Source organism: Paroedura picta, chromosome 7 (assembly GCF_049243985.1).
Source record: "Paroedura picta isolate Pp20150507F chromosome 7, Ppicta_v3.0, whole genome shotgun sequence".
NCBI classification, from domain to species: Eukaryota; Metazoa; Chordata; class Lepidosauria; order Squamata; family Gekkonidae; genus Paroedura; species Paroedura picta.
The window spans coordinates 22545024-22688420 of record NC_135375.1 but is presented as its reverse complement, the minus strand read 5'-3'; the positions used below and the strand labels follow the sequence as shown (position 1 = coordinate 22688420).

General features: G+C 45.2%; 3 protein-coding genes and 1 non-coding gene across 4 annotated transcripts; 2 read left to right on the top strand and 2 right to left on the bottom strand.

Moving 5' to 3' along the window:
- Positions 1–42415: 42415 nt before the first annotated feature.
- On the bottom strand, positions 42416–51414 carry FBXO4 (F-box protein 4). Its single transcript, XM_077347052.1, has 7 exons — positions 51130–51414; positions 48695–48930; positions 47799–48019; positions 46980–47055; positions 45453–45622; positions 44995–45170; positions 42416–43775 (listed from the first exon to the last, which is right to left on the bottom strand). The coding sequence occupies exons 1-7, from the start codon at positions 51301–51303 to the stop codon at positions 43686–43688; spliced, it is 1143 nt and encodes a 380-aa protein (XP_077203167.1). The 5' UTR covers positions 51304–51414; the 3' UTR covers positions 42416–43685.
- Positions 51415–54961: 3547 nt separating this feature from the next.
- On the bottom strand, positions 54962–63522 carry RIMOC1 (RAB7A interacting MON1-CCZ1 complex subunit 1). Its single transcript, XM_077347051.1, has 6 exons — positions 63185–63522; positions 60503–60609; positions 59752–59895; positions 58137–58268; positions 57312–57426; positions 54962–55312 (listed from the first exon to the last, which is right to left on the bottom strand). Exons 1-6 carry the CDS (start codon positions 63267–63269, stop codon positions 55026–55028), a joined length of 870 nt encoding a protein of 289 aa, XP_077203166.1. The 5' UTR covers positions 63270–63522; the 3' UTR covers positions 54962–55025.
- Positions 57831–57902, top strand: TRNAS-UGA (transfer RNA serine (anticodon UGA)). Its single transcript has one exon. It is a non-coding gene; the product is annotated as a tRNA-Ser (tRNA).
- An 8029-nt stretch (positions 63523–71551) lies between the features above and the next one.
- Positions 71552–143005, top strand: OXCT1 (3-oxoacid CoA-transferase 1). The gene is made up of 17 exons (XM_077347049.1): positions 71552–71671; positions 82598–82706; positions 84648–84738; positions 94196–94331; positions 97458–97607; positions 99826–99932; positions 102228–102288; positions 112498–112605; positions 116428–116542; positions 116658–116752; positions 116897–116945; positions 118436–118508; positions 119969–120044; positions 131503–131592; positions 137244–137324; positions 138068–138169; positions 140063–143005. The coding sequence occupies exons 1-17, from the start codon at positions 71567–71569 to the stop codon at positions 140102–140104; spliced, it is 1590 nt and encodes a 529-aa protein (XP_077203164.1). The 5' UTR covers positions 71552–71566; the 3' UTR covers positions 140105–143005.
- The last annotated feature ends 392 nt before the right edge of the window (positions 143006–143397 follow it).

Genomic DNA, 143397 nt, shown 5'->3' with positions numbered 1-143397 from the left:
AACAGGCCATGACCTTAGATTGGGTTATAGAATCCTAGAGCTGGAAGGGGCCATACAGGACATCTAGTCCAACCCCCTGCTCAATGCAGGATCACCCTAAAGCAGGGGTAGTCAACCTGTGGTCCCCCAGATGTTCATGGACTACAATTCCCACAAGGCCCTGCCAGCGTTTGCTGGCAGGGGCTCATGCGAATTGTAGTCCATGAACATCTGGAGGACCACAGGTTGCCTACCCCTGCCCTAAGGCATCCAGGAGAAGTATCTGTCCAGCCGATGACAATGTATAGCAGACAGGTGTGGACAATCTATTTTGTCCCTGTGGTATGATCCTAGTATCAGGTCAACGGAGCGAACATCATAATTTAAATAACTAATTGAGGCGGTAGATGCTTCAAAAAAGAACAGCTCCATATTTCTTGTAACCCCCAGTTCTGCACAGAATAAGAAAGTGAGAAATACGCTAGCTTTTAAAAGAAAAAAGACCCGGTTAATAATAACAACAGACCAAGTCAGAGCTATGGTTCAAAGGCTTCTCATAGAAGGACTGTCTCAATTAAAATGTTTCTGGGAGAAACCAAAATGTGATAGTTCTGGTGAGAGCAGCGGCATTCTTGGCACTGGTGGACAGAAATTACTGGGGCAGAAAATGGGATTGCGAAACTTTCAGGATTCAATTTTCTTAAAGCAGATACGTTTTTGAAAAGCAGGACAGGCCGAGCTTTCGTATTTCTATTACCCAACGTATGCACCCTCTCTCAAAGCGTCGCCCACAGAAATGATCCAGAAAAGGATGAGAGAATGTCAAAACAGCCACCTGTCAAGTTGACAGCTAGAGCAGTGGTCCCCAACCCCCGGTCCGGAGATCGGTACCGGGCCGTGGATCAGTCGGTACCGGGCTGTGGCTCCTCCTCGTCCTCCTCCCTGGCTGCTGCCTCGGGGGCTGCCCTGCCACCGGCTCACCTTTGGTGCTCTCCGGTGGCTGCCATGGCTGGGGCTTCCCCTTGGTTGGGAACCACGGAGCTAGTTGTTATTGTTGTTAGGTGCGAAGTCGTGTCCGACCCATTGTGACCCCATGGATAATGATCCTCCAGGCCTTCCTGTCCTCTACCATTCTCCAGAGTCCATTTAAGTTTGCACCTACTGCTTCAGTGACTCCATCCAGCCACCTCATTCTCTGTCGTCCCCTTCTTCTTTTGCCCTCAATCACTCCCAGCATTAGGCTCTTCTCCAGGGAGTCCTTCCTTCTCATGAGGTGGCCAAAGTATTTGAGTTTCATCTTCAGGATCTGGACTTCTCAGGGCTGATCTCCTCTAGGACTGACCGGTTTGTTCGCCTTGTAGTCCAAGGGACTCGCAAGAGTCTTCTCCAGCACCAGAGTTCAGCACCTCAATTCTTTGACGCTCGGCCTTCCTTATGGTCCAACTTTCGCAGCCATACATTGCAACTGGGAAGACCATAGCCTTGACTAAACACACTTTTGTTGGCAGGGTGATGAGCTAGAGGACCTCACAAAATAAGGTTTTGTTCTGAGCAAAGGGAAGAAAAATAACTTGCCATGATACAAATCTTATGATACGATTCCAGATTACAAACAACAAGATTATGTATATATTTAGAACTCTCCAATGCTGTGCACACATAAACATACCCGAGTACAAGAAACTGTTGTACTGAATCAAATAGATGCTTTTACCCCTCTTGGGCACACCATGTTATCTCTTTGAGCCACATCTCCATTTGTACCTAGACTGGAGGCCGATAGTTTGCTCCGTTGTTGTGATTTCTTTGCATCTATACAAAATGTGTTCTACATTCAGCTTTAAAACATATGACCACTTAATGGAATGGAGCGTAGGAGTTTCTTGTTGTAGAAATCAGAGGGGGAGGGGAAAAAAATTAGCACCCTGATGTGGCATTCAGGGGTGAGAATGTGACATCTCAATCAGATGCTCACACTTTCCATGTCACGGTATTTGTGGTGCAGAGTGGTAAGGCAGCAGACGTGTAGTCTGAAAGCTCTGCCCATGAGGCTGGGAGTTCAATCCCAGCAGCCAGCTCAAGGTCGACTCAGCCTTCCATCCTTCCGAGGTCGGTAAAATGAGTACCCAGCTTGCTGGGGGGTAAATGGTAATGACTGGGGAAGGCACTGGCAAACCACCCTGTATTGAGTCTGCCATGAAAACGCTGGAGGGCGTCACTCCCAGGGCCAGACATGACTCGGTGCTTGCACAGGGGATACCTTTACCTTTACTGTTCCATGTTCCTGCTCAGGGCATGCAGGTAGACTTGGGGAACTGGCAGTGGGACAATCCCCCTGGCCATTGTTCCTGTGCTGGGTGGAAGGGAAGGTAGGCTGAAGCCCCTGATGCCCCCCAGGCTGTGCTTTAGAACCAATTCGCTCTGCCCCCTATTTTTAAGGTGAGTGAAATGAGAGTCTGGTTGGAGAATCCCAACACTACTGGCACTTCCCATATCATGAATAAGGCCATGAGTAAAATGCAAATCTGGTTGAAGAAGAAGAGGAAGAGGTTGTTTTTATACCCCATCTTTCACAGCCCAAAAGAGTCTTGAGAGAGCCCTGGCAGGACAGCTCTGTGAGAACAGCATTATCAGGACTGTGATGAGCCCAAGGCCACCCAGCTGGCTGAATGTGGAGGGGCAGGGAATCAAACCCGGCTCACCAGTTTAGAAGCCGCTGCTCTTAACCACTGTCCCAAGCCAGCTGGCATTTTGTATATTAATAATGAGACCTTCTTATTAATGTTTTGCATTGTTTTCTCACTTGTCATCCTGTCTTAGGATGGTTGTTATGTAATTTTTTTTCAAACAAAATTTGAATTGTATGTTTAATTGTATTGTAACCTGCCCTGAGCCCGTGGTGAAGGGCGGGCTAAAAATGCAATAAACACCACCACCAACAATAATAATAATACTGTTCCGACAGCACTGCTAAATGTTGTCCTCCGCCTAGAGTCTTAGCTGGAAAGGCCACGCTATAAATAAAATAAGAGGGAGATCAGTGGGTCATAAATTCAGGTCACTGTGTTTTAGCCAGCTTTGGCTTGTCTTAGAACTGCCTGTAGAATTATGACCTGAACTGCATTCTTTGCAAGCTGAGTTGGAAAATTAATTTGTGGAAACGGAAACCAGCCCATTTTACTAGCTGCTATTTGAGAGCAACGTTCTATGCTCGGGTGCTAAGTTTATGAAGCAGAGAGCCTGAGAGCACCTTTGGAATTCTGGCACAGACACAAAATGGCTGCAACAAAATGGAAGCCGCAGAAAATGGAGCCAGACACTAAATGGCTCCTGCAGCTTACCTTCACACAGCTGAGATCCTTCCCCTGTGGTGGCAGCTGCTACTAAAGCAGTGGTTAAAAAAAAATCTGCACTGCCAATCAAATCTTTAATGGCCAATCAGAAGTCTTGCTGGACAAAAGCCCCCTCTGGCCCCACCCACTTTCTAAAAACACTTGGCTGATCCCACGAAAGGTGTGAGCAGGCATTATGACACCCATGGGGACCACACTGGGTACTCCTGATATGAAAGGGGGGCTTTGTCTGTGGCTCTTGGTACTTCCTGAAGGGGGCACAACAACTTGTTCAAGAGCTGGAAGCCAGCTCTGACTCATACAGAAACACTCTGCAATTGGCTTGTATGTGCTGTGATTTCACAGTGTTCTCTGGGTTGATCACCTTTGGAAAAGACAAACATGACATCTTTGTAATATTTTGGGGTGTGTTCACAATGGTAGAAGTTGAGCAGGGATTAAAGGAATGCAGAATAAGCTAGGTTCCAGCATTCCCATAGGTGATTCCTAGAGTGCCTTTTGGTTTTCGCCAGAAGTGATGTCATGCACTGGTGAAATGCTGGCAGGCCCCTCCCCTTTCTTCCCCACTGGCACTTGATGCATCAGTGGGGAAGAGGGAGGTATCGCCCCTTGGCTTCCTGGGCAGGAAGTATCTTGTTCTCTTAGGATCTCCCCCAACCTGTACCTGCTGCTAACCATGTGGTACAAACATTTAGGAGGAGCTTCTCTTCACTCTGCCTCAAGAGAACCATGCTGTTTCTAGGGGAAATTATTCAGAACTGGCAACAGAATCCCTTAGATGCTGGATAAGTTGACCCTCCATTTGATTATTTGCAGAAACCCAGTATTGTGTTTATTAAGAACGGCAGCAGAAACAAAGGGACATAATGAGCATGTAAAGTGTTAGGAATTTTAATTTCAAACCGTTAACTTTCTTCTTCCCAGTTTAATTATTTTGGGTTTTGTTGGAAATCACAGGCTCTTTGAAAATTCAAATTAGTACATGTGTAGGGCCTAATGTTTCAGTGATGCTGATTGCAACACACACACACATATATAGCTAGTGGATGGAAATTAAAGGAAGCTGTGGAATGATCTTTGAGGAAAATATTTTGGGATGTTTCAGTTATTTTTCCACACATGTCTTTTAAGCAATAAACTGCCATGAGAATGACTAATGTAATACATGCTTACTTCTCTGGCAAACCATAGCCAAAAAGAGTGGTAGAGGAAAAAGGATTAGGGGTTCTCAATGTTTTCATCAGATTTATGAAGGAGAATGCGATCAACTCAGTCAGTCAGAAGGGATATATGAAGACAGAACTAAATGCATTGAAAGTGCATTATCTATTGTGTGCAGAATAGGCCCTGGTTGGTATTTGGATGGGAAACCATGAATGAATACCAAGGTCCCTATGCAGAGGCAGGCAATGGCAAAACACCACTGAACAGACCTTGCTTAAAAAACCCTGAAGAATCACCATAAATCAGCTGCAACATGATAGCACCTCCCATCACCTCAGAACGAGAAGAAATAAGAGGAGAACAGTGAGAATACAATTTTCTAGTTCCTTCTCCCCAGCCTGGAAGGGGGGGAGGGGGAGGTTATGGCATCATCAGATAAAAAATTCTTTTAAAAAGGTGAACCATAAGAAGAGTAATCAACATGGAAAAGACACTAATGTTTATATTTACAATTGCAAAGTAGAATACTCATACTCAGTCTGGAGAAAAAAGCTGTTCGTTCTACCCAAAGCATAATAAATGTTAATTTGTGGTGGCCTCACTACAAAAATAAGGTATGCCTGCATGCAGCTCTTACAGGGTGGAAGAAAGTAATTCAGCAGGCACAATAGAATTTCCCTTCCAGACCTTTTTTACGAAGATACCCACATGATTCAATGCCATCATTTACATAACTACGGAAGAAACAGAAGTCCTATCCCTCAGCCTGGATGTTGCCGCACTATCCAATATCAGTTCAAAGATAAGGACAACAACAAAAAAAATCCCATGTAGATCCTCTCTTTCCCCCAAAGCCTGTCAACACTGTCCAGTGTCACGGGAGACACTTGTGCTATTGTTCTTAGTCATGCCCTATGTGTTGTTGTTGCTGTTGTTGTTGTTAATTAAATTTCTAGCCCGCCACTCCGGAAAAGGCACATGGCAGGTTACAAATGTGCATAAAATCTCCAATAAAATCACCCCTAAAACAATCCAAAAACTATATCAGAATGCACAGCAAACCATACATAGAATCCAGATATACTGCGGCAAAAAACAACAACAGCTAAATGCCACCCACTATCACCTCTGGGGGCAGATGGAGGGGATGCATATCTTATTCCGCCAACAGAATAACCCAGGAGGGGGGTCTAGATCTTCCTTAGCACACCGGCCTCAACTATAGACTTGGCCAGGGGTAGTCAAACTGCGGCCCTCCAGATGTCCATGGACCACAATTCCCAGGAGCCCCTGCCAGCATTCGCTGGCAGGGGCTTCTGGGAATTGTGGTCCATGGACATCTGGAGGGCCGCAGTTTGACTACCCCTGGACTTGGCGGAAAAGCTCCATCTTGCAGGCCCTGTGGAATGCCGAAAGCTCCCGCAGGGCCCGTTTCAGCCTGAGAGAGGTTCGCTTGGCCTTTTCAGTCCTGGCCCCTTCCTGGTGGAATGAGCTCCCTAGAGAGCCGCGGGCCCTGTTGGGACTTTCCCAGTTCTGCAGGGCCTGCAAAATTAAGCTCTTCCGCCAGGTTTTTGGTTGAGGCCAGGACAAGGAAGATATGGGCCCTTCACCGAGCTTCGAGGCTATCAGGCTCCCCCTGTAGCTGTCCTCCTGAGGCACTTTTATCAGAAGGTCTGCTGGAGGTGGGAAGGAGTTTTTGCCGTCAAGGGGTGGTTGTAAATTGTGTGCGTGTGTGGGGTTAATGATTGTTTTATGGGGTTTTATTGTTGGGAGAGTTTTGTTAACCACCACAAGCCCCTTGTGGGAGTAGCAGGATAGAAATTAAAATATAAAACAAATAAAAATAATAGCTCACAACTTGGTTCTTGCTTGGACTTCAGAATGTGTGGAGAACAAATCAGATTTTAAAAAAAGAGAGAGAGAGAGAACAAAACCCAGTGTTTCTCTGCAAAATGCAAATGATTGAGATGGGTGATCATTTGGAGAACAGGCCGTGCTCTGAAATGTGTCATGAACTTTTGTTTCTTACCTCCTGGTGGGCTGTTAAGGATGACAGGAATATTTTCCCAGAGTGATTTCATTATTTACAATATCTCATTAAACCACCGTTAAAAGGACAGGGCAGTTGGCCACCCTGCTAGTGAAGAATCTTTACTCTGCATGGATACACAAGCAGAAATGAACAAGCAACCCTAGACCAGAAAGACTTCATACATTTGAAAAAAATAACGAGAACCCCAAATCCTTTTGACTCTCCCCCTCTATTTTGCTATGGTTTGCCTGAGAAGTAAGTATGACAGGAATATTGCTCCAGAATGACATAATTACTTGCAATCCAGAGTAATTTAAGTCTGTGGTAATCATCCCCCCCCCCCACCCCGTAGCTTCAGAGATTCAAAGCACATTGATGTTTTGAGACAATCAGGGGCTTTCAGAGAAATGAGAAAATAAAATCAGAAACAGTTACATTTCACTTTGTTTCAGTTTGCTACCAGGAGAAAGTTCTTTTCAATTTAATTACCACAGAGCTCCTTTCCCCCCCTTCCCCTATTTGGGGTGAGAAAGCTTACCTACAGAAACATAAAGTCTGTGCTCATAGAATGCAGGTTCAGAAAACAAACACACACGTTAGCAGAAATAACACAATCTTATCCATTGTTGTTCCTCTATATATTTCTGAAACAGCCTAGGGGGTGGGACGTGTCCGGCTGTCCAAGTTGGAATAGGACCAATCAGGGTGCAGCCAGCTTTGTCCTGATTGGCCTAGCCCCTGCGGCTCCCGCCCTCCGGCCCTGGACTCTAGCCTCTTTACTCTCAGACACCTCAGAGCCTGGAGCCAGCAGCAAGTAAGGGGAGAGGGCCCTGGGCAAAGGGTCGTGGTGGAGGGCTTGCTAACGAGGGCCTCCTGGCCTGCTGACTGCCTGCTAAGGAGCTCTATCTCAACCCTGCTAACGAGCTGCCCATCCCCCGCCCACCCCACTTGATCTGGCTGTGAGCTGCTGCCCAAAGCCAACTTAAGCTGCCTGGCAAGAGGCCAGGGGAGGCGACCCTTTCAGGACCCGCTTTGAAGCTAGTAGTGTATATAAAGAAAGAGTTGCCAGAAGTAACTTCTTGATTGATGTGCTTTAGAACAAACCAGTATTTATTTATTTATTGAAAAGTATTTGGGATACTCTTAAATACACCAAAGACTTTAAGACAAGTCGTCGTTATTCATGGAGGAATAACTGTCAGTGCTCAGCAGGGCTTTATAAATGTTTCTCACATAAAGCGTCGGGAGGGACGAATCCTTAACAGCAGAAAATGTGGCCAAACTGTGGCTCTCCAGACGTCCATGAACTACAATTCCCATGAGCCACCTCTGCAGAGACACTTATAAAAAGTAAGTAAAAGTGGTGAAATCTGGTGGGCTGAAACCTTAATTTCTTGACATGAGGTAGCATCACATTACTAAAGATGCCATTTTAGTCAAGAGGGACCCTGAAATCAACATACACATAATCAGGGTGGCCAGTAAACAAAACCATTGCATTTATTTATGTATTTAAAACAGCCTAATGCTGCTTTTCCACTCAATCAGGTCCCCAAGGTGGCACACACATAAACGGCCTAGCCTTTGCAGGTTTGCTGGTTTGACTCTTACAAAGACGGAGATTAATTCACCCAGATGGGCTTGTGATTAGAAACACCAGCCTCGCTATCTTTACCAGAAAGGCACCTGCAGTTCATTTGCTGCGTTACAGTCCATTTGAAAGTAATTGTCGACAACAGCGGAAAGTAGATGTTTGCTCATCTTTTGGGATGGGACGTAATCCAGTGTGCACAAATAGTTTTAAAACCAAAGCTCAGCCTTGCAAACCTGCATGTTGTCGGCGGGATCCTGCTTGTCTTTTTTGTCGGATGATATTTTAAAACCAGCAAAGGAGGAGTTAAGAAGGGACTTTTAGGTGAGGCTGGAGCCTGGAGATCTCCAGACCAGAGATGTCAGTTCCGGTAGAGAAAATGTCTGCTTTAGAGGATGGATTCTGTGGAAATATATCCCGCTTTCTTCCACCATCCCCATGCTGCCCCCAACCAGAAGTTTCAGAACAAATTCAGAGTCCAGGGACATTTAGACCAACAAAATTTTATTCAAGGTATGAGTGTTTGTGTGCACACACACTTCCCCAGCTACAATGTCACGACTTTGTTGGTCTTGAAGGTGCCATTGGACTCCAAATTTGTTCTGCTGCTTCAGACCAGCATGGCTACCCACCTGAATCCAACCAGAAGTTGGCAGCCTACATCAGAATGCCTTTCCTGGACATGCTCATAAGTTTCTACTTATCAAAAAGAGTTCAACTGGCCTTCGGTGACATTGAGTTATTGCCTTTAGGGTTCTTTCTATCTGCTGTGCATTTTGGGTTGTTCATTTTGCTTTTATTATAACAAATTGTTCTCGATTACTGGGTTTTTGTTTTGTTTTTTTACTGTGGTTGCAAACCTCCTGGATTAAATGAAAAGACATGGTATAAATATTTTAACAAGGAAATCAAATCAGGTTTCTTCATAATAGGATATCACAGATCCTAGCTGGTAGATGCTCTCAAGGACGTAGATAAAATTGAAAGGGTACAGAGGAGAGCGACGAAGATGATCTTGGGCCAAGGGACCAAGCCCTATGAAGATAGGTTGAGGGACTTGGGAATGTTCAGCCTGGAGAAAAGGAGGTTGAGAGGGGACATGATAGCCCTCTTTAAGTATTTGAAAGGTTGTCACTTGGAGGAGGGCAGGATGCTGATTCTGTTGGCTGCAGAGGAGAGGACACGCAGTAATGGGTTTAAACTTCAAGTACAACGATATAGGCTAGATATCAGGAAAAAATTTTTCACAGTCAGAGTAGTTCAGCAGTGGAATAGGCTGCCTAAGGAGGTGGTGAGCTCCCCCTCACTGGCAGTCTTCAAGCAAAGGTTGGATACACACTTTTCTTGGATGCTTTAGGATGCTTAGGGCTGATCCTGCGTTGAGCAGGGGGTTGGACTAGATGGCCTGTATGGCCCCTTCCAACTCTATGATTCTATGATTCTATGATTCTATGATTCAGAATTTGTCCTGCAAAAATCCTGCCCACCGAAAATATATATTTGTCACACAGTCAAGTACATTTGGCCTATGACAGGCTTGTACGGTGCTCATCTTAATAATTGCCACCACACAGAATTTTGTATCGTGTCAACAGTCATCACGTTAGATTCTGTCCTACTGTTGCTTTGCTTGTAGAAAACCTCTCTTTCAGTGATTATTGCCCATTTCAATATTTTTGAGAAAACCTAGGAAATAGCAACAGCAGGCCATTTTTTTCTGTCCACACAATGACCAGACGTGATTACTGCAATATGTTGTTTGTGAGGCTCCCCATGAAACTCAGTTTAGAAGAAGAAGAGTTGGTTCTTATATGCCGCTTTTCTCTACAAGAAGGAGTCTCAAAGTAGCCTACATTCGCCTTCCTAGAAATCCTGTGAGGAACGTGAGGTTGATAGGTCTCTGATATTACTGAAGAAGAAGAGTTGGTTCTTATATGCCGCTTTTCTCTACCCAGAATCTCAAAGTGACTTACATTCACCTTCCCTTTCCTCTCCCCACCACAGACACCCTGTGAGGAATGTGAGGTTGAGAGAGCTCTGATATTATTGAAGAAGAGTTGATTCTTATATGCCGCTTTTCTCTACCCAGAATCTCAAAGCGGCTTACATTCACCTTCCCTTTCCTCTCCCCACCACAGACACCCTGTGACGAACGTGAGGTTGAGAGAGCTCTGATATTCCTGCTCGGTCAGAACAGCTTTATCAGTGCTGTGGAAAGCGCAAGGTCACCCAGATGCTGCCTGTGGGGGAGCAGGAAAGCATACACAGCTCACCAAAATAGAAGTTGGTGCTCCTAACCACTACGCCAAGTTAATCTTAACTTTGTTGTTAGTGATCTTGGAAGCTGATGTTGAAAAGTGGCATCATAGTTGTTGTTTTTTAAAAAATAGTCAATGTCCTCTTCTCACCATGCTTTCCACTTTGAGTTTCACTTGAGTTTCAGATGCACTTGGGATCTTCTTCAAAACCTGCCTGTGTGGATATGCCCAGAAGGGCTGCCATTCCATTTCTGATGTGCTAATATGGAATTCTGGAATTAATTTTGCTGAGGGTGAAGACTAAATGCTATTTTTAATGCAAGCAAAGTGAGGGTCCATTTATTTCCCCGTGATTTGCTTAATCTCATTCTTGATGAGGGGCCTGGCAGCTTTCATTATACCTTTCCATAAAAATAAAATTATGTACCTTTTCTCGATTGCAGCAAAATATCCAGCTATCTGACTCATGTTCAGCAAAGCAGAACACCAATTATTTTTTTAAAAAAATTATTGCTTTATGGTATTTACGGAAATTGGATTTACTTCATGGGTATGGAGAGAGGTGCCTGCATTTGCTATTTATTTGTAGGGCATCCATTTTAAGCTTCTGTTAATGCAATCCTAAACCAAGTTAGGATTCATAAATCAGGGGTTATCCCGAAGTAACCGTATAAATAATTCTGTTGAAGTTTCATTTAGCAGCCCTTTGGTTGCAAGATGCTGCATAGTGTTGCAGATTTTATTTTATTTATTTATTTATTTATTTTATCATACTTCTATACCGCCCTCCCCGGAGGCTCAGGGCAGTTTACATTATAACAGAGAACCATAGATAAAACAGTCTGTAGAACATGTACATCGATAACCAACAATTGCAACCAAACACAACGCAGTATAACAGTAAACAATCGTAATACAAATAGGTCCAGGGCTTGTTGATGGGATTCTGAGGGGGGTGGCTTATTGATTGAATTCTGAGGGGGGGGGAAGCAGGGGCCCTTCGTCGCTGTAGATTACGTCTGGTCTCGGCCAAATGCCTGGTGGAGGAGCTCCTTTTTGCAGGCCCTGCGGAACTGTTTAAGCTCCGTCAGGGCCCCGATTTCCTCTGGGAGCTCATTCCACCAGGTAGGGGCCAGAACAGAGAATGCTCTGGCCCTGGTCGAGACCAGACGGACTTCTTTTTGCCCTGAAGATCAAGCTTGTCATTTTGCAAATCATCACATGGGATGACAATCTGTGAATTTTGAAGGTGCACTCCTTCTTCCATAGTCAAGACAGGAGTGGCATTCCATAGTTAAGACAGGAGTGGCCAGGTTGTAGTTATGATCCATCCAGCTTGCTGTAGTGACTCCTTGGGGCAGTAAAAAGAAGGATATAAAACCCACCTCTTCCTCTTATGTATATATGGACAGACAACTTCATCATATGGTATGACATAGGCTATTGTAACTAGTGTAATTTTGTCAAGGGAGGAAGAAGGGCTGCTAGCTACCCAGCAACAACTCCTAACCAGCTTGGTGTAGTGGTTCAGAGAGCAGACTTATTATCTGGGGAGTGAGGTTTGATTCTGCGCTTCCCCACATGCAGCCAGCTGGGTGACCTTTGGCTCGCTACAGCACTGATAAGGCTGTTCTGACCGAGAAGTAATATCAGGGGCTCTGTCATCCTCACCTCCTTCACAGGGTATCTGTTGTGGGGAGAGGAAAGGGAAGGCAATTGTAAGTTGCTTTGAGACCACTTCGGGTAGAGAAAAGCAGCATATAAGAACCAACTCTCAGGGCCATTTCGCACGGCTTCAAAGTAGCAGAATGGTTGCTATTTGGAAACGCTACTAATTTGCCATAACCCACGATGTCGTAGACAATCTGCAACAATCCTGAAACCAATCAGCAAAAAGCGCTTCGTTGTGGCGCTTTCAGGGGAATCCAGAAAAGTGGATTCACCCTCCGGATAGCGATACACTCCTGCAACCAATCTGCAACAGTAGCGCTAAAGACCTGTGCGTTACCATTGTTGCTGGTTCTTCAAAGTCCCTCCCCCTGGCTCTCTCCTCCAAACTTCCGGCGAAGCGATCGCTATTTTTTTTTCTCCGAGCGAGCGGGGATAAACGCACCGGCGAGCCTCTTTCTGTTTAGAGGCTTCCCTGGCTTCAGTCCTTCACCTTTAGTCACTAAGCACAAACCACTGAAAAGCCCGTTTGCTGAAATAAAGTCCCTTTATTTTTTACAAATAAATTCAGCTGAAAATCGGGCCCGTGAGGGGGGGGGGATTTTTTTTTTATCACTCGAGGCAGCGTGCAAACGATCATACAATCAAACGACAGCTCACATTAGGCAGCTGGATGGGTCTCTCCGTAGCAACGAATCTACCTAGATTCGTTGCTATGGGTCGTTTTTTTTTTTAAAAAACCTTTCTTAAAGGGAAAGGGGCTGTTTGGGAGCATGCTAACGGCTGCCCATTGGCTACTTGACGGCCAGGGGCGGGACGAGCTTGGCAATAGCGCTTCCTTTCTAGCGATTTCTGCCGAGACCGGAAGCCTGTGGGAAACGCTAAAAAACGCAACTGATTCCACTACAAAGGCAGGTATGCATAACGACGAATTCCACTATTTTAAATGGCGATTTTTCATTCCGCAAACAATTTGCAACAAAGATCCCTGTGCGAAAAGGCCCTCATTCTTTTTTGAACTAGATGAGTTTGTTTCTCTTCTGCTCACAGGTATGTAAGGCCTGGGCTGAAGGACAGGGGTCAAAGGGCTCTTCTCCTTCATCTCTTGTACAGAACTAGGAAAAGAGCCCATTGTAATTCCAATAAAGTGTGTATCCAACCTTTGCTTGAAGGCTTGCGGCGGCGGCCATTTTAGGCGGCATCGGGGGCTGGCTGGCGGCGGCGAGGGCTGGCTTGCGGGGGCAGCGGCTGGCTGGCGGCGGCGGCCATTTTCTGTGGCAGCGGGGGCTGGTTGGCGGCGGCGAGGGCTGGCTGTCGGCGGCAGCGAGTGGCTGGCGGCGGCGAGGGCTGGCTGGCGGCGGCAGCGGTTGGCTGGCGGCTTTTTTGCGTCGTTGGCGGCTGGCTGGCAGAACGGACGGGAGTCCCGGGCAGCCGCACGCTGCCCGGCCGCTGGGGGCTCCCTGGGCGGCGGCCTGACGCGGCGAGAGGCGCGAAGCACCTCTCGCCGCGTCAGGCCGCCGCCCAGGGAGCCCCCAGCGGCCGGGCAGCGTGCGGCTGCCGGGGACTCAGTAGCCGGCGGCCTGATGCAGCGGGAGGCGCTTCGCGCCTCCGGCCGCGTCAGGCCGCCGGCCAAGGAGCAACTGCGAGCCGCGCTGCGCGCGGCTCGCAGTTGCTCCGGCAAGGAATTGGAGGGACCAATCGGCAGGCGCTTCGCGCCTGCCAATTGGTCCCTCCAATAGTCTGTCTGGGGGAAGGGGCCAATCGGCACCCTTCCTCATCCCGGACACAGCCCGCCTTCCAAGGGCTTACTCTTTTATTTAGTCCGTGGCGCCCGTGGCGCCACGGGCGGTGTACAGATATGAACCTTAGATCAGAGGTAGTCAACCTGTGGTCCTCCAGAAGTTCATGGACTACAGCGTTTGCTGTCAGGGGCTCATGGGAATTGTAGTCCATGAACATCTGGAGGACCACAGGTTGACTACCCCTGCCTTAGATTATGTATCTATTCTGTTCTGATGAGGAGAAGAAGACCTGCTCTTCACGCAGAAGTCTTCCCCCCATCTTCTTTGTGTGTATTATGCCAGACTAGCCTGATTGGGTCAGTTCTTGGAAGCTAAGCATGGTCTACCTGGGTTAGTATTTGGATGGAATACTTCTGGGTCATGTCATGATGTTGCATTAATTTCCTGTTTTCTTTCTTTTGGGCATGGGTCTAATTGGGTGGGGGAGTTGGTGTATCCAGAAAGCGGCGGACCACTGCCTGAATCAGGAGACCTGCCAACCCTAGCTTTGACTATTGTGGGATCAATAGCCATGATGCCTGCAGATCAAACCATAGATATGGAGTGGAAATTCCTAGAGTGTTGCCATGTTGCATCAGTATCACTTCCAGGTTCCAGACGGAAGTAACATGGTGGCATTGTTCAATGATGTTGCTCTCATTTTCCTCATGGCATACTTATCAAGAGATTGTTTCCTTCAAGTTTGCTCAATGAGAGACTGTCTGCATGGACACAAGGTCTCAGATACACCCCCACGCCTGTTATTCAGCTGCCCCAAATTTCAGGTGCACCATCATTACCTCAGGGGACTGTGTGGAAAAACTGGAGCATATGTGTATCAAAGAGAAACGTCTGGTGAAGATGATGCTGAGTGGGAAGAAGCCTACAATGATTTCAGACATTGCAAACATGTTGTTGATTATTGCAAGGACAAATCTGTCTCTGATGTAGTCTGCTTGTGTTATATAAGGCACAACTATCCTTATTATGCCTCTGTTTGGAAATCTTACCTTTGTTGTTATAAGAACATCAAATTTTATGCCAATAAAGGTTTTCTGAATCCGAATCCATCCTCATGGCATGCTGCTGAGAGTTTGTCTGCTATAAGCAATCAAATGACAACCCTGCTTGCAGTAGAATTGCTATTAAACCTAACTGAGAAAAGAGTGAGATGTGCCCAAGCCCCAGAGCCTGCCCACAGTACAACTTCTTATTGAAGGTTAACAAAAGTCAAGAGCTCCAGGATTTCAGAATCAGAATCACACAGAGCTGGAAGAGACCCCAAAGGGCCATCTAGACCAGACTCCCACCTTCTCAGGAGCTTAAAAATCACACACTCCTGACAGGCGCTCATCCAACCTCTTCCTACAAACTTCCAGCAAAGGAGACTCCACCACCCTCCGAGGCAGCATATTCCATTAATGGCCAACCTTCACGATCAGAAAAGGCTTTGTAATATTTTAGTGCAACCTCCTTTCCCGAAATTTGAATCCATTGTTTCTAGTCATTGTCTTTAAATCTGCAATAAACAAGTAGACCTCTTCTTCATCATGTTTACCTTTTACGTAGTTAAACACAGCTATCCTATCTTCCCCAGAATCCTAGAATCATAGAGTTGGAAGGGACTTCATGTGTCATCTAGAAGAAGAAGAAGAAGAGTTGGTTCTTATATGCTGCTTTTCCCTACCCGAAGGAGGATCAAAGCGGCTTACAGTCGCCTTCCCTTTCCTCTCCCCACAACAGACACCCTGTGGGGTGGGTGAGGCTGAGAGAGCCCTGATATCACTGCTTGGTCAGAACAGTTTTCTCAGTGCCTTGGCGAGCCCAAGGTCACCCAGCTGGCTGCATGTGGGGGAGTGCAGAATCGAACCCAGCATGCCAGATTAGAAGTCCGCACTCCTAACCACTACACCAAACTGGCTAGTCCAACTCCCTGCACTATGTCCTCTCCTTCTCCAAGTGATACATACCCAACTCTCTCAACCTTTCCTTATAAGGCATGGATTCCAATCCATCAACCCTTTGATCCACTCCTGAGTTCTCATGTATCCCTTTGGTGCCAATCAATCTGAACTGAGCCTTTTCTTATATCTGTCCCTGTTAAAACAAAAATATACTTACCTGAACTATCTAAAAACAAAAATATGGAAAAGTGACAAAAGCCAAGAATATCCTGCAGTATAAAGGTGGGCACCACAATGGAACAACTGAATAGAGGCCTTTGCCATAGAATTAAAAAGGAAAAAAAAAACCTGAATAGGCATATATTCAAAATGCAATGAGAACAGAAAACTCATCTTTGGAATTAAAGCAGAATTGGTTACCCGTGAGTTGGACAAGAGGGGCAAAGGTTGTTTTTTCAGCGAGTGATACATTAAACTGATTGGATCAGACAACAACAAAGCAAACTGTCTGGGGAAAGGGTGATGACATGGCCAAAGGTGAGTGCAAGCAGACAGCAATCCCTCTGTTTGCAATGAGTCATCATACATACGAGCAGACAGCTAAGGATCATGAAGGCCCTTATGGAGAAGTGCAGCAAGGATCATAACAAAAGAAGAACCCTGCTGGAGCAGACCAGTGGTCCATCTAAGGCAGCATCCTGTCTTACACAATGACCAACCGGTTGCTCTGGAGGGCCAGCAACAGGGCATCAAGGCTGAGGCCTTTCCCTGATGTTAACTGCTGGCATTGGGAGTTGGGAGCTGACTGCCTCTGAATGTGGAGGTTCCCTTTAGTCGCTTTTAAGCCTTTCCTCACAGGGAAGGTGCTGCAACTCTCTGGGTTAGGTTCCCTCCCTTTCCTGAAAATGTTGGTAATTTGTATGGCTAAATTCCATTTCATGGGAGGAACACATAGATGCTCAGATTTGACATTCATAGTAAACGTATTTGCTGCTGAAAATGGCAGCTGTATGCCTTGTTCCCTCCTTTCACTGGAAGAAGAGGGGGGTTTTATACCCTGCTTTTCTCTACACTAAGCAGTCTCAAAGTAGCTTATAATCGTCTTCCCCTCCTTTCCCTACAACAGGCACCTTGTAAGATAGGTGGGGCTGAGAGAGTCCTGTGAGAACCTCACCCAAGGTCATCTAGCAGGTTTTTCAATCAAACTTGATTCTCCAGGATAGATTCAAATGGGTAGCCGTGTTGGTCTGAAGTAGCACAATAAAATCAGAGTCCAGTAGCACCTTTAAGACCAACAAAGATTTATTCAAGGCGTGAGCTTTCGAGTGCAAGCATTCTTCTTCAGAGTCCTAAAGGTGCTACTGGACTCCAATTTTATTTTGGTTCTCCAGGTTAGAGTCCACTGCTCTTAATCACTATACCACATACATATAAAGTCAATAATATGGATTAGGGGAGTGGAAAGTTGGGGTGATGACACCGCAGGTTTTCCTAACAGCATATGGGACAAGCATGCCTCAATGCACACTATATTTCCCTTTTGCAACTTGCAAGCTGTCAGGAGGACTGCTTGATTAAAGAGCAGGATTTCATAGGAAAAGAGAAATCCCCTGAGCTGTTGGAATATGCAAGATCTGTAGTGTGAATGACTGAACAGAATATGGGGAGTGTCCTGCATCAAAGGAGATGTGTAGTTAGCGTATTTAGGTCAGGAACTTACTGATGTTTTTTCCCCAAAATAATCTCCTCCAGCATCCTAATTGGCTCAGTTGGACACTCTGTTCCTTTGAGCACACTTCTTCCATGCTTGCCCCCAGAACTGACAGAAAGAATGTAGAACAACAGATAAAATGTTAGGTTTATCTCTCTCCTTCCGTTTACAAAGTGGTTTCTCCTCTAAATAAAACTATTTTATTCTTTTAAGCAGCCTGATGTTCTATTCCTCTTTGCATATTTAAATTCTGCCCATACCCTATACCCTTCAGTTACCCAAGTAGAAGGTGTCCTGATATTGGTTTGGGGGAATTTAGCATAAGGAGACATTGTGAGAGGTGGTAACTCAGATCCTCCGTCAATGTTTACAGGGACTGTTCCCTTAGAGAAACTCAGGATAACCAGTCAGATGTTAAATTGGAGTATTTTTTATTAAGGGATACAGCAAACACACAAAAACACTGAAAAACTCACCAAGACCGTTTATGCACTGGGAACTTCACTGCCCCAGCTTCCATGCAGGAGCACAAATAGGGGGCGGATGAGGTGCACCAGGCCAAATGCTCACCCATGTGGGTGCAGGAAGAGATGGGGCAACCTTCCACGACTAAAACTCCAGCCTGCAGCCCAGCATGAAACCTCCAGTACATAAAAAGTCCAAGAAAAGCTAACCAAGAATAGAAGGGAGGAAAAGGGAGAGAGTATTTTTTGGGAAGGCAATATTACCAGTCATGACATGGACAAATCTGTCAATTTAGCAGCAAAATAACCAGCTTTTCACAGAAGGGAAACCTGCATACAAGTAGTATGTAGTAGGATCCAGCAGACACAGAGAGAGACTGGGGCAGGAGACCTCTTGATATAAGGCAAAATTTTACCCCAGACATATTATCCCTGACATATTTGCTCCTGATGGTTTCTGTGGAATTAGACAATGATCTAGGAGAAATACTGATAGATATTTGTAATTGCTTTATCTTAGGTGAGTTATAGGTGCATAGTGGGTCTTGATCACCCTCTAATTACTGGATGGGAAGCTACCAGTTTTGGGAAAGGTATTAAATATTGATAATTTGAAGTGGATGGATGCCAGGGAAGTGAGAATGAGAAATTGATGAGATTAGTTGCTACTTCCTGGAAAACCTACTGTCCTAGATTGTCCTATTGTCCCTGTGGTGGAGGGAGATCACCAGTGGATCAGCCATTCCTTCTCATATGTTTTAAACTGTATGTCCAGACTTGTCCTAGAGACTAACCTTGATGTCCGTTGGGCCAGAGAACATGTTTGCACTTATGAGCTTCCTGACATCTATTTCAGTGTTGTTTTGGCCAGGTGGCCTATTGCATTTAATATCTGAAATGATCTTATGTTTATGCTTTTCTGTCTATAAGCTGCCCCTCAATGAGAAAAAAGGTCAAACAGCTAACGCTTCCATAATTCTCCTCTTTCATGAATTACGACGTTAACGTTCTCAAACTTTGAAGTCGCCTGCACAGAGTAAGTCTGGGGTAAGATTTCTGTCTTTATATGCAGTTTATATGCACTGGATGTACAACTTAATTTTTTCTCTCCAAGTAATTTTTTCCCATTCCTCTGGGGCTGCCCGTAAGATGGAGAATGACTTCTTAACAAGCTTCAACTTCAAATGTAAAATTAATCTAATCAGACAATTCTAGCATTCATGTCCATTGGATCAAGAATGTGTTTTAAGGAGTTAAGTCTAGGAATATTCTCATCTGCTCCATCAGACCTGAAAATGTTAATTATCTTGACAATTGAGACACATTACATTTGCTCACGTTCACTGCATGTGAACCACACCTACGCATTTGACTTGCTTAGCATTCCCTGTTCAAGCACTTGAAAATCACTTCTGAAACACTTCATTATATCAGAATCATAAACACACCACAAAGGTGACTCTGATGAGACTTTCCTGTTTATTTCATTGATGAGTCCTTTTCAAGCATTGTTTATACCACCACCATTTTATATACCAGGAGAATGTGCTATGAGTGATCCCCACAGAACACACAAGAACCATTTTGTTTCAGATGGATAATGCATGCATTTCCCATCTTTAGTACATGCAAGTGCATACTCTTATAAATTTGGTTTTCAATTGGCATGTATCATGGTGGGAAAATACATATGTTGATTGTTTCACATGAAATATTAATTGCACAGTGATCTCCTGGTTCATGAAGTAGGAGCATTTGAAATGTAACACACAACAAGGGTTTTCGTGAGCATTACTTTGGGTAATTCATTTAACCCCAGACTCAATTGTTTTCAGTTTTTGTCCTACATAATTAAAGAAAAGATGCTAAACTATTGGTCAAAATTATTGTGCCTCGCCAATAGAAAGCCAGAGGCCACCATCTTGATTGTCTCTTGGCACATTGACCTGTTGAGCCCAAATAAACATACTTTCACTGCCTAATGTGGGCCTTGGGAAGCCATCCTCCAGGTGGGGGATTCCCTTGAATTACAGCTCATTTCCAGACTACAGAGATAAGTTTGCCTGAGAGAAAAATTGAAGGGTCCTAAAGACCATTCAGTCCAACTCCCTGCATCATGCAGGATGTTCAAAAGTATCCCTGATAAATAAATGTCCATTCTCTGCTTCAACACTTTCTGGGAAAGAGAGCTCATAATGTCCCTGGTAGGGATGCCCGTCTCCAGGTGAGACCTGGGGATCCTCCAGAATTACAGCTGCTCTTCAGACTATAGAGACCAATTTCCCCATGAGAAAATGGCTGCTTTGGAGCATGGACTCTATGGCAGGGGTAGTCAACCTGTGGTCCTCCAGATGTTCATGGACTACAATTCCCATGAGCCCCCATGCTGGCAGGGGCTCATGGGAATTGTAGTCCATTGACATCTGGAGGACCACAGGTTGATTACCCCTGCTCTATGGCACTCCACTGAGGCCCTCTCCTCCCCTGGCTCCATCCCCAAATCTCCAGGAGGTTTCCAACCTGGATCTGGTAGCCCAACTCCCCCATCTCTTGCCAATGTCTAGGGGGACCTAGGAATTCTATGTGGGTCCTATATTGTAAACATTATAGTCCTGTGTGATAGTAAGGTTTATGCCAATGTGGAATCCGTGAGCAAAATTAATTGCAAAATAAATTAACTGAAACAGAAATTCTTGAGTGCAAAACCCTCTACCCTAATCAAAAATACCACATCGTTTTCTCCAGCCAAACATGTGGATATAACTGTGAACAGAACACGCAATGCAAATTCTCTCAAAGTTCAGTCTGAAAAAAATGGTCTTTGTCTGTAAAACCAAGTCCAGTTTCTCCTCACATCCTCCAAGGGGCTGGATTATTCTAATACACCCCTCTTTCAAAAGGAATACGGTCCCAACTACAATATGAAAGACACAGAAAAGTGATCAAAGCCCAGAAAACTCTTATACCACTTCACAGGGAAACAGACCCTCTTATAGAAGCTAAACCAGTGGTTCTCAACCAGGGGGTCCCTTTCACAGGGGTCGCGGCAGGGCGAGCAGCTTGGCTGGGATAGATCAAGATAGAATGTTCGTCTGTCTGGAGCAGCGGAAAAGAGAGAGATCGGCATGGTGGGACAAAAGGCAGAACTGAACTGAGAAACCCCAGAAAAATAAATAATTTATATACAATCATGAACAATGGTTCTTCGTGCCATTGGTCAGTTTCGGTCTAATTTCTGTGAAAGAACACTGGCATAATTTTATGGTTGGGGTTCACCACAACATGAGGAGCTGTATTAAAGGGCCGCGGCATTAGGAAGGTTGAGAACTACTGAACTAAACTCTACTCACTACCTCTACTTGGGTAAAGCAGCACCCAGTTCTTAGGGACACAACAGATTCTGGAGCTGATCTTCTGTTTGTGGGCCCCATTCATAGAATCATAGAGTTGGAAGGGGCCATACAGGCCATCTAGTCCAACCCCCTGCTCTACGCATGATCAGCCCTAAGCATCCTAAAGTATCCTAAGCATTCATTCTGTTCCATCACAAGCTATGCCCTGGCTTCCTCACATCCTCCGGTATCCTACCTGTCCAAGGTCCTCCCAATAGCTGGAGTCAATCCTGTAAACTGATCTCCAGTTTGCATGCGAAATACAGGCATGGATGCAAATCAAGGTTTGCATGAATGGATGCAAATCAAGGGTAGTGTTTAATATTAACATTATCCTTGATCTGCATCTATACATGTACTTTCCTACTCACCTTTTGATGTTTTGTTTTCATTAGAGGCTGCCACATCCCAATCCTTCCGTGTTTCTGCTGTCACTGAAATGATTAATAAAACTGTTTTCTCCTAAAAATCCCACTCTCCCAGCGGGCATTTCCTTCTGAGAGTAATGAAATGTGATGAGATTTTCTTGTCAGCTAATTCTAATAATGATAAATCCATCGAGCAAGAGCCTGAAATAAAGGGAAAGACATTTCAGGGATTAGTTGTCAGCTTGTAACTGCAGGAACTCATTAGAAGATGCCTGGTCTACAAAACCCTCAAAATGAGGAGGCAGAGTCTTCAGGTGATACTGCAGAATGGCAACAGTATCCTAAGCAGGCTCACACTAGTCTAAGCCCACTGACTTCTCTTCAGGATTGCACTGTGAACTGTGTTAAGCAGAAAACGGGTACTATTTTTGAATAGACCTTGAAAGTCTTCTTAAAGCTCTGCTAGAAACAACTGTTCTAACTAGCCTGCTCCTTGTAAACGTGCATCATTTGCAAGTATTGCAGTAAAGAACTCAATTTACAAGCCAATGGAGCCCCAATTGGGAATGGGACCACAGCATATCCAGAGGAGAAGAAGAGCTGGTTTTTGTACCCCGCTTTTTACTACCTGAAGGAGCCCCCATGCGGCTTACAATCGCCTTCCCTTCCTCTGCCCACAATAGACATCCTGTGAGGTAGGCATGGCTGAGAAAGCTCTGAGAGAACTGTGAATGGCCCACGGTCACCCAATTAGCTGCATGTGGAGGAGTGGGGAATCAAAACTGTTATCTAGATTAGAGGCCACCAAGATGGCTCCCAAGTGTGCATGGGCAGAGGGGGCTGCACATAGACTGATGTAGGTTTCTCCAGCTGAGCACATAGTAGCAAGTACAACTGTTTCAGGTCAGAAGAATGGGGGGGGGGGAGGGGGGGAGAGACTTTTCTTCCCACCAGCCATGGTCATGATCTGAGACAGAGTCCTGAAACACTGAGAACTGAATTCCCAGTGGGCACCATGCTGCAACGCATGGTGAAAGAAGTCACCAGTAGTTTGACCCTGTAATTTTTCTACTTGCAGGGAACATAGTGGAAAGGGCTCTTCCCACTTGCTGTCTGAAGCAGTACAGTCCCTTCTATTACATTCCAGTGCTGCAGTTTTAATTGTTTTGCTTTTTTCCTGGTCAGTTTGTAATTAGCAATAGCCTTAGATTTGCCAACCAATTTTTAATGAAAGGATTCCAAAAGGAGTAGGTCACCACCTTCTGGTCTATTCCATCTAAAAATAATTTTCATCCAAGCTGTGTTCCATTTTCTGGACTCTCAAAATAACTAACAGACAACATAAATCACACTGAGAATTTTGAAGTGCAGGGAACAGCCCTTTAAGGAGGTGCCAGGGATTGAACCTGTGACCTTCTGCCTGCCAAGCCACAGCCCCTCCTCATGTTGCATAAGTACAGCTGTTTTGAATATGGGGCCACATTGCATGCCCTTGCATTCATTCACTACCACCCTACCCCAGAATCCTATGATTAGATGGCCAGAGGCTGGATAAACTATTCATTGATATCAGCATTGGGGGCCCAATAAGCAGAAAGGGGTGACCTATCAGCAGTGTACCCTGCCTTCTTGACCCCCTGGGAGCTGGCTGCAGCTGGAATTTGGGTGGGGTGAGAAGCAACTGACCTCTCAGGCATGCACCTTGCCTCCTTGACCCCTTGGGAGCATGGTGCACACAGTTGCAGCTGGGGGTGGCATGGGTGCAGAACCTGTAAGTTCTGCTCTCTCTTTCCCCACCCCCAGGAGCATTAGAGAAGCAGAGTGCAAGGCTCTGCACTGCCTCAGAGGGGTCTGTGGGGGACAAAGCCCCCACCAATCAACTGATCCTCAAGATCAGCTGTATGGTGGGGGCTTTCTCAATTGGCAGAATCAGCTGGATCATGCCTGAATTGCTTTGGGCATCTCTGATTAATTTGATGGAATGGGCATTTCAGATCAGATAAGCCTGAAAAGTACCAGAATCAGCATAGAGTTGCGCATTTTTGGGCTTATCTGAACTGAATCACCATCCCTAGCCCCATCACTCTCATAGCCATTTCCAGCGAATTCACAGATCTCACCTGGGGATTGGCATCCCTAGTTCCCAAGTGTGCCAAAGCACGATTTGGACCAGGACGAGAGGAAGATGCTTCAGCCTTCCCCCGTTCATCTCCTGACCCAAAACAGCGCCTGGGGAAACTATTATTTAGCTGCATATATTCCATTTTCATATCTAATACAAATGTTTTCCATTTAATATAGATCTGTAAGTTCAGCTTGAATGAAATATGCCAATAACAATATGGTTTGCATTCTGCAGAAAAGCTCACACAAGGACTTGGAAGAGCAGATCTTTCCCTGCCTTCTGAAAGTTCACTGAAAATCCTTTCTGAGAATTTGGAGAACTTGGTAAATAAAATGTGTGTGCATTTGTGTAAAATTGCCTTCTCCTTCCTCTGCATCATAGTTCCATTTTGTGCCTGTATTTTATCTTATTTTGTGCCTGTATTTTATTTTTTTCCTCAAGGGAAGTGATTCCACAAGGGGAACAGAGACTTCTATGCAATTAGATCAATCCTGGTTTTATTTGACCATCAGAATTCTATTTTGCTTTGTGGCCAAACAAACAAACCTCTTCAGATTATTTTTGCTTTTCTGGTTTAATGAAAATGTGTTTACTTCCATGGAGCTGAATTTAAGTAATCTGTGACTCAGGAACACTTCATTCTGGTGTCAACAAAAACAGAACAGATTTTTTAAAGAAAACCATTTTTATATATGGAACAGTAGATGGCTAATCCCCCTTCAAGGATCGCTGCCTTGTTGTGGCAAGGGGGCTTGCGTAGTTCAGTGAAGCTATGAGCTATGCCGTGCAGGGTCACCCAAGACGGACAGGTCATAGCTGAGAGCTCTGACAAAAGGTGATCCACTGGAGAAGGAAATGGCAAACCACTCCAGTATTTTTGCCATGAAAACTCTATGGACAGTTCCAATAGGCATAACGATATGACGCTGGAAGATGAGCCCCTCAGGTCAGAAGGTGTCCAATATGCTACTGGGGATGAGCAGACGGCTAGTACGAGTAGCGCCAGAATGAATGAAGCGGCTGGGCCAAAGCCGAAAGGACGCTCAGTTGTGGAAGTAACTGGTGGCGAAAAGACAGTCCGATGCTGTAAAGATTTTTATTCCATAGGAACCTGGAACGTCAGATCCATGAATCAAGGCAAGCTGGACGTGGTCAAACAAGAAATGACAAGACTGAACATCGACATTTTAGGAATCAGTGAACTAAAATGGACAGGAATGGGTGAATTTAATTCAGATGACCATCAGGTATACTACTGTGGACAAGAATCTCGCAGAAGAAATGGAGTAGCCTTCATAATCAATAAGAGAGTAGGAAAAGCAGTCTTGGGATACAATCCCCAAAATGACAGAATGATCTCAGTTCGAATCCAAGGCAAACCATTCAACATCACAGTGATCCAGGTCTATGCCCCAACCACTGCTGCTGAAGAGGATGAAGTTGATCAGTTCTATGAAGCCCTACAACACCTTCTAGAAGCAACGCCAAAAAATGATGTGCTTATCATCATGGGGGATTGGAATGCTAAAGTAGGAAGCCAAAAGATAACTGGGATAACAGGCAAGTTTGGCCTTGGAGTACAAAATGAAGCAGGGCACAGGCTGGTAGAATTTTGTCAAGAGAATACAATGGTCATAGCAAACACTCTTTCCCAACAACCCAAGAGACGACTCTACACATGGACATCACCAGACGGTCAACACAGAAATCAGATTGACTATGTGCTCTGCAGCCAAAGATGGAAAAGTTCTATCCAGTCAATAAAAACAAGACCAGGAGCTGATTGTGGTTCAGATCATGAGCTTCTTGTTGCAAAATTTAGGCTTAAATTGAAGAAAGTAGGGAAAAGCACTAGGCCACTCAGGTATGAACTAAATCATATCCCCGACGAATACACAGTAGAGGTGACAAATAGATTTAAGGAATTAGATCTGATAGACAGAGTGCCTGAAGAACTATGGACGGAGGTTCGCAACATTGTACAAGAGGTAGCAACTAAAACCATCCCAAAGAAAAAGAAATGCAAGAAATCAAAATGGCTGTCTGAGGAAGCTTTACAAATAGCTAAGGAGAGAAGGGAAGTGAAAGGCAAGGGAGAAAGAGAAAGATACACCCAATTGAATGCAGAATTCCAGAGAAAAGCTAGAAGAGATAAGAATGCCTTCTTAAATGAACAGTGCAAACAAATAGAAGAAAACAATAGAATGGGGAGGACCAGAGATCTTTTCAAGAAAATTGGAGATATGAAGAGAACGTTTCATGCAAAGTTGGGTATGATAAGGGACCAAAATGGTAGGGACCTCACAGAAGCAGAAGAGATTAAACAAAGGTGGCAAAATTATACAGAACAACTATACAAGAGCGAGCTTAACATCCCTGATGACCACAGTGGGGTAGTTACTGACCTGGAGCCAGACATCCTGGAATGTGAAGTCAAATGGGCCTTAGAAAGTCTGAGCAACAATAAAGTTAGTGGTGGTGACAGCATTCCAGTTGAACTATTCAAAATCTTAAAAGACGATGCAGTAAAAGTGCTACACTCAATATGCCAGCAAATTTGGAAAACTCAACAATGGCCACAGGATTGGAAAAGGTCAGTTTACATTCCAATCCCAAAGAAGGGCAATGCCAAAGAATGTTCAAACTACCGCACCATTGCACTCATTTCTCATGCTAGCAAAGTTATGCTCAAAATCCTACAAGCTAGGCTCCAGCAATATGTGGACCAAGAACTTCCAGAAGTACAGGCAGGATTTCGAAGAAGCAGAGGAACTAGAGATCAAATTGCCAACATACGCTGGATCATGGAGAAAGCTAGGGAGTACCAGAAGAACGTCTACTTCTGCTTCATTGACTATGCTAAAGCCTTTGATTGTGTGGAGCACAACAAACTGTGGCAAGTTCTTAAAGAGATGGGAATACCAGAGCATCTTATTTGTCTTTTGAGAAATTTATATGCAGGTCAAGAAGCAACAGTGAGAACTGAACATGGAATCACTGATTGGTTCAAAATTGAGAAAGGAGTTCGGCAAGGCTGTATACTGTCGCCTTGCCTATTTAACTTGTATGCAGAGCACATCATGAGAAATGCGGGATTAGAGGAGTCACAAATTGGGATCAAGATTGCAGGGAGAAATATCAACAACCTCAGATATGCAGATGATACCACTCTAATGGCAGAAAGTGAAGAGGAACTAAAGAGCCTGTTGATGCGGGTGAAGGAGGAGAGTGCAAAGGTTGGCTTGAAACTCAACATCAAGAAAACAAAGATCATGGCATCCGGCCCTCTCAATTCCTGGCAAATAGATGGGGAAGAAATGGAGATAGTGACAGATTTTATTTTCCTGGGCTCCAAGATCACTGCAGATGGGGACTGCAGCAAAGAAATTAAAAGACGCTTGCTCTTGGGGAGGAAAGCTATGGCAAATCTAGACAGCATCCTAAAAAGCAGAGACATCACCCTGCCAACAAAAGTGCGTTTAGTCAAGGCTATGGTCTTCCCAGTTGCAATGTATGGCTGCGAAAGTTGGACCATAAGGAAGGCCGAGCGTCAAAGAATTGAGGCTTTTGAACTCTGGTGCTGGAGAAGACTCTTGCGAGTCCCTTGGACTGCAAGGCGAACAAACCGGTCAGTCCTAGAGGAGATCAACCCTGACTGCTCTTTAGAAGGCCAGATCCTGAAGATGAAACTCAAATACTTTGGCCACCTCATGAGAAGGAAGGACTCCCTGGAGAAGAGCCTAATGCTGGGAGCGATCGAGGGCAAAAGAAGAAGGGGACGACAGAGAATGAGGTGGCTGGATGGAGTCACTGAAGCAGTAGGTGCAAACTTAAATGGACTCAGGGGAATGGTAGAGGACAGGAAGGCCTGGAGGATCATTGTCCATGGGGTCGCGATGGGTCGGACACGACTTCGCACATAACAACAACAAGATGGCTAATATTTTGGGTTCCCACCCCCAGCTCACTCCCTTCATCGGAAATAGAACATGTACATTTTCTTAAATGTCAGGTCAAAGTACTTCATTTCAAATTGGTTTCCCTCAGGCAAGAAATTGTGATTTCCAAAAGAATCCAAACTGAGTCAAGCTATCAGCTGAAATTCAGGGGTAGCTAAACTGTGGCTCTCCAGGTGTCCATGGACTACAATTACCATGAGCCCCTGCCAATTTGCCATGCTGTCAGGGGCTCATTGTAATTGTAACCCATGGATATCTAGAGAGCCAGTTTGGCTACCCCTGACTTTAATTTGTAATCAGCATTAATACAATCACAGCTCTTATATATTGGCATACATACATTTTAAGAAAAATGATTAAAAGAAGTGCTTTTCAGATGTGGGAGCCCACTAGCAGAAACATGTGGTATCTTTGATGGTTCTAATACACAGGGTGGCCATTTTGTATAGATAGGGTTACCAGTCTCAAAGAAGAAGAAGAGTTGGTTCTTATATGCCACTTTTCTCTAACCAAAGGAGTCTCAAAAAGGCTTACAGTCGCCTTCCCTTTCCTCTCTCCACAACAGACACCCTGTGGGGTGGGTGAGGCTGAGAGAGCCTTGATATTTCTGCTCGGTCAGAACAGCTTTATCAGTGCCGTGGTGAGCCCAAGGTCACCCAGCTAGCTGCATGTGGGGGAGCGCAGATTCAAACCCGGCATGCCAGATTAGAAGTCCGCACTCCTAACCACTACACCAAGCTGGCTCTCCAGCTACAGTGGGGTCTGCAGTCTACCACTGAGATCAGTTTGCCTGGAGGAAATGGCATCTGTAGAGGCTGCACTCTATGGCATCTCTACTGAGTTTCCTCCAGAGTTGCCAGCTCCGGATGGGGAAACTCTTGGAGATTTTGGGGGTGAAGCCTGGGGAGTAAGGCTGCCAGGTCACGTTGAAGTCTGAACATGTCCACTGTTCCTCTCTTTCTGGGAAGATAAATGCCCCTACTGGCATCCCTACAATCCAAACATGCTTAGAACATGAACATTTTTACAATATTTCCCTATATTATCGCCCTAATGCCTGCTTTCCTTAGGCCCCACCTGGGAATCCCCTAGTTTTACAGCTCATCTCTGGGCAACAGAGATCAGTTCTGCTGGAGAAAATGGCTGCTTTGGAGGGTGGACTCCATAGCATTAGACTCCACTGAGGTCTCCTCCGGCCCTCAATCCACCCCCTTCCTGGCTCCAACCACAAAGTCTTCAGGTATTTCCCAACACAGAGCTGGCAACCCTAGGCAGAGTCCGCACTTACTTTGTTTACTCCATGGTGGATCCTGCTAAATCCAGGTTGATTTGAACTTGGGTCTTCCTTCCCCCTCCCTCCACATTGAAACAGAAGTGTTCTGCATGTGGTTAGGGAAGCTCAGAAGGGGGGGGGAGCCAAATGCAGCAGGAGCTTCTTTCTTTCTTTTCTTGAACCGGAGGGGCGGGGGGACGATGATTGGAGACAGCAGAGGAAGGAGAAAAAAACCAAGAGGCAAATCTCTACTGAGAGAAGTTAGGGCTTCTGGAGCCTCTGCTGAGAGAGGTTAGGGCTTGGAAACCAGGAACTGACGCCCTGGCCAATCAGGGCTTCTCTACCATGGAGTTCAAGGAACAAATTCAAAACAGGTTCCGCATGCTTTCTCACGGTTCCTCAATCCGATTCTTCAAATATTGAGGGTTATATCCACTCTAGGATATTACAGAATAAAGGTAGGGTCACTCCGGAGCAATCATGCTTGTTGCAGAGGGAAAATTTAAATCGGACAAAATCAAAATGGAAATCGCATTCAGTAGAGATGGCAGGGACTGAATTGACCTGAGATTGGAATAAAAGCAGTCTACACCTTAGCCCTACCGCTCTCACTGCCCATTCCACATTAGCACTGGGACAGCACAGAAAGACATATTGAACCGCCTCTGTCATCTGGCAGTTGTTCACATGCCAGATAAGAGCCCAGGATGGGCTAGTTTCAACCTGTGGGCTGCATTTTTGATATCCCTTATTCTGGCATACCACACAATCCACCCTCCAAAGTGTTTGTTTCCATTTTCTGTGTGTGTGGTATCTGTGGTCTAGGGCAGTGGTCCCCAACCCCTGGTCCGGAGACCGGGACCGGTCCGTGGATCAGTCGGTACCAGGCCGCGACTCCTCCTCGTCCTCCTCCCCGACTGCTGCCTCGGGGGCTGTCTTGCCACTCTGCGGCCAACTCACCTTTTGTGCTCTCCAGTGGCCGCCATGGCTGGGGCTCCCCCTTGGTGTGGCACTGCACAGTTGCTGCTGGCAGCGCCCCCCAGTGGGTGGCGGGAAGTCAGTGGTGCCGGCAAAAGACTACTCCCCCCCCCCGGGCCTCAACAAAATTGTCAAGCATTGACCGGTCCCCGGTGATAAAAGGGTGGGGGACCACTGGTCTAGCGATCTATCAAAATTCCAGAGTAATTCCAGGCTGCACACTGAGTTTAGTAACCCTAATCCTGTTAAAACTGTGTTCCAACTGCAGGTTCTCCTGGCAAGGGCAAGCCAATTACTGCACTGTAACCACAATGCTGGTTTGGGTAAGGAAAAAAAAAAAACAGGTTGCCATTTGAGTGACTCTGTTTCCTATAGATTTAGAAGGCCTGACACAGTAAAAGGCTTTCTGTGACATGCGTCAGACCTGGAGAGGCTCTTGAAGTCTTTAATTTTGCTGCAAACACCTGCCTTTTATTTACACCATCAAAAGGAGGCTTCAAACAGGAGATTGCTTTTTGAGGTTAGCACAAAATTCAGGTGAGTCATGGTTTTCAACAGGAGTGAAAAAGAAGTTTTAAGAGTGGGGGATGGTTGGGAACAAGCAAAATAGTTGAGCCAGACTTCTAATTTGGTAAGCCGGGTTCAATTCTGCACTCCCCCACATGCAGCCAGCTGGGTGACCTTGGGCTAGCCACAGCACTGATAAAGCCCTTCTGACTGACCAGTAATATCAGGGCTCTCTCAGCCTCACCCACCTCACAGGGTGTCTGTTGTGGGGAGAGGAAGGGAAGGCAAATGTAAGCCACTTTAAGACTTCTTCGGGTAGAGAAAGTGGCATATAAGAACCAACTCTTCTTCTTCTTCAGCAATATCAGGGCTCTCTCAGCCTCACCCACCTCACAGGGTGTCTGTTGTGGGGAGAGGAAGGGAAGGCAAATGTAAGCCACTTTAAGACTTCTTCGGGTAGAGAAAGTGGCATATAAGAACCAATTCTTCTTCTTCATCCTTCCTTATGTTACATTTCGTGCATAAGCAGTATTTTTGGATATACTTTTGGGGAGGGGGTTGTTTGTTGTTCTTTCTGGAAAACAAAATGTAATTTAACAGTAATGAGTATTAGCCATGGAGCTGTAGGAAAACATGTTTCTTTAGAGGCAACATAATTCTGTTTATCTGCTGTGCAGGGCAGGTCATCATGCCCCCACCGCTACTCCAGATTTCTAATACGGAGAGGCACCTGGCCTTTCCAAGCAAAATATTTGGAAGTACCCAAGAGACCAGTGGGAGACAGTGTTGGACTAGGATCTGGAGATAGGATTTGGGTCCACAGCTGGTCTGGAAAAAAATGTAAGCACTCTTCGTCAGACTATGAACTCCTTACATGACAGGGAATATATAGCAAAAATCAATTCTGTTACATCAGTAGACTGTGTCACAACCAAATACAGCCAATAACAATCCTTTGTCAAAACAGCCAATCAAACCCCTGGAATCCAGCTGTAGTTTACAAAAACACAAGGAGAAACCAAACTGCCTGTGCCAGTGATAAAAGGCTCTCACCTCCCCATATGCTGCTTGCCCCATCTGTCTCCATACAACTGTGAAACATTTCTACAAGGAAATTGCTGGTAATGATCTTATCCCGCGTCCAGGGAGTTCAACTCAAAATTCCATTACATTGCCATTACCTTACAGTCACATTATCACAAATAAAATAAATTGTGAGCAATATGTATACACTAGTTGAACAAGGTTAGCATGAATAGTGAGATAAAAAACCTATGTCCTTCTTGAGTCCTGGGTATATCATAGTTTTGAGTGTTGTAATAACTTGCATTTCTGCAACCTCCCTTTCTACTTTAGGCCAACATGGCTACCCATCTGAATCCTCCATATGGAGGTTCCTCTCCTCTACAAATCCTGCCCTTCCCAGGCTCCACCCCCAAAGCTCCAGCAGTTTTCCAACCCAGGTTTGGCAAGAACTCTACAGTTTGTGCATGCAAACCACGTGATTCTTTGGCTCTTTTGTATTCCTCCTGCGGCCGCTGCAACAGGATACCTCAACTGTTCAAAACAACAGTCGGCATCAGCTCCCTGCCTCCAATGGCCGAGAGCCCTGACTGGACAAAGGGTTTGTCAGACGAGCAGAAAAGGACACCTCTGCCTCCTCCTGTTCTTTTCACAGGAGCTTGAATGGCAGAAATCGGCCAGGCGAAGGTTTTCCCAGCATGGCCTGCCTTCTGCTAAAGTCTGCCAAGCAGCCTGCTGTTAAAGGCACCGGGGAGATTGGCAAGGCAGAGAGGAACGATGAAGTAACACACAATCACTTCCAGGGGAAAGCAAACTGACAGGGAACTGGGGATTTTGAAACAGCCATCTGCACCCAAGTGCTTTGAGCAGTCTTGTCAGCCCACAAAGATCATTTATGAGACATTGTTGTTGTTGTTAGGTGCGAAGTTGTGTCCGACCCATCGTGACCCCGTGGACAATGATCCTCCAGGCCTTCCTGTCCTCTACCATTCCCCGGAGTCCATTTAAGTTCACATGTCTCATACGTTCACATGTCTCATAAGTTAAGAGACATATTACAGGCAAATATAAAAAAATAAAAGGCTGGCCTGAGTAGCTCAGGGTAACCTGATCTCATCAGATCCTGAAGCTAAGCAGGTTAGTATTTGAGAGAGAGAGAGAGGCGCAGGATATAAATCTAAAAATGAATGAATGAATGAATGAATGAATATTTGGAGGGGAGGCCACCAAGGAAAGCCAAGGATGCTACACAGAGGCAGGCAATGGCAAACCACCTCTGAATGTCCTTTACCTTGAGAACCCGGGCTGGTTCTGCACTTACTTTTTGTTTCCTGTTTTCAATCCTGCTGAATTCAGATCAATTTCAGCCTGGGTCTTCCTCCTTCCTTTTTCCCGAACTGAAACAGACTGCGTTCTACACTTGTGCGGCTGCTCTCTCCTTCCTGCTTGATAGAGGAAGGTCAGCGGGGGGAGTGGTGGTCCTGAAGCTCCAATAGGCATTGAAGGAGCATAAGGCTGCTACTTTATTTTCTGCCATTCTACAGTAAAAGCAAGCTGGGGTGGGGGGAATGGAGCACTAGGCTGCTTGTTTATTGTTCTTTTCCTGAATGAGTGTAGGGGGAGACCGAGGGGGAGAAAGACAATCCGAAAGGCAGGTCTTGGCACATAGAAGTGAGGGCTTGGAGCACAGTCACTTTAGAAATGAGTGCAAGAATAAGTCTTGCGAGAGAATGGCAACTGGGAACCAGGCAGTCTTTGATCTGATGCCATGACCAATCAACAACAGACTGCTTCACTATGTCAGCCTTGGAGGCAGGAGGTTAATCTGGCAAAATGCAGAGTTCTAAACTTAATACTGGGGCGGCTCTCAGAGCTGTTTTCTCAAACGTAACGAGTTATATCTGCTCCTGGATACCTCTACATGAGAATATTCACCTAAGTATTCGGATGCTAGAGTGAAGATCTCCAGGTTCCACCTAGAGCCCTGGACCCTTTTGCTCCTTTATACTTTGTTTGATAGGGTTGCCAACCACTAGGTGTAGGTTGAAAATCTTCTGGGTTTACCACTAATCTCCAGGTGACAGAAATCAGTTCCCTTGGAGAAAATGGCCACTTTGGAAGGTGCTCTATGGCATTATACCCCACTGACGTTCCTACCGACCCAAACCCCACCTTCCTCAGGCTCCATCTTTCAAATCTCCAAATATTTCCCAATCTAGAGCTGGCAACCCAACTTGATAAACTCCATTGTTGCCAGGAAAAAAAAACACAACAATGCTCCAAGCACTGAAGTTTGACAGCGTGTGTGGGTGGGTGTGGGCTGAAGGCACACATCAGTTTTCTTGAAAGACTTATCCAATCTGAAAAGAAACCATAGAGACGATAGAAGCTCCAACACAGGTTCTTCCCCCACGATCCAGGCGCAGAACTTCTGATGTTTCCTTTGCTCCTGGCTGCAGCAGTCCTGGTTTCACTCGAATAACGGGTTGAGGGGCTCGAAAGCTTATATGGGGGCTGATTTTCATGGTAGCTATGGAAACCGATATGTTAGAAGACTAGTATGAATCCATTTTAGGACTGCGTTTTAACAATCTGGATTTTGTTTTTTTGATGAGAAAGTCCTTGAATGATGATGAACTGACACATTGGCTGAATGAACCAGGAAAGTGTGTGTGTGTGGGGGGGGGGGGGGAGGCCTTTTTGAAGCTATGCCTGAGAAAACTGCTGGGTAATTGTGTTCATGGAAAATGATTACCACAGTGCATAAAGATAATAAGCAAGCTAGTGTTCATGACCCTCACCAGCCTATCCATAAGATGGCTCCAAATGTAAATGGCAAATTGCTCTGATGGCAAATTAGCCAGTTCCCGCAATTACTTTTGATGGCTAGTTTGACTCTTTTTTTTTCATTCCAGTTAATTGTTGCTCTCCGGAGAATACCAGGATGTATAAGCTACCTGCTAGAAGGTGGAGACCAAACAGTTGGCAGCCAGGTGCAAACTGAAATAAACAGGTTGAGACTTTTCTCTTATTAATTCTGTTTTGTTTGCACAAGACATTTATACCCACTTTTACAGATGCGCATAGCTATGATTGCGAACACAGTGGCGGGTATCTGACCCCTATGCCTCCATTTCGCTGAGCAAAGTTTATTTTATTTATGTGTGTATTTAGCAGTGTATTTACGCCCCACCATTCTTTCTGGCTCAAATTCGAAGACATTATTTACTCCAACTGCAAGGAGGCATGGCTCTGGAAGTATCCGAGGAAAAGAAAGAGCAATAAGTCCAACTGGAGAGAATGTGGGCTAATCATTAGAAAGGAGACCAAGTGCACAGCAATCTCCAGCCAACAGGAATTTCTCTGCAGTAAAAAAAAAGTACTACATTACTTTGACTAAGCAGGTGCGTTTCTCCACTCCATACCATCCACTCTTCCAGTTCCCAGTATGTCTGCTCTTGTTATTAGACTAAACCAGGGGTAGTCAAAACTGCGGCCCTCCAGATGTCCATGGACTACAATTCCCAGGAGCCCCTGCCAGTGAATGCTGGCAGGGGCTTCTGGGAATTGTAGTCCATGGACATCTGGAGGGCCGCAGTTTGACTACCCCTGGACTAAACCTTCAGATCCTAGAAACCGCCCCTTCTGTCTAAACATCCAGAAGTTCCTGACAAGTGGTGGGTTCTCCCTCTTTGGAAATTTTTAAACAGAGGCTGTTTAGCCATCTGATGGAGATGCTGCCTCTGTGATGGTTCAAGGGGGTGGCAGGTTACCGTTGATGAGCAATAGAGTTGGGAGTGTCCTGCATAGGGCAGGGAGTTTGACTAGAGGACCCAGGAGGTCCCTTCCAACTCTATTATTCTATGAAATAATTTTATTCCATAAAAAAATCAAATACTTGTATTCCAGAGGGAGGACCTGATGCATCAAAATAGGTACAGCCATCATAAAGGCTTGGTCTCCCGAGGGAACAAGAGATATCTTAACACTGCTCCACGGAAGCGGTATAAATAAAGCGTTAAGGGCTGTGGGGGAGGGCCCGGTCCGGAATGGGGGGGCAACGATTGGCCCCTCGCCAAGCCCGCCTCCCAACCCACCCACCCCGCAGCCTGGCCTGCCTTCAGCTGCCAGCCGCCATTTCGCAGCTGGCCGCCGAAGCAGGTAGGCTGGCCCCGACCTACCCTGCCATGTGGCCCTTGGAGGATGGGGGGGCTCGCCGTGCCCACCGGACCCTTTGCCTCCGCCCCCCCAACCTCCTTCCCCCCCCGGCCCATACCTTCCAAGCCCCCCCTCCCCAAATGCCACCGCCACCGCTTTCCCCCTCCCCAAATGCCACCACCACCACTTTCCCCCGCGCGATCGCCCAAGCCCCCCCATCCCCAAACACCATTGCTGCCACTTTCCCACCCAGCCACCCACCCTTCTCAACCCCCCACTCTTACCCACCCATTGCTACTTGCCCCCCTCCCTTCCATCCCTGCCCTGTCCCCTTACATGGCACCTACCTACCTGCCTTCCTGCCTGCCTGCCTTCCTCCCAGTATATAATAAAACCATCTTGAAGTTGGCAACTGTAGATGTGGGACTCCCATAGGGCAGGCTTAAAGCTATACCCTTCTATGTCTATAGAAGTCAATGGCTTTAGAAGGTTTTAACTCTGCACTGCCAGCTAGCCAACATCCTTCATCCCTGAGTCTGCTTCCCCCTCAGTTGCCCTCCAGCAGGTGTTTTATATTTTACTTTACTCTGCTATCATCCTGTTAGAAAAGCGATAACCTGATTTGTTTTCCCAAACAGCTTCGGTTTTACCTGCAGTTGGCTCTTGTTTGATGGAAGAAGATTTCATTTTGCACAACCCTAAAAGCCAAGTGGCCCTTATTTTACTACAGTTCCCTCCTAGGCTAGTTCCGGATGCTGTAAAAGGCCTGTCGGAATAAACACACTTTCAAGGTTCTCTTTCTTTGCAGAAGCCTTAATGGCATGGATTGCTCCAATTACTGTTACTTTTGCACAAGATGTCTGCCCTCTGGGAAAAGTAACAGCGAACCGAAGAAATCTGCCATAAGCAACACACCACATTGGAACCATATTTGTTGTTAAATTGCAGCCGGCTCTGAAAGGTTTACTCTGTAATGGGAATAAACAATTGTCATCTCAAGCCAAAGTAGACAGCCAATAAAATAAACAATCTTGCTACTGTTTGGCTGAGATTTGGAAGATAAGCCTTGGACCAGGTGACACAATCCAGAGTTGACCTGGGGTGTGTACGGAGATGGAAACCAGTAGGTTTTTGGTGGAATGGGGCCAGAGCTGAGCACAAAATGATGCCTAGGTTTATACAACCAATCCATGGTTCTTCTTAGCATTCTTCTGACTCAAAGGTCTTGAACAGATCAAAATTCAGCTTTTTTACTGGCAAGCACTGTAGCTAAATATCTGGCAACTAAGGTAGCTTTCTGATCCTCATCTACAAGGGAAAAAAATGGACTTTTTCATATGATTTATAGCAGTGTTTCTCAACCTGGGGGTCAGGACCCCTTTGGGGGTTGAACGACCCTTTCACACGGGTCTTGAGAGGGCAAGCAGCTTGGCCGGGGGCAGGGGGGCATCCACACTGTTGCCTTGCAGGGTAGATCTAGACGGAGCGTTCATCTATCTGGAGCAGTGGAAAAGAGCGAGATCGGCATGGTGGGACAAGAGGCAGAACTAATTTATATACAATCGTGAACAATGGATCTTCATGCCATTGGTCAGTTTTGGTTTAATTTCTCTGAAAGAACACAACATGAGGAACTGTATTAAAGGATTGCGGCATTAGGAAGGTTGAGAACCACTGGTTTATAGCCTATTAAGAAGGAATGCAAATACCTTTCTCTCAAACCAGACCAGATTTTACACTTCAATAAAATATATTCTAAGGACTCAAGCTGACCAGATCTGCATTTACAAACTCTGTCCAAATACTCAGTTTACTGGCTTTCCATTATGGCCAAGGGAAAAGAATTTAACCAAGGCTTCTTGTGCATGGATATTTTCCCTTGCTTTCGTGTCCATTTGGTTTTCTTTGTCATTCTGCATTGATTTTCCTTCCTTCACTGCTCAGTTTACTTTCTGGTCGATGTTTGCCTGGGTTTCCTAAGAGTTGCTTTTGAGCCGAAGTTAATTCAAGAATGTACAGGTTCCCTTTGATTCATTTCTCCCAGTCTTTTGCTACCTCTCCAAGTCACTACCCCACCCACATCTAGGTCATTCCACCCATTTTGCACCTCCTACCTTCATCAGTGTATGAACTTTATTTCCCCTTCATTTTAAAATTTGGTTTTTGACAAGCGGCATGAGTCTCACAATATGAGACTATCGCTAGTCTCGGATTGCTGAATTAATAAAATTAATCACAAGGGGGGGGAGTTTAAAAGGAGCAGCTTAATTCTTAGTTCCCGCTAGTATTGACTTGAAAGGGGAATTGGAGAGGAGGTAAACAGCAATCTCCCCAGTACAAAAAAGAGACAGTGCTGCATGAAAACAAAATAAAGGGGAGGGGATTGTCAGCACAGAATGAAATTCATATGGGGTGTGAACAGACAGAGGCACTGGGACAGGAAGGCTAACGCTTTGAAAACATTTTTTGAATGATTTAGTAAACAAAGTTGGGGGTGGGGAGGAAGCATTTTGGCAGTCCCCATTGGCTGGCAATCCTAAATTGCTAAGAAGAGCTAAGGGCCCTGCTGGAGTTACCAGCTTTCCACAGGGCCTGAAAGACGGAGCTCTTCCGCCAGGCGTATGGTTGAGGCCAGGGCAGTCCTCTGATAGTCTATCTCAGTGGTCCCCAACCTTTCTGAGGTTGGGGACCGGCAGGGCATTGGGGCGCGGGCCATGGCCACGGCCACGCATCGGGCCGCGCCCCCGCATCGGGCCGCACCCGCAAGCCGCGCCCGCGCATCGGGCCGCACCCCCGAGCCGCACCCGCGCATCGGGCTGCGCCCCCGCATCGGCCGCGCCCCGCGAGCCGCGCCCGCACATCAGGCCGCGCCCGCACGGGCGCGGCCCGGCCCCGATTCCCTTTCCCTGCCCTCCCGCAGTAAGAAGCTTCCCGGGCCGCAAGCTTGCGGCCTGGGAAGTTTTTTACTGCGGGGGGGGGGGGGCGGGGAGAGGGAGCCGCGGCCCAGCGCCATGGCCTTCGCGGCCCGGCACCGGGCCGCGGCCCGCAGGTTGGGGACCACTGGTCTATCTGATGATCCCCTCCAACACCGAGATCTCCAATATTGAGATTGTGAATAGCAAGATCTATTGGATTGGACCCCCACTCTCTCTGAATGTTATTTTCCCACCACGCTGAACATAGGGGGAAATTGGGACTGGAATTGTGTTCATTGCGGCTTGTATGATGTATGATGTAAGTTGGGGATGTTTTATTGGGGCAAAGAAACAGCCCAAAGACTCTTTGAACAAAATGATTGTTGAGTTTCAAAAAGTCCTGTTTCTCAGGAATTATTATGAGTGTGCTCTTTCATTCTCTTCCTTGAGGTGCTAGAGTACATTTGATACACTTGAATGAGACACTCAATGATTCAGTGGTCAGAAACAGGTCAACATGCCCCAGCTGGGACATTATCCTGCTAGCGTAGGCATAGCGAAATAGAACTGTGTTTCAAACACTGGTGTGTCATGTAAACCAGTGCCTACAATATTTTGCTCTATTGTTTGCAAAAGCATGGCTTTAATTAGTTCATAGTGTTACCCAAAATGGCAGCCTCCTAATTAGTTGGGGGACATGAAAAGACAAAAAGAGGAATTGGGATTCTCCACCTATGCATACAGGGATTGTTTCCTCAAGAGGATTCTTGAAATAAACCAGGCTAGGTTAACTAGAAAGGGTTTTTATTTAAAAGAAGAGTAAAACACACACACACACAAACACACACACACACAAACATACAAGGCTAACTAACAGGGAATCAGGGAAAAGGCAAGAGAAAGCAATTTCAGAAAGGCAATATTTCCCAATCTTGAAGAGGAGGGTCTCAGGAGCAGAAACAAAATGACCAGCATTTCACATGGAGAAGGAAACACAGACAAACATGCAAGTGGTTAACATCACACCATTTATATATTTATTATTTTTCTAGACATTATCTTCAGCCAGATAGGGTCATCTTTATGACAAGTCCTGGAAAGTTATCAGATAAAGACAACTGCTGCACTAAAGCAGTAGCCGTGATAGTGAAAGATAAAATACAAATATTTAATAAATTGGAGGGGGATGGGACGGGTGATTTTCAGGTCTCCCTTTCCCAGCACTTATGGTCACTGAAACAAAAGGAATGGACAGGGGTTGCATGTGTGTAAAGTGCTCTGAAGTCAGGCCAGCTTACTGTTAAAATCTGATGTAAACAACACATCGTCATGTATACAGCTATACAATTCCAAAGGTTTCATGACACTTAAGGCTTCAGTAAGGGGGTATCCATCAATTCTCCTCCTCCCACTGTGTATGCCCACTTTATCCATCATGCTCTTGAGAAGGGGACTGCAACATGGGCCCCTCCAAGTGGTATTTTAAAATAAAGAAAGTGAATATAGTGTCTGCCTGATAGGGCTTCTGATTGGCCGATTACAATGTTTAATTTGCTGTGAAAATTAGAAATGTTTCATTGTCAGCTACCACTACAGTGTGGGTTTTATTCTCTCACGCACCTCTTTGCCAGTGTATTTTTTAAAAATTACGCCTTTTATCTCCTGTTCGTTGGCTTCCTTTGGGTGTGGCTCCGGCTCCCATGATGGCCATTTTGTGTTAGAATACCAAAGGTGCCTGCAGGCTCAAAAAGTTGGGAATCTCAGCTCTGCTGCCCCCCCCCCCCATGAACATTTCCTTGGGCTAAAGAGTCAGCAACAGGTGGAATAAAAAAATCTTGTTCCACAAAGTCCACCAGTGGTTGGGCAGCTGCCTTGATCATCTTGAGCCAACTCCTATTACCATAAAAGCGCTTACAGTATGCTGAGAGTCTTTCTTGACATTTTTGTAAGTCATCATATTTGCAATAGAACACTCTACTGAATTCATCAGCAAGTGCAGTAGATGTGCAGTGGAGCAGTCCTAATTTTAGTATTCGAGCAGGTGTATCTGATTACAAAATGTGTACCAGTCAAGTATGAACGTCTAGAGCGTGTATTGGGAATATGGCACCTCTTCAGTGAATGTTTTACAGTTCTTAAAAGCTGTATATCCAACTCTACAAATAACACACTTGTTCAAGCAGGCCACCTCCAGCCTCTTGTTATAACTATGGCATCATCTTCCTATAGCATCTAAGTATTTTCCCTTCATGAGCTAACCACCTCACTTGCTTTCCTATATGCACAGACGCTAATGACACATACAAGAACTTTTTAGCAGCTTTGGAGATGGTGTACTTTGGAGATGGTTATAAGTTTCTCCAGCAGTATGGGAACACCATTTCCTCGAACGAAGGTTGTTTTTGCATTCAAGGGCTCTTGGTTTTACATTTGATGTGTGGAACACATACACAGCCTTGTTCTTGAAGCAACTTAATAACTAAGTACTAGCTTGTTTACAACAAAACAAAGGGGTTTGCAGGAATCTTGGAGACAAACCATTTTATAATGACAGCAGCTTTTATGGCCCGTGCATGCATTTGATAAGGCGGGCTGGTGTCCACACACTATAATAAATGTGTCAGTTGCTAGGCTATCGCAAGATTCCCTTTTGTTTTTGCCATATTTTTGCTCCAACAGGTGGACAAGGTTACCACTCTTGCAGACAGCTTGTAAATCTGTTAACCGGAATGCTTACCGTACTACTTCCATGTAGCCAAAGTGACACCTGGTGGTGGGTTGACTCTCTTGCCATAACTCTCTCAGTGATTATATTGTGATCCAATCCCATTCGTAACATTTGTAGTTCTGCAAAAGTCACGGCTCGACAGTAAAGTCTTAGGTGACCAGATTTTAACATTGGTAAAGCGGGACACCATTGACCGGGGGGGTTCTTGATGAAAAATTTGGTCTATATGGAGCAACAAATTTTTGCATAGAACGCAAAAATAGTCTTGTAATATATATCGCTATATATAAAATTCCAACATAAATACAATTTGCCAGGTGCCCCCAGATGTCCCTCCAAAAGTGGGACAATCTGGTCACCTTAGTATAGTCTTAAAGTATTTCTGCTTAAATGCAAATTTAATGAATAGGAATTGGATCCTATAAACTCTGAGTACAAGATGATCGTAGTACTGGATAGTTTTAGCTTCTCCCAGCATTCTCTAAAAGCCAGTCTTGGGAATCTAGAGCACTGGTTCTCAATCTTCCTAATAAAGTTCCTCATGTTGTGGTGACCCCCAACCATAACTTTATGCAAGTGTTCTTTCACAGAAATTAAACCGAAACTGACCAATGGTGTGAAGATCCATTGTTCATGATTGTATATAAACTGTTTTTTTCCCCCAGGGATTCTCAGTTCAGATCTGCCTCTTGTCCCACCATGCCCTTCTTGCTCTTTTCCGCTGCTCCAGACAGATGAACGCTCTATCTCGATCTACCCCGCAAGGCTGTTGTGATGGCACCCCCCAGACAAGCTGCTTGCCCTGCTGCAACCCCTGAGAAAGGGTCATTCGATCCCCAAAGGGGTCCCAACCTGATCTAGATGTTGTTGTGGGCAGAAAATGTCGAAGGCGGTGCTATATTTAAGTGAGAAACTGGGCAGAATGCCTCTCCCATGTCTTTCCTTCTACTGGAAAAGGTAGTGCAGCAGAGCTAGTCCTGGGCAGGCGAAATGGGGTGAGAGACAACTTTGCTGAAGAAGCAAACATTTGCAAAACCAATATGTAATGTCTATTGGTATTGATAATAAAGAAATATAGTAAGAAGACGTGGCAAAAAATGTTCATTGACCTTACAGGTTTTTTCCTTATATCATATTTACAGCATACTCCTTTTCTTTTTTGGCTGCTTATGGTGTTTGGTGATGTTTAGTCCATGAACCTCCCATATTTGCTTTTTGGAAATCTTAAGAGGAATGCTGTGGAGGAAGCAGGAAAATACGTACTACTGCAAGTACCTCCAACTCAGGGTTCATGGGACCCATTCCCAACTCAGCCCAGTCACTGAGATTAAAGATCATTTTTTGGAAGATCCAATAAACAAAACATATTTATTTTACCCAATTATGTGCTGTAATTTAAAGAAAAATTCAGATTTACCTGGTACCCTCTTGCCTATCTGGTGGGAATATCTAGTGGTTAGCAAATATGGAATGTATAATCAAAGTAATGTCTAAGACAAGCAGTCCCCAACCCCCAGTCCGGGGACCGGGACCGGTTTGTGGATCAGTCGGTACTGGGCCGTGGCTCCTCCTCATCCTCCTCCCCAGCAGCTGCCTCGGGGGCTGCCCTGCCACTCTCCCGCCGGCTCACCTCTGGTGCTCTCCAGCGGCCGCCATGGCTGGGGCTCCCCCTCGGCATGGCACTGCACAGCTGCTGCTAGAGGCGCCCCCCAGCGAATGGCGGGACGTCAGGGGTGCCAGCGGGAAAGCAAGTAGAGTAGGGGCTCAGGCGACGGCGTCCCTCGGCAAGACTACCCCCCCCCCCCCGGGACTCAGTTAAATTGTCAAGCATTGACCGGTCCCCGGTGATAAAAAGGTTGGAGACCACTGGTCTAAGATACTGGAAAGTGAGCCAAACGTTAATCACTATGTTCCTATCAGGTGATGCTATGTCAGGCAATTTTACTTTCAACAAGTATAAATGTTAACCTGCACTGGATTCACCAGAGCTCTAGAGGGCTTATTCCATAAGTTGCTACAGGTTTTCTAAAGGAAGAAGCAGAAGTCTGCATTTTGAGACAACTATAGTTACCATTGGATAGATAGTCCTTGTTCTTTCAGGCAGGTTGGCTTGGGATCAGAAGTCTATGGTCAGCTGATATTGAAAGCTTCCTTCCCTGGGCATATAATGCAAACATTCTAATTCCCACATGAAATTCTTGATGTGTATCTTGAGACTGCAAAAGCATGTAGCCTTATAAAGTCTTAATGAGCAACAATCATCTTATGATTGAATTAGGAGAAATGTGGTTGTTCACATCTGTCGGTGCTTGAGACAAAAAATCGCAGTCTTTTGTCACTCAGGCCATATCTGATCATGGGACAATATCATATTCAGTTTCTCCCAAGAGCCATTCGATTCCATCTGACAGTCCATCTAGTGTCGCAGCTTCGATATCCTGAACCTGTTTTGTTTAAAAAGGGAAAAAATGTTGGCTATTTATTCAAAACTGGAGCCCTCCTCTCACAATAGGATGAAAATTTATCTGGGGGTATTACAGCAATTGTGTACACATGCATTTTTAAACAAAAGCCTCTTTTGTAAAGGAGGAATGATGGGACTATGGACAGAACATGTCCATAAAAAGGTATCCCTTGTGCAAGCACCGGGTCATGTCTGACCCTTGGGGTGACGCCCTCCAGCGTTTTCATGGCAGACTCAATACGGGGTGGTTTGCGAGAGCCAGTTTGGTGTAGTGGTTAGGAGTGCGGACTTCTAATCTGGCATGCCAGGTTCGATTCTGCGCTCCCCCACATGCAACCAGCTGGGTGACCTTGGGCTCGCCACGGCACTGATAAAACTGTTCTGACCGAGCAGAAATATCAGGGCTCTCTCAGCCTCACCCACCCCACAGGGTGTCTGTTGTGGGGAGAGGAATGGGAAGGCGACTGTAAGCCGCTTTGAGCCTCCTTCGGGTAGGGAAAAGCGGCATATAAGAACCAACTCTTCTTCTTCTTCTTCTTCCCCAGTCATTACCGTTTACCCCCCAGCAAGCTGGGTACTCATTTTACCGACCTCGGAAGGATGGAAGGCTGAGTCAACCTTGAGCCGGCTGCTGGGATTGAACTCCCAGCCTCATGGGCAGACAGCTTCAGACAGCATTTCTGCTGCCTTACCACTCTGCGCCACAAGAAGCTCTGAACATGTCCATACATGTAGATAAAACTTAATGTGATGGATCCAACCAGATTTCTTATTGGTGCAAAAGAAGGAGGAATGGATTCTCTTTGACCTGAATGCACAAAAACCATGTCAAGGTGGGGCTGTAATAATGAGAAGATATGGGCAGACTGGATCCAACCCACTGTGTAGGTCAGTGCCTCACTGGTCAAGTACCAATTTCCAAATGGAAAACAAACAAACAATACTTAGGGACAGGACTTGTGATGAGATCTGTGATTGCCCTAATGAGATTTCAGGAATCTTTGAGTTTATCCAACAAAAGCCATCAGGGTTGGTGGCCATCACTATAGCTGGACAGAGTACAGATTGCATCATAACAATGCATCCTGCGGGAAAGTATTTCTTTCTTTCTTTTTTTTTTGACCTTCTGAAACTTACTACTAATCATCTTCACAATTCCAATGTTGAATAAAAGAACAACAACAAAAAAACATAGGTACCATCCATGGTTGGCAAAGTGTGTTGAGTTGTAGTTGATGTGCCACGTAAATGCAAGGAATTCTCTCGACCTCGGCCCTCGAAATGCAGGACAAGATGAGCACAGGTCTCCCTGGAGGCCCAAGGGCCGGATTAAGCATTGCTGCCATCCGAGCAACTTCTATCTGCCGGCTGTGTCCTGGAAGAGAGACAGTTGTTTCATGTGAAGCTGCCTTAGACTGGATCAGACCATCGGTCCATCCAAGTCACTATTGTCCACTCAGTCTGGCAGTGGTGCTCCAGGATCTCAGACAGAGGTCTTTCACATCACCTACTGCCTGGTCCTTTCAACTGGAGAAGCTGGGATTGAACCTGGGACCTTCTGCATGCAAAGCAGATGCTCTTCCACTGAGCCGCAGCCCCTGCCCTATTTCATCAGCCCTTTCCAAACACCACCCTTAGAATGCATCAGCAACGTTACTTTTGTGTGCTTCAGCATCTGCTACATAGATAAACCCGTCAACCAACTGGCACAGGTTTTTAACGTGTTCAATTGGATTGTACTGCATCGTCCCATCGATGTTGGTTGTTTCGTGGAATATCCTGTTGACCGGATTGGCAGACTCTTCTCTGGCTGAGCGTCTTTCCTTGCTGGAAAGAGAAACATGCCCCATTTAAAAAGAATGTAGGGCAGAGAGAATTCTGAGTTCAGATGGAGTAGGTGAATGGGGCCTGAAGCAAGAGGCTGCAGAAATAAACAAACCCAGTTTTTAAGAAATCCCAAATTTGGATACAGGAAAATGCAAACTATGCTCCAGTGTGGTGTAGACAGAACCAGCATGGAGTTGTTAAGAGTGTTGGCGAGCCGGGTTTAATTCCCCGTTCCTGCACATGCAGCCAGCCGGGTGACCTTAGGCTCATCACAGCCCTGATAGTACTGTTCTGACCGAACAATCTTGTCAGTGCTCTCTCAGCCCCACCTACCTCACAGGGTGTCTATTGTGGGGGGAGGAAAGGGAAGGTGATTTGTAAGCTGCTTTGAGACTCCTTTGGGTAGAGAAAAGCAGGGTATAAAAAACAATTCTTCTTCTTGGTATACTCTTGCAAAACTATCGACTTTCAATACAGGGTTTACTGTTGCCTGTAAGTTACCCAAGCATGATCAGCAAATCTCCTTCATACAAATTAAATTGATATATGGCAAATTGGTTTCTTATCAGGGCTCTCTCAGCCTCACCCACCTCACAGGGTGTCTGTTGTGGGGAGAGGAATGGGAAGGCGACTGTAAGCCGCTTTGAGCCTCCTTCGGGTAGGGAAAAGTGGCATATAAGAACCAACTCTTCTTCTTCTTCTTCTTCTTCTTCCAAGTAGAGCACATTGCAGTTAACTAGCCTTGATGTGACCCCGAGCATGGACAACCATGCCCAAATCTTTCTTTTCCAACACCAGCTAAACTCCACACATGTAGCTCTGTGTGGCTTACAACTGGAGTTGCCAATCCTCCATTGGAGACCAGTGGAGTTGAGAAGTCAGGTTGCCAGCTCCTGACTGGGAAACTCCTGGAGATTTGGGGATGGAGGCTGGAAAGGACAGGGACATTGTCCACAATTTAGAAATCTAACTTTAAGCCCATGCTTAATTGATTTCCAGCTGGCTTGTATTTTACTCTGGGACATGTCCATCCTGCATCACAACAAACTGTTCTTCAGACTCCCTTTGATTTCTTAAGGAGTCTCCTTGGAGAACCGCCAGTGAAATACAAGTCAAAATTTGCACTGCATGAGCGGACTGAATCCTGCAGTTCTCCTGCAGTGATCAAACATTTCTTTGCAGTTTCCCTGACTCACTCTATGGCCTTTCTAGGTCAGTGTTGTCCACCTGTTAGTGGCTCTCCAGGGTCTGGGTTGGAGGTCTTATGTATACCCTGCTATCTAAACTGAACTGAGAACCTTCGGCATGCAAAGCTGATGCTCACCCACGGAGGCACCTCTCACCAAAGAAACCTTACCTTGTCTTTGAATATAGCGTCAAAATGTTGACTCTATGGTGGTTCTTATAAAGAAATGTGACTCCTGATCCTATTCCTGTTTGGGATGAAAACAAGCAAATAGGAAGACTTCAAGATCTGTTCAAAGCTGACAAACCAACTGGAGGAGCAATGCTTGAATGGATACGGTATCTAAATAAATAATCTCTGTTTGCACTTGAAGTGCTGTCGGCGTATGGATCAAGAGGAGGATCTAAATAACAGTACAACTGTTTCAATGTTCCCAGGTCTGCATTGGTTTTTTGTATTAGAACAGTAGTTCTCAACCTGGGGGTCAGGACCCTTTTGGGGGTTGAATGACCCTTTCACAGGGGTCACAGCAGGGTGAGCAGCTTGGCTGCTCCTCCTTAAGGCGCACGCCAATTTATAACCAATTTATATACAATCATGAACAACGGATCTTCACGTCATTGGACAGTTTCGGTTTAATTTCTGTGAAAGAACACTTGCATAATTTTATGGTTGGGGGTCACCACACAACATGAGGAACTCTATTAAAGGGTCGTGGCATTAGGAAGGTTGAGAATCACTGTATTAGAAGATAATTCCAGGACGGGTGGCATCTAGAGTTGCCAGTTCTTGGTTGGGAAATACCTGGAGAATTGGGTTTGTGTGTGGGTGCGTGTGTGGCAGCTGGGGAGGGTGAGAATTGGGAAGGTGAGGGTGAAAGGCTGCTCTCGAATAACCAGCACGGAATGTCATGCATGAACGCCTCCACAGAAAGCAGCTTCATATATTCAGTAGCGTACCCCCTTCCTTTTAAACAACGACGACAATTACCATGAATCTGTCTGTGAGGTATGCCAGCAAGTGGTAAAACCTCTGGACTGGTCATCATTTTATGCACCAGAGATTCATCCAAGTCTTCAAGCCCCGGCCCAAACATAGCGAAGCGGGGAGCTGTCGTTGTGACCAGCGAATGTAAAAGGGAAGTCACAGCTCTGTAAGTGGACCGGCTGGATTTCAGAGGTCTCTTCCCCCCGGAAGAACACTTCTTATAGCTGTGTGCAGAAAAACAAAATCACAATGATCAACCCAGACAACAACGCCTTTTGGGAGCCCGTATCCTGAAATCGAGGGAGCTCCTTCTCAGAAACTGATAAGGCAAACCTGTCCCTGGGGACAAGGAGTAGGAAAACACAGGAGGGCTGAGAAGCCTAATCAACTTCACATTAATAAAGCAGCTCAGAGACATTGCACTATCATCACTCTAAAGCAGTGGTTCTCAACCTGTGGGTCGCGACCCCAAATGGGGTCCCTTCCGATGGGTTGCCAGGTTGCCTGTGGCAGCGGTGGCGGCAGTGGTGGGAGGCGGTAGCAGGCGGCAGCAGGCAGCAGGGACATGCGAAGGTGGTGGTTGTGTGCGGCAGCGTCCAAATCGGCTGTTCCAGGCCAACTCAGCCAGCACCGCGCCACGGCAGCGGGGGAGCCAGTGGAGCTGGGGAAATGGTCGTCACCACACAGCCTCAATTTTGTGCGCATGCACTCATGCATGCACACGCCACCCGTGCACGCCACCAATGCGCGTGCTATGCACACGCGTAAACACTAAGGACACCAGTGCGCCAACCGCTGCCAAGTTGAGGTCACCAAGCAAGGTAAGGTTGAGAACCGCAGCTCTAAAGTAAAGGGCAACTTCACGGAAAGAAGGTTGAAGAGTCTTAGAGGTTACTTGCATTGCCATGTAGTCCGCTGGGGTTCCTTCATGCTGTGCAGAGAAGGGCCTGTGAAATACGTTTGCATCCGGGAGAGACCGCCAGTCGATAGAATGCCAAGACGGGAGATCTCGAAAGAGGAGGTATCTCCAGAGCAAGGGATCCTGCACTGTCAGCTGCCAGTAGCAACTTGTACAGCCCAGGCGACACAAATCTTTGGGTGTGAGAAAGGACAGGATGTATAACTTCACGTCAATCTGAAAGTGACAACAGAAACGAAAAAGGCTTTAAAAACAATAGTTGGTCTACAGTAGAACAGTTAGACTCATGTCTAGGAGGACCTCAGAGACTTACAAGAGTTTCAGGGGATTAGCTTTTAAGAGAGCGCTCCCTTCCCCAGGTGGGACCTGGGGATCCCCTGGAATTATAGCTTTGTTGTTGTTGTTGTTATTGTTAAGTGCGAAGTCGTGTCCGACCCATCACGACCCCATGGACAATGATCCTCCAGGCCTTCCTGTCCTCTACCATTCCCCGGAATCCATTTAAGTTCACACATCAGTGACTCCATCCAGTCACCTCATTCTCTGTCGTCCCCTTCTTCTTTTGCCCTCGATCGCTCCCAGCATTAGGCTCTTCTCCAGGGAGTCCTTCCTTCTCATGAGGTGGCCAAAGTATTTGAGTTTCATCTTCAGGATCTGGCCTTCTAAAGAGCAGTCAGGGTTGATCTCCTCTAGGACTGACCGGTTTGTTCGCCTTGCAGTCCAAGGGACTCGCAAGAGTCTTCTCCAGCACCAGAGTTCAAAAGCCTCAATTCTATGATGCTCGGCCTTCCTTATGGTCCAACTTTCACAGCCATACATTGCAGAATTATAGGTTATCTCCAGTCTAAAGAGATCCGTTCCCTTGTATAAATGGCTGCTTTGAAGGGTGGACTCCATAGCTTGATCTTCCTCTGAGGCCCCTGCCCGCCCCAAATCCCATCCACTCTTGGCTCCATCCCAAAGCCAGGTACTTCCAGACCCAGAGCTGGCAACACCACGTCAGACACAAGTTAATGCTTTTGTTACAATGATATCCCCCCTTTCTGCCACTGTGACATTGTGTCTGAAACAAATATAGAGAGCGGAGCCTCTTGAGTAAGGTTTTTATTAAACAACTTTTAGAGGTTTGCATATTTTGGACTATAAGGGATTTTAAAAAGATTTTGTATTCCTCAGAACAGATTTTTATTTGTTCACTTGATGTGGGGTGAGCATATATGGTGAGCCTTGTTAGAGACAAGGTAGTATATTACTGTTGTGGTATAGTTTTTTGACTGGGCAAATAAATAGAAAGGTAAGAGTGGTTTATTTTTACTTTATATCCCATCCTTCTCCTCAACGGGGGCACAAAGCTGCTTGTATCATTCTCTGCTTTGCCATTTCCTCACATCAACTCCGTGAGGGAGGTTAGGGTGAGAACAGCTGACTGGTCAAAGGTCATCCAGAAATTTTCCATGGAAGAGCGGGGGTTTGTACTTGAGTTTCCCAGACCCTCGTTCTGCACTCTAACCACTACATCAAGGGTAGTCAAACTGCGGCCCTCCAGATGTCCATGGACTACAATTCCCAGGAGCCCCTGCCAGCATTCGCTGGCAGGGGCTCCTGGGAATTGTAGTCCATGGACATCTGGAGGGCCGCAGTTTGACTACCCCTGATCATACTGCTCCCATAATCCACCCATTTGATAAACCCTCCGAAATCTGATCAGCCCCCTCAGTATGTCTTCCTTTTGGGAAGTGGCGGCGGCTTTTTAAATGATTTAAATTTTTTGATTTAAATGTTTAGTTTATCTATATCGTAACATTTTTCAAATTTTGATGGGATCCGTCCTCATCTGTTAAGGCAAGGGCAGAATACCAAGTGTAATTACTAAATAAATAGATGAGAGAGAGACAGAGACTCCTTCTGCACATGTAGGATAATGCACTTTTAATATGCTTTTGCAGTTGGGATTTTCCTGTGTTGCAGTGAAAGAGCGGCTTCAAATCCCAGGTGGCCCCATCAGTGGCAAGGAAGCTGCATTCTGGGAAGAAGCTTCGCTGCGCATTCCTACTTCTCCAGATTCAATTAAACTGTGTTGGTTGTAAAGGTGCCGCGGGACTCCCACTTGGCGTGGTTTCCCCCCCGCGCAGTCTCCCCGGCTTCCCGCTTCCCCTCCGTGGGCAGAAGGACAAGAGTGGCCGCGCAGACGACGCCGACGCCGACTCCGCTCCGCAGCGAGCCCTGTGGACCCACGCGGGGCGTCACCAGGGCCGGCCCCGGAGCAAGAGGAAGCGGCGCGCCAAGGCGGAGCGCAGCGCATCGGCCCCCGGAAGCGGTGGAGAGCCCGGCGCGCTGGAACCCGCCGCGTTGGCGGCCTCGGAGGAGGAGGAGGAGGGAGGAGGAGGAGGAGGAGGAGGAGGCGGCGCTGCTTACCGGCAAAGCTTGCAAGGCGCTGGGCTGCTGCTGCTCCTGCCGCCGCTCTTGCTTCTCGGCCTCCCGGCTGCCGGCCGCGCCGGGGAGTCCTTCCCGCTGCCCGAGGCTGTCGCGCAGGAGGCGGAGGCTGCTGCGAAGCGCGGCCTGGAAGCGCTGCCAGTCGCCCCCGGCCATCGCTGCGCGTCTGGCCGAGCGCTGCCGGGGGACGCCGGCCGCTTTCTCTCCGCCCCCGGGCCCGGCTCGCTCCGCCTACCCGCTCGGGCAGCGGGGGCGAGGCGGGCCGTGCCAGTCCGTTGCGCCTTCGGAGCTAAGGCGGCGGGCAGGCCAAGCCCCGAGTTCCCGAAACGCCGATCGCTGCCGTGGGGGAGGCAAAGGCGGTTCTGCAGTTGAAGCCTTGCAAAGCCCTTTTTTTCTGCCCCTGAAAGGAAGGAGCGAAGGGGAGCAGAAGCAAGAGGCCGTTTTAACACCGAACTCCTTTAGTGGCCTAAGTGTCAATAATACAACAAAATAATATTCTGGGGGAAAATATATGTAACTACTATATATATCAGGGGTAATCAAACTGCGGCCCTCCAGATGTCCATGGACTACAATTCCAATGAGCCCCTGCCAGCGAATTGTAGTCCATGGACATCTGGAGGGGCGCAGTTTGACTACCCCTGATTTTATATATATAGCACCGAGTCATGTCTGACCCTTGGGGTGACCCTTGGCCCTCTAGCGTTTTCATGGCAGACTCAATACGGGGTGGTTTGCCAGTGCCTTCCCCTACTATAACTACTAATATATATATTACTCAAAAGGACCCTGGAGAGCAACTGCCTGTGTTTATCATCAAAACCAGCCGCCTCAAGGAGCCCACAAGCAAGATGACTGCAATTGCCCTGACTCCCCCCCCCCCCCCTCAGAATCTTTAGCCAAATGCCTGGAAGCAGTAACAAAATGGATCAAGCAGAGTCGTCTGAAGCTCAATCCTGCAAAGACGGAGGTCCTGTGTTTTGGTAGGAAGGGACCATGGGAGGAAGCGCGCCTGCCCACCCTGGACGGTGTGCAGCTCCTAGCGACTCACTCCGCCAGGAACCTGGGCGTGATCCTGGATGCTTCCCTTACAATGGAAGCCCAGGTCACGAAGGTAGCACGGCTGGCATTTTACCACCTCCGCCAAGCCAAACTACTAGCGCACCTAGCCACAGTGATCCATGCGATGGATCTCCAGACTGGACTTCTGCAACTCGCTCTATGCAGGCCTACCCTTATCCTTGATCCGGAAACTACAACTGGTGCAGAATGCCGCGGCCAGGATTCTCACTAAGACATCTTGGAGATCTCATATCCAGCCGGTACTCCAAGAACTTGGTTGGCTCCCAGTTGAATTCCGGATTAAGCTTAAGGTTTTGGTAATCACCTTTAAATCCATACGCGGTCTGGGCCCAGTGTATCTGAGAGACCGCCTCCCTGCCTATACCCCCAGAAGAGCTCTACGCTCCGCCACCTCCAACTGGCTACAGATCCCTGGCCCTAAAGAGGCATGTTGGGCCTAAACAAGGGCCATGGCCTTCTCAGTCCTGGCCCCCACCTAATGGAATGAGCTCCCCGAAGAGATCTGGGCCCTGCCGGAACTTCCACAATTCCGCAGGGCCTGCAAAAAGGAGCTCTTCCACCAGGCCTTTGGTGGGGCCGGCTGAGCCATAACACCCACAGGTGCCCCCCAGACTGAGGGACCGAACCTACTGAGGGATTGTCAAGTTATTGTTGAAGTGCCGTTCTGATTGTTCCAGTTGATGTGTTGTTGTTATTGTTATACTGTTATATTTGATTTTGATAGTATTCTATGTGAAGGTTCAAAAATGTTTTATGTAAACCGCCCAGAGCCGTAGGGAAGGGCGGTATAAAAATATAAATAAATAAAATGTAGAGGCATGCTGCTTCGTACTGGAATACATTTCTGTGATGATGAATAGCCATTGATAGGCCCATCCTCCATGAATTTTGCCACCCAACCCTTTTTAAGGCTTCCGAAGTTGGTCATCACAACATCTTGTGCCGGTGAGTTCCACAATTTAACTATACACTACATGAAGATCCCAGGCTCCAGTATTAAGGGGGAAGGGAGAAAAGCCATGGCATGCATGAGCATCATGCTCCTGCTTTCCAGAGGCCAGGGTGGTGTGTTACCTGCCTCATGCCTTTCTGCTCTGTTCCAGGCTAGAAGACCCGAGGCTCCTAGTGTAAAAGTCCCCCCCCCCCCAATATCCCGTTAAACATCCGGAAGAAGTTCCTGACAGTTAGAGTGGTTCCTCAGTGGAACAGGCTTCCTTGGGAGGTGATGGGTTCTCCTTTGGACATTTTTAAGCAGAGGCTATAGTCATCAGAGCCTCTTGTGGCACAGAGTGGTAAGGCAGCCGTCTGAAAGCTTTAGCCATGAGTCTGGGAGTCCAATCCCAGCAGCCGGCTCAAGGTTGACTCAGCCTTCCATCCTTCCGAGGTCGGTAAAATGAGTACCCAGCTTGCTGGGGGGTAAACAGTAATGACTGGGGAAGGCACTGGCAAACCACCCCGTATTGAGTCTGCCATGAAAACGCTAGAGGGCACCACCCCAAGGGTCAGATATGACTCTGTGCTTGCACAGGGGATACCTTTACCTTTTTAAGATAGTCATCTGACAGAAATGCTGATTTTATGAACTTGGGCAGATTGTGAGTGGGTGGGCAGGAAGGGATGTGCCAGTGTTTTTCTCTTGTGGCCCTTCCTTGCATACCCAGGGAATTGCTAATCGCCACTATGGGATGGTAGGTGAATTTCCTCCAGGCCAGGATGGATTCTGGAGATCGGGGGGGGGGGGGGGTATCATTTTGGCATGAAATTGGGGTCATTATGGGTAGGCAGGTAGCTGTGAGTTCCTGCATTGTGCAGGGGGTTGGACTAGATGACTGGAGGTTCCTTCCAACTATGATTCTATGTATCTCTGGAGCTGACACAAGTCATGTTCCAGACCAGGGGTAGTCAGACTGCGGCCCTCCAGATGTCCATGGACTACAATTCCCAGGAGCCCCCTGCCAGCATTCGCTGGCAGGGGGCTCCTGGGAATTGTAGTCCATGGACATCTGGAGGGCCGCAGTTTGACTACCCCTGTTCCAGACTGTACAGAAAAGCACACTTATTCCTAATCACTGTGCTTTCTTCCTTACATCTTTAGTGATCTTTGGGGGAAGGACTGTGTTGTGACTTTTGCATGCAGCAACTACCACGCTTGGCCTTCAGCCCTTCTACCAGCATGTGCTGGGAGGGGCTCATGGGAATTGTATTCCATGGACGTCTGGAGAACCACAGTTCAGTCACCCCGGAGTTAAAGGATCTGTCTCCAAGACACTGGAAAGCTGATGCTAATTTGAAAAAGGCTATGGAGTTGGCTCTATAAAGCAGCTTCATCTCTTCTGGGCAGCTTTTCCCAAGGTAGCATCTTGCTGGCAAGAAACAACAGGGCCTGAGATGTATGTTTCTGTTAGCCCGCGGACTGGTTAAAGCTAACGTAAAGGTTGTGTGAGCCCAGAGGAATCCATGTAGCCATTGCTTTATTTCCTCCTCCCAACTCTGCAGAGCTCTGCTTATCTGAACAATTTAACTATCACAAAGGTCTTGCAATGTCAAACATGCTCCGGCAAGGAGTTTGCACTCAAAGCCAGTGAGATCTGAGCCACCCCATCGACGCCAGACAATCAAGAAAAAAACTGCATAGCTGATAACATTTGTCCTTCACCCAAGAAGCTGCACTAAAAGGGATGTTTTTAAGAAGGCACAAGAGATCCCTTTTGAAATCCTGAGACTTAAAAGGTTTCTGTTTTTTTGGCCAGTTTATTATTTCTTTTTAGAAGTATACAGACACCTGCATGAGTGAGTTAGGTCGACAGCTGTTTGAAGTAGTCCAAAATAAGGCGTGCATTTCTGGTATCCCACTCATGTGCTCTTAAAGGTCCTTCACACACAGCGACGTATTTTTGCAAGGTTTTCTCTCCCGTATCTCGAAAGTCCAGAGCTTCAGAGTGCAGGCTACAGTGCTGTTCACTGTTGGATCCAGAATCCGTGCTTTGCACTTGTGGTTTTCCTTTCCCAAAGTAACTCAGTCCCCAGTAACACATTTCTCCGCTGTACATCATCGCCAGCAGGTGGGTATCACTAAATATACCTGTTGGTGGAATAAGAGAAAAAACTGGTTAGGATTGAGCCAGGGACAGGTGCTGATTATTCTTATATAAGCTGAGACATATAGAGGGGCAGTAGCTTAAGAGCCAGACAAAGTTAACCCGTTTGAATTAGCCAGATTTGCCTAAATTAACTCAGATTTCATACTGCATTTGTGTTGCGGGAATAATTTTGCACGAAAGTTTGGAATTTGGTGCAAATTTGAGACTGCAAGGAAAGCGCTGGTCTCAGAAAAGGTGGAAGGCACTAATAAGATTTTTATTTATTTGATTTGATTTCTATGCCGCCCCTTCCATATGGCTCAGGGCGCTTTACATACAACATCATAGGGGGATACATGGAACCATCCGACAGAAATGCTGATTTTGTGAACTGAGGCAGATTGTGAGTTAGGTGGGCAGAAGAACTGTGTCAGTGCTTGGCTCTTGTGGCCAGGGAAATGCCAATTCCCACGTTGAGATTGGGAAGAAAATTTCTTCCAGGTCAGACTAGCTAGGAATTCTGGTGTGGGGGGCAGGGCATAATCTGGGCATGGAACACTGTGGGCAGGCAGGAGGTTGTAAATTCCCTGCATACTGCAGAGGGTTGGACTAGATGACCCTGGAGGTTCCTTCCAACTCTACGATTCTAAGATATCATGAAATAAGGCAGGGGGAGCAGGGAATCACAAAGATGGACTGGGATGGACAGGGAGTCAAACAATATTCTAATGTGGAGTGGAAGTCAAAAGCATTCTCCCTGACCATGACTATTCCTGCAAGGTCTGTTGCTTCCAAGCTCACATGTGAAAAGCAGATGAGTAGAGAAAATATGTGATTGTAACATGAGATTCGTGTCTTGCATTCAACATGTTAAAAGGTTTACTGCAAGCTTCTCTGCTTAAGTGTTGTTGCCAGCAGCACAGCTTGGACCTGTGGGAGTGTTTCCACAGACAGACGCCAACCTTCTCACATCCCACAGAAGGTTTTATATGCAGGAGCAAAGAAACAAGCAAGTCATGCTTTGTAGGTAGAAATTCTGTCCACAGAAATGCTCACCCGGACCCAAACGATTGTGCAAAGCTCTCCCATCCACACCCTGTGCTAAGCCCCTCTTCTTCATCAAGTGATGCAGGGAATAAAGTGCAGAATTTTTTTATCTGATTCATCCCCCCACCCCCCTCAATGTTGTGGCCTGTTTTTTTTTTTTTACTATGTATTAATTTTAGTGCTTTGCCCAAGTTTTCAAATGATTCCGCAATACATTTTCTCAGTACGCTAACTACCACTCGATAAAGCAAGTCAATATTATACCCATTTTATACACCTAGAAGAAGTGGCCTATAGGCAATGTACGTTCACACTAAAAGACTTAAAAGTCCTATTGTCTCCATCCCAGAAAAAAAAAAGTTATTACTTCAGCCACTTGCCAGAAATCTGCAAAAATTTTCTACTTGATAATTTGGTCTCATTCTGCTTGAAAGATTAAAGAAACCGAATTGTGCCATGGCCTTAATTTCCCACCCTCTAATTTTCTAATTAGAGCCTCTTGTGGCGCAGAGTGGTAAGGCAGCTGCCTGAAAGCTTTGCCCATGAGGCTGGGAATTCGATCCCAGCAGCCGGCTCAAGGTTGACTCAGCCTTCCATCCTTCCGAGGTCGGTAAAATGAGTGCCCAGCTTGCTGGGGAGTAAATGGTAATGACTGGGGAAGGCACTGGCAAACCACCCCGTATTGAGTCTGCCAAGAAAACGCTAGAGGGCGTCACCCCAAGGGTCAGACATGACTCGGTGCTTGCACAGGGGATACCTTTACCTTTACCTTTAATTTTCTAATGCAATGCTGTTTTTTGAGGTTGTCAATTTCCTACATTCTGCAGGAGATAGGATTAGATAATCCTGGATAATTCCAACTCTGTGTTCCTAAGTTTTCCTCATGTTCATGTTGCTTTTAAAAGTCCTACAGAGGAAAGGACAGAAAAGGAAAACAATATGGCTAATATTTACCTTCATGGAGCAGCCTGGCCGTGTCTGCATCCTGATATGTAAATTCTTCATTGGGGTTAACTGAACATCTAAAGCCAAGCATCTTCACCAAGTAATTAACTCCTTCACTAAGAAACTAAAGGAGAACAGAGACAGGTTAGGACTACATTCTATGTAGAACTCTAGAGCAATCTTCCAAATGACCTTAGTGGTGGTTCTGCTGCCTTCAAAGAAAAGTTTAAGACACATGTCAGTTATTTACAAGCAGGACATTCATCTTAGTGGGAGATAGCAGGAGAGCCTCCTGTCACTTTTTTCTTGGCATCCCCCTCCTCATGCATAGATCCTGCCATGACTACATATCAAGGATGCCCCAGCTTTCCTCCAAATTCCATGGGATTGCTTACAAATATTAGACGAACAAAAAAGCCATCCACAGTAAGGACTCCATGAGCTGCAAGATAGGCCAGTGTCTAAATTTACTACCAAGGTATCCCTGTACGTACATTACAAAGAGATAAAGTGACCTTGGAGTGGAATGGGGCTGTGGCTCAGTGGTAGAGCGTCTGTTTTGAATGCAGAAGGTCCCAGGTTCAATCCCTGACATTACCAGTCAAGGAGGGAGGGCAGGAGGGAGCTGATCTGAAATACCCAGGAGAGCTGCTGCCAGTTTGAGTGGTCGATACTGTCTATGGTGCACTAAAAGTCTGATTTAATATAAGGCAACTTCATATAACAAACGCTATTCATGGATTATGCTGTGATGAAGCCTCTGAAGGGCTGACATTGTGCTTATAGAAGCAGGCCATTTTATTAGAGCTGCTTTTAAGCTGAAGGGGTGTTTACCTTCTTAAAGTCCTCCATCTTGTCCATCAACCATTCCTTCCTTCCTTTAACTGTGTGGCAAAACATGTAGAGCAAGGCACCTCTCCTCCAGTACAGACACTCCAGTAATTCTACGCCAAGCACAGCAAGGGGCTGAAACAAGACCCACATCAATTAAAGCCTGTGGAAAACCCATGGAAAAAATGCACGTGCAAGTGTTGTTTCGCGCTCAGAGGTACTTTCTGTTGGCACAGAGGACTGAAATCCATAATAGTACATTTTAAACTAGTAAATAATAATGGCCTGCAATAAAATGAAATATATCATGCCAGTGACGGAAAGAAACAGATTAATATTGGAGACTGATGGTCAGATGAGCCCAGATATGCTCATCAATCTTTGATTTTCATATATTTATTTATTGATACACTTATGTCCTTCATTGCGTCCCCCCGGAATTAGAACCAAACAAATGGTGCCCGTTATTCCAGTTTAGCCCTTGCTACTTTATTATGCTGTATGCTAATTTGTTGCACACCTTCTCCTTATATGCAGAGACTAGGAACTTCCATTTCAATGTATTTGAAGAAATGTGCATGCAGACCAAAGCTTATCCCTTGAATAAAACTCTGCTGCTCTTACAGGTGCCACTGGACTCAAACTCTGTTCTGTTACCTTGTCGCGTTATACCCAGGCCCCTTCATCCTTTTTAATCCCCAAAAGAAACTTGGGGATTAAGCAAAGTCCCACTTTGTTGGTCTTAAAGGTGCCACTGGACTCTAATTTTGTTCCCCTGTGCAAGCACCGAGTCATGTCTGACCCTTGGGGTGACACCCTCTAGCGTTTTCATGGCAGACTCAATACAGGGTGGTTTGCCAGTGCTTTCCCCAGTCATTACCGTTTACCCCCCAGCAAGCTGGGTACTCATTTTACTGACCTCAGAAGGATGGAAGGCTGAGTCAACCCTGAGCTGGCTGCTGGGATTGAACTCCCAGCCTCATGGTCAGAGCTTCAGACTGCATGTCTGCTGCCTTACCACTCTGCGCCACAAGAGGCTTTCTTATATGCATAGGTTTAAATTTTAACATGTTGGTTATTCTATAGAATCCTAGAGTTGGAAGGGGCCATCCAGGCCATCTACTCCAGCCCTCTGCTCTATGCAATATCAGCCCAAAACATCCAGGAGAAACATCTGTCCAGCCACTGCTTGAAGACTGCCAGCAGGGCTGTTGTGGTCTTCATGCTGCGGCCTGGATCTGCATCCTTTTTTGAGCTTGTGGGAGCCTGTGGAATGCTAATACCTTGTGGTTGGCAGAGCCACAAAATGGCTGCTGTAGGAATTGGCACCAGCCATAGGAAGTCCCCTCCCCAGTGAAGAACCTCACGCTGTGGAGGCACCTGCATCTGAAGCAGCATTCCCTAAACATGGGGAGGGGGAGCATGCTGGTCCTGCCCTATCCCCCAGTCATCTGCAGGGTCAACCAGATGGAGAAAACAGTTGTGTGAATCCTCCCAGTAATCAGCAAAATTGGGGGAGCTGCACCTCTGATGTTGATGATGATGATCATCAACCTTGTTGGTCTCTTAGGTGCTCCTGGACTCAAATCTAATTGAACAATTCTGCCTCAGTACTCACTTCATTCTCTCCGCTCCCTTTGATCAAGGCTTCTGGCTCCGAAAGTACGTGGATCAGTTGTTCAACTTTCTGTAAAGACGAGACTTCTAGAAAATCTTCATCGACAAGCTGGTTTTCCTCAAAGTAGGTGACGTCCAGAACTGCCTACAAAAATACAAGATTTGTAACCTGCAGCCTGCTCGGACCTTCCTGAGGGACACCTCACTTGCTTAAGTTAACTTCTGATCTGTACCAAGTAAACCCTGTTTTTTTCATGCTGGTACCTAGTCCTCAAGGATTGCCATACCAGCTGTTTTTGAGACCGCGAATGCAGAGGTGGGACTACTAAAAAAAATGTACTGTGTGCTGCGCTTCATTTGTTCAACATCACAACAACGCCGTGTGGTGGTTGAAGAGTTGGCCTAGAATCTGAGACACCCAATTAAATTCCCCACTCTGTTATTGAATCTTGCTGGATGACCTTGGGAAGGTCACATTTTCAGCCTAACTGTCCTTGGATGGTGACTGCACGAGGATAAAATGGAAGAGAGGAGGCTAGGCCCCCAACTGGAGAGAAAGGTGGGCTATAAATGACATAAATAAATAAGACAAACATCCTGGAATCTTGTCTTTCTTCAAAGATAAGGAAGAAGACTGCAGACCATTATCCATCCTGAAAATTCGACTAATCTATTGCTAGTTCTCTGATGGGTTCCAATCCTTGCTACGATCTGGGTTAGGCTACTTTGGAACTTTCGATAGAGCAGAATACCTGAGCGTACAGCTGGACGAGGTTAGAAAAGGTGCCGTCTTCTCTACCATCTTCAGAAAGCTTCTTCAGGTTTTCCAGAGTAGTGGAAGCTTGCATTAAGAACGGGTCTGTTGACGAATAAAGACAGAAAGACTGCATGAAGCTGGGATTGGGCAGTAGCGAGAGCGCTGGCCTAGGCTGGAGAAGACCCAGGTTCAAATCTCCACTCTGCATGAACACTTGCTGGGTGACCTTGGGCCAGGCGCTGTCAGCCTAAGCTACCTTGCAGGGGTGTTGTGCCAAGGCCCAAATGCAAGGGGGATGAATGAGGCTGAAAGTGGCTTTAGATTCCCACTGGGGAGAAAAGCAGAGCATAAACAAAAATCTGCATAAAAGGAACTATGTGAACGTGCTGTGCAATAAGCATTCTTTCCACTTCGCAGCATGAGACTTCAACAGCTACAGCCTGAATGATATAACAAAACCATGACACTGCCTTTGACCGAATCAGACCATTGGTCCATTGAGGGCATTGAGACTGGCCCTGACTCTCCAGATTTTGAGGCAGATATCTTCACAATACCTATGACCAGATCTTTAACTAGAGATGGGACACCTTCCCCAAATCTAGCTTTAGATGATACACTTTGTTTTATTCACAGCAGACTCCACTTTATTTATACAACCCCCTATCCCAAGAAAGTTTGCCAATGTTAATACCAGGTTACAAGAGGTAATAAAACAGGTGTAACCCTTTCCTTAGCTAAAGTTGAAGGTGCAGGGGTGGCCAAACTGCGGCTCTCCAAAGGTCCATGCCCTACAACTCCCATGAGTCCCAGCCACCTGGCTGGGGCTCATGGGAGTTGTAGGGCATGGACCTTTGGAGAGCCACAGTTTGGCCACCCCTGGAGTAAGAGATGAAAGAGACAGCAAATTTTGAGGGAGGCGTTTCAGACAAGCGAAGCAGAGAAACATCCTAATGAGACCTGGGGCATGACAACCATACTAAGGAGAAGGCTGTGGCGACAGTCTTCAAGCAAAGGTTGGATACACACTTTTCTTGGATGCTTTAGGATGCTTAGGGCTGATCCTGCGTTGAGCAGGGGGTTGGACTAGATGGCCTGGGTGGCCCCTTCCAACTCTATGATTCTATGACAATCAATGTGCAGCAAGAAAGCACTGAGTGTTTTGAGAGAAACTCGTGAATGAGACTGCTGAATGAATCAGGGCAACAGATAAAAGTCAGAATTCAAGAAAAAGGAGTGGAAGATGCCACTGGGGGAACCATCTTTCCCCCCAGAGCTGTACTGTTCATACTGACATAGGGACATGAGACCCAATGTAGGTAGTCTCCATAACAGGTATATTTTGTCGCATTGCACATTAATCTCAATCCTTCACCACTTACTGTTCTCGCTTATTAAGGCAGGATTATAACCTGCATTAGAAAGTGGAGAATTGCAAAAGACATGACATTACCACATGAACTAGAATCCCACATAAACATCTTGCAACAGAATCCTGCTGAATTTAGGGTGTGGACACAGATGCATGGGATCATATCGCAAGTTATTAAGGGGAAAAAAGCAGAAGAAACTCATGAGCAGGGAGAGGGGAAATAAAGAGACTAACCAAGACGTTAGTATTGAAGGGAGTGGGGAAGGAACAGGAGAATGTATCTTCAGAACTGCCTATTCCCTTATATCCCCCAAAGAGCATTAAGATCAGCAGGGCAAAATTTGCTTAGGCTTCCCAGCCCAAAGGAGGTGCAATTGGCATCGGAGGGGCCCTTGGTTCTAGCCTAGTGGAACACTCTGCAAAAGAATTCAGGGTGCAGCAGAACCTTAAACAGTTCTGCAGGGCCTGTAAAATGGAGCGGTTCCACCAGGCAAATGGTCAGGGCCCAGAAAGGTCAACAGTGCTGGCCCTGCTGCTGGGAAATGAGGAAGACCACTCCGGTAACTTCAGAACCCACGTTTGACTGTAATTTGTTTTAAATGGAGCTGATTTTAAGATGTTTATGCTTTTACTATTTGTATACTGTACTATTACCTGAGCTCCACGGGAGGGGAGGGAAAGAAAAAATAAAAATATTATTTATTTAAGGCAGTTTCCAAGGGTTAGCCTGGAATTTGCAACTGCTAACCAGGGCCAAGGTCCCCACGGTCTTATTCCCAGTGGGACAGGGAAGGAACAGCCGATGGTTAGCTTCCCAAGCATCCTTCCATTTGGTGCCTTCCAAGCCCAATCTCTGAAACAAATTAGGGTAGGGGTAGTCAAACTGCGGCCCTCCAGATGTCCATGGACTACAATTCCCAGGAGCCCCTGCCAGCATTCGCTGGCAGGGGCTTCTGGGAATTGTAGTCCATGGACATCTGGAGGGCCGCAGTTTGACTACCCCTGCTCTAAACAGACCTCGCCGTAACCTCCGACACGCATCGTGAGCGACACCCAAGTGTCCCATCGAGGAAAGCCCCGAGAAGCAACCACTGTATAAGTCACACCATGAACCAACGCGGCACACGCATTCGGCCAAACGTCAGGCTTCCCCCAACGCGCACTAATTAAAGTCCTGCGTGCACACGTGCAGTGCAATGCAACGCAACGCGTGCACAGGGCTCCCCGCGAACAGGACGGGTCCCGAGGAAAGGAGCGCGGGGAAAGAGAGGAGGCCCAGCCAGGGAACGCGCCCCCTCGCCTTACCGTCGGCGTCCCCTCCGCGGCGCAAGCGGCGCACCCTCTCCTCCAGCCCCGCCAGCCGCTCCCGCAGAACACCGGCCCCGGCCATCGGGCGCCCCGCGCTGCAACAGCCGCTGTGCACGTGACTACCGCCTTCTCACGTGACGGCGCGGCCCGGGCCTTTGTGCATCACGCGGCGTCTTCCTGCGGGCTCATTGGATGGCCAATGAAGGCTTGGCTTTAAAAACAGCTGGGGCGAACCCTTTAGCAGACGTTTCCTGTGCAGAGCAGGTGACGGGAGTCGGGACCTAAGGGGGCATCCTGCTGCTTGGAGGATGGTGAAAGTTGCCAGCTGACCTGCAAAGAGCAGGGTGGGCGGGCGCCCGTGCCTTTAGGAGAGAGTTTGGGGGCGGCCCTCAGCCTGCAAAACGGGTGACGTGAGCATGACGCTAGGCTGATATTAGGAAGAGCAGGCGTAGGTTGCCATGGCTCCATTAAGGCCAGCGACGATTATTCAAGGTGCTGGATTTCGTGTGCACACCTTGGGTGCCACTTAAGTTGCTCTTAAAGGTGCCACCAGACTGAAGACTTTGTTCTGCTGCTTCGGGCCAATCTTGAAAGATTCAAATGTGTAGCCGTGTTGGTCTGAAGAACCACAATAAATTCAGAGTCCAGTAGCACCTTTAAGACCAACAAAGGTTTATTCAAGGCGTGAGCTTTCGAGTGCAAGCACTCGAAAGCTCACGCCTTGAAGAAATCTTTGTTGGTCTTAAAGGTAACATTGGACTCTGAATTTATCTTGATGAAAGATTGACATGGCTTAGAAGCGTATAAGGTTTATCCACCTCTTGTTTTGTTTCTGAGCAGAAAGCAAGAAAGGGTTTTTGGGAAAGACACGATTGGATAAGATTTTAGAATCCAGAAAATCCTGTTCTTAAGGCATGATCGTACACGTGCTTGTTGTTAAGCTGGGGAAGTTTCCTGTTGCTTTGATTCCACTGTAAAACAGGGGTAGTCAACCTGTGGTCCTCCAGATGTTCATGGACTACAATTCCCATGAGCCCCTGCCAGCAAGCACTGGCAGGGGCTCATGGGAATTGTAATCCATGAACATCTGGAGGACCACAGGTTGACTACCCCTGCTGTAAAACATTGTTCAGGAAAGCATTTTTGATAAAGGTAATAGGGTTGTACAAGTAGGGGATACACAGGGACTTCCCCACCGTTTCCTCTTTCCCTTCCCTGAAAGCTGACGGGGGGGGGGGGGGAGAGACATAATTACAGATAGGTGCAAAGAAAGGGTCCAGTAACTTCCAAACAACTGGAGTAGAAACTTTTCTTTATTGATTGATGATGGTCAAGGAAAGCATTGATTCATAGAGTTGGGTCATAGAGTTGGGTCATCTAGTCCAACCCCCTGCACTATGTACGACACTCCCAACTCCTCAGAAAGTTCAAGATGCTGAGAACTTTACAGACAAAAGTATAAGCAGGCAAATTGACACCTGCAGGATCTTGCAGAAATTTTACACCAGTAACACAGTGATAACTCAGTACTGCCTCAGATTTCAGCCTGCCAATGCTATTTATTTCAGTGTACGTATGTATTGTTATTGTACTGTACTTTCAGGAAGGACGCCAAATACTTAACCTTTTTTGCATGTAGTGTTATTCTTACTGACTCGTGGATGTTTTAGGAGATGTTCTGTTCTTTTGGTACACTTCATACCAGGTGTGGGCTTAACTTTAAGCTGGTTGGTCACTAACACATTTTCCCTCACCCTTAACATATTTCCTTTTTTTTTTCAAAACCCCAGTGCCTTTTCCTGCTTCCTTCTCACAACCCACAAGCCACCTTACCCTTATCTACTTTCTGTCTTCAGGTTTCCTTCCTCTTCCCTGGCAGCTCCCTTTCCCCTGTATCTTCCTCACCATATGATTTCCTCTTTCTTTCCCTCCCTCTGCCAGTCCCCATCCCTCACCTTTTCTTGCTGCCTTCTCTTCATCTCACACTCCAATGAATCTGACTTTTATCTGTCCTGTCATGATGACTCTCTAACCAATTCAGTGACTTTGACTCCTGGGGGAAGAGAAGAAGAGCTGTTTTTTTTTAATACCCCTCTTTTCACTACCTGAAGGAGTCTTGCAAACACTTTTCCCTTCCTCTCCTCACAACAGACACCCTGTGAGGTAGGTGGGACTGAGAAAACTCTAAGAGAACTGTGACTAGCTCAAGGTCATCCAGCTGGTTACATGTGGAGTGGAGAAACAAACCCAGCTCTTCAGTTTAGAGCCCACCACTTTTTATCACTATACCAAGCTGGCTTTCTGGGGATCAAAGATTGGATCTGAAGAGTTTGGGGATCCAAGATGGATGGCTGGAAGGACCATGGAGGAGGCCCCTGCTGACAATAATCCACTAGCACCAAGGCCTGCAAGGGGAACCCTTCATCGGGCTCCTGAGACAGCCGCTGAGCCTGAATGGTGTAGTGGTTCAGAGAGGTGGTTTGTAATCTGGTGAGCTGGGTTTGATTCACCACTTCTCTGCACGCAGCCAGCTGGGTGACCTTGAGCTAGTCACAGCACTGATAGCTCTGTTCTAACCGTGCAGTCCTGTCAGGGTTCTCTCAGCCTCACCTACTTCGCAGGGTATCTGTTGTGGGGAGAGGAAAGGAAAGCCCAGATGAATATAGAAAGCAGGGGAGGGGGAGGGAATTGTAACATATTATATTAATAACATAGTATTACTAATAATATCATAATATAATTCACTATTGCAGAGGTCAGTAATTTCAGTGTGAAGTTTAATTCAGCATCCAAATCTGATGTGAGTCTTAAATACTGTTATGGAGGCTGTTTCTAAGTCTGAACAATAAACCTTCACTTTGGATCATCACTTTTTATATTTCTGAAACCGTTAGCTGTGTCCTGGAAATTATGTTCTGGTTAAGTTTTAAGTATATGGCTAGGACGTATAATGATTAACTTGCAACTGAACTGATGTAGTTCTTCACTCCTCATTTACTGTGGCAAATGAACTCTATTTAGTGCCGTTAGGAAGTTCAACATTCCAGCTCCCGTTTCCAATTTCTTTTTTTTTAAAGGGTATTATTTCTTGCTGGCTGTTATGGCCAGGGTGCTTACAAGAAAAGAAATAAGTACATTTTAGGGAGAAAGAAACAATGTGTGTGCATCTGTACTGTGTGAAGTATACTATGAAGTTACTTTTAATAGTTTATTTGCTCATAACATGGCAAAAATTACTCATGATTAGTATTTTATGTGTTTACGTTGTATTTGTTTCTAATTCCACTAGTTACTTCTGAGTAAAATGCAAAGAAGGAACCAGCAGGAGCACCTACTTAATGTTTTTTTTGTAAACCAGGATGTTTATAATTCTGTCTAAAGAGTGAGAAGTTAACATAAAAGACATAATAGGGGAAAAGATAAAGGATGCATTAAAAAGCTGATTTTATCTATGGCAAATATAAATCAGATTACTTATCAGGTAAACTGTGTTTATATGAAATGAATAAAATTCATTTTTCGTATCAAGTCTTTAATAAGTTATTTAAAAGAAATAAAAAGTGAGAACAGAAACAGAGAATCTTGTTTCAGAGAAACAGAGAGCCAGTTTGGTGTAGTGGTTAGGAGTGCGGACTCCTAATCTGGCATGCCAGGTTCGATTCTGCGCTCCCCCACATGCAACCAGCTGGGTGACCTTGGGCTTGCCATGGCACTGATAAAACTGTTCTGACCGGGCAGTGATATCAGGGCTCTCTCAGCCTCACCCATCCCACAGGGTGTCTGTTGTGGGGAGAGGAATGGGAAGGCGACTGTAAGCCGCTTTGAGCCTCCTTCGGGTAGGGAAAAGCGGCATATAAGAACCAACTTTTCTTCTTCTTCTTGTCCAGAGTCCACTGCTGGCCCGGCATTCTACACTGCACATTCCCATCTGTGTTCATCTAAGGCAGGGGTGGCCGAAGTGTGGCTCTCCAGATGTCCATGGACTACAATTACCATGAGTGCCTGCCAGCAGGGTCATTTGATCTAAGTTTTCTTCAAGGTACTTGAAGAGGCTCTGTTACTTATGGTCTTGCCCAAATCCCTCTTTAGCTACTATTGTAAACGCGCCAGGGTGTTCCAAGGGGGAAACAGTAATGAGAGGTATAAGAAAAAAAAATGTTTATAAGAGGGCAAGTTGCAAGGACTTGTGGGAGGAATTTCCCCTGATCCTTCTTTCCTTCCCAGCTACCCTACCTTTGACCGTCCATCTTCAGCTTTCCCTCCTCCTCTCAAGCTAGCAGCCCACCTTTGGAAAAGTGTGGTTCAGTTGCATGGTTGTCCATGGGCTCGGCCAGGAGATGTCAGTGGTGAGGCTCCAGCAGTTGTTTCTGGGTCTGACCTTCATCAGAGGACAGGATAATGGAGGGGGACAGGAACTTTGCCATAGCTGCAAGTTCTCCCCCCCCCCACTCCTACCCCGGTTTTGCTTTATAGAAGCCAAGGCTGGCAATTATGTTGTGGTTGCCTAGCAACTCCTAAAATGTAATCTCAGAATGCAATCTCAATAGGCATTGTTTCTTCAAAACTACAGAGGTTAGTTATTGTGAAAAGTGTTAATCCCCATTGTAATTTTTTTAAAACTAAAATTCAGATTTTTATGCAAACCTGGGGATTCCTTCATGTTTGGGGAGAAATCCCTTCTGTCTATCCTTGGCTTCTTTTCCCTTTTTTTGTGGATTTTTATGATCAAAATCTGAGGCCCAGTTTATGATTTCAGGAGTGTTCATTATAAATGTGTGTTCTGAACTTATTTTCTGTTCTGAACTATACATTTCTGATGAAGAAGAAGAAGAAGAGTTGGTTCTTATATGCCGCTTTTCCCTACCCGAAGGAGGCTCAAAGCTGCTTACATTCACCTTCCCATTCCTCTCCCCACAACAGACACCCTGTGAGGTGGGTGAGGCTGAGAGAGCCCTGATATCACTGCTCGGTCAGAACAGTTTTATCAGTGCTGTGGCGAGCCCAAGGTCACCCAGCTGGCTGCACGTGGGGGAGCGCGGAATGGAACCTGGCTTGCCAGATTAGAAGTCCGCATTCCTAACCACTATACCAAACTGTTAACAATTCATAGGCTTGAAAAGTCCACATAGATGGCAAGGCTTTAGAAGCAACCACCTTGCAAGGAAAACTGGCTATAGGTGTAGTTTGGGTCATAGGCACCACTGAAGCTCTGAAGCAATGCAGTAGGGTTTAGTTGTAACTGACATTCTGTTGGGTATGATTGGCAGGGCTTGGAGCTCTCCCAGGATTATAATTGATCTCCATACTACAGAGACTGCTAGTTCCACTGGCTGCTTTGGAGGGTGGATCCTGTGGGATCACACCCTGGATAGGTCCCTCCCCTCCTGAGGCTCTTCTCCCAAAATCTCCTGGGATTTCCCATCCCAGAACTGGCAACCCTAGTTCACCACTGGCTTCTGTTAGATTTGACCCAATAGCAAATGAATGGCTAATTCTAAACAACTTGCACAAACATCTCTGGTTGCAGTGTGGATGATGGGAAAGACATAGACTGATAAGATTTTTTCCAAAATTTCTATTTTTGGCTCCATTTAAAGCAATCTATTAACTTCTAAAACATTTTTCATCATTTAAGGAGGAAAACACACATTTCATGAACCTATTTTATTTTACTTACAAAATTTATTCCCCCATCTTTCTGCCCTCATCAGTCACCAGAGCAGCCAACAGATTAAAAATATACATGATAAAACCAATTAAAATCACATCGTTAAAACAATTAAAACCAAAACTGAACTATGCATACAGCAATTAAAATATATGGCAGGAGGAGGGATCACTGTGAGAACACCAGACGGAACAAAGTCTTGAGCCACTGGCAGACAGACTGTAATAGATAAAACATAATAGAGGGGAATGATTTAAGTCATTTTGGGGTCCCTCCTGGGGAGAAAGTCAGGTTATAAATGGAGTAAATCAATCAGACAAGCAATTTGGAATACAGGGGACATCAAATTGAAAACCAATCACCTGTGAAATTATGACCTGGCCACTTCTCACAAAATATCTATACCAATGTTTCACAGGTGTTTTATGCTCACTTGTAAACAAAAATTACAAATGTGTATTAATGTATCTGAAATGATTGGCCATAACATGTTAGCTGGGGTGGCACATTGCCATGACATAGTTAAAAGCAGTCCAAATTCCATTGTAGCTCTTCCCTTCCCCAAATTTATTTTTTGCTTCTTAACTGAAAAATGACACCCCCGGTACATGACCGAAGTATTAAATGTTGGTGTCAAACGGTTACTGCCAAGACATGTGTTAGTTCTCAGCTAAATGCTCACTTTCCATGTTTTCAGGGACTGTTCAGCGGTCCAAAGCTATTTATCTGGACAACCTGACCGCTGTGCTTTGAACATGATTTGGGGTAAATGGGGTGACTTGATGGCACTTTCCACCACTCAGTGGTAAGTGAAGATTTTCAAGGCAAGGAGGCCAACTATTGTCACCTAGCAATTGCTGTCAATCAAAATGCTTTTAAAGGGGACAGCTAAAGGAGTAAATTCAAAAGCAGCCAATCCTGAAGACAATCTATCAGATTTCTTTTCTTGCCATGGGAGGAATTTCTGCATTGCAGAATTGAGGTTGTTTTTTTTTTATACCCCAGTTTTCTCTACCAGGAGTCCCAAAGCGGCTTACAAATAGATTTCCCTTGTTCTCCCTACAACAGACACCCTGTGAGGTAGGTGGGGCTGAGAGAGCTCTAAGCAAACTGCTTGCACGAACAGTTCTAAGAGAACAGTGACTAGCCCAAGGTCGCTCACCTGGCTGCTCGAGGAAGAGTTGGGAATCAAATCGGGTTCTCCAGATTGGAGTCTGCCATTCGTAACCACTACACCACGCTGGCTCTAATAAATTAGGAAATTCCTCCTAAAGCCTTCAGCAAGCTCATTCTGAGATAAGCCCAGTTCATTTTAGCAAATCTACTGGCTCCCATCATTTACAGGGCTCAATTTAAGGGGTTGGTTTTCACATATAAAGTCTCAGTCCCTCTTTCTGATGTTCTGCCATGGCAGCTTCACTCCTTTGAGCAGGTGCCAGTCTGCAAATGGTTTAAATCAAGAATTGCCTATGCGTGTGCTTTCCTTCCATTGGGTCCCCACTGCTGTATGGAGTGGGTGGCCTGATGAGGTCAGAAAGGCTCCCTGCTTTTCTGCAAACTATGCAAAACTTATTCAAGAGAACCTTCTACACAGGGCGCAGGGCTGCACTGTAACAAAATGGTTCAGAAAGAGATTAGGTAAAGGGTTAGGGACTGTGGTCCGTATTACTTTGCTTGTTGCTGTAGATAAGATCCCACTTTATAATTTTTACATTCTTTAACATATGTTATGCTTATACCTACTCAGTGTAACCCACCTTGAGTCCAAGGGAGGAAGGTGGACTATGAATGAAATAAGATGTTACATTTAAAAATTCCCCAAAATAGAAAATATAAGCTGGTGAAGAACCTGGTTTAATAATAATGTCACCATCGACTGCCCTGCACTGGCTAAAAGTGTTTTTTTTTTTCTAATTTCAGTTTTTGCAGGTAGTTTTAGTGTTTTAGGTTGCTATTGGTAGCTGCTTCAGTTGCAAGAACAACAGGCAAGCCCAGTGGCTCCTTAGAGACTCTCGAGATGTTATGGGTCAGTTCTTAGGAGAAACTGGCAACTCTAGGTTGGGAGAATCCTGGAGGTTTTCAGCAGGGTGAAGCCCGGGGAGGGACCTCGGAGGCCACCCTCCGGAGCAGCCATTTTCTCTCCGTAGTCTGGAGATGAGTTATAATTCCGGGGGAATCCCCAGATCCCGCCTGGAGGCTGGCAACCTTGCCCAGTGCCGAACTCCCGTTTGCTTTTGCAACCGCAGACAAAGTAGCCATTCTTGTGAAGTCCCCCAGCAGCGTCCTAATATTATCGGCTTCTCCGTTATTTTGTTAAGCGGGCGCTCCTCCTCGAGGGCTCCTGTGGGCGAGGCGCAAGTCTTTCCCTCTGCCCCTGAGAGGCTCGTTTTCTCCCGGCAGGGAGGCGACCAACCCCCCGAGAAGCGGCTCCTCCATCTCCGGAGCCTCCTCCCGGGCCTCGGAGGGCATGAGAAGGCGGAGAGAAGCCCTGCCTGCGCCGCTGCAGCCAGCGTTGGAGGCGACGTCAGTGGGCGTGGGGCCGAGCCCCCCACCGTCCCCCTGCGGGCGGAGTCTGCGGCGTCTCCCATTTGCTAGGCGGCGTCGGGGTTTTTCCCCCGGGCAGCGCGCGGAGGGGGCAGGGCATCCGCCTCGGCCGGCGCCGCCTGCTCCAGTCGCTCGGCCGGCTTTGCGCGCTGCAAAAGAGCTCGAAGATGGCGGCGCAGAGTCTCCTCGCCCGGCTCGGCCGGTGCCTGCCCGCCGCCACCTGGGGCTCCCGCCACGGCGCCGCGCAAGGGCTGCTCCGGGCCCAGGCGCAGGTAAGGAGCGGCGCGCAAAGCCCCGGGCGCCTTCATTCATCCGCAGCCTTGGAGCCAGGCGTGCTCTTTGCTCCGGAGGGCCTCGATCCACCTGCGGCTGTGGGCCCGTGGAGGGGCGCCCGGCCAGTGGGCCCCCTGCCGCGAGCCCGTGCGGACGAAGGCGCGCTTGCGAGGCCGGGCGAGCTGACCTTGGGGAGGAAGCCCTGCTTGGCGCGGTCTGCAGGAGATGGGAGCCGAGGAGATTCCCTCCCCGTTGAAAAGGGCTCCTTATTGGGTTCCTTGGGAGCCCAGATTGCGTTGAAAGGGAACTTGGGCGCGAATGGGCCTGGCTCCAATGTTGGGGGTTGCACCCTTGGGCCCTGGCAAAGCAGGTAGAACTTCTGGGGTTCGGCCGCTGTAGAAACCTTTTGGGTAAACTAAGCGTCGGGTCTAAAGATCTGCAGAACTGGTTCCGCTGCAGGAGGCTTTCCGCTGTAGAAATGCGGGGAGATGGATTTCAGGAGCTCCCGGCCGTTCTGATTTCACTGGCACTTCATTGAGAAGTTGATACTCTTCCTTTTTTTAGCCAGAGTGGCTTCTAGCATTGTTCGCCTTTCTTTGTTTTAGGCCAGGCTGAGAAATTTATTTAATATTGAATTGAATTTATATCCCACTTGCCTCACCCGAGGGGATCTAAAGGGGCTTGTACTGTTGTCCTTTCTTACATTTTATCTTCCCAACAGTCCTGTGAAGTATGTTAAAGCTGAGAGTATGTGACTGGCCCAAGGTCGCCCAGTGTATTTATGTGACAAGAGTGGGGATTCAAACCTGCGTCTCCCAGTTCCTAATCTGACACTCTAGCTCAGGGGTGGGCAAACTATGGCCTTCCAGATGTCCATGGACTACAATTCCCATGAGCCCCCTGCCAGCAAATACAAGTCTTTTGTAGTGATAGCAAATGTTGGCAGGGGCTCATGGGAATGGTAGTCCATGGACATCTGGAGGGCTGCAGTTTGCCCACCCCTGTTCTAGCTGGTGCATTGCACTAGTCCTCTCTGATTTGCAAATCTGGGTACTTTAGGACTGGTACCTTCCCCCTCTTGACTTTGAGCTCTTTAACACTGATCAAGTAATGTTACTTTAGCAGTGACCTCACAGTCCTTTCTCTAAAGCCACGTGTTAAGTGGGTGGGATGGATTGTGTTATGTTGAATGACAGACACCAGCACATACTTAAGAGAGGTCCAGAAATACTGAAATCTCATGTATTCTAAGGGCCGTGTTTATCCCTGAAACCCATTCAGGGGTAAAGAAGCTCTCTTTTGTCCTTTTGGCAATTCATTTCTTAACATTCTAATACATCCTTTCTCGACCATTGCCTGATGCAAACTGCAAGTCTTTTGTAGTGATAGTAAATAATACAATTATTTATTCCAACTTTTCTCCGTGGTTCTCTCTCTTTTTTGTTCTCACAACAGCCTTGCAAGGTAGTCTAGGCTTGCAACAACCTTGCAAGGTAGTCTAGGCTTGCAAGTGTAACGGGCCCAAGGTCACCCAGTTGATCTTCATGGCAGGAGTGGGAGTTGAACCTTGGTCTTTTCCATTTTCTTAGTATTGTTTATTTATTTATTATTTCTCTACTGTTCTCCCGTGGGGCCCCACAGGCTCCTTTTGCTCTCCCAGTGTCTGTGTAAACGCAGCTTTAGAAAACTTTTGTTGACCACAGTTCTCTTAATTTATGCATATGATTTCTGACGTTTCAACTTGCAGGAATTTGGATTGTCTGCGTTGCAGAAAGTGTTGGAGGTAGAGGAAAAATATCTTAATGGTGGCTTAATGGACTGGCTCTAGCTGGCCATTTCCTTACATTAATCCTCTGTTAAAGGGACTGGACATTCTTCTGGCCTATTGACAATAACACTGTTCTGTGTTAGAGGATGCTGGACCCCTTAGCAGAGTTTGAAGGCTAGGAGGTGAGTCTGCTTGAGATGAGAGGACCAGTGGGTGTATTGGGTCTTTTGTTGTGCCAACACTGATAAAAATGCAACACGTGACTTTCCAGGCAGGGGAAATAAACTGGTGGCTGGTTTTTTCTATGCTGCCAGGAGCTGCTTGTGAAGTGACTGAGCACCAGATATTCTCGTCTGCCTTGGAGATACTAATGGGTATAGAAAAAAAGGACTAGCTTTTCATGTTCCTGTTTGATGGCCCACTCCCAGGTCCAGTTCCTTCTCATTTATTTTTAATCAGTAGACCTTTTGCAGGTTCAAGCCCATGGATTTCCTAGATGTTCTTGGGCCAATCACTGTTTCTCAATGCGTGCATGCACAAGGAAGCTCACGGTTTGAATAAATCTTTGTTGGTCTTAAAGGTGCCATTGAACTCAAAGTTTGTTGTGCTGCTTCAGATCAACACAGCTATCCACTTGAATCTCTCAAGACAAAGTTTTGGCCCACTGGCACCTTTAAGACCGACAAAGTTTTATTCAAGGTATACATTTTTGTGTGCATGCACGCTTTGTCAGATGCACCTTGAATACACTTTAAAGTACCACTGGACTCAAACTTAGTTCTGCTGCTTCAGACCAGCATGGCCACACACCCAAGTCTACATCGCAGGGTTGTTGTGGCTATGAAATGAAGGAGGTGAAAACCATGTATGGAAGTCCTAACTTCTTTTGAGGAAAGAAAGGATAATACAATATGTTTGTATCTTGGGTTTTTTATGCCCACATTGAAGAGCTTCAGATATCTTTGGCTTATTTGTTCTCACCTCATTTCTCCGTAAGTCCTGTTGAACTAGGTGGCTGATGCTTCTGAATAAGTCTAGGACTGTAGTATAAGGATTCTCCCTGATTAAGAAACCTGGAGAACTTGATACCCCTGTTACCCAGGAAGCAAAATATTAACAAGTGGCTGTCTGATGTTAGTTTCTCTTTTGCAGCTTGGGCAGATCTGATGGCACACTTTGCAAAGCAGGATTTGTAAATGCTAAACTGCCTCATGCCAGCCGTGTAGATATGGTTGCTGGCTCCTAGAAGAAAATGGCCTAGTCTGCTCTTGGACCTCTGATTTATTTATTTTTACATTTATATACCTCCGCTCTCAAATGTCTCGCGGCGGTTTACAAGATCAGTAAAATACAACTGCTACTTGTGTGTGTATAAAATGCCATTGCCTGCACAGCAAACTTCCTTAATGGTCTCTCATGCAAAGAACTAACCAGGGCTGACCCTGCTTCACTTCTCTGATGAAGTCAGGCTAGCCTGCACTATGAAGGAATCTGAAAATGAAACCTTGCATACTGTGCGGCAAGGAGAGAAATTGCTTACTAGTGTTGTGCATCAGACTGAAGAAGAAGAGTTGGTTCTTATATGCTGCTCTGGACACGCGATGGTTAAGGAATATGAACAACCCTAAGTTTGCATGCTGAGATCAGGGACTTAGCTAATTATAACTGGAGTTTGAGCTTGAGTCCCTTGCCTGGATTTGCTACTCCATTACATTAATTAGCACTTTCAGTCCAGGGAGCTGCTTTAAACACATTAGAAGTGGATGTGTCTGTTTATGTGTTTAATGACATTGAAATTATCAACAGTCTGATCCTCCTTAGCTGCAAACACTTGCCTCTGGGTGGTTTAGCGGGCTTTGTCTTCCCAGATAGCATCCCAGCAGTCTGCTGGAGGTGGGGAGGGGGTGTGACACAGCGGTAGAACGTTTTCTTTCTTCCTCTCCTTGCAAAATTTATATCCCACCTTTTTGCCCTTACAAGGGCTGCCAAAGCAGCTAACAGCTTGAAAACATATATGATAAAATTATATTATAAAACCATTACAATCAACCCCCTTCCTCAAAACATACAAGGTTAAAACCATTCCTAAGAGTTAAAAACAGAGCTAAAATACCTCCAAAACAGTAACAATGCCTACAAAGAAAACATTGGTTAGGGTGGAAGGATCATTGAGAGGTTTTGGTTGTTGTTGTTTTCTATGGGTTCTGTGTCCACACTACATGTTTTTATTTTTGTTTGTTTGTTTCTACATGCGTTGTGCTTTCCTTAGAATTCACTTTGGTTTTCATTGATTTCCCCCCTCCCCCCTCCACATTTTCTCTTAGTACTTTTAAGACAGTGTATTTTCTAAGCTGATTGTGTGCCTAAGGCTTCCTTCATAGCTTTTGTCCAGTGGTTATCATCCATGCCTACTTTTAACCCCCCCCCCCCCCGAATCGATGCTTCCACCTGGTGAGAGCCAGCATGGTTTAGTGCAGGGGTAGTCAAACTGCGGCCCTCCAGATGTCCATGGACTACAATTCCCATGAGCCCCTGCCAGCAAATGCCTTCTGCATAGCAGGCAGATACTGGGGACCTGGGTGGACATGTACACAGTTATGCTTCCCAACCATGTTTTGCATGATTGTGCCACTCCTGGGGTTTCACGAAGTTTGAAGAATGTTTCAGGGGTTTCTCAACAGTAAAATTGTTGGGAAAGGCTGTACTAGACATAGGACACTGATGGGACACAACCAGCTGCGTACCTATTTCCTCAACCTTTAAAAAGCGTTCTAAGCCACAGTTTCACTACCCCCCACCTTCTTCCTCTTTCCCAGTGGTTCTCAACCGCCCTAATGCCGTGACCCTTTAGTACAGTTGTGGTGATCCCCAACCATAAAATTATGCAAGTCTTCTTTCACAGAAATTAAACCGAAACTGACCAATGGCGTGAAGATCCATTGCTCATGATTGTATATCGATTTGGTTTTCCCCCCAGGGTTTCTCAGTTCAGTTCTGCCTCTTGTCCCGTCAAGCTGTGCTGCCACCTGGAGTGCCTGGGGGGAGACTGCACTGTGCTGGAGGCACTGCTGGAGCAGCTGGTGGCCCAGCGCGGGTGCCTGCAGGAGGAACGGCAACATTGGCCCAGCCCCCCCAGCCAAGCTGCTCACCCTGCTGCGACCCTTGTGAAAGGGCCGTTCGACCCCCCAAATGGGTCCTAACCCCCAGGTCGAGAACCACCACTCTATCCTTATTCTTCCTCTCCCCTTCATCGTGGGCTCCCTCTATGCTCTAGAAATATCTGCCTGCTATGCAGAAGGCATTTGCTGACAGGGGCTTATGGGAATTGTAGTCCATGGACATCTGGAGGGCCGCAGTTTGACTACCCCTGCAGTAGACAACACTGAATTTGATATATCACTGTGGTGTCCATGTCTATAACACACACACACACACACACACGTCTGTATACTGGAACAAAGGTGATTAAGCTCTGATCTTACTGAATGCTTTTTTTTTTTTTTACAAACCATGTCATAGGAAGCAGGTCACGAGACGCCTTTCTTCCCAGTTGAAAGTTTTAGCCTGCTGTGCAAACTGGTTAAGCAAGATTTAAACTTAGCTCAAGCCCAGGGCGATCAGCTGGCTGAGAAATAGTTCCTGGCCCTTTTTTGAGAGCTGGATATGCAGATGTTCTTCCTCTAAATAAATAAAACGAGGTAGGCATGATCAGTGTTGGCCCATCAGGTCTAGCTGCAGAACTTGCTTCAAAAGCTGAAAATCCTAGAAATGGTAGAACTTGGCTTTTGAAAATGGCTCTTCTCCTCTTCCACTGGCAGACTCATGTCATTTGCGCAAGTCACAAGATGCTCAGCAATGACACCAAAGCAACATAGATTGAATGTAATAAAATAGAGACCCCCCCCCCCAATTAAGGGGCCCAGACTGGTTTACACCATTCTCCCTTCCTCAACTTTAACCTCACAACAACACTGTGAGATCGAACAGGGTGATTTGAGCCCAGTAGCATTTCAGGAACCAATGAGATTTTGGGGGCATGAAGCATCCTGTGCAGTTGATTAGGCTGGAGATATGTGGCTGGCCCAAGGTCACCCAGCAGCTTTCACTGTAGAGCGGAGGTTTGAACCAGATGCCACTCTATACTTTAACTAGTACACAACACTGTCTGTTTTGCTCTTATGGTAACAAGCATAATAACTGGATTTTTTAAAAAAGCTTGGCCCTTATTACTAGTTATTATAGCTGATGTTGTACATTATGATTTGAAGCATGAATGGATTGGGAAATTCCATTGGTTTAAAATAAAATTGCTTCCTGGGACATAAGTGCAAAGGCTTTTCAAAGTAAATCTTTCTTTTAGTGTTGTCACTGTCTTAAAACACCGGCATTGTGATTTGTGAATCATGGGCCCCGTGTCTAACTTGAAATATTGTATTTATTAAAGTACTCATCCTTTCTCTTGGCTCAGGAGGGCTTGCAGTGAGGATTAACCCATTACAAGTTAAAAACCAAAATAAAACCCCAATACACCTACCCCCAACATAGCTGCTGATCATCATTCTGTTCACACTTATCCATGTTGTGTCATGTGAACACACGAAGCTGCTGGATATTAAACCAAAGTCAACATTGAATCAAATGGGTAGCTATGTTGGTCTGAAGTAGCACAACAAAATCAGAGTCCAGTGGCACCTTTAAGGCCAACAAAGATTTATTCAAAGTGTGAGCTTTCAAGTGCAAGCACTCTTCAGCATTTTTAACTGGCAATACCAGGAATTGAACCTGGGACCTTCTGCATGCCAATCAGATGTTCTACCTCTAAGCCGCAGCTCTTCCCTTACCAACTGAAACAAAACTTCCAAGGAGTTGCTTAATGTGGGAGAAATGTGACAGGTCACTGATAGCAGAAGTCACATCTGTTGCTTTTGAGTCCAGAAGAAAATCCAGACTTGCAGCAAAGTTGGTATTGTGTAAGAATATTAGTATTTGTAATACTTCTCATTTTCACCTATTCAGTAGACTTATTCTTAAGCGTAAGAGGAACTGTGAACAGATTGTAATCTTTCAATTCTTCTTCCTGTTATGTATTTTCTTTTCTTTTAAAATTTCATACCCTATTGAATCAATCTTATTCTGTACATTTTTCTTAAACTTCTCTTTTCAGTAGACATGCTTCATGTTTTCAGGATTTAAAGTGGGTCACTGAATTCTACCACTGCTGATTTAAGATGGAATGTAAACATTACTTCCATACAGGCATCTCCTTGACCGTTTCTGCACTGGGAACTTCACTGCTCCAGCTCCCGTGCAGGAGCACAAATAGGGGGCGGATGAGGTGCACCAGGCCAAATGCTCACCCATGTGGATACAGGAAGAGGTGGGGCAACCTGCCACGACTAAAACTCCAACTTGCAGGACAGCATGAAACCTCCAGTGCATAAAAGGTTCTTTAGCAGACGGAGGGGAATGTGATCAGTGTGTTAAGTTAGATAAAAGCTGTTGGCCTCGTAAGAGAAAATAATATAGGGGAAGAGAACGATATGTATTCCTTGCAGAAAGAGTAGGATAAAAATGCAGTGGGAGGATAGAAATCAGATAGTGCTGCAAAATACTTTCCCCCGAGAAGACTTTTCAGTTTAGAAGAGAGATGCACACTGAAGGAGTGGAGTTGACAATGAGAATTTGAAAACAGGAAAATTAACAGAAAAATAACCTGTTTCTTCGGTTACTTGCTCCCAGTTTTGTATTAACAATTCTGAAAAGGAAAAGATTTGACACAACTCTGACTGCATTCCCCCCGCAGGACAGATATTTCCAAATAATTCCAGGTTAAAGGGCAAGTATGTATACTGTATATTTCACCCATTTTGACATCCTTCTGCAACATATTCTGTTCAGCAAAGTCACTTGCTGTTGTCCTGGTAGTCAGTTTAGCCCTGGCATTTCATCAGATTTTAGGTTCTCCAGTTTTACGGACAGCCACCAAAATTAGGGCTGTTCCTGTGTGTGAGATGGGAGAAGGTCTGGTTTTCTAAGCTGTGTTCCTGCTCATGTGAGCTCATTTCCCCATTAAACAATTTAAAGTGTCATCCACTCTTTTGCTAAGCTTTCAGCCTTGTGTCTGGTTAACACAGTCTTTTAAGTACTGTGAATGTCGAGTTTTCACCAGAGTCCCCTTTTTGGCATATTACCCAGTTGCAGTAACGAGGAAGGAATGCGTCCAGATTTGCTCCCTGAAAGTCACATTGCTTTCTCATTGCTGTGTCACCTCTCTCGGCTATTTCTGAACTTTCCACTGCCCGTTTCTCTTCCTCTTCCCTGTCGTCGCTGTTCCTTTATTATGGCAGCCTTCTCTAGCTGTCACTTCACCTGTGCCTTGTCCATCTAATGTTGGATCCTATCTAGAGACTGCTTTATATACTTCTGTGGGGCAGCTGGTACCCCAAGGTGAGCTCTTTTGAAAGCATTAGCTCGCCAGGTGGGTTGTGTGACGTGTCACCTTCCCTTCCTTCACACAGAGAGACCCTTGGAATGCTGGCGGAAGCATCCTGGCCAAATCTCTTTCGATAGAAACAGTTCTCATTCCGAGGCACTCAGCCTCTGAATTTCCAGAGCCAGGAGGCAACGTCAGGAGAAGGTCCCAGCCTCTATGTCCCATAGTTGGCCATCCAAAGGAACTGGCTACTGTGTGAGATCCAGTCTGGTCTGATCCAGCAGGGTTCTGATTAGGTTCTTAACCTCAAGAGCAATTGCCAATCAAACTAGACAATAGCAACCAGCAGTATGACTCGGTATAAGGCCAGCTGCATGTGTTCCATCATTCACAGCTGGATTTTCTAGGGTGGACAAGACCATCCAGTGTTGAAATGCCTTATCCCAGTAACCTGTGGATTCAGCCTTAGACTGTTATTGCTTGAACAGGTGCTGCAATAAGTTATGTCAAAGCTGGCCCATGCCAGTCCCTTATTAATGCTGACCATGGCCCAACTTCCAGCATGACTTCCATTGTGAAAGGGTATCGCTTCAGTTTGGCTTGGGTTTCTTTTTTGGTTTTTATTTACTCATTGCTCTAACCCGAAGATGTTTGAACACTTTGATTTGAGAATACTGTGGCCAAGAGTGTGCCTACCCAAAGCCAAAATATTGTCCTAAGGAGAGAACCCTTTTGCATTCTGTAAATTAAACAGATTAAATAAATACAGTTTTCTTGTACATGTATAATTTATTCTCCTCCTCTTGGTTTTTTTTTGGGGGGGAAGGTAGGAAGAAGGTGAAGCACAGCACTGAAGCTTTGGGTCAAACTATGGGGCTTTTAACTTTTTGTCTGTCTGTCTGTCATCTATCTATCATCCATCCATCCATTCCCTCTCTCATGTGGGCAAACACATGAAGCTGCCGTATACAGAAACAGACGGTCTGTCAAAGGCAGTACTCATACCGTCAGTGATTCTCCAGGGTCTCAGACAGAGTTCTTTCACATCACCTTCTGCCTAGTCTCTTTAACTGGAATTGCCGGGGATTGAACCTGGGACCTTCCAGCACTGAGCCCCTCCTATTAGAATAAAGGTAAAGATAAAGGTATCCCCTGTGTAAGCACCGGGTCATGTCTGACCCTTGGGGTGACGCCCTCTAGCGTTTTCATGGCAGACTCAATACGGGGTGGATTGCCAGTGCCTTCCCCAGTCATTACCGTTTACCCCCCAGCAAGCTGGGTACTCATTTTACTGACCTTGGAAGGATGGAAGGCTGAGTCAACCTTGAGCCGGCTGCTGGGATCAAACATCCAGCCTCATGGGCAGAGCTTTCAGACTGCATGTCGGCTGCCTTACCACTCTGCGCCACAAGAGGCTCTCCCATTAGAATAGCAAATGCTTAAAAGTGAATCTGCACAGAGTTAGACCAAACTCTAATGTGGTGTGGTGGCTGTTGGACTGAGTGCTGGGAGACCCAGGTTTCAATTCTCATCCTGCCAAGGAAGCTTGCTAGGTGAATTCGGGCCTATTCTGCCTCACAGGATAAAAGGGAGGAAAGCAGAACAGTATTGAAAATGCTTTGGGCCCATGTTGGTGAGAAAAATTTATATATCTAAATATATGGAGCTGTCTTTTTTAGGTGAAAATTTTAAATCCCCTGTAAAGCTGTAAGAGCTTTACAAAATACTACAAAGATATATAGCCACATCAAGTAAGTTATAGGTCAAGGGCTAAAGAAGTGAGCATTGGCTCCCGAAAGCTCATCCCTTACTGCAGATTTTATTAGTCTTTAAGGGGCTTCTGGACGCTTGCTCTTTTCTTAAGAAAGTTATAGGAATCTGGTAGAGGTAGAACCTCTGCCTCAGACATTCTCCTTGAGGACGTAATGTGAGGCCTGGTGGAATGAGCTTCCTGATGGCATCAGGGCCCTAACGGAACTAACATAGTTCCACAGGGCCTGCAAGACGGAGCTCTTCCGCCAGGCTTATGGTTGAGGCCACCTTGGATGGAAGTGAACAATACGGGCCTCCCCCCACCGCAACCGAATAGCTCATTGTCTGCCCTAATCAGAAGAAATATTGGGTATTGCCAATTGTCTGCTTAGTCTAATTAACTGGTTAGTCTAATTAACTGTATTAACTGATTTTAATGGTATTATAATTTAACTGTATTGTATTTTAACATTGTTGTAAACCGGCCTGAGACGGCTGTGCTGATAGGGGTGGTCTAGACATTTAATAATAAGTAAATAATAAAAAAGAGCCTGTAGTGGCGCAGAGTGGTAAGGCAGCCGTCTGAAAGCTTTGCCCATGAGGCTGGGAGTTCAATCCCAGCAGCCGGCTCAAGGTTGACTCAGCCTTCTATCCTTCCGAGGTCGGTAAAATGAGTACCCAGCTTGCTGCTGGGGGGTAAACGGTAATGACTGGGGAAGGCACTGGCAAACCACCCCGTATTGAGTCTCCCATGAAAACGCTAGAGGGCGTCATCCCAAGGTCAGACATGACTCAGTGCTTGCACAGGGGATACCTTTACCTTTTTAAATAATAAAAAGGTATCTTTGGAATTGTAACGTCTACATCTTGTTCATTTTGTCTTTTTAGCACAGCACACAAGCAATTCTTGATTATCGTGGCCACGTAATATTTTACTCACTTCTGCCCATCCCCTTTTATCCCCTCTTGTAGATGTGTGGCTGCTATTTCTCCACCAGCAGTTCTTACAACACCAAATTTTATACTGATCCCGTGGAAGCAGTAAAAGACATACCCAATGGGTCAACACTCCTTGTTGGTGGTAAGTAACGCTTGACTCCACGGTTCTTAGACTTGTCCAGGTTGGAAGTATTTTCCTCTATGACATTTGCCTCCTTGACATTTAGTGTGAAGTAGCTCCTGTTCTGGATGGGGTTGCATTCTCTTTAAAAGAGCAGGCTCATAGCTCAGGGATCCTGCTTCACATGGGATTAGGGATGGACTTGAACCAATGTACTAACTAGATTTTGCTATGAAATTGGCACCTCCCTCAAACGTTTCCCAGACTTTTGTCTGATTTGGTTTGGGGGTTCAGGCCATTTAAACCTAGTAGGTGAGCAGGGCGGTATGGCCATCATCTGTTCAGTTTAAATGGCTGCAAGCCATCCCTCCCAAGAAGGTTGAAGTGAAACAGACCACTGAAATGGCTGTCAGCTATTCCAGTGATCAATTTCGTTCCCTCCTGCTTAAAGCGGTTAATCTGCTATTGTCTTCCTCCAGCGGGCAATACCTCACTCCTTCTAATTCACTCCTCCTCCCTTCATATGTTTTTTTGTTTGTGCTCTGTTTTATTTTTATTTATATGTGTTTTTAATCTTGTTTTAATGTTGCTCGCTACTTTGGGTGGGACGGTGGTTTTGAAATGTTTAAAATCATCAGCTTGTATAAATAAATAAAACTGTGCCAATAAAGCTGGATAACTGGCACAAATCCTTCTCTTTGCAACCTTGAGATATAAAAGGTATAGGTGCCGTTTAGGTCACAAACCAAGTATAAAACACATTCCAGAATAGGCTTATAAAGTTTCTAGGTCAAGATGCACCTTCAGAAAGTAGGTGACAGGGACATAAATGCAAAGGAGTTCTTGGCATATTAAAGAAGAACAAATTTGTATGAAATCTAGGCAGAAGGTGAGAGCTGTTAAGGCAAGCTAGATAACTTAGGGGAGTGTGTATGTTTATGTAGCTTGCTGGTTTCAGACTTGTACCTGCATTGCTGAGAGAATTGATCTGGAAGATCAAGAAGAAATGGAGTTGGGTTTATACCCCACTTTTCACCTCTCAAAGGAGTCTCAAAGCAGCTTACCTGCCCTTCCTCTCCCCACAACAGACAACCTGTGAAATAGGTGGGGCTGAGAGAGATCTGACAGTACCGCTCTGCAAGAATGGCTCTAACAGAACTGTAACTAGCTAAAGGTCACTCAACTGGTTGCATGTGGAAGAGGAGTGAGGAATCAGACCAAGCTCTTCAGATTAGAGACCGCTGCTCTTAACCACTACGGTAGGCTGGCTCAGCATCTGAGGATGACCAAAATGTACCGAGAGGAAATATTGTCTGTATAGTTCTGCTACTGAAGAGGAGATGTTAGAAGCCAGTTTTTCCAAAATAGGGGGAAAAGTGAAGGGCACCATTGTATAGATAAGGAATCCATGAGGAATGGGATGGGAAAAGAGTGGGGTTTACACGTGACCCATTAGGAAGGGGAGAAAAATTGAAAGAAGGCTTTTTTCTCGTAATAGGAGAGGCTCAGTTTAATATCTGGTCAGCCCCATTTTTCAACCATTTATATTTAAGATTTTGAATTCCTTCTGTTCATCTCATGTAGCGGACGACAGGCATGAGAATGAAAGAACTCTGGTTTATGAGGGACTAATTTGGACTGTCCAATCTTCAGAGGCCGCACATTTGATCCTTGTATTTGCCATTTTAATATGAGCATAGGAATTCTGGATTGGCTTATTTGTCAGCTGTGATTTGTTGGGCATGCCAGGTAACTTAGGAAGGGGTGTGTGTCTTTTATATAGCACTGGTGCGGACAGGCACTTGCTTGAAAATCCAGAGTTATGACACTTCTTTTCCTGAGCCAGGGTGATGGGGTGGGGGTGGGTTCCTCGCATTGGGTTAGGGTTAGTGACTTTGTGGCATTTTGGATTTTTAGAATGTAGTAGGTCGCTAACTAAACAATTGTTTCCCCGTTGTATAGGTTTTGGGCTCTGCGGAATTCCTGAGAACCTCATAGGAGCTTTATTGAAGACCGGTGTGAAAGGGATAACCGCCGTCAGTAACAATGCTGGGTACGTGTGAATCTGTTCTGAGAGTACTGTTAATGGCCTATTATGCACGGAGTGGAAGGTCCGCATTCGGGGTGGAATGGTGGCGACTAAAATCACCAATAATGCACACCGCAGGCGGCAACCGGGCGCAGAGTCAACGTATGCTGCCGAAAAAGCTGCTTTAGCGACATGTGGAAGAAAGTGGAGCTTCCCGGGACCAGGGCGCAACCAGAAGTGGCTCCGGATTGGCCGCGTGCATAATCAGCTGCTCTGGGTTTTGCCGCCGTTGCGTTCCATCCCGTGCATTTACGGTTTGCTTCGCTTCTTCCTCCTACGCGTTCTCCATGCCACCATTTCAGAGGCTGTGCATAATAGGCCAATGTGAGGTTTAATTGGGAATAACTTCAAATGATTGATTTAATAGGATATGTAGTCATTTTTGTTAAAAAAGTTTCTTTCCTCAAAATCCCCCAAACAGAAAAAGACAAGGGGGAGGGGGGACTTGAAGCCCAGTAACTAATTAACCCCCCCAAAAATTACACACACAAACTGTACACATAGTGTGGAAATAAAAATACAACAACAGTTGTAGCAGATCTACTCATATGATTTTATAAAAGATTTATTTAATATCTAAGAATATGTCCATAAACAATGGTGTATGCTATATTTACAAATATTGATAAAGGTCCTTGATCCTTTGATTTATAGGAAGAGAGCATTTTAGTCTTTTAGCCAAAATAAGGGCATAGAGGATCCATTTTTGTTGGCCATTGGTTAGTCTCAAAGACAGAGGCAGTTAGTTTAAAAGTAGAGAAACATCCTCCAATGTCTGCAAGCATTCTAATACAAAATTGATATTATACTTTTCTCCCAGAAAAACCTAATGACTGGAGATGCCCAAAGTGTATGCTTTAAAACAGCGGTCCCCAACCCCCAGTCCGGGGACCAGTACCAGTCCATGGATCAGTTGGTACCGGGCCGCAGCTCCTCCTCGTCCTCTTCCCCGGCTGCTGCCTCGGGGGCCGCCCTGCCACTCTGCCGTTGGCTCACCTTTGGTGCTCTCCAGCAGGTGCCATAGCTGGGGCTCCCCCTTGGTGTGGCACTGCGCGGCTGTTGCTGGCAGCGCCCCCCAGTGGGCGGTGGGAAGTCAAAGGTGCCGGCAGGAAAGCAAGCAGAACAGGGGCTCAGGCGGCGGCAGTGACGTCCCTCAGCAAAAGACTACCCCCCCCCCCCGGCCTCAGTAAAATTGTCAATAAAAAGGTTGGGGACCACTGCTTTAAAAGATGTGTCCTGTGATTTATAATGTCAACAATTAGGCAATTTGCTCAGTGGTTGCTGTGGTGTCTAGTTGTGATTTTTTTCTGACTAGGTCACAACTTAAGGTCTATAGGGTAAGCAAGAATTTGTGTATGATAGAACAGAATCCTGGAGCGCTTTTCTGGATCTCCAGGCTGTGATCTGGAAATAGAAAAGTTCAAGAGTCCAGTAGCACCTTAAAGACTAACAAAATTTGTGGCAAGGTGTGAGCTTTCATGAGTCACAGCTCAGTTCTTCAGACACAGCTAGCATGTGAGTCCATCTATCCTTGTATCTTGGAAAGTAGAGTGAATTCAGAAGCAAAATGACAGCAGGTAAGTGACAATGGCAGGTGTAATTGGATTAGGTGTGATGTGCAGAGGAGTAGTAGGCATGAGGTGGAAATTGGGGAGATGATGAGCATCGATTGTGACAATGCACAGTAGCCACCTAAATTTCTACAGATGGAAAGATGGAGTGATTTTTGTTAATTCCCTCCCAGCCAATGGCGGATTTCCCCTCCCGTAACCAGTTTCTGGGGGTCTCCCATCGCTAGGAGCAGTGTTCTACAGGGCATTTCGACCTACACCAACAGTGGGAGGCATGAAAGTCATGTTTTGTGAAAGGAATTCCTTCTCTCCCCAGAAATTTTTGATGAAATCCAAGTCCATGTGTTCAGGGTGCTGATTTCACGCCAGTTCAGTGTGGAAATTATCATTATACCTATTGTGCACTATCATTGCCCTGTAGAACGTCTGGTATCAGAATAGCAAGTGTCACAGTCAAAATACCAGAGGGATTTTGGGGGCTTGCTTTGTAGTGTCTAAGGGCAAATGAGGCTTTCAGTCCCAACTTTCTTTCCTTGAGTGTTAACTGTTTGTGGGTTAAACATTAATCAAGTTTCCCCATCGTTTATCAGTATCTCTATTGACAGTGTAACCTGCGTGATAAGATAAACCTGCTTCTTCCACCATTAAAACACTTTCAGTCAGTGTTCATTATCCAATTTGAGCATCGTTGCTGGAAACTTCACAACTTATTGTTTCGTAATAGTAAGGGTATTTTCAGCTAGAGAATCCCGATGTTTCAGAAGCGGTACAATTAATGAGTGAAATTACTGTAATACTTGCGAAATATTGAGATTTCAGGAACCCACTACAAAATTGAGACATTCTGTACAACCTTCAGTGGTCCTTTTCACTTTTATAATATGCTGATTTATACTATTATTTTCAAAAGTGCTTGCTATGGAACCCTGTGGATATGTAGTTTAATCATAGTTTACAATAGCTTGATCATGTAGCTTGGACATTTTAAAACAGAGGCTGGATAGCCATCTGACGGAGAGGCTGATTCTGTGAAGGCTCAAGGGGGTGGCAGGTTACAGTGGATGAGCGATAAGGTTGTGAGTGTCCTGCATAGTGCAGGGGATTGGACTACATGACCCATGAGGTCCCTTCCAGCTCTATTATTCTACTAGCAGTAGAGCCTGCTGTCAAAAAAATACAGCGGGCCCTAGAGGAGGGTTTGCTTCCCCTCACGCCCATGTAGCAAAATGTTCCCCAGGCCCCAAGCCTTGGGGAGCATTTTAAAGGCGGTGGGGACGCGTTAAGACGCTGGGCAAGCCCCGGGGAAGGCGCTCCGCGGCTCCTGGAGCCACAGAGCGCCTTTCCCGGGGCTTGGCCAGTGTTTTAAAGGCGAGCCGTTTTCGGGGCAGGGGCCAGGGAGCCTACCTTCGCTCTCGGCGGCCAGCAAAGTAAGGGCCGCCGGAGCGAAGGGAAGCTCTGGTGGGGGGGTGGGGCGGGTTGGGAGGCGCTTTGCGCCTCCCAATTGGTTTGTGGCCGGGCAAGCAGCCAATCAGCAGCCGCGCTGTGCGCGGCTGCTGATTGGCAGCTTGGGGGTGGACTGACCAGCGGAGGGGCCAATCGGGAGGCGCTTTGCGCCTCCCGATTGGGCCCTCCGCTGGTCAGTCCAGGGGAAGGGGCCTATCGGCACCCTTCCTCATCCCGGACAGGGCCCGCCTTCGGAGCCCTTACTCTTTTATTTAGTCCGCGGCGCCGCGGCGCCGCGGGGCTGTGTTAAAGATGATTCTATGTAGATACACACAGATACAGATATTATTTTTAAAAACAGAGAAGGAGAGTTGGGATTTCATTACTTCGAGACATTTTTGAAGCATTAATTTGTATCAGAACAAAAAAAGTAACTAATCAGCAGGTGTGATATTGGTACTAGGTACGAGAATAAGTGAATTAGAGATTGGCAGAGGTGATTGTTTGGCTGAACGGCAACCTGTGAAAGTTCCATCAAGATAAGACCAAAGTGGGATAATGTGAATTTTTAAAGAGCAAGTGTTGACTTGTTGTTGGTTTTCAATCCAAGATGCTGACGACTGCTGAGATCTCTTCTGTGTTGTGTTTTATCTTTGACTGGTTCACCAACTGCAGCCCTTCCTTGAGGACTAGGTTTTAGGCACAGTTGTCCAAGCTCTGGTTACTTGGTAGTTGGATTATTGCAACGTGATGCATATAGAGCTGCTTTAGAAGCTTTAACTGGTCTGGAATGGGGGCAGCTAGACTGGTTGCAGATGTGATGTCCTATAGGAAGTTAATCATGCCAATTTTCCAAGCCATATGCTGGCTGTTGTTTTTTGCTTCAGAAACAATCAAAATGCCGGTGCTGATCTTTAATGTCCTGTATGGTCTGAGTTTTCACTTTTCATTTGGTACATTTTTATCCCACACTGCCTTTGAGGAGCTACAAGGGTGTACATCTTTATGCCATCCTCCGTTTTCATCCTCTGAGCCCACTGTGAGATGAGTTAGGATGAGAGAGTGACTGGACCAAGGTCACCAAGTGAACTTGATGGCAGATTGGGAAAACTGAACCTGAGTCTCCCCCATGAGCAGCTGTGGCTATCCCAATGGAATGGCCAGAAAGGACATAATACTGTATTTAAAAATGCAACATAAAGCTAGCCTTACTGAATCAGAACAGTGGTCCATCTCATCCAGCATCTAGTTTTATACAATGGCTAATCAGTTACCTTGTAGGACTAGTAGAACATGGGTAGTAGCTATAGGTGGACCTGTCTTCCATCAATCTGTCTGATCCCTTTTTAGTGATGGCCATGAAGACATGGCTATGGCAGTGAATAGTGCCTATTGTTACCCACCCTAAGGTAACAGAGAAGGGCGGGCTATAAAAGTAAAATTATTATTATTATTGTGCTCTGTATCAATGCCTGGGAAACTACTTATGGCAAAGTTCTATTGGAGCCTGGTATCCTTTCTCTTTAATCTCCCCCCCCCCTAATCCCTTGAGATGATCTTCGAAAACGAGATTTGGTAACAGACTGTGATTATGGCAGAGCCAGTCTGACTGCTCAGAGGCTGTTCACCTTTCTCTGTCCTCAGCCGTGGAACGAACAGCCTTAGTGAGTTCTTTGGTTTTGTAAAATTTGGAATTTGCTTTGGCGCACAGTGCCTTGTTTTGCATATTTTGCCTGTTTATGCAACACTATGCAAATGTTGCATCCCAAGAATTTTTCATTCTGCAAGAACCTTGCGATTCACAAGTGTGTGTGTTAGACCAAGACGAACACAAAATAACCTAGGCTTGTTGCAAGCCTAGGGGTTTTCCCCCTTTTCTTTCGTTAGTAATTTGTTATAAGCTTGCTTACTATAGGATGCTTTAGGATGCTTAGGGCTGATCCTGCGTTGAGCAGGGGGTTGGACTAGATGGCCTGTATGACCCCTTCCAACTCTATGATTCTGTGATTCTATATGAGCACAGTGACTGGGCAAAAAGGGATAAGACGGTTCATCAGGTCACTGTGGCGGCATTGCCAGTTTTCCAAGTAAGCTATTTTTAATTTTGTACCAGTTGGTGCTGGCACTGGTCTCAACATTCCCAAGAGCTGGATCAGCCTGTTCCTATATTGCTTCTGATGCCTGTGAAAAGTTCATGCAGGGTCATTACAAAACTTGAACGAGGGTGACTGGAGAGAGTAACAGAAGCAAGTGTAACAAGAACTCATAGAAATGAGGAGAGGAAATGTTCCTCTGTGTTCTTTTATAAGTGTAGAGTATGAATGGGAGAAAGTGCCAGGTCCTTTTGAGCAGGGGTAGTCAACCTGTGGTCCTCCAGATGTTCATAGACTTTTTGCTGGCAGGGGCTCATAGGAATTGTAGTCCATGAACATCTGGAGGACCACAGGTTGACTACCCCTGCTCAAAAAGACTTAGTCCTCCATGATTAGGTTTATTAGCCATGACGGATTAGAGTAGAACCTCTATTTTCAGGAAGCATATATTTTTGTCATATGTTAGAGATTAAAAGGGGTGTGTGTGTGTAAATATCCATTTTTAACCTGCTTGTGAACTTTCCATGAGCATCCAACTGATCCAGAATCATCTAAAAATCTTTCATTTGCAGAGTTTGGCTGTAGGGATCAAGTGGTTAATAACAATTCCAGTTACTTTTCTGTAGAGAGCCTTCTGTGTATTCCTTTTGTATGCTCATCTAAATAGGGTTGTCACAGCTAGAAAGGTTAGCATTTTGCCCGTTTCCCCTGCTAAAAGAAAAAAGTTGATATTCAGCCACAGATTGTTTTGAGTGCTACAGAATGTAGGCTGGCAGATTAAATTTTCACTTTGCAAGAGAAAAAAACAGATTTCTTTGGTCAGAGAGAGAGGAATTACAGCATATTGAAAATTTTGGATCAAAAAAGTAGTTTAGTTAACTTTTGCAAAGATCTGCTTTTGCAATCCTCTCCATTTCAGTGGATTTGTTTACACACATTTCTTCTGTGCACTACACTACTATGTAGACTGAGACTGCAGAGTAATGTAACTATAGCTAGGGAATACACACACATGTGTATTCAAGTCCTCTTTTATACACAGCACAACTTGTTAAATTAATTTTTAAACAGTCTTATACATTTTTTCAATTTTTGAATTGACATATTTGTGGTCTGGTCTTTAGCAAGTGCGTATGGGAGGTCAGCTTGTCCTGCTATTTCCAAAATATGAAGGCTTTTTAAGGAGTCAAACTTTGTTGACAAGGTTGCACGCAGACTGCAAAGGAGGAATGGAAACAGCCACGCAATTTTCCAAGCTTACTCTGCTGCATAAGAACACTTTGTGACAAGTACAGATGAACCCAGTCCTATTACATTTCAACTCACTGGACTTCTGACTATTGTGACTGGCAGCACTAGGTTGTAACATGTGACTCGGCATACAAATTTAAAAAATGCTAAGCACGGTCAAGCGACAGAAACCATCCTAAGTAGAGTTTGCAGACATGTGTTGCTGAGAGCATGCTGTTATACATTTTGTCTGAATAAAACCTTGCCTTAGAAAGCATTTCACTTGTTCTGAAAGAAGCCCCCTGAAATTCCCACTGTGAAAACTATGAGAGAAGTTCCTGGAGGAAAAGAAAAGATTTCCCCTACCCCCATTTCTTTCCTGCTCTAAGCCTTTATACCTATAGTTATTGCTTGCTTGGCTATACTGACATCTGTCATGGGGAAATGATTTGAAATAGTGTCCCTCCCTCTCTCTGTCCGTCCGTCCGTCCATTAATGAGATTTTTAGCTTGCCTCTCACCAAAGACTTGAGGTGGGTTACATCACACATAAAAGTCATTAAAACCCCAACCTCATAAAACCAAACATAATGCAAAAGACGGCTAAATCTCTCCTCCCACCTGCAGCCATCCACCAAGGTGGGTGTGCTCGATGCTAGAACGTAGGCTGAGGAGGACCCATAAATCTTAGTCCTGGCCTCAACCAAAGACCTGGTGGAAGAGCTCCATTTTACAGGCCCTACAGAACTTTGGCAGCTCCATCAGGGCCCACAGCTCTCCCAGGAGCTCATCCCACCAGGTTGGGGCCAGGACCAAAAAGGCTCTGGCCGAGGTTGAGGTCAGATGTATTTTTCTAGGTCCAAGGGCCTAGTACCCGCAGAGCAAAGTGCCCTGCATGGAGCATAAGGAGACAAGTAGTTTTTAAACATCTTGGATATAGTGCAATTTGTTAACTATCTGCTTGCCAGTTGTTTTGGGTTAGAGTACAGATTAGTGATACTCATTCAGTGGTTGGAGAGCCACAGCTGGTTCTTACACATGTTACATGTGGTTCTTCCCCAATGTGACACCCACCCCATGTTCCAGGAAAATGAGCAAGGTCTCTCTAACCATCAGATTTTATGTAGATTCTAGGAGGATGATATTTGCTCTAGATGGCTATAAAGCAGATCATAAAGCAATGATGGATTTGTGTGTAAAGTGAAAGAAATTGTTTGCATAAAAAGCAGGTACTCAACGCCATTATCAAACTCGGTACACTGCTTACTGTGATATTTGCACTGCTGAGCGGCAGTTGAACGACTTCTTTCCTTTAAAAAGTTCATTTCATTCTTTTAGAAATGGCACTTCCTGAAGAACAATTGCCTCAGAAACAATCATGCCTTTCAGTGGTGTGGCTGCAATAGAGAAGTGTTAAGAGAGTCCCAACAAATATTCTACTCTAGTTTTGCCAGTGACCTTCATGGCTACAGGCCTTTGTCTGGTTTTAATTTCTGTCAATTTGTAGCTGGTAGCCTGGAACTCCTACGTGAATCCAGGAGCATGTGACATCTCAATTTGAGTCCTAATTCTCCTTCTAGTCAGGCCTGGTATTGCTGATGCAGGATCACAGGAGCCCTTGGTAATCTGAGGCAGAAATCTCTTAATGGTTAATAAATCTGTTCCTGACCTCTCACTAATTACAGTTTCCCAACCCTTCTGAGTTCTTGATGCAGACAGAAAAGGTGCATGGAGCTTTCCTTCACAGTTCTGTGGACTGCATTTATTATCCTGTGTTTCTGGTTTCCATGATTCTGAATAATAAACCAAGAAGATTGTTTTGAAGCACATGATACAGTATTTGGGGATTTGGAGAGTATGGCTGGGAAGCATGTTAATTCGCTACCTGCTTTGTGTATTTGGTGTATCAGGGGAAATGGAATTTATTTTGGGTCTCGGTGAGAAAGGTGGGCTATAAACAGAAAGATGCCAGGTTTCCTACTTTGGTGGCAGCAAGATAAAGAAAAAAGCTGGCATTGCATATAACGTGATGCCAGTTTTGAGGAAAACTTGGAAGTGATGTCACGGTGTTCTAGGAATCACTGGGAAGTCTATGGTTTTACAAGGCCTGCTAACTCCAGCTGTCATCCATGAAGTAAATAAAATAAATGTTCCATAAACAATATTAAAACCTCCTCCCACGGTGTATGGGCCCAGAAGACTAGTGGTGCTCTAGACAGACGGGCTGCCTCATAAATAGTCAGGGAATATTTTAGCATCACACTTATAGGGAATAGCTAAGAGGCATAGCCAGGCCTTTTTATGAAAAACCTGTACTATTCAATACCCATTTTTCTTGCAATTTGAACACCCAATCCCTTTACTGGTAAAACTCTGGACAAACGTTTACTGCATGTTGAAGAAACCCTAAGGTAGCTGCTGGGAGGCCAGATAAAATTACTTTGGAGGCCGTATGTGAGCTACTGTTGAGTTACTCATGCACAATTCTAGATGGTGGAGATCATGAGCAGAAACGGTTGTCCACTGTGGGCTGGAAAATCCCTAGAGATTTGGAGGTGGAGTCTGAGGAGGGCTTTGGGGAGGGACTTCACCATGGTACCATGCTATAGAGCAGCGGTAGTCAAACTGCGGCCCTCCAGATGTCCATGGACTACAATTCCCAGGAGCCCTCTGCCAGCGAATGCTGGCAGGGGGCTGCTGGGAATTGTAGTCCATGGACATCTGGAGGACTGCAGTTTGACTACCCCTGCTATAGAGTCTACCCTCCAAAGCAGCCATTTCCCCCAGGGGGACTGATCACTGGAGATCAGTTGTGTAATTGGAGGATGCCAATTGATATACCTACATCTCCCCCTCACCGTTATGATAGGGCATTTTGGGAACTGCCTCAATGACAGGCCGTGCTTGTTTTAATTTAATAAGCCAGAACTGACTTTGCAGCCAGAAATAAGCAGTCAATGTGAGGCCGGTTCAACTTTTGAATACTTGCGATAAAAGAGACACACACACAAACCCCACACACCCCTTCACATTTTGTGGCTGTTCTCTTCCAGTGACTGTTGTCTAATTGCTGTTTCCCATGCAGGGTAGACAATTTTGGGCTCGGACTTTTACTTCAAACCAAGCAAATCAAGCGCATGATATCATCCTATGTTGGAGAGAATGCAGAATTTGAGCGGCAGTATTTATGTGGAGAACTGGAAGTTGAGCTTACACCGCAGGTAAAATGCTACCCTAGGGGGGTGACTATGTGGGAGGCAGGGTTGATTCTTGGCTTCTTCCTTAGAAAGGATGTTCAAGGATTACTCTTTAAGAAGTTCAGTGCAGTACAGTAGGGGTAGTCAACCTGTGGTCCTCCAGATGTTCATGGACTACAATTCCCATGACTCCCTGCCAGCATTTGCTGGCAGGGGCTCATGGGAATTGTAGTCCATGAACATCTGGAGGACCACAGGTTGACTTACCCCTGCAGTACAGGATCTTAGGATAACCCTGGAGCAATCTTCCAAGGGGCATGTGAAGAGATGCCAGTTTGCTTAAAGCATTATTCCATTTAAGGTTTTAAAATTATATATTTATTTTATGGTCATTGGTCCTGAAATATATTTAAAAGTTGTTACCGATATCATGTTTTTAATTTATTTTTTAAAATTTTATTATTAGAGTTATAGACCACCCTTCTCCACAAGGGGGCTCAGGGTGGTTTACAAAATAATTAAAACATTCATAATCAAAATTTAGAACATCTTATAATTAAAACTCCCAACCCAATCCCCATTCCACCCCACCCCAGTTATCTTCTATTTGGCCTACAGATTGGCTAGTGGCTGGGAACATATGTCCAGCCCTGAAGAAAGGGAGGGTGACTGGAGAGGATTGATGGCCCACGTGATGTTAAGCCTGTGAATTCAAAGCCCATTGATATGCAACAGTTTCTGTTTAGTGGGTCGTTTCTGCAAATTGTGGTGGTGTCTGGCTGTCCACAGAAATATAGCTTGTAAATGTGCAATCTGTCTGAGTACTGCAGGTGTTCATAGTCTGTGGAAGCAATTTGCATGTCTAAGTGATTCCTGCATGCAGGCACCTCTACAAGATTATGCATAAACATGGATGGCAGCTAAAGTGCTGATCGTTTCTTCCCATCAATTTCCTCAGGTGCATTCAAGATTGTGAATGTAGGAAGTCACAAATAATAATCGTTCAGGTTCCATTTGGTCAGTTATTTTCTCTAGTTATCCCAGGTTGGTGGCAAATCAAGGATTTTAGCACTGAATTTTCCTGGCTGACAAAGCCCAGCCAGCAAGAAACTCTACATAGTGGAGGGACAGCTGTATTTTCTACTGATGCAGAGAATGCTGGGGCTTCAAGCAGACATTTATTTCATGAATTTTCTCTTTCTTAAGGGGGAAATGGCATGATTAATTTGTAGGTGGCTGGATATAGTATTCCCAATCATGTGTGTGAAAGAAAGTTGGACCATGAGGGAAGCTGACAAGAAGAACGATAATTCATTTGACATGGGGTATTGGAGGGAGAGTCTTAGGACCACCAAGAAGACAAATAAGTGGGTTCTAGATCAAATGCTGGGAGTGATTGAGGGCAAAAGAAGAAGGGGACGACAGAGAACAAGGTGGCTGGATGGAGTCACTGAAGCAGTAGGTGCAAACTTAAATGGACTCCGAGGAATGGTAGAGGACAGGAAGGCCTGGAGGATCATTGTCCATGGGGTCGCGATGGGTCGGACACAACTTCGCACCTAACAATAACAAGATCAAATCAAGCTTGACCTCCCCCTAGAAGTTAAAATGTCTAAACTGAGGCCATTGTACTCTGGGGTCACATTGTGAGAAGACGAGAGTCACTGAAAAAGACAATTATGCTCGGAAAAGATGAAAACATCAGGAGGGGGGGAAGACCCAACATGTTATGGATTGACCCAATGAAGGAGGCCAAAGACCTTAGTTTGCAAGACCTGAGCAAGACTGTTAATGATAGGATGTTTGGAGGACATTATTCACAGTGTTGCCATAAGTCAGCTGTGACTTGGTGGCACCTAACACTCCCCCCACACACACACGCATGTACATGGCTGGATAAATAATGGCATGTTACACATGAGGTTATCTGTGTGGTGGGAAGAATAGTGAATATGTGATCTTCCAATGGTGAATATATGATCTTCACTTTCAGTGCAAACATGGAAGTGACTTCATGCCTCTCTAGGAATTGCTGGAAATTCTTTTGTAAAACCATAGAGAGGTGGACACCACTTCTGTGTTTTTACTGGAAGTGACATCAGACCACTATTTTTTTTTCCTCCTCCTCCTGTACCAAGCAGTGGCAGAAAACCCCTGCTGGTGATCTGAGACAGGGAGGTTTCATGTGAATTCTACCATGAATCTTTCAAGTGTGAATTCTCCATGTAAGAGGACAAGGTTAGGTCAGATGTAAATAACGCATAGCCAGTAATCCTGGCCAGTGGTTTGACTTGATACAAAGCAGCTTAATGTGACTAAAGTAGGTCATGAAACAATTCTGCTTCGCAAAGGTTCAGGGAAAGTTCAGTATGGGATTTATAACCAGTCTAAGAGCCCGTCAGCATACCATGTGCACATGTGCTTGTGCAATTATATCTCTCTCGTGAAATCTTCCTTGACTTCTGGCTGTTCTGCTTGTCATGATTTCTTTGCCTCATCTGCATTTAATTATTTATGCAAAGAGTCTTTGTGACCCCAGAGCAGTTCAGCCAGTGCCATTCAGGGACTTGGATTCTATGATCCTCACGCACCTTTGGGGGAATTAACCTTCATAAGAATTGCTTACATGTACTTTGAAATGACAAGAGCCTCTTGTGGCGCAGAGTGGTAAGCGGTAGAAATCTTGTCTGAAACTGTCTGCCCATGAGGTTGGGAGTTCGATCCCAGCAGCCGGCTCAAGGTTGACTCAGCCTTCCATCCTTCCGAGGTCGGTAAAATGAGTACCCAGCTTGCTGGGGGGTAAATGGTAATGACTGGGGAAGGCACTGGCAAACCACCCCGTATTGAGTCTGCCATGAAAACGCTGGAGGGCGCCACCCCAAGGGTCAGATATGACTCGGTGCTTGCACAGGGGATACCTTTACCTTTACTTTACTTTGAATGACAGCTTGTGGCTGTGAGACTTTTCATGAAGACCAGCAGGTGGCGCTAGCTGCTTGCTTATGCAGAAGGATATTTTTACAGACATGTGAGAAGAAAAGTCATTTTCTATTGTCGGGGAGCTGGGCTGGGGGGCGGTTGCGGGGGTCCCGAGGATGTTCTTTCAGTCAACCAAAGCTGCTACCTTCTCCTCAATTTCTCTCCTGCTAGGGAACGCTTGCTGAGCGGATTCGAGCAGGAGGGGCAGGAATTCCAGCTTTCTACACCAGCACCGGCTATGGAACCTTGGTACAAGAAGGAGGGGCCCCAATCAAATACAACAAGGATGGTACTGTCATCCTGGCCAGTGAACCAAGAGAGGTACAGCATCCTTTGAGGTGTGAATGTGTGTTTTATGGTGGTGAATGCTGGCAGGGGCTCATGGGAATTGTAGTCCATGGACATCTGGAGGGCCACAGTTTGCCACCCCTGGTGTAGGCTTTCATCCCATGACAGGTCATTAAATCAGCTCTTAGGGAATGGACACTGGGTGGAATCCAACCAGCTTTCCCACTGGTTAAAACAAGAAAAGGGGCCTCCCGAAACATACTGGGCTGTGGACAGTGGGACATGCGTGAACTTAAAGCCATGTGGGATGGTGTTGATAAATAGAGGGGGCCTTGGGCAACATCTGGCTAGATCATCAAACGCCAGCGTGATTGGTTCCATGTAAGCAACGCAAAAATGCCATTATTAGCTTTGCTTCTTTTGATTTCAGTCAAGTCCTAGAAAGATGAGTGTTTGCTCAATTCTGTTTTCTCTTTCTCCTTAAAAATGAGAGATACAGTCCAGAGTGAGAAATTGTCATTTAGATATTTCAACGAGAAAATCACGGACACTCTGAACAAGTCCCACTGATTCCTCCCAGACTTTTTCTTGAATCCAACACGTTTATGAAAGCTGCCTTCTCTCTTATCTTCCCCAGTTTTCTTCAAAATTGACTTGGAATGCTCTCTCCATAAAATCCTTGGTGGCATGGTTCTCTTTCCTGCATTGGTAGAGTAGCGAGATCACAGTAGTCTTCCTTGCCCACAGTAGTCTTCCTTGAAGGTCACTGGTTGACCTTGAGTCATGGCAATCTTTCATTCTGATATGCTTCACAGAGAGTTGGTGGCAGCATTGGAGATGTATGCCCTCTACAGAGGAACAGTGGGGTACACATCTGAGGAATAATAGAATAGAGTGCATGCGTGTAAACTCTAAAATGTGCAGGCCTGATCATCACAATTAATTCTCCTAGAAAAAATCTGAAATGCAGCAGCATGATCTGTTTGTTTGTGTGTGTGTGTGTGTGTGTATAACCTGACACTCCCACACAGTGGTGCATGGCAGGTAATAACAATCTCCCACATTAAAACACCATAAAATAATAATAAACCCCCCATTAAAACATGTCCTTAATGGTGACAAAAAAAACCTTCTTCCCAGCTCACACACTTCACACTATTACCTCAGGGGGAACAACATCAGGTGACCTGATGACCTGATTAGTGCAGTGCAGGGCCCAGATCTTACTCACCCTGGCCTCAATCAAAGACCTGGAGGAAAAGCTGTGTCTTGCAGGCCCTGCAGAACTGGGAAGTTTGTGACCTCTATTTAGTGTGTGTGTTTTCATCCTAATGGAAGGTAATACCTATATAAGGCTAAGTGTGATGTTGTCACTACCCTACCACATTTAGAAAAGCAGGCAAGGGACAAATATCATCTGAACCAAGTACATGAGAATGCAGAGAATACTTTTCCATCTATTTGTAGACTTTATCAAGTTTCAGAATTGTAAAACACTTCTCCCCCCCCCCCCCCCTTTGCCTGGTTCCTGATGATGGTATGGCATTCGTAATTTGTTTCCATGTTGCGGCTTGTGTCTGAGTTTCAAGTTTGAGCAGGAAGCCTCAAAGTCTTCAGAAGAGCCAAACAATACATTTTAAGTAACTAGTCTAAACTTGATCCCAGCTGACACTTGTTGCATCCCTGCCCCTGCTCCTTGTCAAGGGTTTGAAATAGCTCCCCATCGCCACTGATTGGACCTTTGGCTGCAATGACATGTAATGAACTATAAACCACTTGTTTCAATCCTAGCCCTTACTTGCAGCTCTCTCTTTTCTGGAATGGTTCATTCAAGGCTTTACCATGGGAACAGTGAATTATGCAATTATGCTGTCTTTTGAGAAATGCCTTTCGAATACAAGTCATGGTTAGTACCATTGTCTCCTTAAGTGGCTGGACTGATATAACATGGTTATTACCATGGCAGCCTGTGAGGTAGTGACTGATTTGCCCAAGTCCTCATCTTGAGGTCTTGAAATTAAGTGGCCCCACATCCACTGTAGGTCTACTACATCCCATTGGCTGTCACAGTTTTGACACCCAACCATTATATCTACAAGCAAGGGAAACAAAGGAACCTGGGGCTCCAGCCCAGAAGATTGCGTCCCCTCCAGTTGAATTACATGCTCTTTCTTTTCTCCACTAGTGTCTTAAGCAGCCTCATTTTAGAGGGCAAAATCTTTGACCTTTTGGTGGGTTGTGTTTACTTTAGGTAAGGGAGTTTGATGGCCGTCACTACATTATGGAGAAGTCGATCACAGGAGATTTTGCGCTAATCAAGGCATGGAAGTGTGATCGTGCTGGAAACATCATTTTCAGGTATGTTCTACTTAGAGAGGAGCTTGTTTTCCTTGGTACGATGACTTTCAGATGGTCTTTTGGAGTGCCTCTGAGAATTATTAGGAAACCCTTGTTTAGAAGATCAGTAACAGCAGATAAACCCTGACCTGGATGGGCCAGGCTGGCCCGATCTCATCAGACTTCCTAAACAGTGACCTAAACAGGGTCAGCCCTGGTTAATATTGGATGGGAGACCACCGCGGAAGTCCTGGGTTGCTGCTCAGAGGCAGGCAGTGGCAATCCATCCCCGAGCTTCTGTTGTCTTGAGGTCCCTCATGGGGTCTCCATAAGTTGGACATGACTTGCACTTCCCACCACCATCCCTAATGGTGGAATGGTTTTTGCTTAAAGGCACCCTTCCAGCTAGCTAGGAGTCTTTCTGTTCAATATGTAGCCATGGAAGACTTTTGCTCTAGGGTTCAAGCTCACTTTATGTAGGAGATGCCCTTTTGCCCTGACCAGTGTTCTTGTGGACTGTCTAGAACGTGTCCTAGAGTCCCCAACATTGAAACAGGAGTTCATATTCACAAGTGGACACTGGCTGCCTTGAAGGCAGAATGTTTGGAAATCTCTGCTCACGGTGGTTTTGAAATGGGGCCCGCACACATAGTTTCCGTGAGTGCAGAAGATAACTGCTCTTTTGATTGGGCAAGGCTTGTTACCGAGCCTGGATAATCCATAGCTGTATGCCACATGCCAATCATATGGGCTTATCTAGTACGTTCTTTTTGCATATGAGCTGGACTTGAGACATGAGCAAGCATCCAGCCTCTCACCCTGGTTTATTCTCCATACATGGTTCTGTTTTTTAGGGAACATTGTAGAGTTTCTGTTTTCCCGCCCCCCAATTTGTTTTCTGAACATAAAACTGCTGGTTTTGATGTAGGAGAGCGATGCGGCTATTTAGGAAGCAAAGAAAGTCTCTCAGGGCTTTGCAAGAGACTGGCCATGCTGCCTCTTAGAGAAGGGTTCAAAATGCAATTATCTGCAAACTCCCACAGTGACGACAGTCAGTGGAACAATACATTTCAAAATGTTCTTTGGTGAGATGCCGTCCCTTGTGAGTCCATGAAAATGTTGTTACATCTGGCAGCAATTAATTTACAAGGGGAAATAAATCTGCATTTCACTGGGGATTTGGAGTAATAACTTGTTTCTTTCTTTGCTTCATCTCTGTAAACTAAATGTTGAATTTGTTGGCAGAGTGGGAGAAAAGCAAAGAATAACCAGTAGGCGGCAACAGAAGCCCAAAATTGTAGACTGTAGTAAAAGCTGCAAGTATAGAGAAAAATCTAAAATAACATTTCTTCGTTTGATATTTTGCCTTCTCCATAGGGAGGCTTAAAGTACCTGAAATTATTAAGAAACGTGCTCATAATAATCCACGGGAAGATATTAAAACAGATTTTTTTTTAAAAAAAATTATAAATACATTTCAGAGGTAATAATTCAGGCAAGGGAAGTCTTAAACTTTGCTAAAGAACAAGTATTTTGTGGCTGGCACTGCCAATTTAATTAATTAATATTTTCATCTCGCCCTTCCCTGAGGACTCAGAGCAGGTTACAACAGATGAAAAGAATGCAAAATTTAACATTTTCATAACATTTAAATATAAAATCTTAACATTAAATTACTTTTAAATATAGACTCTAAAGTAGAAAATACAAAAAATATAACTTTACAGAAATATAAAAGCGACATGGTTTGCCCAGTTCTGCATCTCGTCTTGAGGAGGGGGCAATGTATAAAAATGTCAGCTCCTAATAGAATTGACTTTGTGGAATGGGCCTGCGGTTAAAGAGATTCTGGAAAGACTGGGAGCTGAGTTCAGGTTCTTCAGCGGTCAGGTTGCAAGACCAGAAAACAGGGGAGCCAGGGAGAGGAGGCTCGCTAGCAAATTTGGGCTTGCATGAAATGACAAAGAAAGTTGCTCCGTAATGCTTTATAAATATTGAACACAAACTTGTTCCTTGTCATTACCTGACATAAAAGCCTGGCATTTTATGTTAGGAAGGGGGAAAGCTGTGCGGAGTTACTTTGTGAGTCCAGAAAGCCACAGTAATTTCAAAAGCAGGTCCCACTTCAGGAAATGTTTGAAGAAACTTTGTTTTAAACCTTTCTAAAAACAAACAGCTCTTTCCCCTGACTCTGTTAGGCTGCTGGAATGCTTTTTTTCCACCCCTGATAAAAAAGGAGTGCAGCCTGAATGCAAACCAAGTATTTACTATTTTGAGCCTCCTTATGGTTCCCCACCACTTCTGTTTCCCACCCAGGAAAACTGCAAGGAATTTTAACCAGCCTATGTGCAAGGCTGCCAGAACAACTATAGTGGAGGTAAGCAAGAACAGAGTTCTTTGTTTCTCCCCCAGAATTCTCAATGCATTGTATATCGAAGCTAAGCTGACAAATCTTTCCAGTCATCTGATACATTTTTATCCCAAAAGGTTAATGCATTGTTAAATGCTCAAGTTGTAACTATGATGCTGTTGGGCAGCTCTCTGTGTGTGCCTCCCCTTACTTACCTTAGCCACTGGGGAAAAATGAGCTCTCCTGTCTACTATGGGTGCTTTGGGTTAAATCAGTCTAATTGAAATTAGGTAAAGATGTATGTCTCAATGTATGGGCTCCTATACCTTGTGGAGTCTCCTGCAGATGTTTGCAAAGAGCTCAGATGTGTAATGCCTGCTCATAATTGAAGACTGATGTGGGGTTTATGGGGCAGTTTATGGGGCAGAATTCGTATTTATCACATTTATATACCATCCTCCCCGAATGCTCAGGGCAGTGTAGATGGAATGGGAACAGTAACAGTACAGAGAAGTCGCAAATAATTAAACATGGAAAATTGGAACAATGGAACAGTAATGGAAGACAATGAATTCATAACTGGAACTTGTTGGTGGGCCCGTGAGTGGTCAGTACATGTATTAGCTTCAGTTTCATAGGAGGGAGGCTCAGGGGCCCAGTGGAAGAAGATGGAGCTAGACGGCCTCAACCAAAAACCTGGCAGAGGAGCTCCCTTTTGCAGGTCCTGTGGAACTGTTCTATATCCGTCAGGGCCCTGTTCTCCTCTGGGAGCTCATTCCACCAGGTGGGGGCCAGGTTGGAGAAAGCTCTGGCCCTGGTTGAGGCCAAGTGAGCTTCCTTGGAGCCAGGGATTGCCAGACAGTTGGAAGTGGTAGAGCATAAGGCTCTTTGAGGGGTATAGGCAGGGATGGAATGTGGCTACCTTCAGCAAAGCTCAAATGGAACATACGTGAACACATGAAGCCACTCTGTGCAGAATCAGACCACTGGCCCACCATGGCTAGTATTGTCTACTCATCAGCTCTCCAGAGTCTCATTTTTTTTTCCTCTTTCACACCCTCTACTACTTGATCCTTTAATTGGAGATGACAGGGATTGAAACTGGGACCTTCTGCATGCCAGGCAGATGCTCTGCCATTGAGCCATGGCCTTTTCCCACTGATCGAAGTGATAAAGCTCTTCAGACTGCAGCGGAAAGACTTACATGGCAACGCTCTTTTGTTAAAGAAGGGGAAAGCTCCTAGACATACAAAGCCTTCTAGGCTAGACTCTTCCAGGACTTATTTGTGTGTAGATACCTCTCAGGCTGCATTTAGATGTCACAATAAATTGTTGTTTTATGTAACCAATAACTGAAGTTAGCCTGTTGGGCTTAGGCTTAAGTAACAGATCCAGGGTCGTGTGTCTAAGCTCCAGTTTGTCTGCAGGGAGGAGGAAATTTTGCTTCTGTTTCTGACTGTGACCAGGCAGCTGCAAGAGGGTGGTGCTATCCCACAAAGTTTGGCTTGTGAAATCCAGCACAATTGCTGTGAATGGTGGCTAACAAACCAACAACAGACCTTCCTTTCAAATCCCAGGCTCCTTTCAGACATCATGACTAGCTGAGATTGGGTGTGAATTGTTGTGCTAGTTTGCTGGTCTTAAAGGTAAAGGTATCTCCTGTGCAAGCACCGGGTCATGTCTGACCCTTGGGGTGACGCCCTCTAGCATTTTCATGGCAGACTCAATACGGGGTGGTTTGCCATTCCCTTCCCCAGTCAAGCTGGGTACTCATTTTACCGACCACGGAAGGATGGAAGGCTGAATCAACCTTGAGCCGGCGGCCTTACTCCCAGCCTCAGGGGCAGAGCTTCAGACAGCAAGTCTGCTGCCTTACCACTCTGCGCCACAAGAGGCTCTAGGAAACATTCTTAGGAAACGAATTTGGGAAGCCTTGAACAAAGCACCAATCCCCCATGACGTCTGAATGCAGGTGCATGGTTGAATGGGAGTTTTGTCTCTTTCCCCACCAATCCTGGGATTCTAAACCTTTGTTTATGCCCAACTTCAAGTCTCAGTTTGAGGTTGGAAACAGAATTACCCAGGAGCTTCGCATTAAGATGACTGTTAAGTTTGGAAAGGAGAGAAAGAAATAGAGGGGGGGATTTTATGCCAAAAAAGAAAAAAAAAATCCTATTTCACACCACTAATTAAATAAACATAATTAAAAAGCCCTACATTGTATCTCCAGTTGCTTAGTAACAGCACTCCTGTTCTGTTATCATTCCTCTATCACAAGTACAATAGACTTCATCCCACTGAGGGACAGAAATGAATTAGTCATTCGAAATTGTGGCATTGTTTTATTGTTGGCGAGACGCTGAGAAATGATGTTGCTTCTAAACACATAAATAGCAAATCCTGCCTTAGTTCTTTCATCCCAGTCGCTTTTCTTCATTAAGAAGAAAAAAAAAAGTTTTCATAATAAGTTCTTTCAGGATTCAGTTCTTAGGAGTGTTCATGTTTAGGGGTGTATAGGAGGAAAGGATTCCCCTCCCCCTGATTTGGATATATTGGACCTGAAATTGGATTTGGATATATTGGACCTTAATAGTTCCCAATATTCGTGAATCCCAATACTAGTATAGTATTTGGATTTGGTAATATTGGGGAATCTCAAAATTTGGGGGGTCCATTTTACCTTTTCCTATGAGGACCATTAAAATCAATGGCTAATCTATATTCTGTGGTTGGGGAGGGGGAGGTTTGAGGTAGAGACACCAAATGGCCAGTGAAGCTGCTGAAACCTCTCCTCAAAAAAGAAGTTTCAAAAAGATTAAGGGGGTCGCAGGTGACAGTGGATGAGCGATAGGGTTGTGAGTGTCCTGCATAGGTCAGGGGGTTGGACTAGATGACTCATGAGTTGCCTTCCAACTCTATTATTCAATGATTCTGTGTTTGGCCAGGGTGTCCAATTCTATGGTACCCCCATCCTCCAATGTTTCCAGTGGGGGCGTCCAGCAGAATGTCCCAGAGAATCTTTGCAGTAGATAGTGGGGGCTAGGTGGGGCATTTGTGCAAGGCCAGCAACAGAACCAGTGCAATCTGCTCAGCAGAACCAGTTCCACTTTAGCAGTGCCAAAATCCAACAGGACTAGGTCTATTATTCTAAGTATATGTTGTTGTTGTTGTATTTGTTGACCACTGTTCTCAGGCCAGCAGGCTTGTGGCAGACTTTGCTGGGGAAAGGGGGAAATGCAGGAAAAAGGACTTTAGATAGAAGAGAGAAAAAAAGTAGAATCTAAACCAAAAGCCCTAGATCAGAACTGAAAGTTAACCTGTAGCCCTTTAAACCACTCCACAACCAGCTAGTTGGTATTGCTGAATATTCCTTGCATAACTCCCCCTCTAAAAAAAAAATGGCTTTATTCAGCATCAGCTTCAGATTCTCTGATCTGTATTTGGCTTTAAGAATACTTGGAAAATATTGGTAAGGTCTTTTAGGGGATTATTTTTGGTTCGGATACAGCTGAATGCAGCCCCTTACTCCCGTCCACTTTCCCCCTGTCCGCATGAGTGTTAGAAAAACATTTCTAAAACCAAAATTTAACTGTTAAGATCTTTTGGCTCTGGCAGATGTGCCCCTCCAAGATCTTATCTCTGCAATGTAAGACCTCTTTCAAAACCGTCCCAAACTTGGAAATGGGGTGAAGCTTTTTCACAGAAGCATGTTCTTCTGTTAGGAATGCTCCAAAATGGTTGTCTGGATATTTTGAGGTGTGTTTGTTTACAATAAAAGCATTTTAATAACTACGCTTCAATGCCTGGAAGACAATATTTTACTAACCTGCCTGTTCTCATGTACTTACACTGTAACCCTGACAGGGAGCCATCCATTCAATTCAGGTTCTGTTCTCAAATAGTTTAAGTTAGATCCCCTTCTGGTTAAAGTTTTTGCTGAAGCCTGAAATACTTTCTGTGAAATGTTGGGGGGAAAGGATATTTTCCTTGTTTGTTCTGTTTGTGCTTTAAAAAACCCAACAATCTGAATTAAGATCACAAGCCATCTGGCTTTCTAAGTGTTCAGGTGTAGAGGTTTTATTTTAAGCTGTAGGTTTAAATTGCAGCTGGTCCTCTAAGGGGAAAAAATAATTTTTAAAGATGTCTGATCTTTAAAGATGTCTGCTAATGCAGCTGACATGGGTTTCTGTGGAGGATGAAAATGTGTAAAGGTTAGGATCTAGGCCAGCCTTTTCCAACTTTTTTACTGTTGAGAAATCCCTGAAACATTCTTCAGCCTTCAAGAAATCCCAGAAGTGGCACAATCATGCAGATTATGGTTGGGAAGCAGAGCTGTGTACATGTCCACCTGGGGCCCCTCCCCTTCCCCTGCATCAGGCCCATCATAGGCCATTTTGGGAGGGGGGCAGGTCAGTATGACCATAAATGTTTAACAGATTTTTAAAAATATATTAAACATTTATTAACTCCCACCCAATCAGGAAAGGCTTCCAGGGCCTTTAAGAAACCCCAGGGTTTCATGAAATTATGAAAGGAATGGTTGAGAAAGGAATTAAACTCCCCATTGCCATCCCAGGACCTGAATACAGGCCCCTGCCCCAAACATTTTTGGGAAAGATGTTCTGGGGCTGCCATGACATTTCCAAATTCTCAACCTGTTTCACCCTTTTAAAGTAACTGATGTGTATGAATAGCTAAAGACAGGCTGTACCTTAGAAAGATCTGTGTCCACAGGGTGAATATTGCTGATTGCTTTTAATTGCTGCTATTTCAGTAACTGCTGGCTTAAGTCCTTAGTGAATATTAATTTCTCAAATTGTAGCAATTGGGGTGATAGGTCTGGACATTCTGGACTTCATTTAAAGTCTCATTGCACTGTGAAGTTAGGTCAGTTCACACTTTATGTGAATTTATTTATACATAGTAGTGTTGGTGTGGGTTTATACGTACCAGTGTTGGCAATTGTGAACACCTCAAAATGTGGTATGTTATTAGAACATTCAGGGTTATTACACGCCAAAGAATCCCATTTGATTGTAGGTCTCTGGTACATTTGTGTGTCTAAAGCAGCCTTTTTCAATCTTTTGGCCATGGAGGAGCCCCTGAAATAAATATTCAGGGTTTGAGGAGCCCCGGAATTGATGTTAGCTGGCCATGCCTCCCTGCCATGTACCATCATCACCCATAGAATCATAGAGTTGGAAGGGGCCATACAGGCCATCTAGTCCAACCCCCTGCTCAACGCAGGATCAGCCCTAAGCATCCTAAAGCAATGTTAACAGGCAGGCTCAAGGAAGTCAAGGGAGGCTCAAGGAAGTCAAATCTGCTTTGTTTTAGGATGCTTTGGGCTGATCCTGCATTGAGCAGGGGGTTGGACTAGATGGCCTGTATGGCCCCTTCCAACTCTATGATTCTATGAGAGGCAGGAGGCAGGTTCAAGCTGGGAGTAGGTGTGCACACTGCTCCCCCTCCCAGGTTCAGAAGCCACGAAAGAACTCAGTGAGAGGAGAGGAAGGGGAGCAATGAAAGTAGCTGGTTCCTTAGCTTGTGGCTGAGTCCATTCAGGCAGAATGGGACAGGCTACAGGATTCCATCAAGAACTCCTGCAGACCCCTGATTGAGAATCTCTATTCTAGACACTTCTTGCCTTCATATTTTAAGGTTTATGGTTGAAAAACACCACCTGCAGAGTTAATCTTTTTCTCGCCAGAACAAGCATGTTGAGTCAGACTACCCATCCTTAGTTCTTCTCTAATAAAAGCAATGAGACACTGCGTGAACTCCAAGCTTGGGGACAGATGGTCGGGAGGCTGAGATTGGTTTATGTCTACCTGAAGCTGCCTTGAGGACCAGCAACCACTACAGGCGATCCGAGGCTTTTCTCCCTGTGACGTCTTGATAAGAGGCAGATCTGTGAACTGATACGTAGGGTCGTGAACCAGGTGTGGGTGGGCTTCAAAGTCTTTCCCGGGTTGCTGGGAGGCTTTTGTGCCATCTTGATTTCTGAGGGTCTGCCCTAGATGTTTTGTTTGTGTGCCTCTTAAAATCAGTATCTTAAGATCTGTGTCAGAATTAGGGTTGGGCACTTTGGCATGGTTTGGGTGCTTCGGCGATCACGGAAGCCTGAGGTGGCTAGTGCCACGGCACGGAGGGGAGGGGTGGCAGCGGTGTGTCGGCTGGCACGCCGCTGACACCGCTCCACACTGCAGCACTGGCCGCCTTGTGATCACTGAAGCACCTGAACCATGAAGCGCCTAGTCAAAATAGTTGAGAATAGTTGCACTTCTTCTTATGCTGATGTATAATATATGTAAGGTGTCCTGGGCCCCTTTTGCTGGAGAGGGGAAAGACAGGATATAAGTGTTTAAATAGGAAATACCCCTTTTCATCCCTGTTCTACTGGGGCATGTCTCATTAAAAGCAACAAGAGAAATAATCCTGGAGGTGTTTGGTCATAAATGTGTATGGCTCACAATTCTTCATGGCACAGTTCATGGTCATGTTTTTGCATAGATCCTACTTAGCTTTGAGGGCTTTTTGATGAGAACTTCCTGGCAGATTCTGATTTTTGGAGAGGATTTAAGTAGAAAAAATGAAAACTTCTGCATTGTCATCTTTTGTGCTTGTCGGTTTCTAGAACCAGTTCCAGAAATGATAACATGTCCAAAATGGTTTAAAGCAGGGGTTGCCAAACTTCGGCCCTCCAGATGTCCATGGACTACAATTCCCACAAGCCCCTGCCAGCGTTTGCTGGCAGGGGCTCGTGGGAATTGTAGTCCATGGACATCTGGAGGGCCGCAGTTTGACTACCCCTGGTTTAAAGTATAAACAAATGCAACATCTTTAATCCCTCAGGCAGTCTTTGTACCTTCTGCAATAATCTGAATTGATTCATAACATTAAGAAGGAAAAGCACAAATTTAATCAAGTCAAATTTATACCACGTTCAGTAATATGTGCTTTTTTGTGTGCCAAGTGTAAGAATATCCCCCCTTTGTTCTCTGCAATATATAGTGAAGACTGTTTTCTTAGATTCTTTTTAAAAGACATGCCCATGTTGATGTTGCTAGACATTGGGAAATAGAATAGGCTGTTGGATCTATAATAGTGTGGGGATTGACTTCTGAGTTCATGTAGGCAGAATACTTGAATAGATGGTATTTTACTCCCACTCGGTTGTCCTTTCTGTAAGTGGGGTCTAGCCGACTTCAGGCCCCTTTGAAAGAAACCTTCTCAAATAAACTGAAAAGACAGGGCCGCTAAACAGCCTGAAACAATGCACTTCTTTGTAGGAAGCTAATAACCAGTGTAAATTATAGGGTTGCCAGCTCTGGGTTAGAGAATGCCTGTAGATTTGGGAGGGAGGGGCTTGGAGCCTGGGGAAGGTGTAGTTTGGGGAGTGGAAGGTCTTCAGTGGGGTATTTCTCCAGGCGATCTGATCTGTGTCACCTGGATATCAGTTGTAATAGCAGGGCATCTCTAGACACCACCTGGAGATTAATAATACTAATAAGGGTGAAAAATGTACAGGTCTTTTTGTCGTTGTGTGTGTGTCGTGTCAGCTGTGACTCCCATGAGTATGGGAAGGTAATAGGAAAAGAAAGACTAGATTTAATTTATTCTCATTTAAGGTTATCACGATATTTTATGCATTTGTAAATTACTTGAAATCCACAATCTTGTGGAGAAAGGTAGTCTAAAAGATCTTTAAACAGTTTTTCAGGAAGTTTTTACCTTCTGGTTTAGGAACATTTGAAACGTTTTAATTTGTTAATTGGAAAAATGAGTTTAGAGGACTGTTTAGATTTTTTTAGATTTTGTATCTTAGTGTAATGGTTAAAAATGGCAGCTTCTGGAGAGCCAGGTTTGATTCTCTGCTACTACACATGCAACCAGCTGGGTGACCTTGAGCCAGTCACAGTCCCACTAGAGATGTTCTCACAGAGCAGTCCTGGTAGGGCTCTCTCAGCCCCACCTACCTCACAGGGTATCTATTGTCCGGAGAGGAAGCGAAGGCAATTGTAAGCAGCTTTGAGATTCCTTTGGGCAGTGGGAAGTGGGGTATAAAAACCAATAGTTTTTCTAAAAAATTGCTTTTTCTTTCCCCACCTCCATAGTATCACAGAAAGTGGAACCGTTTCCAGTTATTTCCTAATCATTGCAAAGAGATGCTAGAAATAATGATTTTAAATAATTGAGACACAATGAGCACCATCATTTCAGGATATTAAAGTAGTAAATGTCTTTCAACCCCATAAAATTAATATTTAAGCAATGTTTGCTGCAAATAAAAATGTTCGCTTTTGATCTCGTTCTGGTAATTGGAGATTAGGTGGTAAATCTTCCTCTGGAATTATGAATAACATGATGTTGTGTACCTCAAGGCTTTACAATTCCGCCTCATTATCCTACAACCAGAGCCTCTTGTGGCGCAGAATGGTAAGGCAGTAGACATGCAGTCTGAAAGCTCTACCCATGAGGCTGGGAGTTCAATCCCAGCAGCCGGCTCAAGGTTACTCAGCCTTCCATCCTTCCGAGGTCGGTAAATGAGTACCCAGCTTGCTGGGGGTAAATGGTAATGACTGGGGAAGGCACTGGCAAACCACCCCATATTGAATCTGCCAAGAAAATGCTAGAGGGCATCACCCCAAGGGTCAGACATGACCCAGTGCTTGCACAGGGGATACCTTTACCTTTACCTTTATCCTACAACCAGTGGCTCCCACAACCAAGTGAATTTTGTGGTTTTAGCTGGTCTTGAGAAAAATTGTCTGCCTCTCGCCCCTCTGACGTAAGAACTACCAGGGGACTGATAGAGCAAAATTTCTATAATTCAGCAAAGGGAAAATATACTGCATATGTTCAAGAGCAGTGGTTCAATGGTAGAGCCTTTGTTTGGCATGCAGAAGGTCCCAGGCTCAATCTCTGGCATCTCCAGTTAGAAGGACGTGAAAAACCTCTTCCTGAAATCTTGGATGGCTGCTGCTAGTTTGAGTAGATAATCTGATTTGAGTAGTGACCTGATTCCATATAAGGCAGCTTCATTTTTGGTGTTATCTGGTGATGGGCTGTGTCCATGGGGACAAAGTTGGAGTCACATCCTCATTAAGCCAGCAGAAGATCTCAAGTAGAAACAGTACCCCTTTCTTTGCTTGTTTGACTGGAAGATTGATTTTTGTTTGTGCATAATAATATTAGGAATGCAGATGCTGCTTATCCTGGGTTCAGACAGTAGAGCATTCCAGCTACCTGTTTTCTGATTGAGTCAAGGAAGATGTATAGGTGACAGTAGATGTGACAGGAGGTAATTACAAAACAGTGGATATCAAAAAAAAGGGAACGTTGTGTTTATTTTTAATGCTAATCTGGTATGCTAAATTTATTAACACAAACCAAGGGAAGCATAATAAAAACTGTTTTCTAATTGCTCTCATTTAAAAATCTGCAAAACATCCACTAGTCCACTAGCTGATTAGCACTAGAAGGTCTGACCAAATTTCATAACATTTTAATGCTACAGTTTTAAAGTATCCTTAGTTAGAAGTAAGACCTCTAAACCAGCAACATCCTTATCCATTGTTGTTCCTCTATATATTTATGAGACAGCCTAAGGAGGGTGGGACGTGTCTGGCTGTCCAAGTTGGAATAGGACCAATCAGGGTGCAGCCAGCTTTGCTCTGATTAGCTCTGCCCCTGTAGCTCCCTCCCTCCCTGGACTCTAGCCTCTTTGTTGTCCGATGCTTCAATGCCTGGAGCCAGCAACAGGTAAGGGGAGAAGCCCTGGGCAAAGGGTCGTGGTGGAGGGCTTGCTAAGGACTGCTAAGGAGCTCTGTCGGCCCTGCTAATGAGCTGCCCAGCCCCCACCCACCCCCACTTGATCTGGCTGCAAGCTGTGGCCCAAAGCCATCTTAAGCTGCCTGGCCAGGGGCCAGGGGAGGGGACCCTTTCAAGGCCCATTATTAGGAACAGGCTTTGAAGCTAGTTTACCTATAAGTGAGCATATGTAGGATTTCTTCCCCAAAGAGGTTATTGCCTAGGTAAATGGAGGGGGAGAGGTGGGAAAGATTTGGCTTTAGACATGGCTTAGAGTTAAGATACTCTTACCAACCTTACAGCACTGTTGTATGTTCACGTTCTCAAAAGTAGTAGAAGCAGCTGAGGTATTGCCATTTGCTGATCTTGTATAACTCCCAAAAACAATACACTGATTCTGTGTGTCCCCCCCCCCCCCACAAGGTGGAAGAAATTGTTGATGTAGGATCATTTGCGGCAGAAGATATTCATGTCCCCAAGATCTACGTACATCGCCTCATCCAAGGGGAAACATATGAAAAAAGAATTGAGGTAAGGGTTATGGCTTGCATTTATGACTTTACAACCTTACCCTATAATTTTTCAGGATTATGCAGCAATCAGCAACAGTGTAGGAAAAAGAAGTTAATATCCAAGTGAGATTTTGTTTTAAACTCTGGCCTGGACCACAGTAGTGGATTGGGTTTAATACCACTGTTTTTAGGCAGTGTAGTGTCTCCCCGTCTCCCCCCAAAAAATTGTTTGAACACCCTTGACAGGTAGATCAGGCTGAGAAGTGGAGATTGGCCAAGGTCATCCAGAATATTCAGGGCAGCGTGGGTTGCCCTGGCCTTAGTCAAGCCTTCTGCCCATTGTCCTAGACTTTCAGTCTTGGTGCATAGATGTGATTTCAGTTACTTATCTGCTCCTTCTTTCCCAAAGGAAAGTCTTGGCTACATTGGTGGCCTCATTTGAGTTCCATACTCTGTCCCTGTTACAAGAAACTTCCCCATTTCCCCCCCATCTTTCCCTTCTCCTAGGCCACCTGGCTTCAAGAGGACCATCTTTGGTGTTAATAGGCAAAGTGGTTTTTGGACTGTGATATTTACTTTTTGCGCCAGCTATAGATTTTTGACCGCAGATACTGTTTGTGTGCAGACTGTTAGCTTCTCCCTGGTCCTCTTCAGAACTCCAGAAGGATCATTCCTTGGGTTGCAGAACCCAAACAGAGGAAGAACTTCATTTAGTGGGGTGCTACGGGGATGGAGAAGGAAGGGATTGAAATAGCGCCTTCTGTGATATCCAGAAGAGCAGCTCTGCTGACAAGACAGTGTGGAGACAACAGTTTCATCCCTTCTCTACAGTGCCATGATCACATGATGGTTTCACCACATGGATCCGACAGCCCACGGAAAGAGCTTTTTTTGTGGGGGGCGGGGGGGGGGTCAGAAGAGACTACCAGAAAGCACCAGAGCTTAGGAGAACTTGGTGTACCTTCCATGCTCACATGATTAGATATAGGCTCCTATAATATGCCCAGAAACTTGACATTTCCGTGACAGCTGTATGAGTTTTTGTTGGCTAGGAAGACATTCCTGACTGTCCCCTTTGAATTCTCCTCTGGAAATATGGTAGTCCCACCTAATGAGGAAGACTAGCTACTGTCCTGCCAGGGAAGTATGAAGTGTTCTCCAAAGCACACTTTTAGTTTGGGGATGGTGGGAAGAATACCTGGCTAGTATCTTGCATCAACTTGAATATGCACCCTAAAACATGGCCCAAAATTCTCTGCAGAGTACAACGTTCCATGGTCAGGCATGCAGAGCTTCTAGACCAGCCTTTCTCAACTTTATTACTGTTGAGAAACCCCTGAAACATTCTTCAGGCTTCAAGAAACCCCAGAAGTAACACAATAGTGCAGAATACGAAGCAAAATTGTGTACTCGCCCACCAGGGCCCCCCCCCCTTCCCAACCCTTCTAGGCCCATTGTTGGCAATTGGCGGGGAGGGTTTGACCTGACCACATATGGGCATCACCTGATAAAATGTTTAACAAATTTAAAAAATGAATTCTCTTCCATCCATTCAGGTGACCCTTTCAGAGCCGTCAAGAAACCCCAGGGTTTCACGAAACTCTGGTTGAGAAAACCTGTTCTAGAGGCTTGATATGGAAGATGTTCTGGACGGTAGAAAGAGTGAAGTCCACTGCCCTATGATAAACCTCATCTTGTGGGGTTTTAGCCAATGGGCAGTTCTTCAGCCAATTGGACAATTATTTCCAATTCTGCTTTAAAAATGTACAGTTCTTATTGGAGGCCTTGTATTCAGCTGTTACTCCCATTGCTTTTGGATCTGGAGGTTTGATCTAGATCAGGGGTGGCCAAACTGTGACTCTCCAGATGTCCATGGATTAGAATTCTCATGATTACAATTCCCACTGGGGCTCATGGGAATCATAGTCCATGGACATCTGGAGAGCCAGAGTTTGACAACCCTTGATCTAAGTCCTTAGGAAGTCATTTCCTTAATATAGCCTCGCCCTACATTTTTTCTTTCTTCCTCTTCTCCTTCTCCGTATCTGTGTTTTGCAGTCTCATTTTTAATTTCCCAAGAGTTTTTATTTAGTCTAGACTGCAATTACTGCAGGGATTAATCTGGTCTGCTGAGTTTCGTAATCCTGCTAGGGATCAGTCCTGTCAGCTAGTGAATGGCAAAGGAAAACTGCAGCCACCTTTAGTTACGGTCATGGAGAGAAGCTTATAAAGGCAGAACCTGCCTCGGAGGCTTTGACTGTAGTCTCAGACATAAATTGTATCGGATCTAATGCAGTTTCCTGCAGACTGCTGGGCGTGGATTCCAGTATAAAGTCGATACACCTCATGCTTGGGAAAGGAAGGCAACGTTGCTTTTATCCCATTAGAAGATCAGTAATTACAGTCCTGGATGTGGCTTGGCATAAGTAAGGGGCAAAGAGACTGTAGAGAAGCCCTCAGTTCTGTCTGATATCTGAAGTTACTTAGCAAAAAAAGAAATACAGCAAGAAGAGCAGGCACTCAGCTCCAGCTGCAAGTCACAGCACCACCCGTGGCTCTTAATATATTCTAATAAGCTTACAGGAATGTTTTCGGCATTTTCTTTTTTGTGTGTCTGGAGAGGGGTGGGGAGAGGCTTAATTTCCTTCTCCAGGCTCTGTTGGATGCCTGCCTCGCCGAATAAAAGCCCAAGGTTCTTGGATTCAAATACGGCATTGTAATATTCCACCCTTATTAGAGAAAGCGTTCCAGTGGATTCTTTAAAAGCACTTGACATCCACGTACCATCGACTTGAATCCCTTGTTTCTGTGATGGCTGTAATCAAAGTACTTTGCATTGCTGGTCAAATCAATTTGCAAACCCGGTACTTTTTCTAGTTGAGTCCTTGAGACCTGCAGAATGTAGGCAGCTTATGTCCCCCTTCCTGCAAATCCGGGCAGGCGTTTTTTTTTTCAGCAGAGGAGCTATCTCCTGCAGAATTTTAATCAAAATGGCTAGGATTATTCCCACCCACCCCTCCTTCATTGTCACCATGAACCTGAGTACCTTTCTTAGTACCTTTCTGGTACTATTGCCATTCATTGTTTCACTTCTAGGACTGAATTCAGGAAGGTTTCCTGGGCAACGAATTGCAGCCAGCGAGGGATGGGTTTCTGATTCAGAGCCTGCACAAAACCTAACCAGCAGGTGGCAACCTAGAACAACACTTGGTCTCTTTCCATCTGCAATCTTGGTGACTGTTCTGCAACTCAAGAGTACCCAGTTGGGGCAAAGGATTGAGCCCATTATAACATCATAAGAGACCCCTTGGACGCCCCCTATTGTTGCCTCTTAGCACTCAAAGATTTACTGCCTCTGTAGATGGAGGTTCATTTTAGTCGCCGTGGTTAGCGGCTATTGATGAACCTGTCCGCCTTGAATCTGTCCAATCTACTTGCAAACCTATCTGATGCAGTTTTAGCTATTTGATTATAATGGATTGCCTACCCTTATGCTAGACAAACCACTGTTATCTCAGCCTCAGGGCCCTCCCCCCAGCTACTGTCTAAGGATAATAATGGCTTACCTTACAAGATTGTTTTTTAAGGGTTACAAGGTTATTTTTAAGAGCATTTTTAAGATTTGTAATATCATTTGGGCATTCAACATACTCCATACACAATCTAATGCGTACGGAATATGTTGATTGCCCAAATTACAAGTCCTTTTGATATTTATTATTATTGAAATATTTGTTAATTGTTCTAAAATGCCTGAGGGGCCCTACCTTGCTTGTAATGTCAACTCACATCCGAGCCATGAAAGGCGCCTGTCTATAAAACCTCCATTTTCGACATTTAGCGACTGTCCCTTCGAAAAGCCGACGAATCCCAAAGCAAGCAAAAGAAAGCTGGAGACAACGTCAGAGAGAGGATCATCCGGCGAGCAGCTCTGGAATTTGAGGATGGCATGTACGGTATCCTTTCTCCGCGGCCGAATTAGCTGAGCGGCTGCTGGCTTCGGAAGGCGGTGAACGAGGAGAGTTTTTGAGGTTCTTGGGCTGAGTTGAGCCTTGACTAATCCTCCTCCAGCTAACCTGGGCATTGGAATCCCCCTGCTTGCCAGCAACTTCATCAGCCCTGACATAACGGTTCACCTGCAGAGTGAAAATGGAGTGCTTGGCTTGGTAAGAATGGGAGCTGGGACAGATACCACTGGGAGGGGGGAAGGGGAGGGGAAGGCAAGCTCTATGAGCGCTTGAGAGCTGCTGTCAAAATATTCGATGGGGAGGTTGCTATAAGACTGTGTATCCTGTTTGTTTTAACACCAGGGGCCTTATCCGCTACAACATGAAGTTGATCCTGATCTTATCAACGCAGGTACAACTCTCTGTCTGTCAATAGCACTTGTATCCTGTCCCATCTCTGAAGAACTTACAGTCGCACGCACATGTTCCCATTGCTTCCTCATAATAGCCAGATTTAGTAGTAGTAGCTTACTGTTGTGGTCATAGACCATCAGATATCAAGTGCAGATTAAAAACAGTAAATAGCCATCTTAATAATAAACTAAAGTCACCTAAAAGAATATGAAACTAATAATAATAAACTAAATAATAATAATAAACTAAATTTAATAAACTAAAGTCACCTAAAAGAATATGAAACTTAAGCACAAGACATCATAATATGCCCTAACTGCTATTAGAGTCAATTATTTTATTTCGGGATCTGCACAAATAAGCAAGGAATTTGGCCACTTGGCTTGAAAAGGACAGGTTTTTGCAATTTAATAGTGTATCTAAGCAAGTATTTTCTGAGCAAACATGGAGCTCACCCAGGAGTGGGGAAATAAACTTAGCCCTCGGCTCTTTATGGTATGGACAGGGAAGGAAAACATGCCCTGTAGATTCTCTCTCTTATTGCACATGGGTATAATCTTTCAAAGTATGGGATTCTCTTATACTTGCCCTCAAGGACAGCTGAAGGTCGGGCTTCACGTCTAGCCAACGTTAAAGCCCTTCTACTGGGATGGAGCTCAATAAACAATAGGTAAGGGGCCAGTGACATAATATGCCTTCTTTCCGCCATGGCTCTAAAACAGGGCGACTTGCTTAGGTCTTGCCAGACTAAGGGAAGATTGGTGTCCAAGGACTCCCAGTGAACTTTCTTGACCTTTATGGCTGGCAGGGACCCAAAGTGGCTGACGTCCTTGTCCTTTCCTCCATCTTATCCGTGTTACACTCTGGGCTGAGAGAGAGTGACCGGCACACAGTCATGCAGCAAGTTTCTATGTCAGAGTGGGGATTCGGACCTGTGTTTCCCGGAGCCCTAGTCCCGCACTGCACCGGCTCTCATGTCTAAGTTTGAATTTGTCTCCAGACCTCCCTTGCTGAAGTCGGTGTGAGAGCCAGTGTGATGGACCGGTTTAGAATGCCATTCCAGAAACGGGGAAAACCAGATTCAAATCCCCACTTGTGGTATGGGAGCTCTCTGGGTGCCCTTGGGCCCTTCTCACCTTTTCAGCTTAGCCCATATCACAGGGTTGTAAGGATAAAATGGAGCAGAGGAACAGAATGACGTAAGCTGCTCTGGGTCCCTATCAGGAAGGAATGAAATAACTAAAACGAAGTTCAAGATGCCACCCAGACTGAGTCAGTGTCAAGAGGGTATGTTGTCTCAAACCTTTGCTCTGGTATAGTTTGCTTAACGTTGACGGGACTGTACCTGCAAAAGAAATGTCGGGATTATTGGTATAGTCTCTTCTGCAAAGAGTTCTACAAAGGGGTTCTACAAGTCTTTTAAGTAGGCCAAAAGAAGGGGTTTCTCCGTTGGGCTCTTACAAACGTAGCATCCTGTTTCTTTTTCAGGAAAAGAGACGGTCACCGTGCTTCCAGGAGCATCGTACTTCTCTAGCGACGAATCTTTTGCGATGATCAGAGGGTACGTAACGGGTGACTTTGTTTTGCTCCGTACTCAGAGGGCAGGCCCACGGTCAGTTGTCTTGGGAAGTGTAGTTCATGGACATTTGGAGAGCCACAGTCAGGCCACCCCTGTTACAGTGTTAGGGGACAGCTTTGTGTGGGCCTCAGTGTTGTGGGCATAGGATACCTGTGACCTGGTGTGTATCAGGAATCCCCTGATTGTGCTGGAGCTCTGGGGCTATGCTTGGGGCGGCGTGCAACTTTGAATCAGGCTGTCAGTCTGGGGGGGGGGGGGGGGTCATGTGACAGACGTCGGAATGTTCCCGGTGGAATCCTGGCACTGCAACAGAGCTAGGCTAGTCCATGTGGAAATGCAAACAAACACCCTCTGAGGATAAAACAGGATCAAACTGTCCAATCAGTCCTGCGAGTCAGGGAGGTGCTCCAAGTTTGTGTTGTCTTTGTCCCTCATAACTAATATGTGGCCTTATTACCGTCATTGCATTCCCTTGCCTCTGGGCAGATGCTCATTAGAGGTTGGTATAGAATCATAGAATCATAGAGTTGGAAGGGGCCATACAGGCCATCTAGTCCAACCCCCTGCTCAACGCAGGATCAGCCCTAAGCATCCTAAGGCATCCAAGAAACGTGTGTATCCAACTTTTGCTTGAAGACTGCCAGTGAGGGGGAGCTCACCACCTCCTTAGGCAGCCTATTCCACTGCTGAACTACTCTGACTGTGAAAATGTTTTTCCTGATATCTAGCCTATATCGTTGTACTTGTAGTTTAAACCCATTACTGCATGTCCTCTCCTCTGCAGCCAACAGAAGCAGTATCCTGCCCTCCTCCAAGTGGCAACCTTTCAAATACTTGCATTGAGCATTTCAAGGAAGAGTGAATTGATAGTAGAGGAGCCAGAATTCTGCCCCTCTTAGAATGTCTGATTTGACCCTTAGATAACCAAACAAGGGGGACCTGTAGCCTGGTCTGTACGCGGTGGGATTGCAGACCTCTCCGTTCAAACAGGAGCATGTGTATTTAGAAGTTAAGCCTCTTTTTCTCAGTAGGTCTTCTTAATGAATACCTGACTTGGATAGTTCAGGCAAGCTTGACCCCATCAGATCTCGGGAGCTAAGCAGGGCCAACCCTGGCTAGTATTTGGATGGGAGACCTTCAAGTATGTGGATGGAGTTCCTCCAAGGAATACTAGGGGTCATGATGCAGAAAGAGACAGTGGCTAACTGATCTCCTGGCTATGCTACACATGCCATACGATAAATAAATAACAATTCTTAATAAATGCTCTTAGAAATGCAGCTCTGCAGTGCCATCCCAAGCAGAGTAACCTCCTTCTAAGCCTGTTGACATCAGTGGACTTCGAAGGCTGGAACTCTGTTTAGGATGGCGCTGTAAGGTGTGCCAGAATGCCTGATGCTGATCGCAAGTGGATGCTGATTTCATTGTTTGTTGATCAACAGCGGCCATGTCAATTTGACTATGCTGGGAGCAATGCAGGTGTCCAAGTACGGTGACCTAGCCAACTGGATGATTCCGGTGAGTGGATGAAAAACATTTTTGTGCTTCCTGTTGACTTTCTCAAATGTTGTTGAGAATCTGCAGTTATTGAGGTTGGGTTTATCAGCTCTGGGTTGGGACCTACCTGGATATTCTGCAGGGTGGAGCCTGCGAAGGACAGGGTTTGGGGAGGGGATGGGTGTCCATGGAGTATAATGTCATAGAAATCACCTTCCAAAGCAGCCATTTTTCTCTAGGTGACTTGATCTCCAGCTACCGCCTGGATTTTGGCAGCTGTAGCAGAGGGGGACCTGAATTAGCCGAAACCGTGTCTGCATTCCAAAGCAATTAAGGGAAGATTTAGGAAGCTGACTTTATTGTCTCAGGTGTACTATTTAGTGTGAAATGCTCCAGTTTGTCCAGATGGGTGCTTTTTAGTTGCATCCTTTGGTTGCTGATCTTGTCTGTACCTTGCCTCTATTGATAGTTCTTCCAGGTTGCCAAAGGTGAACTTACCCTTTCCTGCATCCCAGTTTGAGTGTAACACTGTGAGAACTTGACTGTGGCGCTGAGTGTTGATTCTGAGTGCCTCATCCCTAATTCATTTTCTCCTCTTTCCTCCTTCAGGCTTTCTTTTCCGACTTATAACCCAATTGCTCACAGGCTTGAGGTGGCTAAATTGAAGTATTTTTACAGTAGAGCTGCTCTAATGATATAAACCAAGTAATTGCAGTAATAAAACAATCTGGAGAAATGAAACAAATGTTTAATAAAAAGTTCAGCAGTACCAATCATTCCTAAACCAGCTTTAAAAGACTCAATTGTACTTCCGTAGCTTGCTTAAAAGTGCACAAGAATGCTTCAGAGCATGTTTTTATGAGTGCTGGGTGGAATTTCAGAGCCCTGGGACCATAGTTTGCAGCTGTTGTGCCGATAGATCTTATGGAAATTTATTCAGAAGTAAGTCTCCCTGAGCCCAAATAGTTTCAGTCCTAGTTCTCTGGGGTGCTTGCTCACCTTTGGCCTGCTACAGTACTCTGAAGATGGGAGAAAGGTAGACTATGTGCTTAGTATTGAGGAGGTGCTTGGAATCTCCCTGGATCTTGGGTAGCAGCTCTTGGGAAAGAGCCTGAGGCTCTGGAAAATTCGGATTGTCATACAGGCTTTCAGGAATGGCTCCTTCATAATGCATGCACATTTCATTGGCATGGGCCAGTTGCATCCTCTGCCCCATGCTTATCTTGCTATTGTATATTTGTGTGTCATTTCAGAGGGCAGCTTTTATTAGTCTGCCATAGAATGGCTAGATTTGAGCCCAGAAGCACCTTAGTGTCATGTAGACCAGCACTACATAATGTGGTTCCAAGGAAAAGTGAAGCTAAGTCCCAGGATCCACCAGGCTCTATTCTTGTTCCCTATTTTCCTTCCTTCCTGATGTGCATACACACACGCACGCACACACACAGGTCTCTTTCCAAGCAGTAAAAATTGTCCTTCACAGTGCTATCTCCTATTCTACATGTTATGGCTCTTGCAAGTAGTTCTGGCTGCTTTTTAGCCACTACGTGTAAAAACATAGACCGTTTCTGCACGAAGAAACAACCTCTGGACAGCCTTCGGTTGCTGGTGGGTTTTAGAACCCTCTCCACATGACGTTGTCTGCATCCCAAGGTCGTCCAGGGTCTGGCTTGAGTTTTGGTCAGATTTGCCTTGGGATAAGAGAAATTAGCAAAACTGGATTTGTCACTTGTTATCTCGCTTCTCATCAGGGAGCAACCAGGGGCAACCGTTGGGAGGTGGAAAGGCGTGATAATGGCTGTAGCATTGCACCCTCCCTCCCGTCTCCATTTCCACCTCCGAGAATTAAAAAAAAAAAAAAAAAGCATGGGCTGCATTGCTGCAAAGCTACTTTGTCAAAGGTATAATAAAATCTTCTGAAAAGTGTCCACAGTCTTTTGGAGATCAGGAAGGTAAAACACAGTCCCGTTTGTGTTTTCTGGTGGTGGGAAATGAATGGAGAAGGGGGGGGGGAGCACATGATGAAGCAGCCTTCTCCTGATCAGCTGAGTTCAGGGTATGAACTTTCAGGAGTCAAAGCTCCCTTCTTGTTTCTGAGGGAAGGAGCTTTGACACCCAGAAAGCTCACAACCCCAAAATCTTGTTAGTCTCTAAGGTGCTACTGGACTCAAATCTAGCTGCTTCTTCTCCTTCTCCTTCTCCTTCTTCTTCTTCTCCTTCTCCTTCTCCTTCTCCTTCTCCTTCTCCTTCTCCTTCTCCTTCTCCTTCTCCTTCTCCTTCTCCTTCTCCTTCTCCTCCTCCTCACCCCCTCTCCTTCTTCAATAAAACCATACAATATATGTTTGTATTGTAATTCATCTTTAATTTTTTCTAAAAAATCCCGCTTCAGTGTATGCATCTTGTCTGAGCAACTTGTACTGGTGACCCACAGCAACGAATATGCTCTCTGAGTAACCAGAGTGGCCATTCTAAAAGCCATGCCACGGATACACAATGTAAAACAGAACCGATGGGAATGTTCTGTCTGTTTTCAACTTGGAATAAACATTACTGCTAGCTGCTGAATCTCTGCTGCTTACTTTGTAGCTGGTAACTTTTCAGTGTGCTTGAAGATTTCTCCCTTTCCTCTCCCCCCCGCTTTTGGGGAGTTCTCTACAGGAGAGAGTTTGTAACTACTTTCTCAGAAATCTTTTGCTCGAAGTCAGTGCTTTCCTCGCTTTGTATTCAAATTGTTTCCAGGCGTTGTACTTTTCAGTAAGGAATCATGCGGCTCATAGGCGAATTGCTGAAACTCTGAAAAATATAAGTGATAGAAGAAATTTAATAAACTCCCTAAGGCAACCTCATTTATAATAACAAGCGTTTCAAAGCCCACCTGACAAGTTTCCTTTTGTAAGAATTTTCTTCTTTATTGTTGTGTGCTTCTGGAGTCCAGAGTCAATTAATTTCCCACTGGGAGCCCGCAACTTGTGATATTTCGATGCCAGGAGTTCTTCTCACCTGGCACCAATTTAGGGTTCCTGGAAAAACACCCTGTCTCATTCTCAAGGCGTTATCAAAGGGAAGTTGATTGATATCTGGTTTATGGTGCCTTTTGCTTTTCTTGTGAGATTTGATGCTTTAAGCAAACCTGAATGTTACCAGTGTGTGCAAAGCAGGCGTGTTTTGTTCATTTTAAAGACAAAAACCTGCTGTGAATTGAAGAGAGACAACATTACGGATTTAGGGAAGGCATCTGTGCCTGGTTTTAGGGAAATGCGGTGAAGCAGACTCATTTTTCGTTCTTCAGGGATCCAACACTTCTTCCCCGAACCCCAGGTATACACAGTTTAAAACCTTAACATCTCAACTCTCCTTGTGTTACATAGTTACATCATGCTTAGGGCTGATCCTGCGTTGAGCAGGGGGTTGGACTAGATGGCCTGTATGGCCCCTTCCAATTCTATGATTCTAGGTGTGTGTGTGTGTATGTGTTGCTAAATAAACTTTGTTCTTGTTCATTTAAAAGAATCTCTACCAATTTCTACCAAGGAAAATAATAGGCTTGTAAATATTTAAACAAATTAAAAACATATCCTCCTGTCCCTTTACCTAGTAATTCATAGCAGCCACAAGTTTATTTGGGGGAGAAGTATACCGAGAGCCAGTGTGGTATAGTCTTGAATTAGGATCGGGGAGAACCAAGTTTGGATTCCCACTCTATTGTACGAGCTTATCGGGTATCCTTGGACCACTGACACACTGTCAGGATAAAATCGAGAAAGAATGGAGAAGGAGGATGCTGTAAACCACTTTGGGTCCCCATTGGGAAGAAAAGTGGGTGCCAATAAAGTGAAATAAATAAATTTGTGTTTCCTCAAATGTTGCTTTTCCTGCTGGACTTCTCCAACAGGATGAGAAAGGTGGAGAAAAGTGTCAAAAAAAATCCTACTGGGTAATGTTTAACCTCAGGAAATCATCACAGATGTCTTGTGTTAACTTGGTAAAGGTAAAAAGGTAAAGGTATCCCCCATGCAAGCACTGGGTCATGTCTGACCCTTGTGGTGACGCCCTCTAGCGTTTTCTAGCGTTAACTTGGTAGGTGCTAATAAAAGTTATTACACAGATTTTGTTCTTGTTTGGGGGCTTTTCATGGCTGCTCACATTTCCCCTGATTTAGCATCATGTGAAAAGCATTTGAAAAACTGACATGGACTGGCATTTAAATAGTATTTGAAGCTCTAGTTGCCGTGGATATCCTTTGGTTTTTGTCTGGAGTGTGTGAGAGATCACTGCTTTTAGGAACAGTACAGCCTCAGTTCTTTTGCTGGGTTCCAGTGTCTAGAATCGGTGTGCCATGAAATGAATTTTGCAAAGAATTTTGTTGCCTTTCTTGGCGGCAGAGAGGAGGAAGGAGCCTCAAACGTATTGGTCAGATAGCTTTGAGCTGTTGAATCTCACAATTTAAGAGGGAGGGCTACAAGGGTAGAGGGCTGCCTAAAGTGATGGATGTGTTCTCCCACAGATTTATAAGTATTAGTGCCATAAATATTGGTCTTGCTGTTACAATGCACAAGATCAAATAAAGCATTGAACCAGTGACAAAGATATCCCTGGGTATAATAGTTGATGAATCCTGAAGAATAAATTTGGGAAAAAGTTTTGCAGTTAGCATATGAACTTACCGCTAATGTTGTTTCCCCCCCCCCTCCTCTCAAAAATTGTTTGGGTCTAAATGCTATTTATCCTGGACAGCATTCATTTTTATAATGCCTTTAACAGTTTACTTGCTCTGATTTATTCGACTTTTGTTCTTTTTTTTAAAGCTGTAACATGTATTTTGGATCCTGGAAAGATTGACTTTTCCTGTTGATGTTAATGGTGTTTTATCACTGGCTGTTTTTTGTGTGCATAGCATTACTCTTTATAAAAACAGCTGGAAATGACACCAAGGGTCATCTAGTCTAACCACTTGCACAGTGCAGGAAAGTCACAGCTCTCCACCCCCAGTGACCTCTGCCCTGTACCCAAAGGAAGGCAAACAGATTCCAGGATCCCTGGGCCAATATAGTCTGGAGGAAGATTCCTTCCTGACCCCAAAGACCTGACATGTCAGAAGCTGCCTTGTGGAGTCTTTATGCAAAAAAGATTTTCAGTGTTTTAAAATGTGGGTTTTTTTTATATATATCTTAAAATGCAGCATGTGACTTACTAAGTTAAATTTGAAAGAGATTTATATACACATTATAATGCCTTGGGTTTGCTTTTGGGTTATGTCAGCTGACCTTCACTAAATTCCCCCCACTCACCCATACCCACCCACTGAAACCACAAGCAAGGCAAAGTCGTTTATTATTAACATTTCTGTTTGTTTCTGTTTGCAGTGGTCAGTGTTAGCCAAGACATTAATGGTGTGAATGAAGAATTAATATCACAATTCAGGGCATTTAGAGAGACGTAGTTGTGATAAAATGATCTTTTAAAAGGTTCTTATAGTAGTTTTTCTTTCTACCTTTGATCTCATATCCAGTTTTTTTCTGGATCGCAGCTGCTGGCCACAGGTGGAAAATACACAGACATTATCTGTCCATGATTTCTTCATCCTGCCCTTCCTCAAAGGAGTTTTAGGAGAGCTATATAGGCATAAAGTCTTATCTCCTTTTCTGCTCATAGTATGCACTGCTATGTAGAAGAGCAGGAGTATTATTTTCACCTCCCCTGTCCTTCCCACACACCACCAGCTTCCACTTCAACCCCTACAAATATACCTGGGAGTTCGGTACCCCTCAGGGGCAAAATTTCAGGGCATATAGTAGTGGGAGGAGAGCGCTGGGAAGTCATTGTTAATGCAGAACGGTTCTGTTCATGCAGCTAAGCCAGGGGTAGTCAAACTGCGGCCCTCCAGATGTCCGTGGACTACAATTCCCAGGAGCCCCTGCCAGCAAATACAACTCCTGGGAATTGTAGTCCCCGGACATCTGGAGGGCCGCAGTTTGACTACCCCTGAGCTAAACCATGGTGCTTCCCCACCCCATTGTCTCCTCACATCAGTCCTATGAAGTAAGTACCATTGGGAGAGAAATTTAGAAGCTCAAGGTGGCTGTGGGAGAGAAATTGATCAGGTCAAGGTCGTCCAGAGCTTCATTTCGGAGAAGTATTTGAATAAGAGTTTCCTTGCTCCTACTCTGACCACATTACCATACAATCTTTGATGTTGTCAACGCAGATGTAAAAGATACCACATAAGTGGGATGTGTTCAGCAGTATCTTCTTTCTAAAAACGTCCTGGGCAGCGCTTTACTGTGACTTGCAGAGTTACATTTTGTATTCTGCTCCCATCGCCACATCCCCCAAGACCCACAGGACTGGGTTATTTACAGGAAGATCACACCGTCCCAGCTTTGCTTTAAAAAAAAGTAAAATTAAATTGTCAAGGTAGTCGCCATAACCAAGGTTGTTAGAGATGTCGCATTGAGGATGCAGGAACAGATTCTAGCCTGTCTGGTAAGCGCTTGAGCATGTATTGTGCATCATGTGATAAGGCTCTTTAACCAGCCACCATTAAATGACTACTTTTAACAATTCTTCTCTAGAGAGGATGCATTTTAGTAATTTCCTGGTATTCCTTTGGTCTTTTGTTCCCCTTCACCTCTTTTCTCCTCTAGAAAACCTACTCTAGCTATCAGAACTGGCAGAGGAGATGATAATGCTTTGGTAAAAGTCCCGTTTTTGAGGCTGTTAATCAATGGGAGAGAAACTGACAGAACAAGTATATTTTCAGACCAATTCATCACCATTTTAGTCTAGCAAATGCACTTTTTTAATGGGGGGAGGGGGAAGAAATGGGAAACAGTACTGGAAAAGGACATGGTGTTTTTTTCTTTTTTTAATGAACTTGCTGTAATGGGCTGTTTTGAGCAGTGGATATTATTAATATTCCTTGCTAAATTTTACTGTAAAAGTATATAGGAAGCATATTCTCCCAGGGAGGAAGAGAAAATTGTCCAGGGTTTCCTTGCTGTTAGTTGTTGATACTTTTTTGTACGTGGCAGATTTAGAAATCAATGAAGTTAACATATTGCTGAACACGGATTTTCATGCAGTTATTTTTAATCATGAGCTCTTTCGATGGAAGGGGAATATTAATAGAATCTCATTTAACACCTTTGGGTACTCGTACATGTTGTATAGCCGTGTCTGCTTAACTACCAGCCTCATTTCTAAATGCTTTTATCTGGGTGCCTCTGCCTTGGGGAGGGGCTGTGGCTTAGCGAAAGAGCCCTTGCATGCAGAAGGTCCCAGGTTCGAGCCCTGGCACCTCTAGTTAAATGGACCAGGCAGTAAGGAGATGTGAAAGACCTCTGCCTGAGAACATGGAGAGCTTCTGCCAGCCTGAGCAGAGTCTTGATGGTCTAATTCAGTACAAGGGAGCTTCATCCAGTGTTGTGATAATGGCATGATTGATTCCTGGAATGGTGATCTTCAGAGCGGATAGCCTTTTGGGAGTCTTTGAGTAACTTGGTGTAGGAAGGCCCTTGTCAAGATGAACAAAGCTAGTGAGGATGGAGGGGAGCGGAGACTGAATTCAGAGAACATTCTAGAATCGCATGTGATGAGGCAGAGCTTGTGGTCTCTGGCCTGGCTAGATTTCTCACCAAGTGAAGCTAATAGGCAGCAGATTAAGGAGGGACACAGCAAGTGGTTCAAATGTGGAATTTGCTTCCAGAGGATGTAGCTATGGCTACAGACATCAACAGCATTAACTGGGGATTAGACATATTCAAAATTAACTGGGGATTAGACATATTCAAAATTAACTGGGGATTAGACATATTCAGGTAGGGGCCAGAGCATTCTCTGTTCTGGCCCCTACCTGGTGGAATGAGCTCCCAGAGGAAATCAGGGCCCTGACGGAGCTTAAACAGTTCCGCAGGGCCTGCAAAAAGGAGCTCTTCCACCAGGCATTTGGCTGAGACCAGACGTAATCAACAGCAACCAAGGGCCCCTGCTCCACCCAGGCCCCCCCCCTCAGAATTCCATCAATAAACTCTGGACCTGTTTGTACTGCCATATTGTTATACCGTTATACCGTGCTGTTGTATTGTTATCTGGTTACAATTATTAGTTATTAGTATATGGTTATTACATGTTTTTATAGACTGTTTTATGTATTGTTCCTCGTTATGATGTAAACCGCCCTGAGCCTCCGGGGAGGGCGGTATATAAGTATGATAGATAGATAGGTAGATAGGTAGATAGGTAGATAGGTAGATAGGTAGATAGGTAGATAGGTAGATAGGTAGATAGATAGATAGATAGATAGATAGATAGATAGATAGATAGATAGATAGATAGATAGATAGATAGATAGATAGATAGATAGATAGATAGATAGATAGATAGATAAAAAAAGGATAGGTCTATCAGAGGCTACTATACAGCGACTAAAGAGAGTGTCCAGGTTCAAAGACCATAAACCTCCAAATCCCAGAGCAAGGAAGCAATATTGGCAGAAGGCCTTGGCCTCAATGCCCTGTTGTTGGCCCTCCAGAGGAACTGTGTGAGACAGCATGCTGGATGAGATGGCCAGTGGTTTGACCCAGCAGGGCTCTTCTTATGAGGTTATTTCTGGGCACGTGTGCTTGGGATTGCTGCCTATAAATCTAAAAAGACCGAATTCCTCCTGAATGGTTACTACTGACCAAGTCAATGGGATGTTATAATATATACACATGTGTCTGAAAGCTCTGCCCATGAGGCTGGGAGTTCGATCCCAGCAGCTGGCTCAAGGTTGACTCAGCCTTCCATCCTTCCGAGGTCGGTAAAATGAGTACCCAGCTTGCTTGCTGGGGGGTAAACGGTAATGACTGGGGAAGGCACTGGCAAACCACCCCGTATTGAGTCTGCCATGAAAACGCTAGAGGGCATCACCCCAAAGGTCAGACATGACTCGGTGCTTGCACAGGGGATACCTTTGCCTTTACACACAGGGCTTTTTTGATTATCCAGGATGACCTCTCATGGATTCCTAGCACCTGTGATGCTCTGGTAATCCTGTGTCTAGTAGAAAATTCACAATAGTGATCCATCACTTCCAGTGCAATCCTAACCAGAGAAAGCACCATTCTAAAACCCAGTGGGGTTCAGAAGGCTATTGGTCTTCTTAAGTCTGTACGGTTTATCACTGAGATTTTAATATGTTTGTATTGATTTCTGATTTCTTTTAAAACCTGGCTATTAATACAAGAGGCTTGCTATAATTGACATCTTATTTAATTATGTTGTATTTAAAAAAACCCTATTTTAATCCATGCTTCAGGGCAGGCTGCCTCATTTTTCCAAAAGGCTTGCCAATGGAGCTGATCAAGGAGGAAGTGCATTTTGAAAATGTGAATATGAAATTAGCCTAAAGCTGTTATGGAACCAAATTGGGCGAGTCTGTCTTTGACAGATCATGGAAACAGCCTGAGGGTGCACTTGTGGAAAAGCAGGTCATCCCTGTTGCTAAGAGTACCTTCTTTTGTTTGGATCTCGAACACAAATTGTCATCTTGTTTAGATTTCTTGCGGCACCGATCCTGGCTACTGTGGTTTGTAGGGGCTGCCTTTTAATAATGGCTGGGAATCTTCAACAAATGCAAAATATGTGAGTCTTTATCTAGGACCAGCCACTTCAAACACCTGTCCTGAAAGGGCTTCATTGGTTGCTTGATTCCATAAGCCCAGCTTTTTACCCTTAAGGCCCTTCACAACCTGTGTGTGTAAAGTGCTATCAAATCATAGCTGACTTACGGTGACCCTATACCAGTGGTAGTCAACCTGTGGTTCTCTAGATGTTCATGGACTACAATTCCCATGAGCCCCTGCCAGCAAATGCTGGCAGGGGCTCATGGTAATTGTAGTCCATTGACATCTGGAGGACTTCAGGTTGACTACCCCTGCCCTATACGATTTTCAAAACAAGAGATAACTAAGATGGTTTGTCTTTGCCGCCCTCAGTATAGCAATCCTGGACATCCTAAATGGTTTCCTATCCAAGTGCCAATCAGGGCTGACTCTACTTAGCTTCTGACCTCTGGGGAGTCTGGCCTAGCAACACAACCTTGGACCCGTAGATTTGATGGACTACCTCTCCCTGTATAAATTTGTGTGCCAATTTTGTTCCACTGGCCACATACTTCTGGCAGTACTTTTGACTGTTTTACTGATTTGGGGGTTGTGAGACTCTCCCCTGCCCCCTGGTTAATGGTGGGGTATTGGGGGTTAGGGCTGCCGGATCCAGGTTGTGAATGGAGCTTGGGGCAGATACGTAGGTATGTATACGGCTCTGCTTCCCAATCATGTTCTGTACAATCATGTCACTTCTGGGGTTTCTTGAAGCCTGAAGAATGCTTAAGGGGTTTCTCAGTGGTAAGAAAATTGAGAACGGCTGTGCTAGATCTTTGCCAAATGACTTGTACTTTAGCATTGCCATTTATTCTGTTTGTGCTAATCTCTGCCCATTGCCATTGGCTAGCCACTGCCTGGAGAAATGGAGGGATGTAAATATTTTAATAAGTTCGAGTTGGCACTTCTACCACAGTATTTTAGTTCTTTCGCAAATGTCATAGGATGTTCCATTTAAATCTCTAATCTTGTGGAAAATATCCAGACTCTGAGATTTGAATATATAAACCAAGGTGGTAGGATGATGATGGTCCTAGTAATGTATTTCTGTCCTGCTGCTTGGATATTTTTAGATCCTCAGCAAAGGCCAGTTGCTCAATACTGAATCTCTATAGTGGAGAACTGAATTCAGATTGGGATTGTCAAGGTCCAGGCTGGAGTTTTCCTGGAATTACAGCTTATTATCAGGCTACGAAGATCAGTTCTCCGGAAGGAAGTGGGAGAATTCTTTTTTTTTGGGGGGGGGGGGATTTGGTGGCTTTACATCCTTTCTGCTCTTTGTCCTCTTGCCGAACTCTACTTTCTCAAGTTCCACCCCAGACTCTCTAGGAATTTCCTGATTTGGAGTTGGCAACCCTAATTCCAAAACCCTGTTGAAATATGAATGTGTGAATGGAATCTTTTTTTACTATTTAGAGCAGTAATTAGACAAATTTCCTCTCCCTTACTTTATGGACAGCTGCTTGGCTGGGCAGGAGAAGTTCCTGCACAACATGGCATCCATTTATCATGCTAAACGTTACCTGGGGCAGAACCACGATTGGCTCTTCTTAGCGATAATATTTGTCTCTGGCCTTTCGCCTCCCATATGTGAAATGGGAAGTTGAATTATTGATGCGAAGGTGATTGAGATGGGATTGTGAAGCCGTAAGGTGTTGGGTAAATTAATAATAATAAATAATTCAGGTTAAGCCGATTCAGTGTACATTGGCTTAATTCTGTATTTTTTTTTTTGGTCAGGTTTTTAGTTGTGTTTTCAAGCTTTGAAAGCCAAGAGCTTCAGACGTTTTTGTTTGTTTGCTTTAAACCTCTTTATTTGAAACCTGTGTTTTTAGGGCAAGATGGTGAAAGGAATGGGAGGTGCCATGGACTTGGTGTCCAGTTCAAGAACCAAAGTGGTGGTCACCATGGAGCACTCGGCAAAGGTAAGATCTGGTCTCTCCACCTTGATTTCTCGAGACTGAAAATATTGCTTCAGCTGAAGCTTGTCTCTCCTCGCCTCCTTTGGCTTTTTCCTCCTCCACACGTCTCTGCCTTTTGTCACACTCTGCGGAACAAGCAGTCTCCTCCTCTCTTTGTTGAGCCTCCTCCAAATCTCTTGTCTTTGACAGAGCTTTTCCCGAACCTTCTCCATGCCTTCTGCTTGCTTTCCTTCCTGCAGTGGGTTGCCTCGTTGTCATCATTGCCTTGTTAATTTTACTTGAGGCTGCAAAATCCTCAGAGAAAGGTCAGGCCCATCTATATTCCGTAGGGAGCTTGCCAGCACACTCCGAGTACTGCAAAAAAGTTCCAAGATTAGTCGCAGAGTCCACAGAAAGTGCCGGCACTTAGAATTGGACAGTATTGTTATCACTAAGTAAAATTGCACAGCACTTCCTGGTTCTTCTCCAGGCTTCTTTTACGTGATCATTTTCCTTGGGAGGCAAAATGCACTGCCAGGGTAGTCTTCCTGGAATATCCGATTTACAAATGCATGAATGGAGAAAGCATTAAGCAGGCAAAGAAGTAAGCAAACAGTGCCAACCACAGACAAGTGCTCTGGAAGCTATTAAACGACTGCGACTCTCAAGGCAGACAAATGTGTTTTAACTCTCGCTCTCCATCCATGCTGCTTCATAACCTTGGAAGTAATAACATCCTTTGCAGCCAGCTGTCCATTTCAGTGCCCTTTATCTGCAATCCATGACAAAGTCACTTTGTGTGACTGATCTCTCTAGGCTCCTATGTTTATTTATTTCTTTTATATTTATATACCACCCTCCCCTTGTGGCTCAGGGCAGTTTACAGAGAATGTGGAAATCAAAATACAGGTACAATGTGGTTCAGTAATAACATCTGATAATAACTAATGTAACAGTAAAAACAATAACATCTAGAGATAGCAATAGCTTTACTAATTGAAACATTAATAAGTTAACAGTAACCCCATTGGTTGGCCAATCCAGGTTTTGCTTGATGTGTGGGAGGGGTTCTGTGGGAGGGGTTCTGTGGGAGGGGTTCTGTGGGAGGGGTTCTGCTGGCCTGGTAGATGCTGCTGATTCAGTTGACCGCAACCAAATGCCTGGTGGACATGGAGAGAAATCTTGCTGGCCTGCTTTGGAGTTTTATCTGTATGGCAAGCTGACTCACAAATGGATTTTCTTAAGAAATGACCATCCTCCTGAAGCAGTTTTCAATAGCCTTAGTCTTGTTGACCATATTATGAATGAGTGGCTTGCAAAATGCCAGGAGAAGATCTGATTTGATTTCCGAATCATTCCTAGCTTACATCAGCACCCATGAGAGTAGTTCAATTTTGTTGTAGTAGGTGCCTGTATACTGGGAGTACTGACTTCTGTATTTGTTATGTGGGCTTTTAATTGGCATGCTTTTATTGATTTGGTTTTTGATTATTAATTTATATTGACCTGTCTTGTTCTGTTGATTTTTTAAAATTGACTTGGACACATCCATTCTGTTTGGTTTCATCATTGTTCCTGTTTGTATGTTCTGGTATGTGGCTAATTCCTTCCTTCCTTCCTTCCTTCCTTCCTTCCTTCCTTCCTTCCTTCCTTCCTTCCTTCCTTCCTTCCTTCCTTCCTTCCTTCCTTCCTTCCTTCCTTCCTTCCTTCCTTCATTCATTCATTCATTCATTCATTCATTCATTCATTCATTCATTCATTCGGCTTATATGCCTCTCATGGTGACATCTCAGGGTGGTGTACATAGAACAGAGAAACAGGAAAATACATTAAACATTTGCAATTGCTTAAAACAAAAAAATATAACAGTAATAGATAACTGATATATAATAGATAACAAAGAAACGACCTTACAGATGAAACGGACGTATTGGGTGTCGGTGTTATAGTTTCCTGGGTTGATTTTGGGGTCCTCATCCTGGTGGAAGAGCTCTGTTTTTCATGCCGTATGGAGCTGTTTGAGTTTCTATAAGTCCTTGATCTCATTGGGGAGTTCATCCTACTAGGTTGGGGCCATGGATGAGAAAGCTCTGGCTCTGCCAGTTTACTGTGGCAGCAGAGGATAGCTGAGTGGCAGGCTGATGAGAAGATGAGAAGGTTTAGGGAGACAGAATTCCAGGGGCTGCCTTGGGGGGGAACCATAGAAAGGGTTTGTGTTGGGCCGAGCTGATGTGAGGGAGGGCCTTAGCATGAGGGCCCTTGGAGACTCTAATCAATGAAAAGCAGATTTTGTACTCTTGAGGTCACATAATCTTTGTCCTTCTGTGTTGGCACACAAACACACAGCCCAGGAGTTAGGGACATTCCGCAGGCCCTCAAAAATATCCGTGAGCACAGATTATACAGGGAAGCAAACAGACGAGTAGTGGCAGGCTGCTTTGAGAGCACTGTGGTCTAGGAGTGCACAATGTACATTTTAGAAATCATAAAAAGATTTTGGCCCTTGGCCCAGACGAAGCATTCTCAGGCACTGAACTGTTGTGGAGGTTCGAGACAAGGGGAAGAACATAACCACTTTCGCCTCTGTTGGAAGATTGTCCTGTTGTTTGTGAAGTCCTGACGTTTGCCGATCCTTCCATTTTGATGGTTTTCTGACTGTGGTTCAGTTTTAACCGCTGCTGTAATAATGGGTGGCTGTAAGATAATCTTTAACTGTGACATTCTGTAATACATCAGTGCCTGGGGTTATGGCAGCTGTCTTAAAAGCCATCTTTCTTTCCCGCAAGCCAGTGTGTTTCAATCCCTGCAAGATGCTCAGAGGAGATATTACTTGACCTTAACGGTATCCCTGGTGGGTTGATGAACACTTAAAAATAGCGCAGATAAATTGTTCCTGCAATGAAACTTGGAAGGTCTTTGAATGTAACCAGTACAGCAGTATTGTCATTGGTGTTCCAGCTGTTCTTCCCTTAAGACCCATCATATTCCTTCAGTGATCTAGCTGTCTTGGATTTGAGACGTAGATCTTAACTGATACAAATTAAAACGAAACAACCACTTACAGCACAAGGCCACCCACGCAAAAGGATTGCTTGAGAAATCATTCCTTAAGGAGTGAGAGCATCCACACACTGAATGAGACAGTAGGCAAACTAATCCCCCGGTGATGAATGAGAGTTTTAAAAGAATCACCTCCACTTTAAAATGACACAACACTCTTCTAAGCTGCTTCTTGAAATCTACAATCAAAAACTTGAAATTGAAGTCACGAGGGTTGAAATGGAAATCACAAAAGAGTTGTTACCACAACTGCTCACAATGCTAAAATTCATCCAGATCAGACTTGGATCCATGTGTAACGTTACTCTTAGTAAAATTCAAGATATGGGATAAATTTATCTATGTCTATAGTATTTTCAATTCCAAACACCTCACCTGCCCTTCGTTTCTGAATTGGTATTGTTTTTTCCCCAAAAATCTGGAGCCCTCGTGCTTCAGGGCAGGGGTAACTGATACATGGCAAAATATTGATTGTGAAATCATTTATGTTGTACTGTTCTACTCCAAGAGCTGAGATAGATATTAGATTTCCGCCCTTTTCTGTATTAAAGCAATCATACTTGGAATACAAAATGTGAGAGACGCGTTGATGCAGTGTCCCATGTGAAAATACCTTTAGATAGCTCTCTTCACCACTCCAAGGAAAGAAAAAAAACCCCACACAACCCAACTAGCCAATGGCCTAAATCTGAAATGGATAAAAATACAAGATCTGGTTACCCATTGAAGACACCATCATCTCCTCTTCCTCCTCCTCCCTTCTTCAATAAAAGCTGACTTCAAGGAGAGTAGAGGAGCCTTTGATTAGCTCATCAAAGAAACCTCTGTTTGTACTATTCTTTTGAGTAGAACAGTAGAGCACAAATGATTTCACAATCAATATCTTGTATCAGTTACTTTTGCCCTGAAGCATTGGGGCTTCAGTTTTTTAGGAAAACCAATACCAATGCAGAAAGGGAGGGAAGGAGTTTGGAATTGAAGCTACCCATCACCATTTTCCTGAATCATTTCCCCACCTTCCCAGTTGCTAGTTACCCTATACACAGGCATCTGTATCATTCTTCTCTCCTCCTCTATAAGCCCCTAGTCCTCTTGTGAGCTTTCCATTTGCTTCTACAGTTGTCTGATCATACCCTCTTTAGATACTTCATGCCCCACATCCTTTCTGGTCATCCTAATCCCACAGTGCCCCTTCTGTCTTGATCCTGGTTTCATATCCTTTCTTTCCCCTCTTCTATCTTCCATCTCCTTTTATCAGCCTTCCCCCTCCTAGCTTCACAACGTCCATCTCATGTATGAACCTGTCCCTGCTTCACTGCTCTTGTTTCCTTCTCCCATCCTTCATGTGCCCTTCCCTTTTAGTGGCAGTAATAAGGCTGTCTCTCACCCCAGTCCTACCAATGAATTGGTGACTGAAGCCCTTCCTCCCAGTACTGCCCACTTCTTCAAGCTCTCAGGGCTATTTAGAGCCGATGTTAACTCATCCCTGGCCTGTTGACTGTCGTTCCCATAGCTGTTGCATCCCTGTGAACATGTGCAGTTCTTAAGAGTCTGTGTGGCAGAAGGGTCCTCTCGAAAGGGTGGTTCATGGGGGAAAGTGGAATTTCTTGTATACCTGAGGGAATGGGGAACCTTCTTTGAGCATGGACCTCTTGCACTTATTTAATTGTCCGCACTCGGCTACAGCTTTGCAGTTATTTATAGTGGTGATCTGGGGCTTGTTGCTCACCTAAGTGATACTACTGGGAAATCTGGCTGTTAAAACTCCCCCAGCCCCCAATCTAATACATAAAAAACAAAAGCTTAGCTTCCATAACTATTAATAAACCAGAACCACTGAAAGGTCAAGTTGCAGTTTGGGGAACTGCCTTTGGGTGGTCCACTCCTGCAGTGCAGATGAAATCACCAAGCAACAGCTTTTTTGGAAGGAACTGCATCAGAATTGCTGTTCCCCACAGGGAAGCATCACCAGTAACAGAAGAAACCCTGTAATTTATCCCCCTCATTTGGTTGCTCTGTATAGTTAACACTAATACTGAGGTGAGATCAGGCACAGGTGGGAGTTAATAAAAACCAGGGCAGGAATGTCAGGAATTAGGGAGATCAAACAGGTGAGACCTGATTTGTTGCTTCTGAAACACGGCACTGCAGTTTTATAAAAGTCAACTGTTGGGTAAAGTTTGAGAAATCATTGAATTACTTGTCCATATCATGTGGGGGCCCAGAATAGCTGAGTGGCGAATGCAGAAATGCCTTCGTAAGGGGTTCAGCCACAATATATTGATGGAATTGGCAGGATTGATAGATCATCTATGCTGGCCTGGCTGGAACAGTTATTGGTTTGGAGTGATGATGACACCAATTTTTTTTTGGCTTTTATTTCTATTTCTATGTGCATTATTAAGGGGGTTTACGGGTTTTTATAATGTATTTTTATGGATTTTATGAACTGCCCCAAGACAAACTGTTGTGAGGGGCAGTATAAAAATCTAAATATAAATAAATACATTTGTGAAGACTGATGTTTCTACCATGGCCCTTGTGAGTTCAAAGTTAAACCTGCTTTCTTGACATTCCAAACATTCAACTAGTACTTGTTTCTGGTTTTGTTCTAGGGTAATGCTCACAAAATTCTGGAAAACTGCACGTTGCCAATTACTGGGAAGCAGTGTGTGAATCGCATCATAACAGAAAAGGTAGGTATTCTTACATTTGTTTCATCTTAGGTATGGGGGTGGGTGGGATTTTTTATCTTCACAATATCTTCATAAGGCCAAGGTGGCCAGATGTGGATCTTTCCAGTATTCCCCTCCCTCAAGCATCTTTCATGACCCCTGGAAAAATTATTCTAAAGAATCATTTTGGAAAACAACGATTTTTTTGTGGTGGTGGTGGAGGGGGGGGGATCAGGCATGCTGCAAGGAGCAGGAAGCAAATGAAAATGTCCCTTCTCAATTTTTTATCAGCACATCTGTATTTGTAAGAGGTGGGATGTACAATTCCCCCCTACTTTATGTCATTCCTTGCCATGTGTGCTTCTTGGTCCATGGGAGCCCTACAGTTCCAGGAATAACTCCTTCTGAAGTTGAAGGGGACTTCTCAGAGTGGGAGTAGTGCAGGGAAAATCCACTGTTTTCCTTGGATGGTTGACTAAATTCAAGTTGAGAGCCCAAGTGGGGCCAGGGTCTGCATAGCCTGAGGTGGAGCAGCCGCCCAGATCCAGGGCTTCTTGCAGGACTGCTGATTGTCACATGCCCCCTAGTGGTTGAACCTGGTAATATTGTGTGCCAAGCATGTGGAGAAAGGGAGAGTCAGTATGCGCCACAAGTTGGTATTTACCAGTTCAAACACTGTCCACAGTCTCCTGCCTTAATCGGTATGGTTTTCCCTTACTGTTCTTTTAGTTCAAAAGCATTAACAAACAATCTAATTCTCATAGGCTGTTTTTGACGTGGATAAGAAAAACGGGCTGACTCTGATCGAAATCTGGGAAGGTCTGTCTGTGGACGATATCAAGAAAAGCACTGGCTGTGAATTTGCTGTAAGTCATAGTTTGTTGGGTTAACTGTAACTTGTTTATGTCTTAGAATGTGGCTTGGTAAAGATGCAGATGACATTCCCCATTGAGCAAAGGGATGCAGGGACCGGTGATGTGCCTGTATTGAACATATAAAAGGCCAGTGAAGGGTCTTCTGGAGGAAATTTCAAGTGAATTTGGAAAAAAAGGCATTTGTTTACAAAAACGTGATTCGTAACAGTTGAGTTCCTGGCTTCCAAATGGCACAAAGAAAGGAAAAAGAACTTCAGCTTGCAAGGCTATGTAATTGGCTTCTTAAACCGTACTTGTATTCTAGGTAAAGGTAAAAGTAAAGGTATCCCCTGTGCAAGCACCGGGTCATGTCTGACCCTTGGGGTGACTCCCTCCAGCATTTTCATGGCAGACTCAATACGGGGTGGTTTGCCAGTGCCTTCCCCATAGTCCCTTCTATTAATGTTTATTTTACAGAATTTTACAAGTAACCATCCCTAGTCAGCAACTTCTTTCCCCGAGTGAATTTATTACAAGATTGCTTCCAGATTTAAAAAAAAACAAGAGTTTGAAATAGATCAGCTTCTGCATAGTGTGATAATATTGAGGCTTATTTTCTTCTAAATGTCAAATGTTGTTGGGTTGCCAAAGCCACACAAAAGAACGTGTCCACAAAACAATATTGCAAATAGTCTAGACTGCTTCAAATAAAACCAATTGATCAGCCTTGCCCTTTAGCAAGCTCAAATCTACAAACTCTTTCTTAACTTTTAGCAGCTTGTACAAATAACTGGGTAACCCGACAACGGAATGTCTATCCCATAAAATGGCTGATCTTCTTGGGGGGTTTATATAGGCCGTGGAATATAGTGTTGTTGGTCTTCACTTGGCCCTGCAGTCTTTCAGGAGACGAGGTACTGATGAAGCATTCCCACTCTTACGATTAAAAGCAGAATGAAGAGAATCTTTGCTTGAAGCAGTCAGCTGGTGGTCGGCTTGCTTCAGAAGAGAGCGAAAATAAACAAGGAAAGTTCTAGAAATATCGTTTTCCGATGTTGGAAAACCAGAGCTAGCTCTGTAGATGTAGCAACTTGGGAATTTTGCCACAGGTAGCAGATATATGTTGGGGGGGGGGGGGTAGCAGCCACCATAGCCAGCTTTCCCCCGGACCAACTGCCACCCCTGCCCCAGCTGTCAACCTCCTCATTCCCCGAGGCCTTTACAAAAGCATCCACTCCTGAGCTCTTGCCTGTTGCCAGGGCAACCAAGATGGTGGCTGAATGTTAGTATTCATTGTGTCTTGAGTTTGATCCTTCCCCTGTCTTTTCTCCAATGAGTTCAGGGCGGGATATGTGGTTTGTGAGGCGATTAGTCTGAAAGAACGGCAGACCCAATTGATCAGGAACTGTTGACCCCAAATTCGAATGATTACCAGTTGTCCCATGCAGCCAGCAAGTCCATAGGCAAGAGAGATTAATTGAAATTGTGCTATCTGTGATGAGGCATCTTGCCAACAGGAGGCAGGGAGCAATATAGTTAAATACACCGAAGGAAATTGGCATTCGTGGTGTCTGTTTTAGGGTGTTACAACCAAGGGTTTTCAGCTGACATTAGCTAGAGAAACTGGGGAGAGCATCTATAATGGGTATTAACTGTTTCCTTAAGTCAGGGCAAAGCCTATTGAAGCTGCTTGACTTCTAATTTGTGGTGTCAAACTGGATTAATTTAGATAACTAGAGAAAATAATGGTGTCAACAGGTTAACATTCCACCCTCCCCCCCCTCCCCCAGATACGTTGACAGCATTATTTAAAACAGCATTTCTGCTAGCTGCCCTGATACTGTGATTTTCATTAATTCTTTTTTACTACAGTATGTGTCATCCCCTTTCTCTTCTCCCTTCTAGGTATCGCCAAATCTCCAACCAATGAAGCAGATTTCAACTTGAGGGATAGACGACAGGGCTTAACTTCCATGCTTCCAGCGAAGGGGAATCAAATGTCTGTTTTTGCATTGGTTCAATTAAAAATAAAAAGAGGTCTTTGTAAGTAGTTTTCGGTAGTTAGCAACAGGCTGACTGTGTCACTATAACTATGTAAATGTTTGTTTGCACATGACATTACAGTACAGATTCCAGAAAATGAAACCCATTTGGTAACTAGTTCATTTATAATCATCATCACCCCGCAAATAAGTGTTAGAAGGAGACGAGGCTTGTAGGTATGACCTTAACACCAAAAGGTCACTTTTCCACGCACAAATCATTCAGAACTTGCAAGTGCCTGTACATCAGCTGCAGTTGCGCACACAAAAAGGGGGACGAGCCATAGAGCGATGTGGTGGTGATCCAAAATGCATGTATAATTCGGGATTTGTCTGAACAGGACTGTTATTCATAGGAGGTTATGGATGAAAAGCTATATACATCCCAGGTTGTGTGTATTCTATGATCACGAGACACAAGAGCAGAACTTGATGATTTCAAAAACAAAAGGTCTAGGTGAAATCAGAAACCAGGAAGATGAATTTTGATTTTTGAGAGGAAGGGGGTCTTTGGTATATTGCATAGCTCCTAGAATACCTCCCTTTCTCCGGAAATGAATAATGAAAACAGAACAACATCTAAAAAGTAGTGGTGCAACTATAGATCAGAGAATCCAGCTTTCCTTATGCAGAATTGGGTTACCTTGGTGTAGGATTTTGATTTGTGCAGAATATACACAGCTATGGCTGTGTTATAGAGCATACAATGAATTTAATTAGATTTTAGTTCTATTGGAGTGGAAGCTGCTGTAATGGTCTTGTGATTTTCTTTTTACTGACCTTTCAATAACTACATCCAGACATTTAAAGTCGGGATGCTGCCTTCCCATTTGAGCAGTGGATCATTTATACAAATGTCCAGAGAAGTCAATAGAGTTTTTGCTGTTCCAGTCGCTGTGTCATGTACAAGCTGTGAAGCTTGAAGATGTACCATCCAGAACTGGGTTCCTTCTTCTCTACTTGAAAGTCAGTACAGACCATTTCCTGGGCTTCAGAAATCCCCTCCAAGAGATTCCCAGAACTTTTACAGTGGCCTTCCCCCAGTCCAGAGATTCTTTAAATAAGCAGTTGAAATCAAAATGCGGAGCACTTAAGTACGAAAGGTTTAGAACAAATGGAGCATGCACAGGATAACTTTGGTGCAGTGCAATCATTTCTTTACGGAACCAACTAGATTGGTGGGTATGACTATAGGAGATGCTTAAATTCCTTGATGAGACACACATTTGATTGGTCACTAAGGAGTCATAGAGCATCTACAACCCTGTCAGGTAGGTTAGGCTAAAACTAATCTCAGCATCTTGGACATCAGTGGGACTCTTTGAGCTGCTCTGTCCCTGAGGCCCATTCTTTAGTTGCAGGCAGTCATCAAGTTTGTTTGTTTGTTTGGGGGGGGGATCTATCTATCCCACACCCTGGTTTCACCTTCTGCCAAAATATGGCTCTGTGGTACTGATGGGAAGCAAGAAAATGTAAGGGAAGAAACCCTTTGTCCATTCACTTCTGCTCTTCATTTGTATGATCCAGTATGTTATTTCAGGCATACTGAAACACTTCAGTAGAATCTGTTCCTTTCCCCCCATCTCTGGCTACCTGAGACTATCCGAATCAGGGCAGAAGCAGGGACTTGCAATGTTACACGACTGGATTTCCAGTGTATTAAATCAGGGAAGATGCTCAGTCCATATTGCTGCCCAGGTACTTTGTACATAAAGAGTCGTGGCATTCTTTCGCTAATGTTGGCTTGGGGACAAGCATGTTCTGTGCTAAGACAGAGTCTGATCTACTGACTTCTCTGATGCACTTAGAGAAACATCTCTTACCCATTTTCCCCACAAAAGCGTTGAAAGAGTCTGGTTTCTTCCTGCAACATTCAAATTCAATAGGAGTGGTGTTTAAAGGGCTGTGGGAAGTTATGAAATACCAGTTCTCTCCTCCCTCCCTCTCTCTCTCTCTCTCTCTCTCTCCCTCTCTCCCTCTCTCCCTCTCTCCCTCTCTCCCTCTCTCCCTCTCTCTCTCTCTCTCTCTCCCTCTCTCTCTCTCCCTCTCTCTCCCTCTCTCTCCCTCTCTCTCTCTCTCTCTCCCTCTCTCTCCCTCTCTCTCTCTCTCTCTCTCTCTCTCCCTCTCTCTCCCTCTCTCTCTCTCCCTCCCTCTCTCTCTCTCTCTCTCTCTCTCTCTCTCTCTCTCTCTCTCTCTCATGGTCTGTGAAGGACTGGATGCCTGCAAGAAGGTCTAGAGCAGGGGTAGTCAAACTGCGGCCCTCCAGATGTCCATGGGCTACAATTCCCATGAGCCCCTGCCAGCATTCGCTGGGCCGCAGTTTGACTACCCCTGCTCTAGAGGGTTATTAATGATGTTGTTGCTTTCAGTAGTGAAGCATTTCTCAGCAGGAAGCGGCAGGAAGCACTTAGTAAGTGTCAGGTTACCCGCAATATAAAAAATATAAAACGGAAGTAATGAAAACAGTAAAGCTTAACCAATCCTCTTGGATTTCAAATGTCTTTGGATTTCTTCCTCCCCACATTATTTTCCTTCCTGTTTTTTTGTGTACATTATACTTGGTTCTGTCCTTTTGTAAGACAAAAGTGAACCTTTGGCCTATCTTAACAAATGTACTGTCAACGGTGCACCCATGTCTTTTTATATGTACTTGGAAGCAGTCAATAAAACAAATCGCACAGAAACTGAAGCATTAGAATTGTTTAAGAAAGTCTCGCTGCAGGCAGACGTAACTGAAAAGGGCATGTCCTAGTGATTTATCGCAACCTCTGAACATCTGTTTCCTCAAATAAATATTTCAAACAGGTGTTGATCCCTGTGTGTGTGTTTGGGGGGGGGGAGGCAGGCGGGGAGGCAATGGTTGGATCCAAAAGATATTCTGCTGGTAGAAGTGGTTGTTTCCCCCCCCCTCACCCAGCAACTTCCTGTGCGTAGCCACCCAGCATAGCCAAAGACACTGACAAAAAGCTATACAAGTCTGGGGCCGCAGCAAGGTATAGGGATTTGGCAGGATCACCCCCTTCTTCTTCTATCAATTAGAGCAGGGGTAGTCAACCTGTGGTCCTCCAGATGTTCATGGACTCCAATTCCCATGAGCCCCTGCCAGCAAATGCTGGCAGGGGCTCATGGGAATTGGAGTCTATGAACATCTGGAGGACCACAGGTTGACTACCCCTGCATTAGAGTGTCTGTAGGATC

Coding starts and splice junctions, on each gene's coding strand:
- RIMOC1 (XM_077347051.1), bottom strand. CDS start 63,269: ATGGCCGGGGCCGGTGTTCTGCGGGAGCGGCTGGCGGGGCTGGAGGAG. Junction 60,610..63,184: donor CCGCGGAGGGGACGCCGACG/GTAAGGCGAGGG, acceptor ATTCGTCAACAG/ACCCGTTCTTAATGCAAGCT. Junction 55,313..57,311: donor GGCCAGGCTGCTCCATGAAG/GTAAATATTAGC, acceptor TTCCACCAACAG/GTATATTTAGTGATACCCAC.
- FBXO4 (XM_077347052.1), bottom strand. CDS start 51,303: ATGGCCGGGGGCGACTGGCAGCGCTTCCAGGCCGCGCTTCGCAGCAGC. Junction 45,623..46,979: donor ACGCTATATTCAAAGACAAG/GTAAGGTTTCTT, acceptor TTCTCTTTCCAG/CAAGGAAAGACGCTCAGCCA. Junction 43,776..44,994: donor CACTTTGCCAACCATGGATG/GTACCTATGTTT, acceptor TAAACAAAACAG/GTTCAGGATATCGAAGCTGC.
- OXCT1 (XM_077347049.1), top strand. CDS start 71,567: ATGGCGGCGCAGAGTCTCCTCGCCCGGCTCGGCCGGTGCCTGCCCGCC. Junction 102,289..112,497: donor CCAGAACAACTATAGTGGAG/GTAAGCAAGAAC, acceptor CCCCCCCACAAG/GTGGAAGAAATTGTTGATGT. Junction 138,170..140,062: donor GCACTGGCTGTGAATTTGCT/GTAAGTCATAGT, acceptor TCTCCCTTCTAG/GTATCGCCAAATCTCCAACC.